The sequence below is a fragment of the Ambystoma mexicanum genome, chromosome 6q, assembly GCF_040938575.1.
Source record: "Ambystoma mexicanum isolate Mex_15411 chromosome 6q, UKY_AmexF1_1, whole genome shotgun sequence".
NCBI classification, from domain to species: Eukaryota; Metazoa; Chordata; class Amphibia; order Caudata; family Ambystomatidae; genus Ambystoma; species Ambystoma mexicanum.
The window spans coordinates 1,413,498,330-1,413,642,508 of record NC_090937.1 but is presented as its reverse complement, the minus strand read 5'-3'; the positions used below and the strand labels follow the sequence as shown (position 1 = coordinate 1,413,642,508).

At 45.8% G+C, this 144,179-nt stretch overlaps 1 long non-coding RNA gene across 1 annotated transcript; it reads right to left on the bottom strand.

The window, feature by feature from the left end:
- Positions 1-52,789: 52,789 nt before the first annotated feature.
- On the bottom strand, positions 52,790-110,072 carry LOC138515620 (uncharacterized). The gene is made up of 3 exons (XR_011282112.1): positions 109,956-110,072; positions 109,625-109,732; positions 52,790-53,859 (listed from the first exon to the last, which is right to left on the bottom strand). It is a non-coding gene; the product is annotated as an uncharacterized lncRNA (long non-coding RNA).
- Positions 110,073-144,179: the final 34,107 nt, after the last annotated feature.

The following is a 144,179-nucleotide window of genomic DNA, read 5'->3' as shown; positions in this document are numbered from 1 at the left end:
CAGAGGTTTCCATGACGCCCAGGTAGAGATTTGTATAAGGCTTCGCGTTCTGTCACGCTCACCTGGTCTCCACGGGGGCGTAGCACGTGGCTGCACGAATGATATCTGCACTGGCGTGGCACTCCGCGGATGATGATGCTTGCTGTGACTTCTCCCTTGTATCACCCCAAGAGGCGTTTGTCTGCAAGATTGAAATAAGATATTAGCTACTAGGTGGGGCTGGATTGAACCCACCTCCTTTACCACCTACTGCCCTGCTCCTCTTCAATCTCACCTTAGAGTTTAAGGAGGTAGGCTCTCCGTCCTGTGGTCTCTAGCAGGGGCGCAATAAGCACAGTCTTTCCCGGATCTAGTTACTTCACTGATCCTATGGTCGATTGCCGAGTCTTGGAGAGCTGGTTTAAACAAGTAAGTCTCTATGCCAATGGTTGCTTGGTATAGGTGCTTGAAGTCTTTATTTTCTCCAAGTTTGTGAACCTGTATTTGTCTTTTCTTTCAGGCGCGGTCTCGAGCGGATTTTTGAATGGAGGATCGACTCTTCCTAAGATGCTGAGCAGATTTCCTTCAGGTGAGTAGTTGCGCGAGAGAGTGGCGTTGAATGTCTGAATAACTGTTTTCCCTTCCGTGCGCGACTAACCTGCTGTTTTCTTTTCCTTCTGTGCAGATGCGGCGCCGCTCCGGAATGGTGAATGGAAGAACCACTCCGACGTGTTCCGGAAGAATGCTGACCCCGGGTGAGTATTGGATGCCTCAGCGGGTACCTTTTCTTCTGTAGGTGCGGTGGTCCGGGGAACGGCTGAAGGCGCAACCGATGAGATGGAATGCTGCAGGTAAGGCCCTCGCTACTGTACTGTTCTCTTTTCTTTCTTCTCTCAGGTACCGATGGATGGATTTTCTGGACGGGTCGTGGCTGTAGAAGTTCGAGGACAGGACAGACACGGTGAGCGTTACGCTGCAGGAGTGCAGAATAATGCGAAGCGTTTTCTGCCTGCAGGGTGTGGCTTAAATATCCTTGTAAGTAGTTCCAAGTAAAGTAGTCCCTAAACCACACCCTGCCTTTCGGATAAAGTAGTCCCTCAGCCACACCCTGGATATACAGAAAGGCTTAGCCTAACTAGGCTAAGTAAATAGCTCCATGCAATTCAACACTTATTGTGAGCCTGGCGCCAACGGCGCCAGGACTGAGTCCAGGGGGTCCTCAGGCACTTCTTAGGGGCTTGATAAGCCCTTATAGGTGCTTGTGACTGGGGTGGGCCCATCAGTTCCGGGGGTTTTGGAGCATGTATCATGGCAGTGGTCCTCGCCGTGCACCAGGAATTGTGGCGACTTGGGTAGTGTGGGGAAAGTGTCAAGGGGGGAACAGTGTCACTGTGGTGATGGTGGAATTCACCATCTCCCGGGTGCGCGGTTACTGTGAGGGCGGTGGCATGGGCGTGCTTGGGGTGGGGGAGCGCAGCACTGATGGGTGCGCTGGCGGAGCAGTGTGCCTGGGAACTGCTGGGAATGGCCCCTAGCGCACAGGTGCAGGAGTGTCCGCATGGTGGTAGCGTTGGGTTGGGAAGCAAGGGGGGAAACACTTACTTGTGTTGCCCGGGATGGGCGTCCTCAGATGTCCGTGCTGGTAGTCAGACCTGTGGACTGTGGTTTGATATGGGCGCATGTGCGCTGCTGAGTCACTGTGGTTGTTAGACTGTGCATGTGCGGGGTGAGTAGTGGTGTGTCTCAGGTGACGCGCCTGCTCGTTGCGTGGAGCGGTGGGTCCCTTTTGCGCATGTACCATGGGGAGCAGCGAGGTTCCTGTCACGCATGTGTGTGCCAGAAGAATTGCCGACTGGGATTTGTGATTGTATGGTCAGGCCTTGTCGGGAGGACTGGGGGAGTGCCATGGGGTGCCAGGTTGGCTACCCATGTCACATGATTTGCAAAATGAGGAAGGATGGGGTTGGGGCTGTATATCCTGCTCATGAGCGTGTTGCCTGGAGCGTGTTGCCTGGATGGGGAGGTGCAGTAGGAGGAAGGTTGTGCTGATAATCTGGGCAGTAACCCAGATTGCCAGGACTAAGGTACGGGGCAAGGGGTCTCCCTGGGGATATTCGGGAGCTGAAGTGATGGGCAAATGCCCCGTGCAGCATGATTTGGGTCAAGGGGTCTCCCTGGGGATACTCGGGAGCTGAGGTGATGGGCAAATGCCCCGTGTAACATGAAAGAGTTGGTCAAGGGGTCTCCCTGGGGATGGCGCGAGGTAATGGGTGGGAGTGCAAGAGACTAAATTCACTGCTCAAATTGTCAACTGGGCACGCTACATAGATGATATCATCCTCATATGGAAGTGAACACACGACCAATTAAACCTTTATTTGGACTATCTCAACCAAAACAACTATGGTATTGAGTTAACTAGTCACGTCAGCACAGATCAAAGTGATTTTTTGGACCTAAGAATCTCAATCAAAGACAACAAGGTAATACCCAAAACCTTCCGGAAACCGACAGAAGTCAACTCGGTATTACATGCCAAAAGCTGCCACCGGAAAAGTGTCATCAAGAACATTCCACAAGGAGAATACTCACTATCACCCAACACCGCTCACCTTACACCTATATCTATTGTGTATGTCACTTAAACTGTCACCAACTCTTCACCACACATGATTTTGAATAATGAATCAGCCTTGATAAAGACCTTGGGGTCGAAACACGTGTCGGTGACAACAAGGGGACTCAAGAACCCCCAAATGTACTAGATGTATATTACAACAAAAACCAACCACTTGCACGTCCCGTACCTGATCCCCAGATGATTTTCTGTGAGACTTCATGGCATGTGCAGGGGCTTCTTATGGGGCAACTCCAGGAATAGGGTGGCCCTGTGGAAACTACAGAACACATGTGATAAGGGGGGCATAAACCTGCCGAATTTTGAATTATATTACTTGGCGGGACAGCTGTTGTATGTGGCTAGGTGGTTGTCCGCAGAGGACTCGGCTGAAGCTAGGCTTTTGCGGGGTGATACAGATCCATACTTTCTAAGAGAGACAGTATGGCTGCATAAAACTAAAATGGTGGAGATGGGAAGATTGTTGGTGCTGGGCTGGAAAGTCTGGCGCAGGGAATGGAGAACTGTGGGCGACCCAGACCCGCTTTCTCAGCAGGTCCCGCTGGTGGTGTTAAGCGGGAACGACTCCCAACTGTTCAAAGGGGTCCACAGATACTGGGAACCGGTGGGCTTAGCTACCCTCAGAGACATATGGCAGGAGGGGGAGGCACTGGAATTTCAGAGGCTGCAGGAGGAGACCAGGTTGCATAGAGTCCAATACATTACTTATACCAGGCTCATGAGACGGGTGAGGGAGAGGTGGCCGGAGACGGTACTAGCGGAGGAACCTGATTCCTCCCTGGAAATTATGTATGATGTCTCGGATGGTGGGCATGAAATATGTAGGATATATGAGCTCCTGAGTGCGAAGGCGGAGAAGGAGCTGCTCCAACTGAGGAAGGACTGGGAGGAGGAGGTGGGAGAACCCATGACAGAGGGACAGTGGGAGAGAGCTCAAAGGTATCACAAAAAGGTGTCCCGGAATGCGAGACTCCAGCAGATCCAACTGTATGTCACCCACAGGGCCTATTTGACCCCCGGAAGAATAGCCAAGTTTGGAGGCTCGCTATTCAGAAATGCCCCAGGTGCGGGGAGGAAGAGGCAGGGTTGCTGCATATGTTCTGGGCCTGCCCCGAGGTGCAGAGATTCTGGGAAGAAATAAGGACGAGGATGGCCAGCGGGGGGGTGGTGCTTGATGTGCGGTCTGCTTGGGCATGCATGCTTGGGGGTTTTTCCAGGCCAAGTAACTCAAAGCACGTCAGCAAGATGAAAGACCTGGCCTACATCTTAGCCAAGCGTAGAATAGCAATGTGTTGGAAGGCGGCCCATAGGCCCAGAGTGGAGATGTGGTGGGCGGACCTCCTGAGATGGGCAGAAGCAGAAACTGTGGTATGGTTTGAAGCTGTCACTAGGGGGGGAGAGGAGGAAGTGGGCCCCCTGATAGCCTGGAGGCAACTGGTGGCCTCAATGGCAAATCCCCACCAGGTCATTCACGAAACAGAAGACTCAGATGAGTTGACAAGCACTGAGATTCCGGAAAATGTTCACGCAGATGGCACGGATGAGACGGCTCGAGTTTGTGGGGAGGGAGGGGGAAGGACAGAGAATAACACTGTATAATATGATGCTTTGCTACTGATTATGACCGCCCTAAAAAAAAGGTTGTAATGTTTGGTGTGTTGTTTGTTAAAATAAAAATTGTTTAAAAAAAACAAAAAAACACCACTTGCACAAATAAAAGCGAAATTAAATCGCAGTCAACATATGTGAGAGCAATTCTTTGAAATCCAAAAGCAAGATAGCCAGGAACAAAAACCCACCTTCTCCATCATATAGATGGGATCTAGTTACAGACGTGGAGATATTCACGCGCCACATCTAGAGGGGACGTGGAAATTTAGCACATCACTTCTAGACAGCGTTGCCAATAATTAACCCACTAACAATTTCACCCCTCCACATACACCTCTCAAACTCTAACCAAACACAACCACAACCCTATAGCACAACAAACCGCACAAACTCCACTACACAACAAAACAAACTACACATAGACTCGCACGACAGCACACAACGGCTACCAACCGGAAAACACCCCATGCCCAGCGAACAGTGTTAACCGGGCTGAGGCTGCCAACGGCACATCACTGCTCTCTTGGACTTTTCCCGCTTATTCCGCTTCCCTTTTCAGAGCCGCCAGAGTGCTAGTGGACCACTCCGGTGGTGATAGTGTACGGTACAACTATCCTTTAACATTAACATTAACATATACCAATGATGCACAAGGCAAACTTATTGTATGATTATGGGTTCTAGCCAGCACTGCTGAGGGGGCACCCCACAGCTCGCAAGTGAGGGCAAGTAACCTGGGGGGCAAGGAGGGCGCATGGGGAGGGGGAGAGCACATGCTGCATGACACATGGCCTTCTACTCCCCTCGCCTTTCAGCTACAAAGAAACAAGGGACAGGATGGGACTCCCAGCAAGTGTGCTGCACCTACAAGAAAGGGCAGGAAACAACAGCCAGCTGGTGACCTGCTAGGGTCATCAGGAGGCACAAACTGCTGTCGGTGCCAGCTGGCCGGGGGGCATGGAATCCGCCCCCCACCACACAAACAGTGCCTGGGGGCATACAGGGCAGGATATAAGCGGGTGCTTGGGCAGAAACCAGCACAAAACCTGGGTGCTCTGTATGGAGCACCACAAGTGATCTGCGTGTGCAGATAATTTCTCTTTTCCCCAAGAACCCACCCACCCTAGAAAAGAAGAAGAAAAGGAGATGAGAAAGAAGAAATCAGGGCCACAAACAGGGCCTGTGGCACAGGGCCACAAACAGGGCCCACATCATCATGGGAAGAGGAAGACGGCACGGGCCAGGGGGCACAACCCTTGACCTCGTGCCCAAAAGTGTACATTATGTATGATATAGTTATTATTATTATGACCAATTATTTTGTGTAATATTACGTAATGTACAATAAAAACCCACAGCCTTTTTATTGCCAGCACGCAATGTGTCAGTATTCATTGGGGAAACATAATAGTGGTAACTGTCACATCTTGGCTCCACTGGTTAATTGCATAAGAACCGAGGAAATGAAAAATAATTTTCGATCTCAAATGAATAAATGTGACTAAGCCCCTTTACTATTGTGTAACCCTAACTTGATGAGAAAGCTACACCCTTTTCCAGAAAGGTTGTTTGGGGTTCTCTCAGAAAACCACGCAGTGGGCTCCGTCTTCAATGCTGCCTGGCGAGAAATGGCAGATGGAAAAGCGTTTAGTCAGAAGGAAATTCTGACAGAACATATGTTAAAGGCCCCCTGGTAATTGTTTCCAGGTGGGCTACGCTTCAAGGTCTTTAATGCATGACTGCCACAGGCATGTGATATCTGGGGGCGAAGACGGCAGACTCAGCATGTGACTCGGGCACGGTGCGCTGCGCTGCTGACGTGCCCTGAGCGCGCTCCACTATAGCGGGAACGGGCAGAAGGTTTCACGGCTCCTCTGTCGCCCTGACTTCAGGCTGCTATGGTCTCTTCATACAAAAGTACATCTGACGCACCACCGGGAAGTGACAAGTTTCACTTCAGCAAAATCATTCACCAGAGAGCCAAACATGTTTGTATTTCAAAAAGTGTTTTTTTTCTCAAATGTAATGTAATATTCATTTACACTCTGCCAGTTACCGCGGTTGTAGTCTCTCGAGGAGACAGGAAGAAGGGAGTTGTATTGAGTCTGTTAGTTTAGCATACACACAATTTCCTGAATCAAGCCAGAAGTGATGATGGATATAGGACATAGGGTGCTGCGCTATTGGCAGTTCTAGGTACATGAGAAAAAAACTTCTATACACCTCTCCATAGTTCTATTTCCTAAAGAGTTATGTCGTCCTTGACAGCCCAGCGAACAGTGTTATGCTCACGTGACAGCTAAAGAGACATCAGACGTCTACATGCAGCCTTTTAGATGAGAGTAGTTTACTTTGCATGCTGGTACTTTTAAGTCCATAGTATTAATGGGAAAAATAAAAACTACAACTACAAGTCCCAGAGTTCAAAGTTATGTTGGCTGAAAGACATGACGAGTGTGCAACCTCTAATAGAAAGTCGTTTCAGGCCTCATTTAGACTTGTCAGATTGTAAAATCGTCTGGATATCGCCGGCGGAAACAACCTCTTTTCTGACTATGCCGGCACCGGCATCTGGTACTTACCTTTATCGGCACCCGGTCCGGCAGCATTGCCGCCGGATTACGGGTGCCAGCAGAGCAGTGTAAATCCCCATTCATGGAGTCCCATTGGACTCCATGAGGGGATTTGCCGTCATTACGGTGGCGGTAACAAAGGCTTTTTTGGCCGGTAGGGCGCCTGGCCTGGCTGGCATTTAGCTGGAGGTAACCCAGGTGCCCCACCGGCACTCCTGTAGTCAGGCTGTCCGGTTAAAGGGCCGGTATCCTAGGATACCGGCACTTTTTTACCAGACCGCCCGACTCGGAATGAATCCCACGCTTTACACTGGGAATCTGCCGGCGGAATGCTGGTGGATAATCTACAAGTTCCTGGTGTAGAGGCGGTGCAGTGCTGACAAATTGATCTAACGCCTTGTTTCACATAAATGAAGATAGTGTGAAAACCGTCCTAGAATGGATGAGATATCTTGATTTCCTTACACTATTCTGGATTTTAATATGTTTGCCCTTTATGCTTGTCTTGTTATATATACAGTGATGGGTTTTCACTGGGAGTGATGTTAAATACATGTGAGGCATGGTTATTGTTGAACTTGTGTATTTTCCATTATTTATGTCTTATTGAATTAACTCATAGGTGTTTTCTCGACAATTCAAAATTAAAAGAAAATATTCTTCCCGTAGACTTCATGCCATCAGACATCCAGACCTTACTGGTCACTTCCCTAGATACAGTGGTTCCGGGAGTATAGAACCCAGGCATGCCCGTAATGCTCTTATAATCAGGAGATGAAGTGTCAGATCAATGACCAGAATCCAAAGCACCAGCTGGCAGATTGTCATGTGTCACAAGGTAAATCTCCTGACCTTGCCCTTGTCAGGAGGGGATACAGGCCTCTCTCAGTCGAGTGGTGGAGACCTTTTTGAGAAGAACCCAGTATGCATCCCAAGAGGGCCCCATTTCTTTTCCTCTCCCCATGCTACATGCAATCCGTACCCCTGTGTATCACCCCATGCCTGTGACCCAAAATGCTGGCCACATGTTTTCTTCTCCTTGCAGGATGAGCCCTGTTATGGTGGAAGAACACACACAGAGAAGGGAGACCCTGCCGGCACTGTTATAGGGGCCGGCTATTGGCATCAAGCCAGCCCCCTCGGTGTTATGGACGTCCGCACTGTAGTTGGAGGCACAGTGCTTCAGGAGGTTGCCAGGGGAACACTCAGTCTTAGGTAGGGGCAGGGCAGACCATACCCATCTTGTGCGAACCCTAGCCACCATACTGGCAAGAGTGCCCCACAGCACCATGGCCTCCAGGCCCTTGCTCGCACAGTGTGGGCATGCAGGCCTAAATGAGTGACTGACTCAGTCGTTCCATCATTGGCGTCTGCAGCCGTTCTGTCGCACGTAACTGCAGTTGCTCGTTTTATTAGCTCGGGCCATGACCCATCTTAAAAGGGCAGTACACGTGGGAGGGCCACACAATACACTTTCCATCTTAAAAGAGCAACACACTTGGGAGGGTCTAGTAAGTGGTCTAGCGGTTACAGGAGAGTCACACTATGCAATACAATCTGGGGTGCAGGATGTTAAGACAACACCTAAGTTTAAAAGTCAAAACAGGGTACAAAATGCAATGCAATCTGGGGTGCAGGATGTTAAGACAACACCTAAATTTGAAAGTAAAAACAGGTTAAAGAAAATGCAATGCAATCTGGGGTGCAGTATGTTAAGACCTAAGTCAAAACAGGGTACAAAATGCAATGCAATCTGGGGTGCAGGATGTTAAGACAACACCTAAATTTGAAAGTCAAAACAGGTTAAAGAAAATGCAATGCAATCTGGGGTGCAGGATGTTAAGACAACACCTAAGTTTGAAAGTCAAAATGGTGCAAAATGCAATACAATACTGAGTTTGAAAGATATAAAATACACAGTAGGGTGCAAATGCAAGAAGGAAGAGGAAGATACTTCAAGGCAGAACGATCGAGTGAGGAAAAGGTTTGGTTCAGGTTCTTTTAGTGGAGGAGGCAGTGGCAGAGTTTAGCCATCACTCACGTGTCAATGCTGGGAGTGCTTGGAGGTGCAAAGGCATAGGTCATCTAAACACCGTCTGCAGTAGGGGGCTCTTCATGATTCAGGGGAGCAAGAGGTGGGGGTCCTTCAGGCGCGGACAGGCTCAGACAGGGCCTTTGAATGAGGGCCTTCTGTATGGGGGGACTCCTTGTTGCATGCTGTGCCCAATCAACATGCAGGCATCTTCTTTGTTGTGGATACAACTGGAAGCCCTGTGTTGCCAACTAAGGGTTTGTCCATATTGTAGTGGGGGCGTTCCTGCTCTTTTTGAAAGCTTTGCGCTCTTTTTGGAGGTTGCAGTGCAGAAACAGGGCGGCTAGCAACCCATGGTTGCTCATCGCAGGAAGTGGCTATCAATACGGTGTACTCAGGACATTGCCACGGTTAGCTAATCTATTCTATGACCTGTTGCACAATTACTTGACATCATATTCACAGAAAGATACGTCCCAAGTCTCTAGACCAGCAGATTCCCTCTGTTACGAATCATAGAGCACTGTTCTGAAAGAATGGACCTGTTCAACAGATATCCAACTCATACAAAATTGCTTTAATTTATCAAACATATACAAATAAAATCTGGTGCATGATTCCACAAATCTGTGCATAAAAAGCCACAGGCACTTTCATGTGAAAAACAATAACACATAGCCCAAGAAAATAACTTCAAACAAATATTCTTGGCTCAACACACCCAGTTAAGTATTAATACACCAATCTGTGTTCAAACGATGCCCAACATGTTTCTGTCCCGCTGTTGAAACCGAACCCAGGACATTCCTCAGAGAATGAGATGTAAAGAAGGCATATGTTCCTTAAGCCTCAAAAGAAGTGCCACAAACTCCATTAACTAAAAACAAAACAGAGAAAAACTATCTTAGTCCTATTTCTACAAGGATCTACAGGTAGATTCATCTTAAACGTGGATCTTACCCCATTATAAAACACAAATGTGCAAGTCCCTGGTAAGTCATCCATGGTACATTTCAGGCAAAAAATGTCACCAAAATCTTCACTTCAAATGTGAATTTATTCAATAATGCCATCAACTTGTCTGTTCTGCAACCCAAATTAATACAGTGTATGTTTTCATATATTGTAGTTAGATAGTTAACCAAATAGTAAGCATCTCTTTCAGCATAAAACAGCAAGAGGAAATATTTACCTAATATGGGCTCTTGTCGGCCACCAAGATGTGCTGGTACATAACAGTCATCCAAGGGCCTCTATCTCTTGATTTATTTGCAGCAGTATTAGTCTAATAGTGGACAACGGAATGATGGCATTGAATTAGCAAACAGGGGGGCATTACTTGGCCATTCCTAAACTAGTTACTTAAACTCATAAAAAGAGTGATGAACCAACCAAATAAACCAACTTTTCTTATCTGCTTCCAGATTACACGAGGCACAGGTGTCTCAAACAACAAGAACCTCAAAAGTCTGCAGTCGGCTCTCAAAATGGCCACTGTTCTACACAGAACGTGTCACTGTGTGATGACATCATCGCATCATTGCGTGATGATGTCATGTGGCTCACAGTGATGGACCCGGTCGTGAACTAGCCCCAACACCAATTGAGAGCTGTGTCCATGTACAGTAGGGCTAAAAACACTGAATTAATTAATGCATGGTGCCTTGAAGTAAGGAACAGCAATGTCAAAAGTTGACTTGGTCCTGCCGGATAATAAGTGGTTGCTGTCGATATGACACCAGCAGGTGTAAGAAGTGTGAGTCAGCATAGATTGGAGAGGCAAGGTAAGGAAGTTGTAGAGGGTAAAAATGACCATGCTGGGAATTGATGGACACAGATTATGCTCTACATCCTGTGACATTATTATATGGTATCAAATATGGAGTTGACAAATTTAGCTTGGTGCTTGCAATTCAAAGGTTGTTGATACTTTGCACATAACAACTGACCTACCACATAGAGATCATGGTCACTGGCCTCTTATGAAAGTCAGGAATACACCATCAGTACATTTCATGGTGTCACAGGCTCATCCAACCTCAGGTGTGCAATCAGTAATTACAAGGACACGTTGTCCCATTCAACATTTTCATTGAGGCCTGAAATGTGACTCTTGGTCCGAAAAATGAAACTATGTTCCAGATTCATTCGTTTTTGGTTTATCTCATGTCGATGTTGTCCTTAATCATTTTCAGAACCACCCAATGTCTATCCATGTAGATATGTGATTTTCTGATGAAGTGTTTAACTAGGGGCCTGTTCAGTCCTATCTTTTATGCAGCTCCGGTGTTCGATGAGCCTGGATTTACATTTCTGATTGGTTTTGCGTATGTAGAGTAGGCCGCAGGGAAATTTGATCAGGTAAGTTACATTTTCAGTATTACAGTTGGTGTGTTCCTGGATACGCCAAGGTTGCTCCAAGCCAATATCAATAATAAGTGCTATGGAGGTAAAGGCGCACATCACACAAGACCCACACAGATGGTGACCTACCACTCTGTCTGCTGCCATGTGGTTTCCTTTTGGTTATATAATTCTTGATAATGACATTTCTAATGGTCATAATCCCTTTGAAAGCTATGATAGCTTGGGAAGCTGATTTGTTAAAGGAATGCTTCCAATTCTTATGCATGATTTCTTTGATCTTGTCAGACTGGTTGGTGAATTGACTAACAAACACTAAGCTGTCATCTGATGTTTGTCTTGGGTTGCTACTCCAAAAGGGCATCCCTATTATTGTTGTAGGCTCATTTAGCAGATGTTTTTACTAATTTGGATGGATAACCTCGAGCCCTAAATTCAGATGATAAAATACCTGCTGCCAGAATGGCTCCTTGGTGCTACTATTACGTTTCAACCTGAGGGTTTTTCGAAAGGCAAATTGTCCTTCAAAAAGTTTAGCATGGTGGCTGCCATAATGGAGGAGCCGGTACCAGTAAGGGGGTAGCGGCATGGTTAACTCCTAACTCGTAATGACGCCCTGTATATCTAGACAAATCAGAAGATTTTTAGTCGTATCAGTCAATTTAGTGTATGGTTTAATTAGAAGGGTGTCATCATGATGATATATGCCTAGATAGCTGACTTCTTGATTACTCAAGGTATCAGTGAATTTCAAATAATGATTTTAACCGTCGAGCCAATCCACAAATGTCCTTCTGTTAACGTCAGATGCTTCCCATAGGACAAAAATATAATCTGTATATCTGAAACATTTGGCTCTTTAGAATTTGATTGGGTTGGTATCATAATAAATAGCGATTTCCTCGAACATCTCCACATAGAGGTTAGCTAGGTTAGGTGCCATGGCTGCCCCCATGGCCGTGCCTTCAGTTTGTAGAAAAAGCTGGCCTTGAAACTGGAAAAAGTTATTGGTCAAAGGATTTTCTGTGCACCACATGATAAAGGAGTTGCTCACGGGATGATCATCCTCTCCTTTCAATAGAATTTCTTCAGTGGCTTGCAAGGTGACTTGTTGCGGTATATGCGTGTTTAGAGACTACCTTGCTCGGTAAGGGGTTAACGGCGCTGCTAAAGGTGCCGGAGCTGTCAACCCCTTACCGCCTCATTACGAGTTCTGATCGCAGGAACCGCTAAGGACACCTGGTTTTACCAGGCAGCCTTAGCGGGTCCCACGAGCAGCCCAGCATGCTAACAACGGGCCTGTTATTAAAGGAGAGTTCCGGGACTTTTTTTTTATTGTCCCTACGGGTCGGCCATGTGTTTGTAAGCATAAATCGGTAGATCGTAGGAAACTTTCCTATGGACCTTACCCGACTTTTCGCCCATTATCGCACTCGAAATCAGCCTCCATTTTGTGATAATCCTATCATTCCGCCGCATCGACCTGGCTCACCTGCCTTTGCGGCACTAAATCAAATCCCCCGCCCCTGAAACAGACTTTATCAAAACATTCATATTCCCCGCCTCTATCCGTGACGTGACTGAGCTGCGTAGGCAAACGCGCCCAGGCGTCTTCTACGCGACTCCACACAGACCCCGGAAATCAACACAGATCAGCTCACAATACAGCGCGCCACAATTCGGAATATGAAACTGTACTTTGAAATCAAACCGCAAGATTGTAAATGTGGTAAAGTACATTTATTTGACATCAAATGTTTAGAGAATATTCAGCGATTTACATTTTTATTTGCTCACGTTCCAAAAAGTTCGTATTGAGGAACGCGATGGTCCTTTGCTGTACACAGGGTCTTAGAGCATCTCACAATACAGCGCCACAATTCGGAATGTGAAACCGTGGTTTAAAAGCAAACGGCAAGATTGTACATTTGGCAAAGTACGTTTATTGGACATCAAATGTTTAGAGAATATTCAGCGATTTGCATTTTTCTTTGCTCTCGATCCAAATTAGTTCGTCTTGAGGGAAGCGATGTTCGTGTGCAGTACACAGGGTGTTGGTTTACGATAAAAATAAGCTCTTCGGTCGCACTGATAATCGCATGGCTGTTCCAACAACCAGGCACTAGGCCACCACAACGGTAGGTATGTTGCATCTAACCGTTAGTACCGCGTAAGGGCATACTTGTACTTGGCGATCGTCCCATAAAATGGTCAGGGTGGTAACGTTGTTCACGCGGAGAAGCAACTGGCGGCTGTAGAACCCGTCCGCAGGTGTCTGGTACTCGTGACACAGACAGTAGTGAATGATGTACCTAAAAACATAAAAAATGAAATTAGTCTCACCATCAGATCCTTATTAAAATTATTCATTTCATAGCGAGGACAGCGCTACTGGGTGTACACAAGTGTTTAAAGGCGTGGCGAGGCATGGAGGGGGGGGGGAGTGGAGTACAAGGTAAGTAGCATAAAATAATAAATAAATAGGGCCAGCTGGTGGCAAGTGCAAGGTAAGTGCAGAACAAGTGCTGGGAAGGGGGGGCTGTAGGATACTGAGACAGTCCCCCAGTGCAGGGGTTGACAGGGAGGCAGTGCAGGTGGAGAGTGGAAGGGCCCAGGACCGAGGTCGCAGACAGTGGACCAGTTGTAGCAGGGGAGAGGGAGAGAGAAAGCAGAAGCAAAGAGGAAGGTTTTGAGGTGCTTCAGTAAAAGCAGATGTTTCTCCTCAAGATAGTGCGCGGTAGAAAACAATATGCCACATAGAACGAACAAGTACAACTGCACCCGTCTTTAAAGCCACTGTATAGTAATGAAATTGCGGTATAAACTCATCAAAAGTTACTTACATTATATTTGCATTTTCCATTGTGTCTCTGTGTAGGGCAGACCCGAAACACCACTCCTTCTTTGCCGACGTTACTTCTTCTAATTAACGTGGCTCATCGATTCGTTTCTGAATTTTTATTCATTATCTTTTCTTAGTCTTTCAGGATGGTCCCGGCCTGTCAAGGTCAAATCACAATAGAACCTTATATTGGGTCGTGGGCCGTTCCGCCACCCGAGCAAAACATCAAAGCAGCTGACCTTCACTTTGAGCGAGCACACATTTCTAGTTAGCTGCAGTTAGTTTTAGGGACATCTTGTCTGCGTGCCTTTTTTTTTATTGTCCCTATGGGTCGGCCATGTTTTTGCAATACGGAAACATTCTATAATTTTTGTAAAAATGATTTATATTACTGTTTGGTTTAATTGCAATGGGCCTGCAACATGAGGAGACTCGAGAGAACAGACAATCAAATTACAATCATTTAAACCGTGATGTGTATTTCTCAATGAGCTCTGCTTTAGGTGGACATGGAACAGAGGCAATGTTGGGTGGCAATGCAGTTGTCCCCTGCATAGGTTCGTTCACCACTCCATGTATGTGCCTATCGAGGACATCTACGATAAGTCTCTCAATAAACTCATATTGCATATCCTCAAACACTGGTTTGATCACCCATTGTTTACTTCTTTTAGTGAAGGCCTTATTGTAGCGAAGCGTCCCTAAAGTTCCGGTCGTCCTACTTTGTTGACGGCCAACATTATGGTTATGTGCCAAGACCGCTAGAAGAGTCCGATTTTTCATGCCTTCCATGCCAAAATGCAATCTTTTGGGCCTGTACTTTAGGCACATATTGTGGAACACCTCCAAATCTCCTGTGTGGCAGAATTCCGTGAGTCCCCTCAAATCTCTTGTTATAGTTTTATCAAATACAATCTTTTCAATGGCCTTGTGAGTGGGTGATGAAGGAATCAACCACTTCTTCTTCCGTGCCTCCTCTGTGGACAAATGGCCATGTTCACATTTGTGGAAATGCTCATTTGTCGACCATCGATGTACGTTGCTACAGTGCAACATTACTGACCGCCATTTTTCCAGTAGAATTTCCAACGACCCTTCACATGTTTTTGAGCTCCACCAAAGATGGTTGCTGATTGACTTGGACCACTGTGAAATACCTTGCATATCTTTTTTTTTTCCTGCAGCCGACAATTTTTTATTGATTGTTTTTGCAAGATGCCATACGTCAAATTGGTGATTTATATTTTTGTACTCTTCTCTCATTGTCTTGGCAATTGAAACGTGTCTGTCCGTGGCTATCAGGTCGATCACCATTCCCCGCGATTGTAGTTCTTGCAATGATGCTACAAAGCCAACTTTCTCCATGGCCACTGAGGATGTACTTTGTGACACCTGCACGACCACCGAACTCACAATTTTCTTACTTTCCATGTCCTGAAAGTGGTAGGTGCAGTACTTGGCTGAAAATCCTGGGCTGTCGCACTGTCCATCACCGGCTAGCCTGAAGCGTTTGCCCGCGAATGTACTTTCCATTGACATTTTTTCCATTCTCCAAGCTTCGCTGATGGCTGGAAATAGATAATCGGTTTGGTATTTGTAGAACTGACTTTTCGCAATGAAATGGATTCCCACAAACTGAAAGAAATACTGTAACTTTTTAAAACTTGAACCACTAAAAAGTGCGGCCGCTGCACAAAGTAGATTGCCTGCTGGCAGTTGCCCCAGCATGGGTTGTGCAGACCATGCGAACGGATGATATTGTGTACAGGTGGCATGTATTTTAAGGTTAGTGCCTCGAATTGCACGAGTCACATTAATCAATGGCTCCCCACATACTTCCCCACCAACCCAATGCCCACATTTCATCATCATAATAATATCCATCAAACAGCTATCGAATACAATGAATTTGGCCTCTTTCCTTATACTGTCACTCTGCATCCCAGCTGGTTCGGCCTGTAACGTTGAGGACATGTCACTCGCATGAAAGGTACAATCTCTGATATCGTCTTCCGCTATGCTGAGTGATATTGATGGTGTTTCATTGTCGTCCACGTCATTCTCTTCCATTGCAACATCTGTTCCTTGTCCGGAGATGGGAGAAAAAAACAATGTCTTCAACTTTCGCGCGCTCTTATTTTTTGCGGGTGTGGATTCTGTGAATTGATCTCCGACTGCATCCAAACTACCAGGAGGACATTCACTATCAATGGCTGGTGGTGGTATAGCTCCGTTGTCAATCACTTCATATTCTTCCCATTGGCACGATGCATCTCCAGTCTCAAGTCCCTGCCAAAAGGTTTGACAAGCAACATCTCTCGTTCGCTTCACTGTCTGTGTAGATCTAGTTCTTACACCCACTCGCAACTAGAGGACAGATTAGAAAAGGGATGTTCAGTTTAAACACAACTTACAGTATTGAACTATTGACAGTGAAAGACAACATAATATAGTGAACAGGACACTAACCTTCTTTTGCTTTCTTTTCTTTGAAACTTTCTTGCCTCGAACTTCAACATCTGGACGCTGTTGCTCCGACTCGTGTGTGCATGTCTCCACTTCCTCTCGCGCTGCAACGACTATATTTTCATGATAAGCACATCCATCACTCACTGAGGCTCCATCGACTCGCTGAAACATAGAACTTTCATTAGTATGTATAATAATATTGAAAACACAAAATGTACTTGGGGACCAATACCCATACGTACATCTCAATAGCAAAACACGAATGAACGCATTGTGTAGAACATTCAAACGACAATAGTTCACGCATTGTTGATCTAGTTAGATTGAACTGTCAAGATCCATACCTCGGGCTCCGCATAGACTTCCATTGATGATATTATTGAAGATGACGCTTCAGCAACTCCCTGAAACACAGTAATTGCATTAGTATGCTTTTCTATTTTGTTAAAAAGAACATAAACTTTGAGCAGGCGTCAACGGCTCATCTAAATAGACCTGCACAAATGATCAGTTGTCTAAAATAAATAATGGATATGTAAATATGATTCGATTTGCTCGATCGTTGGAAGTGTCACCACCCAGAGATCTGCATCAACTACTAGGGGTGATGTTCTTGTAGAAGAAGCTCCGTCATCTCCCTGAAACATAGTACTTGCGTTAATAAAGAAGGAAGTATAGCGGATGTAATCACGTCATATGATTTCGCTTGATCGAACTGTCAGTATCCATACCTCGAAATGCATAAGAACATCAAGGGACGATGTAACTGCGGTGCACACTTCTGCAAGCTGTTGCGCCGACCCGTAACTGCATGCTCCCCCTTCTACTTGGACTAATGCTCCATCGACTCCCTGAAACATAGGACTTTCATTAGTAATGAACACAATATTGAAAAAAGAAGACAAATAGGAGGGCGACGACAGAAGGACATATCAATGGCTAAAAACGAAAGAAACATTGTGTGTAACAATCACGCTACAAGAATGCAAGATCTGATGATCTCCATCGATGGAACTGTCCGGAAACGTACCTCGAGCATCTGAGTGACATCTACGGTTGTCGTCAATGCGTTGGACTCCTCAGCATCTCCCTGAAAGACAGTACTTGCATTATTTTGGATAACAATAATTATAACTGAAAACAAAGACTAGAGGACGAGTACAAGGGTGTACCATTAGGTAAAATAATTACACGATCAATTAAAACTATTGATTTACATGCCTAAAACAAGTCAGTGTCAGAATAGCTAAGTAAGATTACCCGATAGGCGCTTGAAGTGGCTGATGACTGCAATAACGACACGGATGGAGAATCTTCCGCCTTCATATTGAGTGGATACATAAATGGGGAAATTATTGTTAGCTAATGCTACACACTACCGCAAGGCCGAGAGATAAATACGTAAACTTGACTCACCAGTGGAGGGATGTGGACGAATAGAGTGGGAATAGCGGTTGAGAGCAATTTTCGCCTCGCTCGCGGTGTTTTCTTCTTTATTAGCAATGATGTGGAGTACATGTCTGGGCTAAAGTGCCTGCTGCAGATGCGGTATCGATCACCCCTCTTGTCCGCAAAGACTTCTAGGACTCTACTTTCTAGCTCAGAGGCTGGATATCCGCAATATCGGACCCATTCTCTTATCTGATCTATTGTTTTAGGGAAAACATGCATTATAGTACCTTCAGATTTGTTATGGGTCTTCGAAGGGCAACCGCCAATGGAACAGGCAGGCATTATGGAAAGTTCTGAAAAGTAAAGATCAACAATTCTCTATGAATACCAATGTGTTAAAACAGTAAATGACACATAAAAGGTTCAATGCAAGGTCCGTTTTGGTTCTTGGAACTATACACGTTATTCACATGCGGATAAGTATTTCAATAACTTTCAAAAAATAGAAAAAGTAATTTGACTAAACTCAGAACATGTGACTAGTTCCTTGCATGTACTGTCGTGAACGAAAAGAAAACATGGATGCAATTTGATGACTACTAGCAAATAGATATAAATTAAAAAATTGGACGCAAAATGATTATGGTACATGGACTTACCTTGACGAACAAACAGTTAGATGCAGGGATCAGAGTAGTTTCTTGTCGTAGAACAGGGAGCAGTTCACAGGTTGCAAACTGAGGAGTTTCCTCGAAGTGGTCACGGAAGTTCACAGAGACGAAGAGCAGATAACCAGCACCTTCACGGGTTGACTAGCAAAGCGCAAAGAAGTGCTCATTAGAAATATGAAGTGGGTTATAAAGAATTCGAAACAGGGGTGTGTTTGTGAATGAATGACGTGTATATGTCGTGGCATTATGCGGTTTGCAGGGGGCCGTCCAGCGTGAGGGGGGATGCTTGGCAGGAGACACGGGGTCTGGAGGTAGACATGGGAACAACAAACCCATGCTCTATAGACCACTTTGAAGTGTACATGGTCTTTGGCACCTCTTGGCCTTTATCGCTCCCTGACAGCTCCACTTGCCAGCAGCGCAAGTACCCCGGTGCAAACTGCCTTTGATAGGGCGGGGGGTGGATCGGGGCGGTGGTCGTGCAGACAAGACACAGGAAGACTCGTGAATGGAGACACACTTATGTGGATTGCAGGGGGCCGTCCAGCGTGAGGGGGATGCTTGGCAGGAGACACGGGGTCTGGAGGTAGACATGGGAACAACAAACCCATGCTCTATAGACCACTTTGAAGTGTACATGGTCTTTGGCACCTCTTGGCCTTTATCGCTCCCTGACAGCTCCACTTGCCAGCAGCGCAAGTACCCCGGTGCAAACTGCCTTTGATAGGGCGGGGGGTGGATCGGGGCGGTGGTCGTGCAGACAAGACACAGGAAGACTCGTGAATGGAGACACACTTATGTGGATTGCAGGGGGCCGTCCAGCGTGAGGGGGATGCTTGGCAGGAGACACGGGGTCTGGAGGTAGACATGGGAACAACAAACCCATGCTCTATAGACCACTTTGAAGTGTACATGGTCTTTGGCACCTCTTGGCCTTTATCGCTCCCTGACAGCTCCACTTGCCAGCAGCTCAAGTACCCCGGTGCGAACTGCCTTTGATAAGGCGGGGGGTGGATCGGGGCGGTGGTCGTGCAGACAAGACCCGTTTGCCGCAGGGCCTCACCAAGGAGAGGCCATCTAACTGAATGTAAGAGGATGGCTGCAGGATCTACTACATGGAAGGCAGGGGGGTGAGTTTATAAATACCTCACCCTCCCAGGAGAATATACACTAGATTCATTTAAAAAATCAAAACAACCATTGTTAAAATATATGTTGGGCTTTATTTTAGATTTTAATTAAACATAAATAATAAACATTACACATTGTAAAGTTGAGGTTGCAGCACATCGAGGGAAAATCCGCGGTATTGTCCACTGTCACTGGGGAAATGTTGTCTAATGGCAAGTACCGCACAGGCAGGTATTACTCTCCGAACGCGGTGTCCGAGCCTCCCGTGAAGCCACCAAGTGAAGCAACGATAGGCCACCAGCCTGTACCACCTGTGAAAAAAAAAGATGCAAACTGTATTAAACTGACCAAACTTTCTTATCAATGTCGATTCAGGTAACACATGTCATTTTCCTTAGAAAAAAATTATATCTAGAAAATGCACTATATGGAACCAATTTACATGCGTTCCAATGATATGTAAATGTAATTTTATATGTGGGAGACGACCATGAAATAGTGGTGGCATCACTGACATCACAAACAGAGTATACTTACTCGTTACTCGGATTACGCGGACGAACAGTGCCACGAAGTTCGTGCATAAGCACCATCATCATCCTCAACACTGTCCGTGAGAGGCAGGCTTCCCTGAACTCTGGCAGCTCGGTGATGCATTGCGGACTTTGCTCGCCTTCCTGCTGACTTTGCTCGCTTTCCGAAATGTAGGCCAAGCACCCGGAATTTTCACGGCAGCAGCAGTTCTCCTCCTCAGTTGGCATTAGCTCGCACCGATTGCACGTGCACCAGGTGGAGACGCCGTCCATGCGACATGGTCCAGGCTCTTCATCCGTTGACTGGTCCTCCCAACTGCCGTCCGAATCCCCATCGTTTTCGCGTGCTTGCCTTTCCAGTAGTTCTTCCTCGGTGTACTCGGGCTCGTACATATACGGCATTATTGTGGCCATTGTGCGGTAAAGATAGTAAAATAATTTATAGCGGTGGTACTGGTATCTGTTCACACGGGCTACAAGCGGCGAAGGTAGCTGACCAGAGCACTGAAACGAGTCACAGAATACTCAAAGTAACACAGAGAGAGGAATGGAATCGAAAATCTGCTGCTGTATGTTGTGAAACGGTCTGTTTATACTTATTGGGGAAAGAGGCGTCCTGCCATTTCCATGGCAACACGTCAATAGCTGAGGCGCAGCGATTGTTGACACGAGACGTGCTTGAAATGGGCAGTACGCGTCTGCTGATGTCAGGCTCAGGGGCGGGGGATTTGATTTAGTGCCGCAAAGGCAGGTGAGCCAGGTCGATGCGGCGGAATGATAGGATTATCACAAAATGGAGGCTGATTTCGAGTGCGATAAGGGGCGAAAAGTCGGGTAAGGTCCATAGGAAAGTTTCCTACGATCTACCGATTTATGCTTACAAACACATGGCCGACCCGTAGGGACAATAAAAAAAAAGTCCCGGAACTCTCCTTTAATGGGCACGTTGTTAGCATGCTCCCCATTCCCATTGAGCCCTATGGGGGCTTGAATGGGAATGGGGATGTACCGGGTCTGGGTTCCTTGAATGAGGAATTTCCAGGCCCGCCATGGTCGGAATGGCCCGGTAATTCCTCATTCAAGGAACCCGGACCCGGTACCCAGTAAGGGGATAGTGGCATGGTTAACTCCTAACTCGTAATGACCCCCTGTATATCTAGACACATCAGAAGATTTTTAGTAGGATCAAAAAGTAACCCCTCAATCTGAGTTACTACGTCTTTTGTGTCTGGTATGTAGCTTTTCATTTTCAGCACAAAAGGACGAAAGTACTTATCAGCATATTTAGTAAGCGGTTGCAGGATCCAGGAACAGTACGTTTCCCTGGTGGCTAGACCAAACTCTTGTGAATCTTGGATAGGATGTAAAACACTGGAACCCTACCATCCTCCCTCACTCAGTTTCTTGTCTGCTAATCATTTTACTTTTTAAAGCTCTGTTCAATTTTTTACTTATAATGGTCATAAGAGCTTGACTCAGATCTTCAATCAGCTTCTGGTAGCTGTGCACATCAGACAGTAGATTTAAACGTTCCTCCATCATATTCAGTGATATTGAGGATTACAATCCCACCTCCCTTGTCTGCCTGTCTAACAATTATTTCTGAATGGTTGGCCAGATTACATAGAATCTCCATTTCATGTTTAATCATATTGGAGTTGGTGGACCTGGTGTTGGACTCAAGCCGTTCCACTTCCTCAAGGACTTTCTTTTCAAGGGCCATTGACTCAACTGAATAGCTATGTAAAGGAGGACAAAACGAGGAGGGATTATGGAAACCCGTAAGATTAGTGGATAGGTAGTCTTTCTGATTAGCAGCAAATTCCTTAAAGTGCATTTTGCACAAAAATTGTTGAAATTCCACCCAGAATTCAAAGCAGTCAGGGTGTTTCATGATTACACAATTGAGACTCTTATTCAGTACCTGCTCTTCCTCTGGGGATAGGTGGTATGTAGACAGATTAATTACCATTGTGTCTTCCGGGTTTGCACTCGATCTGTTCCCCAGTCTCTTTGGTTGTTTCCCCGGCCTAAAAAAAGTCTCTGCTGTCTAGATTGATAATCTATCTATCTGTGCTCTTGTATTGCGCCACTACCCCTAAGGCCTCAGGGCACACACAGGAGAGAAAGAAACAGACAACGAAGAACATAGAGTATAACAAAGGACAACAAGGATGGTAGGAACAAGACGGACTCTACCAAAATCAGGAGTCATAGGATGTTATGAAGCAGACACGATAAGAATTGTGTCAATTGCAAAAGGGTGAGGAGGCCTTACCCATGGCCTAGATCATCCTTTGAACCTCTGCACCTTTGTGGCCTATTCTCCTGTTTGTTAGGGGTAAAGCTAGTTTCAGGTTCCGACAGGTCCCCACTCTCTGTGGTTGCTCTGTCTTCACTGGAGCCATATGACGTGTCCCTAAACCTCACAATCTGTTTCGTCTAGGAACTTCACTAGTATGCCCGAAGTTGTAATCCACTGATGTATAGGGGAATGATTTCTCATGACTTAAGTTCTGTAAGTCTTTCCTCATACTTTTCATTCTCTCAGTGCTAGTGTCTACTTTGAACTCATTGTGTTCTTTAATATTGAGATCTAATTTGGATTTTTTTTTTTTTTAAACTTTATTTTTGGATCAAAGGCATCCAAGTATATCAAAACAGTTCAGAAACAGTAAATTAACGTTCTTAATCAACCTCCCTCTCTTTCTGATGTCGACCAACATTGGACAAGGTCTCTTAGCCTTTGAGTGTTCTCATTTCCCATTTTTCAGTTCCCAACCCTATTTTCCCCCCTCCCCTTTCCCACCTCCCTCCCTGCTTTAACTAACACTTTAGGATAGTTTTCAGGGACATCAGAAGTTCCACTCCTGTGATATCTTTAATGTGGCCCAGAATCTCCTTCCAATAGACCATTGCCTTGGGGCATGTCCACCACATGTGGATTAAGTCACCTCTCTCTCCACAGTTTCTCCAGCAGAACGGCGAATAGGTCTTGGTGATCTTATGCAAACGGTGTGGGGTCATATACCACCTAAGAGACATTTTATAGGTGGATTCTTTAATCGTGGTGCATCTGGAAGCACCATGCGCTCGTGACCATATTTTGCACCATTCTTCTTCCGTTATTGATTCATGCAAGTCCCTTTCCCAGTTCACTTGATATGGGAGGCGGTCTGTCGTTTGGGAGTTTGAAAGACGTTTATAGAGTCTGGTGATCCCTTTTTTGGTCTGGCCCTCCTGTAAGGTTAGTTCCAGGCCGGACGGTGATCTTGTGCCGGCTCTTTTCTCCAGCGGATGGGTCATCCAATGTCTTATTTGCATGTACCTATATCGCTCCCTTTCTCGTATGCCAAGCTTCTGCTGACAGTCCGTAAAGTGCAGTGGGGAGCCATCTCTGTACATCTCTGCTAAGGTCAGGGTCTCCGCTCCATTCCATCTCTCCCAGTCTTTGCCCCCGAGGCCCGGGGTGAACTCCGGATTATGTAGTATAGGTGAATATGGGCCCAGACCCCGTGGGATACGTTTCTGTTTCCTGGCTATGTCCCAGCTCTGCAATGACCCCTTTGTGGATTCCAGGAGGGCACCGCCACCTCCTCTGTGTTTAGCTTTCAGGCCTAGGAGTGAGATCAGAGGGATCGTCGTGGCTGATTGTTCTATTCTACACCATCCTTTGTGATGTTCGATCTTGGCCCATCGCAGCATAGGAGCTAGGTGTGCTGCAAATATGTATCTGTCCACGTCTGGTATTCCAAGGCCTCCCAAAAGCGGGGGTCACATTAGGATACCCTTCTGTATCCTAGGCCTCTTGCCTTGCCATATGAATTTAACGATTGCTTTCTGCAGTTCTTTGATCTTGATTGGTGGGATGAACACCGGGATTGAGCTTACCACATAAAGTAAACTTGGGAGAATGGTCATTTTGACTGCCGTGATGCGGGCAAACCACGATAATTCCTGGGATTCCCATTGGAGCATGTCTTCTTGTAATTGCTTCCATAAGGGGGTGATGTTTGCCTGGAATAGTTTGCTTGGTTCTGTGGTGAGTCGTATTCCCAGGTAGTCGAAGGAGTCTTTCACCCATGTCAGTGGATATGATTTCTCTAGCCTGTCTATCGTTCCCCTCTTCGCCGTGATGTTCATTGCCTTTGATTTGGGGAAATTTATAGAGAACCCCGAGACTTGCCTGAATTCCTCTAGTCGAGCCATCACCCTGGGCATTGTGTTACCTGGATCTCCCATGTATAGAATAATGTCATCCACATACAATGCGATTTTATGAGTTTCGGAACCCAGGGTCACGCCCTTGATGTTGGCTTCTAATCTGAACAGCGTGACACACGGCTCCTTCGCCATTGCGAAAATTAGCGGGGAAAGGGGACACCCCTGTCTCGTGCCTCTTCTGACCTTCACCGGATCTGTTTTCTGGCCGTTGATCATGAGGGTTGTCGATGGGGTTTGGTAGTTAGCTAGTACCATCTTGGTGAACTCCGGGCCACATCCAAAGCGCTCCAGGATTAGAGTCAGATAGTTCCAGTCCATACTATCAAATGCACAGGAGGCGTCCAGGGCTGCTATTGCGAACTCCTGTGTCGTCCTACGCCCTGTGTCTATAACATCTATTGACCTTCTGATATTATCCTGTGTGTGGCGGTCCGTGATGAATCCCGCTTGATCATCATGTATTATATTTGGGAGAATTTTCATCAGTCGGGTAGCCAGTATCTTCGCTTAAATCTTTGCATCATTGTTCAATAGCGTTATAGGGCGGTAGCTTGCGCAGTTGCACGGATCTCTTCCGGGCTTCAAGAGCAGTATAGTTGTGGACTTTTCCATGTCGGAAGTCATTCTCCCTTCTTCCCTGATAGTGTTATAAAGCTTTGTCAGTGGGCCGAGTAATTGGGTACGAAAGGTTTTATAGTATCCATTGCTAAGGCCATCAGGGCCCCGTGTTTTGTTGACTGGCAAGGCCGAGATGGCGTCACTGACCTCTTGCGCTAAGATCGGCCTTCCAAGGCTGATTGTGTCTTGTTCTGTTATTTGGGGTAGGGTTAGAGAGTTTATATAGGTGATTTGCTGTGTGGGGTCAAGTTTTCCGGTGCTTAGGAATGTCTCATGATAATGTTTCATAATTTTTATTTTGTCTGGCTCTGCTGTGTGCGGTTTCCCATGTTCATCGTTCAATTGTACTATGTAATTGCGGGCTTTACGTTTCCTCAGTTTCGCCGCTAGGAATCGATTTGCCTTGCCCCCGTGGATGTAATAGGACTGTTTCGTACGGAGCAGTGACAGGGCCATCTGGTCCGCTGTATGGTGCTCGAGCTGTGCTCTGACCTTCCGCAGTGCCCGCAGGGATTTCCTTGAGCGGCAAGCTTTGTGTTGCATTTCCGCATTTTTCACCTCTGTTTCTAACCAATGAGTTACTATTGCTCTTTCTCGGTAGTATGCAGCTGCCTTTGACATGAATTCGCCTCTAATCACCGCCTTCCCCGCATCCCAAATTATCCCCAAGCTTGTTTCCCCATTATCATTTTCTCTAAAATAGTTATTTATGGAGGTCTCAATATGTGCTCTAAGTGCTATGTCTCTCAGTAGGACTTCATTTAGTCTCCAGGGTGGTTTACTTTTGTGGTCTCCCTCCCTCCAGGTCGCACCCACTATTACTGGTGCATGGTCTGAGTGATATTCCAATCCAATTTCCACCCCGGTTATCTGCGGAATTAGCGTAGTAGAGACAAGGATCATATCTATTCTAGAATAGCCCAGATGGACCGCAGAGTAGTGGGTATACTCCCTGCTGTTGCCTCGGAAGAATCACCAGGTCTCAATGACTCCCATTTCCCTAAAGAAGCGACCCAGTGCCTGTCTATTTCTTTGATCTGCATTCGTGGGGGGGAGCGTTTTATCCAGGACTGGGTCCATGACACAGTTGAAGTCTCCTCCAACTATTACTTGGCCTTCACACCAGCTGCCTAGTTTACCCAGTCAGTTTGTTATAAACACATCTTGGCATTCATTGGGGGCATATACAGCCAGGATCGGGTACATTCTACCTTTGATCAATCCTTTCAAACCCAGATAACGACCCTCTTTGTCTTTGCAGAGTTGGGTTCTTTGGAAGGCTTTGGTCCCCACCCATTAATATGGCCACCCCCCTATTTTTCTCCCCACTGGAGGCAAAGTATTGTTGCCGGAATGCTCGATGTGCCATACACTTCATCTTTAGCGAGGAGGTGTGTCTCTTGCAGTATCCCTATCTCTGCCTGCATTTTTACCAGCCTATCAAGGATAACCCGACGTTTAATTGGAGAGTTCAATTCCTGAATATTCAGGGAGACTATATTTGATTCAGCCATGTATATTTAGAAGGAGAATATTTGCCCTTTTGCATTGTGTAAGGTGTCACTGACATCACCTTTCTCCTACCTATTAGGACCTTTCCGGAGCCTTTTGCTTCACCTTCTTGTGTTGATCTCTGATAACTTTCCCCACCCCCTTCTTGTCCCCCCCCCGCCTCCCCTCTTTCCTCCCTCCCCTTCCCACTCCCCCTTCCCTTGTGTCCCCAGCAACCCGGATTCCATAGAATCCTCCCCACTAACTATTTGGGGCGTCAGGTCGTTCAGCAATTCACAAGGGACGAGAAACCCAAAGTTGTCGGGTCTCGTGTTGGATTCCATAAGTTGGCGTTGCCTGCCTCCGCACCGACTGCTTATAGAAGCTTGTATTTGTTACAGCGTATAGATCTACAGATCTCAGTCGGAATATGTACACGGCTATAGTGTGGTATTACTAGTGCTTCTGATGGTCTTGGTACCTTTGTGGATCATCTAATTTCAATTCACTTCTTGGTCTGCCTCTGCGCGCCGTGGACCATTCCCACGGATTGAGCCCTTTGTCCTGTAGCCTTCGTGTCCTGTCTTTATCCGGACAGTTCGGGACTTCCTCCAAATTTAGTAACGCCTGACCCTCATCGCAAGTACTTATTCGCCTCTGTTTGCCCTCCCAGTTGAACATTAGGCCGAAAGGGTAGGCCCATCGATAGGGGATTTGGTTTTCCTGCAAGGTTTTTGTCACCGGGCGCATGAGCCTGCGCTTGTGGAGTGTACAGAGGGCAAGGTCCTGGAACAGTTTAACCTCATGGCCATTAATTGTCAGTCCAGTGCTAGATCTGGCAGCCTTCAGGATGCTTTCTTTCGTTATGAATGAGGTGAGAGCTACCAGCACATCCCGTGGGCGGGCACCGGGGTCACTCCTTCTTGGTCCAACTATGTGTATTCTATCGAATCTGATTGATTCTGGTGCTCGATCTCTTAGTATGTTACTGAAGGCCAATTGGAGTGTCTCGCTGAGTTCGCTGTCAGGGATCGATTCGGGTAGGCCTTTAACCCGTATGTTGGAACGTCTCGACCTATTTTCAAGGTCTCCTGTCGTTCCAGATTGTTCGTAGCAGTGGCTATTTGGTCCAGCAGAAGGCTAGACTGCTTGGACTCTTCAGATAAGTTGGAGAGGCCGTTTTCAACTGTGTCAACTCGGTCACCAAGTTCATTTACCTCTTTTCGGATTTCCTGCAGGGAGGCTTTTATGTCTTCCCTCAGTTGACCTATTTGGGCCTGAAATACTGTTGTCATTCTGGCCTCCATACCTTTCAAACAGTTCCTCTCTATCTGTGTCCATGGCTCTCTGAGGCATTTCCGGGGGTGGCGCAGATGCTTCCGGCTGTGCATGGGAATGGGGAAAGGCGCTAAGTACGGTGCCGCAAATTGCGGCACCGTACTTAGCACCAAGGTCACTTTGCGGCATGGGTTTTAACGCCTGCATAAAGCAGGCGTTAAATCCCGGGACCTCTTAATCAGGCGTTAAGGGTTAACGGCGCCGACGGCGCCGTTAAACCCTTAACGCCTGACTTGTAATGAGGGCCATGGAGTAGTTTCCGAGCTTACCTGGTCAGCCTCCTGGCTACGCCCAAAACCCTTTGTGGACCTCCTACAGTGATGTAACTGCTTGGAATGTCGCTGGTCCATTGACCAAAGACTGAGTGATGATAAGTGTAATAACATGTCAATCGGGGCTTTCTACAGTGTTTTTTCTTTTTGGTATCTGGAGCCTTCTGCCTCGCTGCATGACTACTGTAAAAACCGTTAGTTTCCTGCGTATTGTTGCCTTATATGAAACTGCTATATACATTCATGCCGGCCAAGAATAAATAAAGGTTTACAAAAAGAAAAGTGTTAGGCAAGGACCTCTGGGCTTCTTTTAATTGAGTCGTAGACGGTAGAGTAGTCAAGTGAGAATTCTCTGTCTGTTTTCCCAATTCCAGCGGTTCCTGTGTAACACCTGGGTTACACCCGTTTTTATTTTTTATTCAGTGCCTCCTCTGCATTCTTTACATTTAGATCCTTTAAATCACGAACCGCTTTCTTAAATTGGCACAACTCGATCAGGGAAGCTAGGATGTTTTTTGTTGTTCAGTCTTTCCTATTCCAATGAGTCTTGCAACTTATTTTGTAGGTATAAGCTTGTAGCAGCCTCATTGTCGACCCTTGTTTGGAGAGATGATATAAAGGTTTCTATGTAAATGATGTAAATTAGTTTGGTATGAATCATGGCCAGGAGTGTAGCTTCATCTTTAATGTTTTTGTTCATGATGTCAAGCAACTTCTTGAACGGCGCCAGCGCCATAGATATAGCTGGTATAGTGCAGCAATGGGCATGTAAACGTGTAGCGTTGAAAGGATTAGGAGGGCCTTGTAGAATTTTCAGTGAAAAGATGCCGTCTTCTAAGGACGGAATTAAGAGAACTGTCTCACAGGCCGGAATTGTAGCGAAAGATATCAAGCGAGAATGCAGTTTCAGCTTTGGTTCCTTACATTCCAATGACGACAGTGATGTTACCGTTGAAGATTCATAGCCTCTATTTGGATCCTTTTGTAAGGTTAACACGTCAACGCCTTTGTCTGGTGAGCTCATACTTGGCACTTGATTAGTGACAACCCTCAAATCAAAACCTGTGTTATCAAGATTTTGATCCAATTTTTCAAGGGAAAAAGCGATGCTCCTTGCCAAATTCAAAGTTAATCCCAAAGTGGACCGATCTTCAAATGGTTAACATATGTTGTTTTATTTGCATGCATTTTGTGGATTGAACAGGTTCCATTGATTGAGTAATTTGCCCCAGGGCCGGAAGTAATTCCAAAGTGCATCGTCAAGGGTCAGGTTCCTTTTTGATGCCGATTATTTTGTTTACATCAAATTCAACCGGTTGTTCAAAGGGACCATGTTTCAGGTCTGACTTGCCTTTAGTTTTGGAACCGGCTTTGACCTTAATATTGTCAGGAAGTTCATCTGTCGTAGTAACAGAGAAATCACATTCTAACATAACTGCGTCCGTCAGATCATTTGCTTCTTTTATTATTGAAACGTCAGCTGATTGAATATCATTAATAATTCTAGACAGGGGCATGATATTATCTTCTGTTAGTCAAAAGGGAGTTCACAACTCTTAGGAGATTCCTTTGCTTTCAAAGACTTTAGTAGATCCTTGCATTCAATGCAGATATGGGAGCTGAAAACTCCCTCCTTGCCTTCCGAAAAAAAACTTAAAACCTCTCTCTTCAACTAACCCTTTTATGCACTGCTCATTTTTCTTATCTGTACTTAAAAATGCAAATGTTTTGTACCCCTGTAACTAAGAATTTTATTTTTCTGTAACAAGCGCCACAATGCCCACAGGCTGTTTGTGCGCTCTACAAATGCAAATAAATAAATAAATGCCCTGAACTGAGTCGTTTCTCCACAAATTTGCATCTTTCCAGCTAGTTCCATTTGCGCAGTTAGCAAAGGGAGATCATTTTGCGGTTTTGGGTGCCAGTCATTTTCCCTTCCTCAGCTAAATAGTACCTCGTACACGGATGGTTCATGTTAGTGGGTAAAGATGTTTTCATGTTGTCAGCTGAAATAGCTGGTATTATTCACTTCAAAATGAATTGTTCACACCGTTACAGAGTAAAGGAATTGGAGGACTATAAAATAAGGATCGCAAAGTCACTGGGGCTTGGACTTCCTTAAGATCTTATAATCACAAATACTACAACGACAGCACCTTCAGTCATTGATAAGATGACTTATGCACTCTGCCCGATGGGAGGAGTGTCCTCAGTCACCCAGCTTAATCTGGGAAACACAGTAAACACCTGCGCACCCTCTGCGATGCTCTGCGTAGTGGGTGCTGTTTTAAAGGTGCTTGACCTGTCTGACGCTGCTTCCAACTAAGTGTAGCCAACAAGGAAAGACTGCAAGGGTCCAACAACACGGTAAACACTTACCCACACTTCGTGACGCTGCGCCTAGCGGGTGGCGTTTTAAAGGTGCTTGACTTGTTCGGATACAGCCTCCAACCAAGTGTAGCCAACAAGGAAAGACTGCAAGGGTCTGACAACACAATAAACACCTGCGCACACTCTGCCACATTTTTTTAGAAAACTGACTGTGGGGTTCCGTTAAATTGCACACCCCAGGCAGTGATAATCATTTCTCTCTACAAGCAGTTAATTGATTACTCAAGCATTGAGTAAGCTGCTTATAAAATGTTAACTGACCGTGGGCCTCATTACGACCCAGGCGCTAAGTGGTTAACGGCGCCGTAAAAGGCTGCAGCGCCGTTAACCACTTAGCGCCTTACTATGAGGTCTGGACCAGTCGTTAAAGTAGGGACCTGCAAAGGGACCTCGCAGGCAATTATGGTACTGCAATTTGCAGTACCGTAATTGCCGCCTTCCCCATTCCCATTGAGCCCTATGGGGCAAAAATGGGAATGGGGAAGGGCCATGGTGAAATGGGGAAATACCGCCCCGCCAACCTTGGAATGAGGCGGTATTTCCCCATTTCACCATGGCGGACTCGTTACAACACCGGCACCAACCATGGTGCTAATAGCGCCATGGTTTAGCACCAGTATTGTAATGAGGGCCCATTTCTTTTATTTTATTGTTAAAACGCAGAACTAGCTTGAGAGGAGCAGAGCACTGTGCAAGGTGTGGGTAGTCCGCTTTTGAGTTGGTGTCTTTTAACAGTAGCATAATACTTTGAATTACGTGCGGTCTGTGCATTAGTAGGTGCGCCCATTGAGATTCGTCCTAGGTCAGGTGCTGTTTAAAAAGCTATATTTTGTGTGATTTGTAAAATTGGATAATTGTGGGGGGGGGGGGGATTCTGAGCCAATACTGGGATTGAGTTCCAGAGGGTGGGTTTGTGAATTGGGAAGCATTGATTGGGGGTCCTCTCTTTGCAGATGAATTGAGATTCAAAACAGCTGTCCACGAGGACGCGTGCAGTGCACAAGATCGAGGAGATAACCGCAAGTTACAAAGGTGTTCTACTCGTGACAACTTTGTAGATGATACATGCAGTCTTGAACAGTATGCCGGCCAGTAGATGAAGACAATATAATAAAGTAGGATGGGGTGATTCAGTAAAATTTCCCAGCTTTTATATTAAGGTGTACTGCAGTATGGTGGACTACTTTCTGGGGGGCCAAGCGAGTAGCTGGAAACCTCGCCAACAGGGTATCTCACCATTGATGTGAGAAACCACAGGGGCATGCACTACAGTCTGGAAGGCTGCTGCAGGAGGAAGGACTTGATTTTGCAGAGGGTAAAGATTTGAAACCAGGCTGTTTGGCCCTTCTTGGCTATGTGTTCCTGGAAGGACAGGGTGTTGTCGATGGTGAACCCTAACGATTTTGCTGAATACGAGAGTCGCAGATCAAATCCTTCTAGGATTGTTTTTAGGCTTCTTTTTAGGGGGCAAGAGTATCCACAGGTTTCATAGCAGAGTTGTTGAATAGTTCTTGGAGGACCGATGGGCATTCTCAGTGCCGGGGAAGTCTGCAAGCTTCCTGCTCATTGTCTGCCAAGGTTTTGAATGATCGGCACTAAGTGAAGGGCCTTTAAGCCTGACCTTTGTGGCCCGTGGTCAAGTGGGTGATTGACAGTGGGACAGTGGCATGGCCAGACCAGTCGAGTATGATAGGGTCTGCTCAATTAATGAGAGAGGATGAATGAAAGACTAGGTGCAGGTTGTTGCCTTTATGTGCGTGAGGTGAGCACAATTTGGTTAAGGCACATGGATCCGGTCAGTGCGAAAAGTGTGCTTCTTATGAGGTTTTCACCTTGCGATTTGTGAACATTAAAATCTCATAGAAAGACATTAGTGTGTGCTAATTTGTCAGAGGAGAGCATGTTGTAGATCTCGTCAATGAAAGAGTCACTCCTGTGAGGTGGTCTGTAGATGAAGTGGAAGTTGATGGATTTCTTATGCGATAAAGGGAACTGGGAACCTGAGCACTCAAATGAGTTTGTTCTGGTAGAGGGGATGATTGAGCATGGCCAATCACTCCTGTGGATTATTGCCACTTTGTCTCCTGCTCTTCCTGGCAGATCAGCATGTAGGATGTAGTAGCTTGAGGTTAGGTGGATGTCGATGATCAGCATGAGGTGCCGTGTGCATGTGGCCTGTTGGTGTTGGATGGGAGCAAGAGAGATATTGATGAAGTTTGCTAGGGTAGTTTACCGCTATGCCCAGGGTGCTTGTCTGTTTGAATCTTAGTGAGGTTGGGGATGGTCTCTGGAGGAAGGAGACACATGGTGATGTCTTTTGGTGAGTAATTGTGTAGCGACAATGAAGGTAAAATGCAGGATAGCGGGTCTGACCCTTGGCCCTGTTGACGAGGAGAGGAAATTACTGACGGGCCCATTGGTCAGTACTCACCCTCGAAAACCAGTTATACAAGATAGCTGCACCATGTGAGGACAGAGTGCAGGATTCACGTACTCCCAGCAAGATTCAATGACCAAGACTCAATAAATTGGCAAAGGGAAGTCTGTTTAATGATACACACATTTGCAAATGGAAATCAGCAGCATCACGAACACCTGCCTCACCCCGACTTCCCCGAACTTCAGTCAAACAGCCTCTTTTATGGGCAAATTCATCATCATTGACGTCTAATTCTACAAAAAATTATCACGCAATATAATTGGTTGGGAAAGGTAACTTAAGTATAGGTGCTATATCTGTATATGGAAATAAAGCGAGTGGATTGGATGACTCTTATCGGGTGGGCGTCTATGCCCATCCCTCTACAACACACGTGATTGACGTCACTACAAGAACGATGTCTCATTGGTTACAGTGTCTATAGGACTCTAGATTACATGGCCCACTGTGATTGGGCAAGTTACACCCCTAAACATAAATCTCCATTTTAATTAGCAGCATGCAGAATAGACACCCAGGTGCCTAGTGTCCCAAGATTCACCCTTCCTCCCTTCCATCAATCAGTGTTTTAGGGCTATGTGTCAATTAGTTGGCTGGGTATGGCCTCAGATCTGTAGTCTCTTATCAGGAAAAGTTATGGCATCCTCGGGTTCTGGATGACATCAGGCGGTGGTACATCTTCGCGCCTGTCTGGTCACGTGTTGGTTTTCCATTAATCCGCTTCAGTTTCCAGCCTTTTGTGCATTTAATTCCGTGTTCGCTTGGCCACCTGCATGGGCCTCTCTTACCTTGACCTTCACAGGCGGGCTGGTATGCTCTGTAGTTGGAGTCTCGTGAGCTCATGCTTACCTCCTCTTCTCTGGCCAATCTCGATTTCCCTGGCATGAGCCTCTTTGCTGAGTTTCGAAACTTGGCCTGTCAGGCCTTTGGGCGTTTGGGTACATTTCTGCTTTCACAAAATGGAGTCGCACGTGTACATTGTGCTGTAATGAGGTAGATATATGGTTGGCGCTTGCCGCTCTATTCTTCTACTAAGCATTGTAGGCAGTATCGACTTCTTAGCATTTTGCGTTTCAAGCTTATTTACACACATTTAACAGGGTGGTTGCTTCCATCTTGTCTCATTGCACCATTCTCTTACGTTTTACCAGTGTCTCCCAGCTGTATCCGTTATAATTATCCTTGCAGTTACTAATACTGGCATACGTGCTTACAGTAGCCAATTCTGTTTGTTCTCGGGGGTGCTCAGGCCCTTGGTTTATTTCCATTGGCCTTCCATTAAGGCTTTAGGGGTCTCCTCGTGAACCGTGTGCAGGTATTCCTCATGTTGCATCAGCGGCTGGTACGGCTGTCTGATAGGGTACCGTGCTGCCTAGGGTTGTCGTTTTATGGCTGCTTCAACCGGTACCGATCTCGTTATGTACACGGGGCAGAGTCCCAGTGCGGCTCTCTGTTGGTTCATTGGCTCCTCATACGTCACGTACCTTGGCAAGTACTTTACTGGCAACTCGCAATGAGGGGCACGGGTGCAGGTCATATCTGGGACCTCCTCTACACTCCCCCCTCTGGTCGGTTCATCGACCACTTCTGCTTCCTCCTTTATATTCAGTTTCTTTGATTCTTCATATTCTTGTTAATCGTCTTCTGGGTTTACACAAGATGGCGTGAAAGTATGCAATTTTGGTGTCCATATCTTTATCACCCCTTTCAAGCTTCCTGCTGTTCTCACATGCTCATCTTTGTTCCAGGTCATCAACTGGCATTGTCCATTTGGACTGCAGTAAATCCATTTGCCATCATACCTTCTTCGTTTCTTGGGATAAGTGAATTTTGTTCCGTCTGGTGCAAATTCACTGGCCTTCACAAAGTACTTTATCTCCTCATCTGCCAGGTCTCTGGGCTTTCAGCATGGCTCGGCATCGACCATAATTTTCATCCCAATGGCCTTCTTTGCAGTTTTCTGGCACTGCGTGATGATTCTCTTCATAACACAGAATCCTAGCAGCACCATTGCTAGCAAGGCTCCCAGAAACTTGAATATATCAGCCATCCATTGTGGGACCCATGAGAATAGGTTTCCAAACCAGCTGTCGTCGTCCACTTCATCTGTTTCATCAATCATCTGGTTCTTTAGGGTTGTCAACATGTTTATGGCCTCTGTGAGGGTTCCATTTTCTTCATCGTGTGATGGTATAAAAGTGCAACATGATTCTCCATTTTTTGCACAAACACCTCCATCCATCGCTGTGATCATGTCAAGCACATATCTGTTCTGGAGAGTCATCAGCCGGACAGCTCTTAGTTCTTCTTTGATCGCGTTGAATCCTTTTATGGTTGTATTGATTGTCTGCAGTAATTCCCATCTCGTTATCTGCAACCACTTAGTGTTTGCACCAACCTGGATATACGGCAAGAGTATTGTTGTAAATACAGATGAAGTCAGGCTAAACAGCCTGTGTTCGTAGGGAATGGCATAAAATGCGTCCTCTGATTTGGCGGAGAAGTAATTCTCTCTCTTCATCCTTGCCATTAGTTCCATAGACCTCCTTTTCCTCAGGTGAGCATCTGCTTTCGGGAAACTGTCCAAATTCAGTTCATTTTTTGGAATCACTAGTGCAGGAACGTGGATGTTCACCAGTGTGCATATGCCTTCCCAGTTCCTCAGTAGTCTTATGTAGGCCTTGGATCCACATGCCCAGTAATGGTCCATCAGGACTGCGGTTCCTTGCGACATCCCTGGGGCTTCATATATTCGTCCGCAGTTTTGGTTCTCCCCCATTTTCCTCGTGCCATTACTTCTAAAGCACAGTTTCGGGTTTTCCAGCGGTACTATTTGCAGGGGGCCTCCTCTGTCTTCGACCCACGTTAACAGCTTTACCAATTTTGGCCATAGTGGTTTACATAGTCTTTGTGAATTTTCTATTGCTTCTTGGCAGGCTCCAAGGACCATCCAAGCTTGGCAGATTACGACTCCTTCTTCCCAACCGTCTGGGGAAACTACTGATCCCCAGATCTGCATTTGGCCTCGGTTCTTCCAGATTTGAGTTTCTTCTGCCGTTTTCCCTTGGACGTTCAGTCTTGAGTTTATTTCCCACCTTATTCTTGATCCTTTGATGTCAGGGTTTTCATATCTAATCACATGATTCTTGGTGTGCACCCTGTTTCTTGTTTTGATGTCCTGGACAAACCTGTCTTCATCAGGGTAGTCCTTTTAGTTGGTGCATATCAACGAGGCGTCTCTTCCCATAAATTGTTCTCTGGTGTTGCACATCGCTACGTGTGACATACAGTGTGCTGTGGGGACATCGATTTCTACAGCCACAAAGATTTTGGACTTGCCCATGCTGTACGGCAAGAGTGCACAGACGAAACATTCTCCTTCTGATTGCCTTCGTCCTACTTCCTTCATGTGTTGGTACCAAATGTTGTTTCCAAGATGGGCTGTGCTGTCCAAGTAATCGTTTAGTTCATTGTCAGTTTCATATGGGCTTCTCTTGATTCTTAACGTTTTTCTGTAATTGGCTATTACTATGTGTCTGAATGCGTCTGTGCTGCTCTTTCGTTCAGGTAGTCTCTCAGGTATTATCCTTGGTGGTGCAGGTCTCACTTCCTGCACTGCAATAGCAGAGGAAGGGCTTGCATTTCTTTTCCTCCCCTCATGCACTCTTTTGTAGAACTCCTCCCACCACATTTGGCTTATCATCCTCCCACCACGTGGCAGTGTCGTAGGCTCGGTAGTTACTTCTGGCGTTGGAGCTGGGCGTGCTCTTTGTTACTGTCTCAGTGGTTTTCTTGCCCAGCTCCTCATGTAGCTTCTTTGCTCTAAGTATGAGCGGAAACACATACTCGACTACCGCATGTGTTTTCTCAGTGAGTTCTTTTTTGGCTTCCTCCGTTCTATTGAGGGATTTTGCTATGCCATCTCTGTTCGGTTTCTCGCTTGGTTCCCTGTTTTCTGGAGCTGTTTGTTCCATGGGTGACTTTTCTCTTTCAGTTGTTTTGGCCTGCGGTTGCGTAGCCATTGACTCTTGCCCTTGTTCGTGTGCACTCAGTGTATGGGTGCGTGCCGTGGACAGTGCTGCATTACCATTCATTCCGTGCTGACGCTGTCCCCAGCTTTTCTCACCATTCATTACTTCAAGTGTATACGTATTACTGCTAATTACATTCAACTGTAAATCGTTTGCTTTATCATCAGTTTTTCTTGGGACAGGGATGACAATATAAGGTCTGGGTGCTTTTGTGGGGCCCAGACATTCATTACCTGGTGGATGCAAAGACATTGGGACACTTCGTGTACCAATAAAAAATGCAGTTCTGATAGTTAGAGACAAAAATACTACAATAATCACTATGCATATACATATAATGGATTTGAAAGACAGCTTACAGCATCTCCTTCCATGAAACCGGGTGCGCCCTTCCGCTGGTGGCACGACTAGGTTACTGTTTGGGCCCCCATTTCAAACAAGTCCATAGTGAATAGTTTATTTTCCTTCTTATTCTAATCTCGTCGCTCAAAAGTTCAGTAAACACTAAAGTGACAAGTGCTGTTCAATGTCCCCCCTCTTGCGAGTGATGATGATAGTCTCTGAGTATGGAGTACAGTTCCTTTGCTAGACTATGGGAAAAGGTTAGACTATCGTTTTCAGCACATCATATTTATTCTGTATTGTTGTGGGAACCACATTCCCAGGGCACTCTTCCAACTCGCCTTGGCCCTGAGGATATGCAGGAAAATGTTCACAGTGACACCATGAAAGGATGGGTTCGTTACAAATCACGCAAAAATTAAATATTGAAAAAATGAAAATAAAAATAAAAATAAAAGTGAACATATGAAAAGGTAGGAAAAAATAAGAAAAAGGTTGAAAAAGGTAAACATGGCTGTGAAGTTTGTGTCTCTGTTCCTTTCACTTGGTCCCTCGAGGTCGAGTTGCTGAACAGTCTCTCTTTCCCTCATTTACTCCACTGTGGAACGATGATGAAGTAATAGGAAAAATAAGAATAATGAGACCAAGATGTTGGTATCCTCGATTTTGCTTTTCTCGATCTGTCCTACGTTAGCAGCATGAAGAACTATGTCTTTGCTTCCTTGCTCTGTTCCCGGTGGGAGGATGATGAAAAGTTTTATCTTGGATCTCCCCCTTCTAAGGCTCTTCTTAGCAGTGGATGTCCAGAGTTGCTTCTTAGTTGTGACGCAATAGCCCTCAGGAGTCTGTTCAATTGAGAATTTTTTGCTGGATCATTAAGAAAAGCGGGCACATCAATGTTGCGGGGTCTGCCCACTAGTTCTGGAAAGTCTTCAATGAGATGAAAGAAAACACGAAACGCATACCGACTGTCTTCAGGTGTTAATGACATTTGCTCTGATTCTTTGGCTCTTAGGTCACAGGCCTTTCTTGCAGTGTGATCAGTCTTTGTCTCCTTGATCTGTCGCTCGGCGAAACGTCTCACTGGAATCTCCTTAGGAATTCTCGCTGGAAGTTGGACAGTTCCACTTGGAGCATGATGCCATGGAGAAGGGTCTTCATGTGTAGGAAATTGACTGGATCTCTAAGGAAAGTGAAAACGTCAACATCAGCAGGCCTTCCCACCATTTCTGGATAGTCTGTGACTAGCTTAATCAGGACGTTGTGGGCTTGCTGCGTGTCTACAGGGGACAGGGACATTTGCTTTGTTTTGCTGGGTCCTGATCACAAGTCTTTTTGTTGTTGTGAGCAGTTCTTGCACTTTCCTGCTGCGTGGATTGCTACCACATGATTCAATTTACCCCATATTTGATTCAAGAAGTCATTATTTCGGGGATCTCTGATGAAAGTCAGTGTATCTGTGGTTCTCCCGACCAGTCCTGGGCACTCCTCAATGATTCGAAAGAATAAAGTGTAGGTAAATTCATCAATGACCGCTTGAGGTGGGAGCATTAGTCTTTTGTTCACTGTGCTCGGGCAACTTGGCGAAGACCTCTGTGATGACAGTCAGTAGTTGCCTGATTACCTTCTTATTTTCTGGATCTTGAATGTATTCTGTGACACTTGTTTCTCTCCCTATGAGTGACGGATAGGTCAGTATTACTAACTGAAAGTAGGTGAGTACATCCCACTTAAGACTTCTGCTGGGGTGAATCATATGTCCGTGAACAATACTGAACGATACTGGATGCTTCAGGATAACGGTTTAAGTTTACAGGAGTGTCCTATTTTACTGTTTATTAGAGTCTGAGAGTTCATGTTCAATGCTTTGTGGCTCAACGTGATCAAGCTACCCGTGTCACTGCGGTTTCAGAATATGCGTTTTTCTTCTTTAGCCTGCAGTTTCAGCTGCACATTGCGTTCGTTTGAAAGTCTTGTATCTCATTCAGTGCTTGGAGGAAAAGTTAGTGTATAGCCACAATTTTCACAGCGAGTTCTTTAGTTTGTCTCTTCTGCTCGTGCGTCCTTCTTCCTCGCCATGGACCTTGTCTGCACATGCTGAGGCCCTTCCCCGTTGTCTGTGGATTCCTCAGCGGTAGATGCAGTAGGAGTGCTCTCTCCTATGAACGGCTTGATATCGTTCAGGAAGGTCCAGGCTCTTCTGCTCACGAGCTTAACAGCGGACGGGCTGCAGTCCTCTACGATGAAAGGGCCATTAGACCTTGGCTCGTCCCATCTTTTCCTTGTAAAATTCCTCACGAGGACGCTGTCTCCAGGGAAGACAAGAGGCGCACAAAGGCTGTGAGCTGCGCCTGCATCCGCACTATGTGTTGTGGTTTGCACCGTGCTGTCCCCTTCCTGACGTCGCTGCAGCTGGCCGGTAATGACAGTGGCACTGGATGTGAAACAGTCCAGATAAGCTTTCATTTCTTCTCCTAGAACCTCCCTAGTTGTCTGGGCATCATATCTAGCTCTGTCTCGGGGGTAAGGGGAGTCCTCATCCTTCTCCCTGTAACTATTTTGTGCGTCGTGAGATGATGGTCGGAGCCTGGTTGGTGCCGAAGCGCATACAATGCCAGTGGTAGGCAGTGCATCCATCCCTTTCTTAATGTGAGCTTCAACTTGGCTATCCTTTCCTTGAGCAAGCCGTTGATTCGTTCACATATCCCATTTCCCTCTGGATGATACGCCGACGAGAACTTGTGCTTTATACCAAGCAACAAGCTAATCTGTTCGAACACTGCATTCACAAAATGAGCCACATTATCTGATCTCATTACCTCGCACACCCCCCATCTAAGGAAAAACTCCCTCACCAGGAACTTAGCAGCACAGGCAGCGTCAGGGTGTGCACAGGGACCTGCTTCTACCCATCTGGAAAAGGGACACACCACCACAAGTAAATACCTTTACCCATTACACACCTGAATCATATCGACATAATCAATATGAAGGTGCTGGAAAGGTCCATTTGGTCTGGGGTGAATCCTCTCACTACTTTTAAAGTGTGCCCAGAGGTAAATTGTTGGCAGACAATGCAGTTTACCATAAAGAATGCAACATGCTCTGCTAAATTTGGTATAAACCAGTCTTCGGCGAGCGTTGCGGCAAGATTTTCTCTTGACATGTGTATGGGATAGTGAAGCTGTTCTAGCGCTACTTTTAGAAGGGCGACAGGCATTACTGGTTTACCAGTGCTGTCTTGCCTCCACAATCCGTCTGAGGGGTTTAAAGAACGACCCTCGACGCTTCCACAGATTTTTCTCCTCCTGAGGTGCCTCCCCCTGGAGCTCCATTAACTGAGACTGCCCCATATTACTATAGGCTTCTGGTGTGGCTCGTGCTACCATCAGTCTCTCATGGGTACGTGCCACATCCACGATTGTTTCAGCTTTGGATGCCATACGTTTGGCTTCCTTGTCCGCTTAATGATTCCCACTTTACACGAAATCTGTCCCCTTGGTATGAGCAGCGCATTTTACGACTGCTATGCCCACTGGGAGCTGTAGTGCTTTTATCAGCCTGTCCAACAGGGCTGGTGCTGCACTGGCGTGCCGTCTGCTCGGAGGCAGCCCCTCCTTTTCCAGCGTGCCAGTCCTGTGTGCACTGTTGACGTCACATAGGCAGAGTCATTGTACACTGTCACTTCCTGGTCTGCGTGATTCTCAATGGCGAGTATCAATGCCACTAGTTCTGCAGCCTGTGCCGAATAATGAGATGGTATTCGTGCACTGACAAGTACTTGGAACTCTCCATTCGCCATGTGTTTGATCACGGCCACGCCTGTATACCTTTGTCCGTCTTGGTCAATTCTCGAAGACCCGTCAATAAAGACGATCTCCCCACTCGCCAGGGCATTTTCCTTTACCCTGGGGATCTCATCATAGAATTCCTCATAGTTCGCACAGTCGTATATAGGTTCTCCCTCTGTGACTGGCTCAGCTATGAACGTAGCAAGTTTCACAGTTTTGCATCGCACTACTTTGATCGATAGATTAGAGATAATCACCTCGTAGGCTGATGCTCTCTGAGAAGTCAGCGTGCCCTTTGGCTTCCCTAGTATGGCGAATAGTGAGTGTTCAACATATAGTGTCATGGAGCACCCCATCACAATGGATGACGCCTTCTTAATGGCGAACGCAGCTGCGGCTAGATTTTGTTCGCATGGAAAGTGACCCTTCATGCCCGGGTCCAAACACCCCCGCTGTAATATGCTAGGGGTTTATACCCCAGCGAGGTTTGCTGCACGAGCACTGCCGTCATAAGATTGCCATCAGTATGAGAAAACAGATAGAATTCCTCAGCATAATTAGGAATCCCGAGGAGTGGGGCCTTACAATTGCCCCCTTGAGTTCTGTAAACCCTTTCTCCATTTCTTCATTCCATTCAATTTCTTCTCTCGTCACCTGGGCCTTTTTAAGGGCCTGCAACAAGGGCTTGGTATATGAGCTGTAGTCAAAGATCCATGCTCTGACATAGTTGCACAGGCCTAGGAAGCTTTGCATTTGCTCCCATGTGCGCGGCTTGGCTGTGTTCATGATGGCCTCAGCCCTTTCTGGGGTTACCTTTTTCCCCTCATGTGAGATCATTTGCCCTATGTACAACACCTCCTGTTGGCAGTACTGCAACTTGTCCTTGTCCACTTTGTATCTCTTCTCAGCTAATATAGTCAATAGCTGGACAGAGTCTTGTTGGCATTGCTCTTCAGTGATGCTGCAGATTAGAATGTCATCTACATACTGCAAAACAACACTGTCCACCACAATATTGCTTAGGTCCATTTGCAGGACTCGGTTGAAAATGGACGGAGATTCGCAATACCCCTGTGGCAAACTCATACTTTTCAGGCGCATTTGTCTGAAAGTAAATGACGTCAGGTCTTGTGAGTCACGGTGAAATGGAATCGAGAAAAATGTATTTTTCAAATTGATCACTGTGAAGTATTCTGCCTCAGTGTGTATGTTGCACAAAATTGTGGATGGATTAGGGACTAGAGGGAACTCGGCTTCGACTATGTCGTTCAATGCTCGTAAATCCTGGATTAAACGCCAGGACCCTCCCTTTGATTTCTTGACAGGATAAATCACTGTGTTGCACAGTGATTCTGATGTCACTAGGATGCCCGGCTCCATCATGGCAGAGATTGTCTTTGCGATCCCTTCATCTGCTTCTCTGGACATGGGATACTGTTGTGCCCGTGGCAGAATTGCTCCTGGTTTCAATTTAATTTTTACTTCGCCGGCCCCCTTCAGGAGACCTACATCATAAGGCCCTGTAGTCCATACTTTGGCTGGCACTAGGGCCATGTCGTCATTGAAATATTCCGGGTGTACCAGCGCTAACATCATCCTCTGCGGCACCTCCCGCTTGATCATTTTGACCCAAAATATGAGACTAATTTCCACCCGTGTCTCTTCTAGGTCAGGGTGTTCTTCCAACAGATCATCATCAGTGACGTCAGTCACTTGATACCCTTCTTCGATGGCGACAATCGCACACCATGGTCTGCCCTCGTCGTCATATCAATCAACTAATACTACCTTTCCTAGCAACGCGGCAGATTGTATTGTTAAGGGAAATAGTTGTCCCTCCTCTTCGTGCATGGGTATTCTTAGCCTGAATAGAAACTCATCAGGGGTTCTCATAGGTTTGTCTGCGAGGCCTGGCAATCCCGCCCTAAGCACTCGTACACCATATGCAAAAACTTCTGCCTCCAGTGGTACAGCTCTCATAGCTGCACGTCCAGAGTATGCTCTGATCATTTTGCACATGTTTGCATAATGCATTCCTGGGGTGGAGCACACTATGCCATCCTCGGTGAACGAGATGGTCATATTCAACTTTGTCATCAAGTCCCGACCCATGATATACACCGGGGATTGGCGAGAATACAACAAAGGTACATTCATGTCGCACTCTCCCACTGAGACCGGGAGTGCATCAGTAAAGGGAACTATGTTATGAGCTCCAGTAAAACTCTGGGTATCTATGGCCTCGCCGGACAAGGAGAACTTGCCTTCTCGTATGCACGAGCGCGTTGCACCCGTGTCAACTAAGAAGGAATATTCTTTCCCCCCTATGGTGACATTTACCCTAGGTTCCCTGTTAGGGTCTGGTGTCACTGATAGGATAGAACACATCAGAGTTCCCTGTGAGCCGTCCTATTTCATATATAGGTTCGGTCCACTGTATACCTGTGGGTTTCCCCCACCAGAATTAGTGCCCTGAGCCATTTGCGGCAGTGTCTGCTGGGGTTGTCCCTGTGGTACATTCCCCATGTTCTGTGGCTGGACCACTTGCTGTGCACCTTGCTGCAAGCCAACCGCCTGCTGCTGCACAGTATAGTTTTGTGCACTGCAATGTTGTGGGGTAGCGGGTTGATTCACCATGCCTGCCCCCATCCCTTGGTTGTTCTGCCACATGCTTTGGCTTCTGCACATGCGCGCCACATGTCCTGTCACTCCACACAGCCAACACACTGGCGGTGGTCGGGCCATCTGTCTATCTGGCATAGTCAGACTGCCCATCGGTGCGGTCTGGATACCATTTTGAACATTCTGTAAATCTCCTTGGTTACCTCTAAACCCTCCCTGATTACTCTGCCATCCTCTTCCTCCAAATCCCCTTCCTCTCGGGTAAAATCCCATGTTATCCTAATTAGCCTGTGGCGGGCTAGTTGCACACTGTTCACTCGATACGGCTGGGCTTGTTAGCATGGCTCCCTCGAGAGCATACTTTGAGAGCTTACTTTGTACTAGCTTCGCCTCTTCTCCCTTACGCGTTGCCTCTTTCTTCCGATTCTTTTCTTGCAACAGTCTACAGTAATGTGCAATTGGCAACTGGATTTCAGCCCATGGTTTAGCTTCTATTCCTACCAATTTTTTGAGCTGTTTTTGCACCAGTTCTGGTAACCCTTGGCACAATATATGATAGAATACAGGGATAGATTTCGTCCAAGACGCATGCGTTTCGAGCACCCACGCATCTTGAAAACTCTGGATATAAAGCAACAGATCCTCTGACTCTTTCATTTTTCGAGTCATTATAGCTCCCATATCGGATGTGTCTGGATATAGCGTACGCAGCGCTTTCCATACTGCTGCTCTACAGTTATTAAATGGCGCTCCATCATGAGAGGTGTTAGTTATGGTTACCCTAGGGTAGCCTGCCCTTTTCCATACATCATCTGCTCTTTCTCCGAGTATAGCAATTAGGAGAACCTTGATGTCCCCTATGGCTAGGGTAACGCCCCCTGTCATTTTTCTAGCTCATGTATCCACTTCCCGGCTCCCGATGTCAACATTGGAAGCTTATTTTTAAGATTCTCTCGGTCCATGTGTGGCCATGGAATATATTGCTGTCTTGCTCCCCCCTTTTCCAGCAGTGGGAATTGGAATGCACAATCCTCCTTTTCCTTCTCTATACCTCCTCAGTCTCTCGCCGGGGTGGCGTTCCCTCCTTGCCGTCTACCTGGCAATGCCCTTAATCTGTCTGTATAGGCAGGTGCTGACACCCCCCTCTGACCGTGGTGTGTTTCTTCATGTCGGCTGGACTGTCCAGCGGACTTCGGTGTCCTATTTATGGACCCGCCAGCATCTGTTTATCGTACCTCTCGGTTCCCTCTGAGCCGCTTTTCGCACCGTCTCCCTTCGTCATGCATCACTTCCTCCGCTTCCCCATCGGAGTCAGACTCTGAATACTTCCAGTTTACACAACTTCTTGCATATTCTTCGTTCTGCCCAACTTCTAGTCTATCTAGGGAACGTCCCCTACTCCCACTGCTTTGGTTGACATCCTCAGTGTCATATAGCTGAGTGCTGTCTAAGCACTCATCTTCCCTTCCCTGTTGGGAGATTAGTTCCAGTCCCATCTCATCATATATTTTATCAATCGCTTCCCCGATGCTTCTGGTGTCGAAGCCATCATCAATAATTGTCCCGCTTGTACCTGGTACCGCATTGCTTGCAGGAAAGAACTCTTCTATGTCTTCCCAGTCTACAACAGGATTGGGTTTTTTAACTTCCCATTACAAATATTCTAAATCTCGCGCCCTTTGCATGCGTTTATGCTCTGCTTCCTCATCCATTTCTCTTCGCTTCTTCGCTTCCTCTCTAGCCTTATCTACTTCCCTCATCCGTTCATTTCTACGTTCTTTTGCCCTTCTACTTTCCTCATCTTCTCTCTTCTTCACTTTCCTTTCGTGCACTCTCCTTTCTTCCTCCAACTTTAGCATGTTCTGCCTGTACTTTTCATAGGCTGCACATTGCGTGCGACTGAGCGGTATACCTTGCTCTTCGCGATATAGTTGTTCTCACCTCAACCTATCCTTCTTTCTCGCCCTCTCGTCTCTTATGTCCACTTCTTTCTCCCTTTCCTTTCTTTGCGCCTCGTCAGACCGTTCACTTGGCCTTGCACCATCACTTCCTTTTCCATCTAATTTCAATAGTATCTGCCCTCCCATCCATTTGTCCTTTGCAAATGTTAACTCATTGGTTCCTTTCCGCTTCTTTCCCTTTCTCTCTCTATCGAGAGGTGCACTTGTTTGTGCCTGGCCCTTTCTTTCCTCACCTCGCCTCTCTTTGTCCCACAGGATTGTGGAGGCCGAGTCAATTTCCTGTTCCTTATCTTTCGTCTCGTCACTGCTACATGCAGGTGACTCATATGCAGGGTTGCTATAACCTGTGGCTGCCTTAAGTTCTCTTAGTGGGTACAGACCCTCCGACTTACTTCCCTCAACAACTGGTTCCGGCGGGGCAGGTGGCGCGGTAGGCGTCTCACCCCCCTCCGTACATACATTTAATATCCAATCTGCGGGGGGTTCTTCTTCCTTTACTTGTTCAAACATTTTCCAAACCTCAAGAACATCAAGGCGTTTCTCAAGCTTCTTCCCGCTATATGTGGTATATAAGAAGGTGGTCATGTGCTGTAAAACAGCCTTAGACAATGACCCATTCTGGGGCCACGGCATAAACATTTTATTTGCGGTGCCCTTAACCCACTCCTGGCTATATTTCTTCAGCTTTGTTGCATGCTTTGGCAACTGTTTGCACAAATATGCATGTGGGGTAACTTCCTCCATTCTTAATTTTGTCCAACAATGTTCACACAGTTTTTCAACTTTTCGCTATTATGAGCAAGCATCACATACGCAAGTTCCAATCCAACTTTTCCGCAAAATGTTTATACCAACAGTTTACTCAAGACTCATCAATTCAGTGGCGATTCCCTCTCATTTACAGAATCGCATAAGGCAAAAATGCATTGCCATCAATCGATAATACAACAATTCCACATTCAGCATACACAGGACATATAGGACAGACGCTTGACAGACTAGATGGACACCAGCTGGTCATACGTATACCTGCCTTCTAATCACTACCCCGTCATGGGATTTGAACGCCATGGGATTTGAACACCATCGTAGCCTAATGTCCCCCTCTGTGGGCTCTGGGTTCACGTTCCTTCTGACCACTCTTTAAAGTGCAGGAACAAGGCAAATTTTACAGTTTTCTCTCGGGTGCTCCACCCCCCGGTATTCCTTACAGTTTTTAATTTCAGGTGCCCCCCTGATATCTTTCCCCATTTACTTCAGGTGCTTGGGTCTTTACCCCCTATATATATATATTCAGTCTTCTCTACTTCTAGCTGTTTTATTTTTTCTCCCCAACCCTCCGTTACCTTTCCCCTTCTTACTCTAAGGCCTATAAGACCTTTGCCAGGATAACGAGTTTCGTTGTTTCACTCACCGATCGCCTCTTTTCCTCTCTGGAACTTCAGGATCACCGCCCCTTCCTGCTTTTAAGGTCTTCGTCCGATCCGCTGTCCGTGGGAATGTGAAGGGTTATGCTTGGAAAGGCGGGTTCCTTCAGACCCACTGCAGATTTTTGGAATATTTACACTATCATTGTCCACTAGGAGCTTCTCAGCCTACTCAGCCGGAATGGCGAAAGGACTCGTGATGTAACCGAAGGCCCAGAGTTACTTTGTGCCGTCGGTCTAAAGGTGTCCTATAACTATATCAATCGATGATCTATAATCGATGGCCGAAACCATCCTCACACTACCAAGTGTTGACCAGGAAAGGAAATTACTGACGGGCCCATTGGTCAGTACTCACCCTCGAAAACCAGTTATACAAGATAGCTGCACCATGTGAGGACAGAGTGCAGGATTCACATACTCCAGCAAGATTCAATAACCAAGACTCAATAAATTGGCAAAGGGAAGTCCGTTTAATGATACACACATTAGCAAATGGAAATCAGCAGCATCACGAACACCTGCCTCACCCCGACTTCCCCGAACTTCAGTCAAACAGCCTCTTTTATGGGCAAAATTCATCATCATTGACGTCTAATTCTACAAAAAATTATCACGCAATATAATTGGTTGGGAAAGGTAACTTAAGTATAGGTGCTATATCTGTATTTGGAAATAAAGCGAGTGGATTGGATGACTCTTATCGGGTGGGCGTCTATGCCCATCCCTCTACAACACACGTGATTGACGTCACTACAAGTACGACGTCTCATTGGTTACAGTGTCTATAGGACCATAGATTACATGGCCCATTGTGATTGGGCAAGTTACACCCCTAAACATAAATCTCCATTTTAATTAGCAGCATGCAGAATAGACACCCAGGTGCCTAGTGTCCCAAGATTTACCCTTCCTCCCTTCCATCAATCAGTGTTTTAGGGCTATGTGTCAATTAGTTGGCTGGGTATGGCCTTGGATCTGTAGTCTCTTATCAGGAAAAGTTATGGCACCCTCAGGTTCTGGATGACATCAGGCAGTGGTACATCTTCGCGCCTGTCTGGTCACGTGTTGGTTCACCATGAATCTGCTTCATTTCTAGCCTTTTGTGCATTTGATTCCGTGTTCGCTTGGCCACCTCCTCTTCTCTGGTCAATCTCGATTTCCCCGGCATGAGCCTCTTTGCTGAGTTTCGAAACTTGGCCTGTCAGGCCTTTGGCCGCCTGGGTACATTTCTGCTTTTTCAAAATGGAGTCGCACGTGTACATTGTGCTGTATTGAGGTAGCTATATGGTTGGCGCTTGCCGCTCTATTCTTCTACTAAGCATTGTAGGCAGTATCGACTTCTTAGCATCTTGCGTTTCAAGCTTATTTACACACATTCAACAGGGCGGTTGCTTCCATCTTATCACATGGCACCATTCTCTTACGTTTTACCAGTGTCTCCCCCCTGTATCCGTTTTAATTATCCTTGCAGTTACTAATACTGGCATACGTGCTTTCAGTAGCCAATTCTGTTTGTTCTCGGGGCTGCTCAGGCCCTTGCTTTATTTCCATTGGCCTTCCATTAAGACTTTAGGGGTCCCCTCGTGGACCTGGTGTAGGTATTCCTCATGTTGCATCAGCGGCTGGTATGGCTGTCTGATAGGGTACTGTGCTGCCCAGGGTTGTCGTGTTATGGCTGCTTCAACCGGTACCGATCTCCTTATGTACACGGGGCAGAGTCCCAGTGCGGCTCTCTGTTGGTTCATTTGCTCCTCATACGTCACGTACCTCGGCGAGTACTTTACCGGCAACTCGCAATGAGGGGCAGGGGTGCAGGTCATATCTGGGACCTCCTCTACAGCCCTAAAAATGTTTGAGGGAGAAAAGACCAGAGATTATTTTTTTTAAATAACCTTCAGTCTTCTCTCCCTTGAACATTTCTGACTTGGCCAAACCCCTGCCCACGCCCCCCCCCCACCACACCCCCAACACCTCCCCACCCCCTACTTACCTTGTCTCTGACATGCTTGTGCCTGCAACGCCTGTTCCCTTTCACTTTCGTGATCGTGAAAACCAGTGCCGCAGGGTCCTTTCCTTTTTTTTTTTTCGGGACTGCAGACAGCTGCGGGCACACCCCAACAGTCCCTGCAGCCTTTTTTCATTTTTTTTTCATTTTTTTATTTTTTGCCCCCACAGCCCTTTTTTTCTTTTTAAGACCTACCCAACCAAAATACCAAAATGAGGTACTACCAAATGTTTTAAAGTTTCTAAAGTAGAACATTTGGTAGTACCTAATTTGGGAATTTTAGTTGGTTAGGTCTTTTCTATTCAGTCTTTTTGGACGAAACTTTGGAAAACTGGTGATTGTTTGACGGAGCAGCTGAGTGGCACGGCCTGGTAAAATGAGCAGCAGCCTCCTCAATGCTGTCTGCCTGGAGCTGGGCTGGTGTACCCAGGTATCTTCCTGGAAGGCAGGAAAACTGGAGGTGGGTGGAGCATCTGAGTGGCAGGGCCTGGTCGCATTACTAGCAGCCTCCTAAATGCTGTCTGCTTAAAACTGCCCTTTCGTCCTTAAGTAGTCTCCTGGAAGATGGGTGGTGGGCAGAGCAGCACTAAAAGTCCGAGAAATGCTCCCACCAGAGGTTTGAACACCAAAAGTTCGAACTTTTGGTGGTAGCATGCATTGAAGGTAAGTTAAAAAAATAAAGGACTGCGGGGGTGTCCCCTGCAACACCCCACTCACCATACTATACAGTATAGTGAGCAGGGTTTGGCGAGGACACCCCTGCTACACACCCGACATTAAAAAAAAACAGGGGCTGCGGGGGTGTCCTCCGCAACACACCGCTCACTACACTGTGTGGTATAGTGAGCAGGGTGTAGCGGGGGACACCCCCGCAGCATACCAGAGGAAAAAAAAACAGGGGCTGCAGGGGTGTCCCCCTCAACACCCCACTCTCTTTACTTTTTAGTATAGTGAGCGGGGGTTACGAGGGAAACCCCTGCAGCCTTCCGTAAAAAAACAAATTTTAAAAAACAAAAATCAATAAAGGAAAAGAACCCTGCAGCGCCGGTTCCTGATCACGGAAGTGAAAGGGAACTGGCGCTGCAGGGATTCAGCATGTAAAAAGTAGGGTTTGTTTATGTTAGGGGTGTGGGTGGGGGTGTGGTTGTGGGTGTGTTGTGGGTGTGGGTGGGGGTTTGGTTGTGTAGGGGTTTTGAATGTGTGATTGCATGGGAAATGTACAAACCTTTTGTGGTTCGTACGTTTGCATTCAAACTTTTCTGTTGCTGGAAAATCAGGCACGGTTGCATCACGTAGATCCGTAGGACCTGGTAATGTCGGCAGCAGCCTCCTCAATTCTGTCGCTGTTTATTCATTACAATGTATTAAACTGTTACTAAAATGTTTAATGCATTCTAAAATGATAGGGTCTTATTACATTTTGACTGGCATAAATAGTACTTGCTAAAAAAGAAGTTGCATGTCATCTTGAAATCAGCATATAAGCATTATCTAATTAAACATCTGTGTCCCTTACATTTGCCTTGCTCAGGCTTAGTAAATGCTTAAATTATGAATTCTGTAAACAGTGTGCTTACTTAGTCAATGCTTAAGAAAGGCCTTTGATCCCCCAACTGACCTTCCACACCGGATTGGCTGGCTGCCTCCATGACCACCAGTCTGGTTTCAGGGCAGCCATAGGCACTGAAACGGCTTTCCTGAATACCTGAGAATACCTACTCTCTAATTTGGACTCTAACGCTCTTTCTGTTCTGATCCTCCTCAATCTTTCCTCTGGTTTTGACACTGTCAACCATTCCATCCTCTTAAACCGTCCATGTGATAACCTAGGCATCACGGACAGGGCACTGGCGTGGCTTACCTCTTTCCTCTCTAACAAACCCTCCCAAGTTCAAATGGGTCTTTTTGTCTCCTCTACCTTACTCTCTATCTGTGGCGTCCCTCACGGGTCTATCCTATCACCATGTCTCTTCAACATCTACCTGGCCCCTCTGGCCCACCTGATCTACACCTGCTTCCCTAATTTCCAGTGTTACACAGACGACACACAGCCCTCTTTCCGGCTGCCTTCCCCTACCTCCTCCTCCTCCTCCTCTTCCTTCCTTGTACCTGACTGCCTGACTGCTATTCAGGCATGGTGCTCTGCCAATGATCACTGCCTCAACGCCAGCAAGACAGAGATTCTTCTCATTGGGTCGCCTGCTCCTAGTTTCCCCCCTCACTTTCTGGCCAGATTTCTTGGGTCCCCTCTCCTCACCCACTTGTGAGGCAAAAAACCTTGGGATCAACTTTGACTCCTCTCTCTCCTTCTCGCCACACATCACAGACCTTGCCAAGAAGTCAAAATTTCAGCTTCATCTCATTAGGGGCATTCTACCTTTCCTCACCTTCCCCCAGATGCTCGATGTCTTCAGAGCCCTGGTTATCTCTAGGCTTGACTACTGCAATAGCCTTTTCCTCATCCTCCCTCTTTTCTTCCTTCGCCACTTCCAACTAATCCAGAATACCACTGCAAGACTTATCTTTGGCCTAAAGCCTAGGGACTGCATCTCTCCAGCCCTAAAATCTCTCCACTGGCTCCCGTTGACTGCAAGGATCAAATTTGATATCCTTTGCATCATCCACAAGGCTGTCTGGGGCCTGGGACCTCTCTACATCCAGCTTTCTCTTCCGAAATACCTCCCAGCCAGAATCTTTCGGTCTGCTGGCTCCAGCTCTCTGCAGGTCAAAAGTCTCTCCAAGAAGAGAGTGGGAGGTAGATCCCTGTCCTTGGCTGGCGCCTCCCTCTGGAACAGCCTCTCTCCCCCTCTCAGACTTGAGCCGGATCTTCTTAAATTCTGGAAGCTTCTCAAGACCTTCATTTTCTCCTCTTCCTTCCCTCTCTTCCTTTTGTGCTAAACTCTCCACCTGCCGCTGCGACTAGGGCCAGGTCCCTTTAGATTCATACAAGGACCTGACCACCCCCACCAGTCCTTCCCAGCATCCTTTGCCAGGACTTGCCTTTGGGCTCCATTTCCAGGACGATCCCAACCCGGTCCTCCTGTCCAATGCACTGCACTTTCCCCCCCCCCCCCTATTTTCCCCTTGGCACTTCCCGCCATGGCCTGACCAGCAATTGCCCGCACCTCACCCATTGGGGTACCCCACTCTTGCACTTCTCTTTCTGCCCCCCATTCTCCTTGCACGTATCACCTTGTCATGTGCTTGCACAGTAGGAGTGTCACATGGCCAATTTAACTGCTTCTTTGTTCTTTGTTGTTGTATTCTTATGATTCCCATGTCCTCCTCCCAACCCCCATCCTCTCTTTTGGCACCAGGAAATACCTGTGTATAGGAGCCTTACTAATGTCCAATAAAATAAATAAAAATAAATAACTTTTGACTAGGACTAGTAACGTACTTGAGGAAGTAGTGTCCACATGCCTATCAAACACGAAACTTAACAGCCCGATTTCGGATAAACCTAGACCCACTCAAGTTCTCTCTATACAAATTGTTATAGATTTATTATGTACAATTTATGTATCAAACGTCAGTCATTAAAAGTAATTCATTCAAGACATAAAACAATACAGTGTTACAAAGGAGTGAATGGGCAGTTCATTACATGTGCATTCAATTGTAATTTAAAACGTTGTGCATTCACAAAAATACAGCCCCTATTAGTGAACTAGGGCTCTCTAAGTCTATCTGCCTTCTTAGCTTGGCTTGTTGCGTAGTGTCTCCATATTGCACTACTTTATTATCAGCTTGTCGACACAACAGTGTTTCGGCCTCATGAGCTGCTAAATGGTGCACTTGTTACAATGGCCTTCATCGGGACAGAGGCGTTTGTTCTCATCTCCCTCGTGTGGGTGCCTGTGTTCAAATATCATGCAATTTCTTTTAGCCCTGTGCACGTCTGGCTGGGTAGCATGGGGTGGCTTGGATGTGTTATATCTGATTTTCCTTTTTTTGTATACTTTTTTATTTGTGTCGCTGAGTTTTACTAAGTGGTTCCACTGGGGCTTTCATTCACAAAATTACTGGTGTTTGTTAAAGTCCGGGATCACCATTTTGGGGTTGCCCGTGTGCTACCGTGCAGATCAATGCAACCCTCTGCCGATGGAACCAAATGACTAGCAGAGGCTTGCATGTATCGGCACAGTAACCAGAATCACCCAGATCAGTTTTGTGTTTGATATGTACTGGTTCCTAGAAAGTTCAGGGAAGATGCAATCGCCCCGTTTTTGAATAGAGTATCCACATGCATATAATTGATCATGTCCATATAAGACACTAAGCAAATAAACTCTACAAATCAACCAATATTAGTGTGCACAACAATGGGGCATTTAAGACTGGGAATGCCTTTCGCTTGGGCATTAGTGGCAGGAGCGTGTTGTTACATTTCGCATGGATACAATTGTAGTAATCTTACATAGTGCAAATTTGGACTGAGAGAAATATATACTGGGTAGGACGAATTCATGATTTGTAGGTGTGCCATTATTTACAATTACAGACGAAAAATGTTGCAGGCTCTTCCAATGCATCTCCCCAAATGATTGATTTGAAAGTGCATCCGAGTGCACGTGTATCCATCCTCGTAGAACTAGAGAAGCATTGGACGACAGGTATGAGACACAGCAAGCCCTTTGGCAAGTTTCCAGGGAATCACCCCGCATGCTGTGGTAGGAAATACAGAAAAAGGGTACGACAATCATCAATGCACTTATAGTTAAAGGTCAATAAAGGTCTGCTAACATTAAAATTCATTACAAAACTGGAAGGCTTGGCAGCCATCTTACAAATACATACATTAAATCACATTCTGAAAATCTGTATCAAAAAGACATCACATGTGGTCAATTCGGTTCATGATCAAATCCAAATTGCTTCTGTATAGAATTTCAAAGTAGTTACACCGTAAATCAAAATATCGGTATGGTGTCACTTTCTGAGGTGCAGTCTTAAAACCGAATCATATTCAAGAACCCATTTGTCAAATAAAATTATATGGTGTTGTACAATTGATTTTAATGCATTGAAAGGAAGAAATTATCAATTGCACGACATATGCCGCTCCACTTTACCAAAAAATTGGCTTTTGGTTTTCATATGTCTTTGCCCATAAATACTAGTCACACTTCCAGACTTTCTTAATCCCTGCCAAGCCCACCAACACAAGCATACCCTTATTATATCAAGTTCCTGCTCCGGACGTTGAAGTGTTGCATGTACAAGAGCGGGGAGGGCAACCAGTACAGCTTTTCCACCTGTGCCTAAGTGAACAGGACCATGGTTAACAAAAATATCATTAGTTGTTTGGTCTTGCCCTCACCGGCAAGTTGATGAATCTTTTTCCCCAGAAAACCGTTCCATGTGTATCAGTATTTCCCTACGGTTTGGGAAGGCAATTGCCACTCTGGCTCTTCGAGCTTTAATTTACCCTGTTGTTTTTTTCTGCATGTACAAGAGCTCCAGGTTTTCAGAGTAGCCTTTCCAGGCCCTACAGCAACCTGCATGCTGGCATTAAGTGGGAGTAGTGACTGGATTACCAGTGATTTAAAGGAAAGACTAATGCACACAGGGATATTACATTCCTTACATATACGGACCATCTAGCCTATGATGTGTTACACCTATTTAACAACTTAGGAATTTGGCACTATTGGACTCAGGTTGATTGTTTCTCCTCGTCCACTCCCTTTATGCGGACTTCATATTTTTCTCACATATTCATCTATTCGCCTGCATCTCTTATGACGCCCATCGTCAGCGGTCTTGGGAAAAAACAGTTATCTCTCTGACAGAGAGAGTGTTTCTCACACATTATTATGGTCAAAGCCTCCACAGTGCAAGGGCCTACTTCAGCACATCTCAAGTCCATCACACAACCACACACCAACTACATATTTATTTATTTATTTATTTATTTATTTATTTATTTATTTATGTATTGTTTGCTTGTTAGGCACGTATACAATAAGAATATACTGTTTCAAAGCGCCCACAGGGCAGGAAGGGAGGGAGGGTACATTACAACACAATATTAAGAGCTGAGGGGAAGAGGAAGAGGGACGAACCGACTATGCCTTATGAGTATTCAGAACGTGCAAGTGCAGAAAGGAAGGGGGAAGAGGGGGTAAGTGCTGGGGAGTCCGAGCTCGTGGGAGAGCCATGGAGGAAGTCCTAGGAATGTTGAGTGCTACATGGCCAGAGCCGCGGGAGGTGTAAGTGCGAGTCTCCAGAGTGGAGGGTGTGCAGATGCAAACAGTGGCGTAACACAACACTTGCTGGCCCCTCCCGTGAGCCATGCTGAGGGGGCCCCCCGTTCAGCAACAAATCATAGGTCGCACTGCACTCTGGGCCGGCCTAGACTGCCATGCTTGTGTAATAAGCACAGGCGTGCTGCTTCATGGGTACGCCGCACACTGTACTAGGAGCATATATATATATATATATATATATATATATATATATATATATATATATATATGTTTTAATACAGCATACTTTCAGAGAAAAATTGGCTAAAAAGCTAGAACGTTTGCAATTGTTTTGTAGGGTAACACCAGTCCAAAAATCCAATACATGCAAGTCGCCAAAAGTGCACAGGAACATTAATGCTTTCATTAATTGAATGCTTTGCTATTAAAAATACCATGACACAATGAAAACATATCCAACTGGCTGTACAATGTAGACCAGTCTAGACACATAATAACATTACAGTAAAGCATGCCAGGCCACATTTAGACATACCTAGACTTGTTGCACCAAAATGGAAGTCGAAGCAATAAAACTTGAAAAAGAATGCGTAAAGAAGTTAGATGCCCCCACACAAATAGGTTTGCCCCTCCCCACTGCTCAGGAAGTTAGCGCCTCTCCCAACATTTGAAGGGTTAGCGGTCTCCCGAAATATAGGTTTTGTTGAGCCCCTGAACACAAGTACACACCATTCACCATACACATACATGCACACTTGTAATGACCTTGAATGGTGTATCCTGGAAAAAGTCTTGGCCACTGATTCCAATAATATAGCAGCACGCCTGGCACAAAGAGAACAATGGTGGATGTATAACACCACTAGCTATGAGATAGGTCTTAACCGCCAAGAGGAATGGCTCCATTGTGTGCCTTAATTTTGTTCCCTAGATCATATCTTCCGACACTTTCTCATTTCTTTTTCCTCTGGCTTATTTGTTGGGCAACCAGCACTTTCTTCGCTACTTCAGCTTTTGGGTGCCATGTTGGATACTTATATTATTTTTTATCTTGCTTTTTCATGACTCTATAAAATCGAGAGCTGTTTAAAAGAAATGCTTTGACCAGTTATTACACTTACATGCATATTGGCCCTATTTAAGAATGTTTGATCATATTCAGTGAGGCAGCTCCAGTCCCTCTTTAGTGTTGGCGGTCGGAAACGGCTCGCGCGCAGGCATGTTTCCATAATTAGTCATCTTGATTGCTCGCGTCGACCAGTGGGTGTCACTGCGGTTTATACTTCCTCGCGTCAGTGACTTCTTGCTCTACCATTGTATTTCTTCATATAGTGACACCTTTTTAAACAGGCTTCTCTGTCTATTTCCTATGGGCCACGACGCACAATGAGTAGTCCCATTTTCTTTTTTAATCTTATGACGCTCGACGCGTAGTCTTATTTCTCTTTCGAATCTCGCGCGGGTGATAAATGACCACTGGGCTAGTCTCGCTTCAGTTCGCACCCGCGGTGACTGAATGCAGACGTTTCGTAGCAGCTCGCAATTACACGCGGTAAGTGCCACGGGGGTCCTTTTGATCTTTGGGGCTGTTTTCATTAGCATTTAAACTGCTCAGTGTTCAGGCAGCACCGCGAGGCATTTTGTCCATTAGCATGGTGGATTTAGGGCCTCATACCATTTCCTGTATACCCGGGTTTTTAATTTAATCTAGCCTCGGGTAGAACATGTAAGCAATAATTCTTGAATTCGTTTTTGGCAAGCCGCTATATTGGGCACTAATATGGCCACTCATTTTGATTCGGCATTCTTATTTAGCTCTGCCAAATCACTTACAACCTTGGGGCATAGATGTCCTTTCTTTGATCTCAATGTGCTTCTATGCTGAAATTGTTGTGTGGCATACCTTTTAGCGTCTATGCAGTTATGATGCATTTGAAGATGCATGGGTAATAGTACACTTATTATACTTTACTGCATTGAACAGGGTTTTAAGCCCCATGTTTCATGTTGCGGTAACCCGCATTCATCTGATGCATAGTATTTGCGTTTTTTTACTAGGTTATACATACGAAGGATTAGCTTGCCATCTCCAACCTTCATTGAAAGGTCCGCGCACTTTGGATTTTACCTAGTGCCACACTTTTTCAACTGACCACCGGCCTTCCACGTTGGGATTCCCTTCTGAATCGGTCAGTGTGATCTCTTTAAAGTAGGGGAATATCTTCCTTGTGTTTTGAGTTGCTGTGCTTTAGTGTTGAAGTTTGAGATAATCTAGTAATACCTCCAACTCCACTCTTTTCCTTTTTTGACTCCTCAGATGTCAATTTGTTTTTTCATCTTGTCTATCGTTGGGCAGCGTCCGTAAAATAATGATTTTCTGCACCACATGCGAACTAATCTAGATGAACATGTTTTACAATGATAGTCTGCTGTTTATGATTTGGATATGTTAACTTGTTAGAGGTTCAGTCAGTGGGTTTTTATATTAACTCCTGTCATTTCTTTTTTTCTCTTCTTTTTTTCTTCCACTCCAATTGTTGTTTTACCATTCAATTTTTATGGGGTGATGCTTTCATTAGATCTGATACCTACAATCAAGCTTGGAACCACTCAGCGTTTCATCTATGAAAGTTATTGCATTGTATTATTAACTATGTATAAACCTTTGTACCAGCACCTTCAATGCTATTTGTACTTCCTTTAGTGCGCCCTGATGAAGGCGACTACCAGTTCAAATTGAATGAACTAGATAGAATTCTGTCGCCGAAACTGTAATATGTACGAAATGTAACAATTTGCATTTATAGGTTGTAATTACAGTTGGCACTTGGCACTTTGGCACTTGACACTTTACCTTCCTATAGTACTGTTTGCTTCAGCATCTCCATTCTTTCTAATGGAATTAATTGTTTTCAAAATGGATTTGCATGATTTTCATTAGTATTGGTTTAGGAACTTACTACCTCAAAACTTCTTTTTTATCAGTGGGTTTGATACAAATATTTTGCATTATTACTAAAAATTTAATGATTTTTAATGTTGATATCTTCGTGAATGTATGTGTGTTTTAATAATGTTTTGGATAAATATTAAAATATGAAGCGATATTTGAGTACCTGGCTGTACCCCTTTTCTTTTTGGCTGGATGTGCCCTATGCATGGCAAAATACCTGTGTGACTGAAAATGCTGTTTTCATAAAATAGGAAAAGCCACCATTTGATTTAAGGAGACAGATAGCAGCATGTCACATTGACTTCACATTGGGAGACCTGTGACATGAGCACTTAAATCATTTAAGTGTTTTTCCATGTGACTTCCTTCTTTTAGTCTTTATTCATTAGCTCCCCTTGTCCATGGTATAGGAGTCACCCATCCTTTTTGTCTATAATTAAATAACAAATGCTCCATGGATACACCCTATCCTTTGTTATCTGCTGGTGGCAGCTTCACATACTAATCAGAGTTATTTCAAACAGACCACAGGAGGCCTGGTCGCAGGACTACCAAAGTACTAACAAAGGACAGAAAAACACAATAACCTTTGATATGCACTGTGTCAACCTGAAGCCAGCTCCTGCCTCTCAGTATCAAGGGCAATGACTTGTCATATCTGGGACTATGTATTTACAGTAGTCAGCCCTGCAGGGAAACCCCATTCAGAAGGTACGAGTATGTGGCTAGGCGGTGACTAAAAGTCTGGTCTTGCCACAGCTTCAAGGGAGACCTTCCACTTTAATCAGGAACCACAGAGAGCTCAATTAACCAGAGAGACCCTTTTATCCACAACAGACAGGAAGATGGGTGGGACTTAGTATTAAATGTTTTCACCCATTTAGCTTTTCTGTTGCAAAGCACTCTGGTTATGACCTGACGCATACAGGAGATTGTTGGTGGGGACCCAGGATTGGTTCATTAATGTAGGCTTACTCTATACCAATCACTGGGGCCCATTTAGCTTTAAAAGAGGGTTGAGCGCCTCTTTTGGGCAGATCATTTGAAGACTTTGCAAGGTGTAACAAGAAGACCCTGGCTGAAAGTACAGTCTGCCTTACGGTTCCAGTGAAGGAAGGCCAGGATTTCCATAGAGGGAAGCAAGATCCCTCCCCTAAACATCTCCCAGGGACTGAATCCAGAAGACCCTGCAGCAGCTCCAGAACCGGTAACCAACTAGCACATAGTGTGCCCTGCTAAGCTTTGCAGCAAGCTTCTGTGGGGTGCAAATTCAGCTTCCGAGAGACTAAGAGGCCATGCAAGGCCCTATTGTGAGAATGAAGCTGGCTGATGTTGAAACCCATTGGAATATGCAGGCCAGTTCAAACATTTTTTTTCCGAAATAAGGCATAGTGAAGGAACGGAAATGGGCCTATTTCAACTTTCCCAAAATGGACAGGCGCTCAAGTGAAGGAAAATGGGCCTGAGAACTTCATACTGCTGGATGTGCCCTATGCATGGCAAAATACCTGTGTGACTGAAAATGCTGTTTTCATAAAATAGGAAAAGCCACCATTTGATTTAAGGAGACAGATAGCAGCATGTCACATTGACTTCAGTGCAGCACAAGACTGTGATCCAGAAATCTAAAGTTAAGCCAGGCACTTTGCATTTGTCACAAATAAAACACGTACTTATCAACATTCAAAATGACAGGTCTGTTTCCGTTAAATGCTAAGAAATACAGCATTTGAGATTGAATCCATGGAGCAGTTAGATAAGGAAAATCAAGGCCATCTCCCCCTAAACTGTGCATTAGCTCCAAACAGAGACCTTTGAAGACACTTAATTGCAGGGCTGGAATGATATGATATGATAAGTCATTTATAACGTGCCTGTACACAGGTGTTTCTAGGTGCAACAAGACATGCTGAGGGGAGGTAGATGGGGCGCGTGCAACGTACCTCGTAAGTGCTGCCGGCCGGTGGCTAATAAGAGAGTCAAGAGACTGTAGGGTTGTAGATACAGGCCCTTTAGTGGTTGGGAGGCCCAGAGCCAGTTGAAAGGCAACTGGTCGTGCAGGAGCCTCGTCCCGTAAGTTTGGTGGGTGGCCAGGGACATCAGCAAGGGAGAGAGAAAGCGGAAGGGAAAAGGAAGGTCTTGAGTTGCTTTCAGAGACTTAGGTGGTCCTGCTCACGTTTGAGAGAGGCAGGACGGCTTTCCAGGGGAGGCCCCAGCCAAGGACAGAGATCTACCCCCACGCTCTGCCTGGAGAAGCGTCTGACCCTCAGAGAGTTGGAGGTGGATGAGCGGAGAGCTCGAGAAGGAAGTTGCCTAGAAAGCGAAAATTGGATGTAGTGTCATCCCTGGCCCCAGACAGCCTTGTGGACGATGCAGAGGGTCTTGAACTTGATCCTTACAGCCAGAGGGAGCCAGTGTAGAGATTTCAGGACAGGAGACCTATGATCCCTGGCTTCAAGTCTTGCAGTCCTGTTCTGGATCAGTTGTAAAGGGCGAAGAGTAGAGGCAGGCAGATTTAAAAAGAGGCTGTTGCAGTAGTCCACCCTAGAGAGGACCAGGGCTCTGGAGACAGTGAGCTTCTGTGGGAAAGTGAGAAAAGTAAGAATACCGATGACAAGGTGCAGCTGATAGTGTGACTTCTTAGAGACTTCAGAGATGTGAGGATAGAAGGAGAAGGTGGAGTCAAAGATGACACCAAGGTTCTTAGCCTCACAGGAAAGGAGCAGCTAGAGGGCCAAGGGTGGACGGCCAGAGTGAGAGAGGGAAGGCAGGAGCAGGTGTCCCAATGAGGAGGATCTCAGGCTTACTGGCATTAAGGCAGAGATTGTTGGTGGCATACCATTCCTCAACTGTGGACTGACAGTCGGGTATGAGAGAAGGAGAGCTGGGTATCATCTGAATAACACTGAAAGTTAGAGCACAAATAAGCGATGCAGTGGGCCAGAGGTGCCAGATACTGGTTAAAGAGCCAGGGAGAGAGGTTAGACCACAGGGGAGAGAGGTTCGACCCCTGGGAAACACCACAAGTAGAGAGAGGGATAGAAAAGAGGAATGACCTAAGTTGGACCTCAGAGGGTTGATCAGTGAGAAAGGAGGTCAACCAGGCTAGGGCCTGACCAGAGATACCCAGGTTGTCACAGAGATGATTGAGCAGGATGGCATGGTTGACCGTGTCAAAAGCAGAGGATAGATCAAGGAGAATGAGGACAGAAGGAAGAGTCAAGATTGGAGAGCAGGTCTTCACGGGTGTTCAGGAGAGAAGTTTCTTCTGGCTTCTCTGAAGTAAGACTGGTGGTTATGGAGAGAACCAACAGATTCAGTATGCACATTAAGCTGGTAGATGGCTAGCTTTTCCAGGAGTTTGCCCAGGAAAGGAGTGATGGAGATAAGGCGATAGTTTGCCTGAGAGGAAGGATCAGCAGAGGGCTTAAAAAGGGGGTGCACAAGGGAGTGCGTAAGGGTGGAGGGGAAGGTTCCTGTGGTAAAAGAGTTATTGCAGAAATCAGCCAGGGCTGGAGCAAGGGTGTCGATTTGGTCCTTAATGCTTCTGGAGGAGCAGGGAAGCACCTGCTTTGACAAGAGTTTCATAGATCGGACTTGTCTAGAAACATTGTCGAGAGTGAACGGGGGAAAGGAAGAGGAGATACGGCCGGAGAGGGGCCTGGATTGGCCTGGATTGGTAGAGGTAGAGGAAGAGGAGTTAGAGGAAGAGAGAGTGGACAGGATGTACTGAGTTTTAGTGGTGAAATGAGATGCCAAAGCTGTGCAAAGGGCCTTGGAGGGAACAGGAGAGGTAGAGACTGCAGCAGGATTGGCCAGCTCCTTGGAGATTTTGAAAAATTGGCAGATGTCTGTGTCCTGTGAATTCAGAGAATTGGAAAATCTTTGGGGGTTGTGCTAGATGTGGAACTCGGGGCTCAATATTATGGATTACTATGTCAACATTGGACTCCTTTTCCTTAATGAAAAGAGAATTGTGCATCAGATCACAAATCAGATCACAAAATGACTGTCCGTTCTACTTAAATACCATATGTGATGGATAGAATTAGAGTTAGGAAGAAAACCATGATTGTGGCCTCCTCATAATTCAGAGGAACTCGAAAGTTGGTGAACTGATAGAATGCAAAATGAATGTTTGGATTGTGAAGTTTCATATTTGTATCTATTTCATCTCAGGAACAAACCACGAACAATAATAGCTGTCCTCCTGAGCTAAGAACAGAGATCTCCCATGTAAGTAGATATAGTCCGAAGCTATCAATTGTGTCGGGAGCTGCCTGCCTTAATACCTTTCCATTAGTGGGTGGATGGGGGGAGGGGGACAAAACTGTATTTGACTAGAAATTTCACTTAATGAATTCCCTTAGAGAAAAACACCATTTCTGTTTTAACTGGAAGTGTGAGTGGAAGCCATCTGTTTTAACCCACTCCTTTTCATTATTAGGTGCTCTTCCATAGTGGCAAGGGGGTAAAAGTGTTATACCCTTAGCTTATTTAACTAAAAATATAATTTAATTAATTCCATAAGGTCAGCTATCGCAGGGTGATGTTTTTGTCAAAGTTCAAAATTGACAAATATTATTCCAGTGCACAGTAATTGACTCTAGTCTTTACTGTAATTGGGTAACCCTGCTGTTCATTTGAATGTGCTAGTGTCCCCAAAACAGAAATCCCAACACCCAGCATTCCCAGTGAAAACGAATTGTCCCAAACAAATGTTCCCATTCATTTCAAATTTCCCAAAACCTGCATTTCATTTGAATGTGTGTTCCCCCAAACGATTTTCCCATTGAGTTAATTTCCCAGATCTTGCCTTTCAAATAAAAAGCCCAAACGAAATTCCCATTATATTCCCACTCCCTGTACCTTTCCTTCAAACCAAATGGGTTATATATAACTAATGCCTGAGGATGGGAGGTTGCTGGGAGAGAAGAGCATTATGATAACCCAAGCAATCACTGTTTATTTTTAAAATTTCCTTTATGTTAATGTGCAAAGAAATCCTATGTGTGTTTTGAATTCAAATCTTCAAATTCAACCTGTTTTTTTGTGGTAACTGAAAGTCTATTAAGAAATACCTGCCAGTCAATGGATGCTAGAAATATGCATTTGTGCTTTTTGTGTTGTGCCACAAAGTTGGTGGCTAGTGTCTTTTGATTTGTCTATTATTCACTGTAGAAATTTAAATAAATATACACTATTATTTCTATACACCGGCCTGGTTCCTCGCTTACTGGTGATACAGAGGGGATCTGCTGAATGGTATCATACAGGTTGGAGGCCTAACCAAATTTGAATCTGCTAAGCGCTTTGTTGTGCGACACCTTCATGGGTGGGGGGGTACTCCCTGAGTTGAGAGTGACCGTCCAATAAACCGTGACACTTCCTAGGTGGTAAGTGCCAGGGAGTCTCTGAACCAAACCAAGGACAAGGCAGTTTCCTGTGACATTCTCCTCAGCTTTGGGCTGTCTGCCTTAAAGGACGACACAAGCCCAGTGAAGAAGCTAGGAGGAGTGCTTCGACAAGCATCAACCAGCATCTGCCTTAAAGGACATTTTTTTGAGTCACTCGAGCCCTTCGAGCTGCAACTGACTGCACCGATGACTGCTGTCACACTGCAGCCGATAACGTCGTCCGAGATGCCTCGACCAGTGCTTCAGACTCGCCAACCGGCACAGAGACAAAGATTCCTGACCCTGAAATGCTGTGTAGGCAAGCCTGCAGCTGTCTGTCCAGCCTCGCTCGCCGAACTGCCTGCCACCTGATACCGGCAGCTGTCTCCCATCTTGAACACTGTTGCAGAAGCTGGAAAGCGCACTGTAATCGACTCAACGCTGTCGAGCACCAAGAACATCTACAAACACAAGATACATTGTGGTCCTGTCCCCCTGGTCCTTCCCTGAAGGCCGCTAGTGCCATTTTATGACCCATTGCTCCCTTTGTGTTGAACCCAAGTATCCTTGAACTATTGCCATTAATTACTTTCCAACTACCCTGTCAGTATGCAGAGTGCATCCCTTCTCCTTCTTGAAACTGTGTGTCCTCTGCATTCCTTTACAGGGTGTGTTGTATTTTGTAGTGTGCTAGAACTGTCTGTTGTGATAATAATAAAGTAGATATTTGTATACAACCTTGACTGTACAGTCCCTTTCATCATTGGGTAATAATAGTATTTTCGCTGTGTTGCAACTAACCAGCGATCCACAACCTTTCGGAGATGAGCCTTTCGTTCCCTCCACGTTACCAAAATTGGACAAAGAGGTTTATAATTTGCTTGTGTTTCAGATCCCTTCTGATGTACTAGAAGTGTGGGGTTTATTGATGGTTTAGAAATCGATATTCATCCCTGGACCACTGGCGCCCCTGAAGTTAATTTGTCAGTCTGGGTATTTTGGGGAGGTGGTGCAGACTTCATACTCAAGCGCCAACATTAGTGCAGAAAGTATAATGAAGATGGCAAGGAATGTTATTTACTTGCAGAGTGGGAGTCTCTGCCAGTTAATTAATGCTTGTGCCATTCTGTGCTGCATCAACACAAGCACCAAATTAGCCAATAATTCATGGCAAAGAAATTTGAGCTTGACTGTACTATGGACAGGGAATTCTTATGGGAGAACACAGATTTCCAATAATCAGTCTCAGGTGTTTTTTAGTGTGTGATGGCGGTGAATGGTAGCGGGAATGAGATTTCCCCAAACCATGAGAGACCATCAGTAACATGATCATGACCTTAAATAGGTGTAGGGTTATCGAGAAGCATTCTGCAATGCTTGGGAAAATAATTAGGCCTTCAGTGCGTGCATTCATTAATGGTAGCTTACTGCCCTGAGCCAGAACATCACTTGCACATCATCTGCGTAATGTTGAAATGATAATGCAGAGGAGTCCATTAGGATGGCCAGAGGCTTCATTTAGCCATTATGTAGCCATGGTGATATTGATGAGCCTTGGGGTACTCCACAAAGAGAAACTCTCATGACCCAATTTCTATTAACAGGGCCATCCTTTAGGTTTAGCTTGTGGATAAGGGGATGGATTGGTTCATGTTGTGTACTAGCACCAAGAACACTTAATAAATATATTTTTTTTCCGAAGAAAATTGCCTGCTCGAGTCTCATAGCCGTGGTACAAAAGATGTTTAGAGGAGCGCGACATGTGCTGTGCACAACTACATCAGATTGATTTATTATAAATTAATGCATACAGTGAATTGTGTTACCTAACCAGCGGAATATTTTGCGTGATCATCTAATAACCAATGCTTGCTCTTTCCATATCCCTGAAGACTTGTTAAACCCTCAGTTCTGAGCTAGTTACTGCTGAAGGCCGCTCTTGGGCGCAGAAAGTCTTTGCAGAGTTGAGCAATGATTGTTCTCAGCTGGGAATTCCTCTTTGGCTGTATTTACATTTATCCTCGGTTCATTTCCTCATGCTTGTGTAACTTGTTACTTTCCTGCTTTGCATGTGTGTGTATGCTGGGGATTTATTGTGTTCTTCCTGATAATTGAGGAAAAGGCTCTGCGCCACGTGATGAGTTGCGAAAGAGGAGGTAGACCCATCCTTGGTGGTTTCATAATTTCCTTGATAAGCCTCCAGGAAGTTAATCACATGCCAGTGGGCACACATGCTGCCACCTATCCTACAGAAGCATTGGCAACTAAAGAATTTAGTGGTTAGAAGGCCTGCATGCAATCTATTGTGACTGGCTCGACGAAAGAATTCGAACAAGGACCTAAACTGAAACTACAGATTGTTTTGGAGGGTTGCTGTGTCTCGCTCTGGCCTGTTCAGGGTCAGGATGTTTCTACAGTTGATCTTTCAGTTTCCAGTTCGAGTTCCAGCATGCGTCATATTCTTTCAATGCCTTCCATCATAGAGTGCTTCCTTCCAACACAGCATCTCTTTCTTAAGTCTTTAGGAACTCACAGTCTAAGTCCAGACTTTTGGTGTGTCTCTTTACTGAAGATTTCTCAATGATTTCTAGCAACTCAAACTCTAGGTTCCAGCATGCCGCAGATCTTTTCAATATAGCCGGGTGGTTTCCCCATGGCCCAGAGTAAGCTATGTGTAGCAATTGTTACTCTTACAGAACAACTATACCAAAGTAACAACGCATACACCGTTCAGGAAATGTTCCCACTAATGGTAACTTCGGAGCACATAAAAATAAAAAAAATAAATCAAGACAGGTGCAGAGACACTCAGGGTGTGTGTGGGAGGGTGAGGGAACGAATGTGCGTGTCTCTGTGACACACACTTCTGTGAGATTAGGGTTCTATTCTGGAATGGTGGCCAAGAGATGTATTGTTTTGTGGTTGATGATTCAGTTGTTGGCTGTTGAGGAAAGAGGATGTTCCTGAGGGGGGGCCTCATACCAATGGACCCAATGAAGGGTGTACAATAAAGATTCATGGAGTTCTGGCATACCTTGTGCCTCTCATCCTTAAAAGGTTGAATGAAAAAGTCAAATCTCAAATTCTAGAACTGCTATGCATAACATTAGGAGAGTCTTGCCATCTAGAATAAAGAATTGAATGGCTTAAAACGTCAACAATAAGTTGTCATGTAATTTGACTACTTTGATTAATCTGCATTTTGAAATTCACAATTGTTTAGATTCTGGAATTGTTCATGAGTTTCTGGAATTTTCATTAGCCTTTTTGAGTGCTCTATCTTTTTCACTCTACACTTTGATAGTTACTGTATGTAGCACACTCAGCCCATCGCATGTGCAGAACACACACACACACAGATTATTAACCCAAGCCCCTTAGAATAATAAGCACAAATAATATCAAACACACACCTTAGATATATTTATATGACTATCCGCCTGTCTGTGTCAGAATTACACAGATGCACACATATGCACACACACAAAGGGCCTCATTACAAGTGAGGCTGAACGGGTTAACGGGACCCGCTAAAGGAGGCAGACCCGTTAAACCCGTTCCGCCTCATTACAAGCTCCCCTCGCGGGACCCGGTAAGTGACGCCTGGTTAAACCAGGCGTGCTTACCGGGTCCCGCGAGGGGAAGAGGGAGCAAACAACGGGCCGCTCGTAATCGGCCCGTTGTTTGCTCCCTCCCCCATTCCCATTCAGCCCTATGGCGGCTGAAATGGGAATGGGGAAAGTCCGGGCCCGGGTTCCTGGAAGGAGGAATTAGCGGGCCCTCCGAACTCGGAATGGCCCGGTAATTCCCCATTCTGGGAACCCGGACCCGATTTTGGCGGCAGCCATGCTGCCAATAGCGGCATGGCTACCGCCAAAATCGTAATGAGGCCCACAGACATATCCTATCGAGTGCCTACTCGCTGTACCATACATACAGATACGACAACAAACCGCCTGTATGTATGTGTACAGAAGATTTCCCTGCCAACCACATTCATCTTTCCCAGTCATGCTTCAGCCATCCATACACACATGTTATTTTTCAGTAACTGGAATGCCTTCCCTAGCTGGTGCCTCATAATTATTTTTTAGTGCCAACCCTTTCTACAGAAAGGTGATTGATATCATGAGTTCATGGTGTGTTGGTACAATAAGTCCTGCTTTTGGGGAGCTATATTGCATGTAGTGTGATGAATCAGGAGTATTCGTCTGGACACCCCCTTTGAGGCTAGGGAGGTGAGCCTGCTCCACAAGACCCTCCCTAGGGGTCTAGGTAAGTGGGACCTCCCTGGGAGTGACTCCCCCTTAGGGGACAAGGACTCACTCCTCTCTCTCTCTCTCACTCACTTTTATTCTGGCACATGGACCCCAGTTCTCTTTCCTAACTGGCTTACATGCTCTGATCTAATACAATTGATTGGAAGAGAACTGGGGCACTGACCTCACTCACACTGCCCCACTCTGGAAGCAATGGCTAAAGCCAGTATAGCTCCTCTCCTACTAGACTTCATAGTCGCAGCCAGGTTCCTTAACTCCATCCAGGATCTCCCTGGACAAATGATGTGAAGTGTCTCCCACTCAGGCAGTCACAGTCAATGGTGGGTTCATATAAGCTCACTCAGACATTGCAATGAGCTAGGAATCTATACTCCGAGAACAGGGCTCTGCATCCTTTGGCTTACCAGATGTTTTGGACTACAACTCACATCGGCCCTAGTCAGTAAAGTCAATGGTGAGCGTTCATGAGAGGCATAGTACAAAACATCTGAAAGCCATTAAGGGCATTGTGTCACCTGACAGGTAGACCCATTGCATAGCTCTCAACCATTTGTGTCGCAAAGGCGGGTGAAATCACCCGATTTTGTTTTTGGCGGTGAGACGTCCATTGGAATGAATGGGCGTGCAGGAGGGTGAATCAGCCCTTTTCAAGGCGGGTGACACCCACCAAAAGCGTGTGATCTGAGAGTTATGCCATTGGAACATTTGTCTATTTATTTGCAAATTTCTTTGTTGGCATTTATCATGCATATACGCTCATTTGACTGAATATGTCTTCAGTAACAGGATCAGTTGTGTTGCATAATAAACAATAATAATAATAACATTTTACTTTTACAAAGGTAACTCAACAACATTTAACTGTCTCCAAGTCTTAATGTCTATTGGTCAGGTTTGTGGTGGGGGGAAGTGCAAGGGCATCAGGGGTAGGAGAAGAAAGAGAGAGAGAGAAAAAAGAAAAAGGGGGAAGGGGCAGGGGGGACTCCGGAGCTTAAGGGTCTCGATCATCTCCATGTATGGCTATTGTTGAGGGTATCGTATTTCTGTAATTCGTTGCAGATGAGTCTGTTTTTCTCTTCCCTTTCTCTTCCCCTTCCTTCACGGGGGTTTATCATCTGAGGGGTAAAGCATAATAGTGGTTATTTCTTTACACATCTCCAGAGTTGAGCTACATTCATCGGTTGACCTGGTAACACTATCTTCCCATGCTCTTGTCTCTGCGTTGATCCATCTTTCCAGTTCGTTACGCCATGCATTGTAGTTTGGTCCTGCGGGTTTCTTCCAGGCCATTGCAATTTGTCTTTTAGCCAGTATGCAAGTTAAGTCCATGAGTCTCACCCAGTGTTTGAGCTTAGCTGAGCTGGGGTGTGTCCCCAAGAGGCACTCCTCAGGGGACCACTTGTAGTTGGAGGCGCCCCCTTTATCAAACTTCTGCTTTATTTTTATCCAGAAGGGTTGTATGGTGTTGCATTCCCAGAACATGTGGAGTAGGTCTGCGTCATCCGCTTTACACCGTGGGCAATGGGCGCTCATTTGTCTATTAATTTTCGCTAGTCTGCAGGGAGTCAGATATGTTCTGTATAGCATGTTTAATTGTATGAACCAAAATCTATGGTTCCTGGACACAGCTTTAGGATATGCTAGCGCTCTGTTCCATTCTCCTTCTGATAGTTCCCGTCCCAATTCCGCCTCCCACTTCTTTTTCATTGTCTCACTTTTAGGATTGAGGGTGTCATTGAGTTGGCTGTATATTTGGGAAACCGCTCTCTGTCCCTCTCCTAGGTTATATAGCAGCGTTGTGAGAGGGGCTGGTTCTGGCTCCTCTGGCCAAGTGTCCCATATTTTTTTCGCCGACTTCCGTTTTCTATGGTACCAGAGGAATTGGCCAGCATGTATGTCGTCTTCCCGTTGGAGCGATTCAAACTCTCTGAAGAGGCCTTCGTCGTATAGGTCCCCCCAGGTGTAAACACCATTCTTTTCCCAGTGTCGAAGATGCGAGAGGTTTGCAGCTGTTTTGCACATGTCTTGGATCAGTAGTATTTCCGGAGAGTATGGGTGTTTCAGTCGGGTTATTGACCTCACTCGTTGCCATATTTGTCTACCCAGGGTAGCTATGAAGGGTATGTCTCTCAATAGGTGTTGTGGTGCCCAAATGAGTTCTCTTAACTGTACTGGGGGGATCATAAACTGCAACAGGGGGGTCTCGGAGGTGGTCTCGTCAGCCAGCCATTTTGCCACAAAGCTGAGTTGAGCAGCCAGATAATATTTCTCAAAGTTCGGGAGCTGGATTCCACCTTGTGCGTGTGTCAATACCAGGGCAGAATGTGCTATTTTGTGTCTGCCCTGCCCCCATAGGAAGTCGCGGACGATCGACTCAAGAAGGCGGAAGAACTTTTTTTTAGGTAATACTGCACATTTTGGAATTTGTACAAAAACTGGGGTAGGACAATCATTTGGACCACTGACGCTCTGCCCATTATAGATAAAGGAAGCTTCACCCAGAAGCTCCTCGATCTGCGCAACGCAGGTATTGCTGCTTTCGTATTATGTTCATGCATTAGTTCCGAGTGCAGGAAGGTCCTCCACAGCTCTGTCCTTTAGCCCTGCTAATGGGAACAGGCAGGATTTTGCTTTGCTAAATTGTATACCCGAGACTTTAGAGAAGTTATCCAGGACCTCCAGCATGGTTGGAATATTGAGCTGCGGGTCCCTGACGTACAGTAGGACATTGTCCGCGTAAAGCGAAATGATGTGGTCTATCCCCACTAACCTTATCCCAGCATCAAAGAATTGTTTCTGAAAATAAATGGCAATAGGTTATAACCCAAGGATATAAAGCATGGGAGACATTGGGCATCCCTGCCTAGTGCCTCTACATATGTCCCATGCCTCCGACACGTGTCTCCCAGTTTTTACTCGAGCTGTTGGTCTAATGTATAGGATTTTTACCCATCTAATAAATCCTGGGCCGAAGCCAAATTCTTTTAGGACCGCTAACAACCATTCCCAATATATGGAATTAAACGCCTTGATGGCATCTAGGGACAGCAAGGCGTACGGTTCGGGGCTCGTGTCTGTCTGTTTGACGATGTGTTGAAGTCTGCGCAAATTCATAGTTGTATTGCGTCCTGGCACAAATCCACTTTGGTCCGTGTGGATAACGTCTCCAATAATTCTGGACAACCTTTTAGCTAGAATTGTGGTCAGTAGCTTAACATCATAATTGAGCATGGCCAAGGGTCGGTAAGAGTCACATTGTTCAGCCGGTTTATTCGGCTTGAGGACTGGGATCACCAGGGTTTCCCTCATGCTGTCAGGTAGAATACCCCGCTCATACGTTTCAAGAAAGACCTTGTGCAAGAGTGGGACCAGAGAGGGGCCATATGTTTTGTAAAATTCCGGGGGCAGCCCATCACTGCCTGGGGCCTTACACGTAGCTTGCGCCTTAATTGCTTTAGTGATATCATCCAGAGTGATATCAGCATCTAGTGTGTCCGCTTGTGTAGGGGAGAGCCTTGGTAATCCTATCTCCTCTAGGGTGTCTGCTATCTTATCTGGGGGGATTGTGGCACTGTGCGAGTATAGATGTGCATAATAGTCTCTAAAAGTGTCATTTATGTCTTGTTGGGTGTGATGTGTATTGCCATCTCTGTCCTGTAGTGTGGTGATCGTGTGTCTAGGGTGCTCCTTCCTGCAGAGCCAAGCTAGCAATCTACCAGGTCTATCAGCCTCTATATGTGCTCTATTTGTTCTGGTAGCATAATCAAACTTAGCCAGTCTATCCCAGGCCATCGTGCATTCATCTTTAAGGGCTTTGAGTCTGCCTTCCCGCTGTCTTGGGTTTGAGTGGCCAGTATCAAGCTTCTCAATCTCTCCCTCCTTTTGTGTTAATTCATCCCGCAACTGTTTTCTCACACCCCCAGCCTTTGCTATGACCTCTCCATGTATCACCTCCTTCAAGGCCTCCCGAACGGTGCCTACAAGGTCTACACTTCCCACATTTAGTTCTATATAGTTGTCTATGGAGTCCTGCAGCTCATCATTGAAGGCTTGGTCTTTCAGGGCTTCAGCTGGCATTCGCCACATGGGGATGGGTGATTTGGGGCCAGCGTGGTTCCATTTTACCACTAGTGGGGAGTGATCGGAGATCGTCCACCCTAGGTATTGTGGCTCTTCCATCTGGGGCAGGTGTTCTCTATTTTCAAAAATATAATCTAGTCTTGTGTGGAGGCCATGGGGGGATGAGTAGTAAGAGTAGTTACGTGTCAGCGGGTGGAGTTCTCTCCATACGTCAGCCAGCGCTAATCTGTCTGTCATGGTGTTTAGTGCAGCAGTGGCCGCCGACGGGGCTTTGGGTGAGGGCAGAGATCTATCCAGTTCTGGGTTATGGGTACAATTAAAATCCCCTCCCCATATAAACAGGTCGTTACTATGCAGCGTGATCCTAGCATACATTAGATTAAGGTGGGCTGGGACGTTATTATTGGGGAGGTAGGAATTCACTATGCATACTCCTTGTTGTTCAATATGACCCCATATTACTACAAATCTACCCTCCAGATCTTTTACAGCTTTGGTTAGTCGAAATGGGAGTTGGGGGTGGAACCATGTATACACCCCTCTAGCGTACTTAGAGTAGGCCGTCCCGTATCCTTGTCCTCCCCAATGGTCTTGAAGTTTGGCCATAGACTCCTCAGTGCAATGTGTTTCCTGCAAGAGCGCTATCATTACCCCCTTTCTGTGCAGATAGGACTTAATTCTATTCCTCCGAAGATAGGTGCCGAGGCCCCTTACATTCCATGTCATTATTTTTATTTTCGTCGCCATATCACTCTATGGGGAGCGCTGTAGTCTTCCGGGTAAAACACCCGGGGTCAAGAGTTCGGAATAAGGGGCCTCATCTACCCTCCTAGGCTTCAAGAACCCTTCCCCGTCGCCCACCCCCCCGCCACCATCTGTATGTGAATTGGAGATTTACCAACTATTCTAACTGCCATTCTAATGGATGAACTGTCCAAACGGTTTAACTGCGAACTGCCCCCAGCAGTTGCATTTAACTTGCAGCACTCAGGGGTTGCCCAGCCTTCTGGGCCTCTCCAGGCCTTCCGGTGCGGGTGGTGTGCGGGTGTGCAACCTGCACGGTTTCGGTGGAGGTGGGTCATCGGCATGTTCGATTGTGATTCCTTATGCTTCCGCCCGATATTGCTATCTTCTTGTTACAGTCTCAGTTACAGGCCGATTGATCAGAATGTTTCTATGTGGGATCCGCAATCTGTATAGGTGGGTGTAGGTCCTCGTTTTATCTTTCATCTGCTTGTGGTAGTTCCTCTCCATCGTCTGCCAAATTATTATGTTCGAGCCACATATTTGCTGCAGTTGGGGTCTATAGAAAAACCGCTTTCCCTTTATAGAGGACTTTGAGGCGGGACGGGTAGAGCAGCATATATTTGAGGTTAAGTTTTCGTAGCCTCGCTTTCACCGGTATGAATGAATTTCTAGCACGTTGCACCGCAGGGGTATAATCAGGATACATGACTATTGTCGAATCTTGTCGTCGAATTTCTCCGCCTTCTCTGGAATATCTCAATATTGTCTCTCTGTCGTGAAAATTGAGGATTTTGGCGATGATTGGGCGGGGATGCGAGCCTGGCGGAGGGCGTCTCTGAAGGGACCTGTGGGCACGTTCTACTGAAAACCCTTCCGAAAGTTTCCCTGGTCCGATTCCTTGCAGTATCAGCGTTTCTATGAAATCCGTAGGATTAGGGCCTTCCATATCTTCGGGGACACCTAAGATCATGATGTTGTTGCGCCATGCGCGACCCTCCAGATCCTCAGACCGTGTTTCTAATATCACCACTTGTTGTTCTAGATCTAGGACTCGTCTCTTTAGATCTGTAGTGTTCTCCACGTTGTCACGTAGGGTGGTTTCATTGGCGTTCACTCTTTCGGTCAAGTTGCGTGCATCTTGGCGCATAAGTTGCATGTCCGCTTTCATTTCGTCTATCTTGTTTTCTATAGAAGTGCGGAGCGCCGCGATGGCTTGGAGGACCTGCGTGTTGTCAGGTACTGCTTCCGAGTGCAATGATCCATCATCGGCTGTGGGTTCAGGTTGTACTTGTTGTTTGGGCTTGACCGTCGTGTAGGAGTCCATCGTTGTCAGTTTGGGTTTGGTTCTAGGCGGAGACATTACTTCTCCCTGAGTTGTCGTGGTGGAATCCTGTTAGGCGGGTTCTTGTGTGGTCGCTGGGTCTCAGTCATGGACTGTGGGTAGGATTCCCCTTTGTCGCAGGTTTCAGTTGCGGCAGGTTAGGTTCCGATCCTCGCGGAAAAGCTAGTGGTAGCACAAGCACTTCCGTGGTTATATTGGGCTTCGCTTGCAGCCGGGATCTGGTCGTAGTGTGATTGTGATAGTATGGGGATTGCAGCGGTTATGTTGACCAGAGAGTTTGTTGGCGTTTCCCTCCGGTGGTTAGGTAAGGAGGGAACCCCCCAGTCTTTTGGAGCTGCGGCGATCACTAATGCTAATGGGTGTGTGGCTCCAGCAAGGGTAACCTGGCTCGAGTTCGCTCTTTGTGGTATGCAGAAGCTTCGGGCGTCCTGCTCCCGTGTCAATCTGACGTCTATGTAGCTCGTTGCAGATTGTACATTGTGAGGTTATGCCAAAATGACTGCTTCATAGATCAAGGCTAAAAATTCCCTGGGCATAGCCCGGCCGTTAGTCCAAAGTATCGTGTCTGCATGTAGCAATAGTTGGGCTGGTGTGTTATGGTGCAGCCACCACCAGTCGTCTCGTTACTCTATAGCCCCATGGATATGTTCTGCGGTAGGGGAGGGGGAGGATGTAATGTGATCACTCACTGTTGATTAGGGTCGAACTCCAGGTATTACGTGGATTCGTAGATTAGTCAGCCGGGTGCCCCTTCGTATCTCCCCTTCGTATCTCTAGCCCCCCGCGGGCGACCAGTGTCAGTTCTCCCACGTCTCGTCGGGAGTCGCAGGCGGAGGGATGCCCAGCGTAACCGCGTTCAGGTGGTGGAAGGGGGCCCTTGTCTCCGCAGGCAGTCGCCGTCTATTCTTCCCTGTCACGGCGCCGCCGCAGGGAGGCCCAGCGCGTTCGTGCTTCGGGCGGTGGAGAGAGTCGCCCGCCCCCGCAGGCAGTCCAACGGCACCGCTCCCTCATCTCAGCGGCAACCGCGATGCGCGGGGGGTCCAGCTTACATGCGTTCGGGCGGCGGAGGAGGGCCTCAATCTTCAGGGCCGCTGGCTCAAGCCGCACGGCTCCCTCCCGTCCTTTCCCTTCGCGCTGCCAGCAGATACCAGTCCGTGGGTTCAAGCTCCATGCGGCCCAGCAGCGCCCCTCTCAATTCTTCTGTGGTTGCGTTAGTGTCCAGGGCTGGCAGCTTGATCTCCGCCGCATAGACAGGAGGGGGCAGCGCCTCCTCAGTTCCCCCGTGGTATCGCCGTTCACGTGGCGGCGTCCAGAGCCACAGCGGTAGCCGCCATCTTGGATGCGGAGGGGGGCGACTCCTTGCTCGGCTAGATTTGGGTGTTGGGAACTCCGGTTTTCTCAGTGAGTCGAGTCGCTGCAGTGGGGAGAGGTTCTGCTTCCAGCAAAGGAAGGATTCCTTTGCTGGAAGCGGTTCTTCTCACAGATTTCAAAGGTTTACTAACTTAACTCCGTCAGCCGAAGGATCACGGGCGGGAGCTTCGTGAACACACGTCCTCACGGCATGCGCGCTGGCCACGCCGGAACATTTGTATATTAACACTCACACCAAACTCTTCAACACAGCAACCAACAAACTACTGCTCTCTCAGATGCAGTCTCATCACCTAGGCCAAAAGGTTGCAAACTCTTGCCTTTCCACACCAGGCGCCGCCCTGGAGCCCAAACACGATATTGCCACATTTAAGGGTTACAGAACACAACCCGTAGACCACCACCCACAGATCCCCCCGTTTAGAAGGAGCGCACCAGACTCCATACTTACTCTACACTCATCACAGTAAGACCAAACTAACTAGGTTTACACACTTGTACAAACCAAGAAGAATATCTGGTAAATGGCAAGAAAGTGAGTACCGTGAATGATGCATACACACACCACACAATAAAAAAAACACAAATATTCCCTACCGCGTGCGCGCATGCACACACACACACACGCGCGCCCCCGCGTGTGTGGGCCGGCAGAAGATGTGCCGAGGTTCGGTTTGAATTGATGTGTGGTGGCCCCTTGCCTAAAGCTGGGAAATAGAGATTATGTTTTGTTTCCTATAAAAAATTCGCAATGGGCGATTTCCCTGATTTCAGCCTTGAGTTCGCATAACATGACCCCACCTTGAACTTCATCAGTCTCCAAGCATATACTCAGCCACACGCCAAAGAGCTCAAAGTAGGGCAGAACGTGTCTTTGATAGTTTTGGGAATGTGAGGTCTGTCTCTGGTACATAACTGCATTTAGTTTGTGACGAATAATGCCTCCACAGGGAATATGTGCCCACCATCAGACCCACCGGGTATATTCATTCTGTGGCGAAATCCCACATAAAGCTACAGAGGGATCAGATGATCAAGGGGCACGATGATCAGTCACTACACAGCAGAAGAAAGAATAGCAGCTGGCGTTTATGGACAAGAGGTCATGCTGCGTCACAACCAATCCATCTGCAGAGCTAAGAGCATTACAACAGAGAACATTCCACTCACAAAAACCGTTGCACACATACAAATTGCATTCTGACGAGACGAGAAAAGGGTTTTAATCAGGACAGAAGATTATCTTGTGGTGACCAGATTAGCAGTTAAACTAAAGAAAAGCGACCCCGAATCTGAGTACAGGAAAGAGGGGAACTGTTTTTTTAAAAAATATTTGACAGATACGTCGCTTTTGGGGTAGTGGTTGTAAGAACTAAAGATACTAAATGAAGACATTTAAACATTGTGAGTAACTTCTAGGAGAGCGAGGCGTATTGGACCTCATTACGAGTTCTGCAGTGCAGTAAATAAATGGTGATCATTCTGTTACCGCCACTGTTTTTGGCTGTAAAGGAATAATCACTGTTTTTACTGCACGTCCAAATTTCAATATACTGGAGGCAAATCCTACACATTAAGGCCAGGAATCTGCAGAATGACCGCCCTCGGTAATTCCGCCAAAATCCCCATGTAGTCCTATGGATTCCGAAAATGGGGATTTACATTGCCCTTCCACCACGCGTAATCCCACAGTAAACCCACAGGACTGAGAGGCAGTAACGGTAATCGATTTTTGGCAGTAATTCAGCAGATTTACCAGCAAATTCCCACCAAACTCATAATTAGGCCCATGGACCTCATTACACGGTAGGCGCTAAGGGATTACCGGCACCGGTAAGGGCACCAGTGCCGGTAATCCCTTAGCGCCCTACTACGAGGTCCCTCAGCGGGTCCCGTCCTTAACGCCTGGTCTGACCAGGTGTTAAGGACGGGACCCGCTAAGGGACTTCAGAGCCAATAACGGTACCGCAAATTGCGGTACCGTTATTAGCTCCTTCCCCATTCCCATTGAGCCCTATGGGGGCTCAAATGGGAATGGTATTTGGCATGGGGACTTACCGGGTCCTCCAGGGTCTGAATGACCTGGTAAGTCCCCATACCCCCTACCCGGACCCGGTATGCGGTAAGGGAGTAGCCATGCCGCTAAAAGCAGCATGGTTGCCACCTACCGTGTAATGAGGCCCCATATCTCTTCACTTAACCCAGGGCCCTGCTTGACCGGCCACTTTGTCCCCCCACGCCGCCGCCTTCTCTGCACCTCTGTCTGTGCATATGCATGACCTAAATGTACTAGGACCAGTTAGTTCGTCTGCCCTGTCCCCCACAAGCCCCTCACACCTTTTCTCCGTCCCTCCTCCTGAGCTTGGTCTCAACTGTGCCAGTTCATGCACTTGCACTAGGAGAAATGTCGTCAGGCCTAGTATGCTAGTTTTTCTGTTTAGATGATTCAGAATCTTCAAGGCCTAAGAACGATTACTGTATTCCCTTGTTACCTTCCTGCCTCGAAGTGCCTTGAAGCACTGCATCTGTGTATAAGCACTATATATATATATCAAGCATTCCTACACCAGTACGTCGGCGTAGCCTTGAGCCGCACTCACGAAGTGAAGAGTAGTCCAGTTCCAGTATATCCCACAAAATGCACCGCAGTCCAAATGGATTTAAAATGTCCTTTATTGTTCCAAAATAGGTTAAAAATGCATAATACTTCCAGCTCTCGCCCAGCCTGACATACAGCGGAAAGCCAGTAATGGATGCCGCGTTTCGCTACTGCTCGTAGCTTGGTCACATGATATTGTCATTGTAATAGACACACCTTTATTCTTTTCCCAGTCTCCCGTCCATGGGAATAGAAAGGGGACTAAATCCGCTTTCCATTACGCGTGTATAATGGCGCGATTTTGCCCATAATTGCAGTAAATGTTCCTTGCTCATTTCACACGGTGTGCTCAAAACAAATAGCCCATTAAAAATTATTAGAAAATTCATAAAGGATAGATGGCCCGCAACTCTGCATATAATTCTCCATGCTAATGTACAATACCATTTCAATTCACACTACACATAAAGAATCAATCACATGTAATATCATAAAGAGCATCCACACAAATGTAAAGTTCAGTTTCTAATACTCAGGTATCCAAGACAGGTACCAACATCATAAAGTGCTTAGTGCATTTCTGAATGTGGAGTGCCACAGTTGTTTCATAAAATACTGACAGATGCCCTCTCTTGGCATGTTCGTCACATTCCCAATAAAGTTCATAGTGCGAACCTTGAAGCCTGGAGTATTCTCCACTGCACATAATGACTAAGTAAAATACCTGATGCCATTATCATAAAGTGCATTGTGCAAGCCTTAGAGGCTGAATAGATGTCTACAACACATGATAGCATCATGTGATGACATCATTCTGTGCAAAATGCAATATTATGTGCAAATATATAATAGTTTTGTATGCTCCTATCTCAGGACTGCGCACTGCAATTGTGTATATAGGATATGACAATACCGGTATGTTTAAACTCTAGTGAAATACTGAGAGGTAACCATAGATTGAAGGTGTAGCCCCATATTGTCACACTTGGCTGTGATATTCTGAGTATTCTAAATTATCTTCTCGTACATGTTCTGTTGTAGTGTTCCAATGTATATATCATTAGCAGAGTGATTGTTGTGGACCAACCCTTAGAAGGTTATTTTAGAGTTTTGAGCAACACATCACCGCACAGCAGATTGTATTTTAGGGATCACAACTGGTATCATGATGTTAATCTAAAAAGGTTCCCAACATTGTGTCAATGGTGAGAGCTGTTAAAAATATCACAAGAAAAAGAAAAAATACATAATAGAATTAAAGAAGAATGCTTCACAGGTACAGATAACAACAACTCTTTCCTAAAAATCATCCATTCATCTAAAATACATAGATTTGATGAAAGCCAAATTTTACAAAAGACTAGGGAGGAACGTGGAATCGAATATCATATCCGCTTAAGTGCACTCAAACAGCAAAAATAATTGTCTGATGGATGTATGTGGTGTCATTCACCCAAATGGGTATAAAGTTCCTCATCAATATTATGTCCTGACAGGATTTTACTTTCGAAGTCGATAATGTACTGTGTCTCCTGTTGCCTCAAGAGTTTTTCTCTGTTTCCTCCCCTTGGTCCTGTGTTAATTTGTCGTAATCCAGAGAACGAAATGTCACAAAGCTTCCCTTCATGTTTCTCCCAAAAATGTTTAGCTATAGGGTATGCAAAATCTCGATTTTTGATAGCTCTGACATGCTGTTGGATGTGTATTTTCAGTTTGCATTGGGTGCTCCCTATGTACCATTTATTGCGTGTACACTTCACTGCATAAACAATAAACTCTCATTCACAGGTAATTCTTTCCATGATGGTGATGGATTCTTTTGTGTACCGGGTGTAGGTATACAGAGCATTCATCTGCAAATTTGCATATCTTGCATTTGTTGCATTTGAAAAAATCCTTGCTTCTTTGATTCAGCCAAGTGTGTTGATTGGGAATTACTTCGGGTGCCATAAAGCTGCTGACTAGCTTGTCTTTAATTGACTGGCATTTCCGAAATGAAAAGTTGGGATAGGCACCCAGTGATAATCTGAGATCATTTTCAACCATAAGTGAAATCCAATGTCTTTGAATGATGGTTTTAACTGGCTTTGCTGATTGTCCATAAGTTAATATCAGACGGGTTGTTTCTTCATTGTCCCCACTCCTTGTTGCGTTCTTATGATCCAGTGATAATGCAGATCTGTCACACTGACATGCCTTCAAGTATGCACGTTGAATGATTTGTTTGGGGTAGCATTGTTTCATAAAGCCCCATGCTGTGATTTTGCTTTCTTTATCATATGTGTCCATCTCGGAGCAATTCCTACGTAGGCGAATACATTCGCCGTATGGGATACTCCAAATCAGATTCTGACAGTGTGCACTATTGGCATGTAATGGAGCATTAACTCCTGTGGGTTTCCGAAAACAGTTGAGTTTTAATTTTACCATCTTCTATAAGGACCGTCACATCCAAGAAAACCACTTCTTTAGGACTGTGTGTCTCTGTGAATTTGAGATTGAAATTATTGATATTCAAATGTTTCACAAAGTCCATCCATTCACTGGGAGTGCCTTTCCAAATAATAAATAAGTCGTCAATGTAGCGGTGCCATATTATGACATTGTTCGTGAACATTTTGTTTTCTTCTCTCCAGGCCTCATACCTTTTCCAATATCCCATTGTGAGGTTGGCATAAGAAGGGGCGATAAATAAATAAATAAATGTGGCTAAGGCGGAACAACCAGACTACAGCCCTCTGTCTGTATTTCCGTTTACACTTGCAGGTATCAATAGGAGGGGTCTACGCCAGGGACTCAAACGCGTCTCCACGAGGCATATTCATCTCTGAAAGTGGCTAGTACTGCTACATCACTCATTGTCTACTAATTCCCACCAGTGGCACATTACAGAAAGATGGAGGCCTCCTGCCAAATGTAGTAATTAATCGGCATCCCTACAGCCCGGTGGATCTCCACTATTCTGCATTCCCTAGATTGAAGCTAACGTTTAATGAGAAGAGGACTAATTGTGCCACAACCCGTGGTTAATACATCAATTTAACATGATTTCAGAAAACATTAGTTGGCAATATTTTCTTTTTTTTTTAAAACTCTTTTTTATTAATGGTCACGTATAGGCCGTCACACCACAGCACATCTGTTTAACAGTTACATCAGGGGTAGAATATCCGTTACATTTCACATAACAATATTATGAAGACAAGTCAGCATCGGCAATCATGTTACATTGATAGGATCTGAACGGGCCCCAAATGTCCTTGGGCCTGCATGCCGAGGGCCGGGTTAAAACAAACTGTTCCTCTGACTCGTTGACATGTGTCAGTTCTTGAAGAAATTGGTTTAGGGTGGGCGGGAGAGAACTTTTCTATTTCTGTAAAATACATTTTTTGGCAATAGCGCATGCAATGTTAAATAATCTTCTAATTTTCTCCGGTTGCTTGCCAATGTCCCCAAACAAGTATTTCTGAGGAGTCAAATCGTGGGGAACCTCAGTGAATTCTTCTAGGAGCTCAGCCACCGCCCTCCAGAATCCCCTCAATACCGGGCAGTCCCAGTACATGTGAAAGGATCCAGCCTGGGGAGCATTACATTTAGGACAGGCGTCAGAGGCATCCGGTGCAAACCTTGCGATTCTGGCCGGCGTATAATGTAGCCTGTTCAGGATTTTAAATTGAATCACCCTTAGACCAGCATTAAGCGAAACCTTCTTGGATAACGCACAATAGCTGGCCCATTTCTTTTCTTCAATGGTCCCCTGCAAATCCGCTTCCCACTGCTCCTTTATCTGATTTAATGTGGGGGTTTGAGCTTGCACGGCTGTGTACAACCCAGCAATCCCCAGGCCATTTTTAGATGTTACCAATTGCACACATGGATGGGGTGGGGGCTCATCCGGGAAGAGAGGCCACCTCTTTTGGAATGCAGACCTCATACGGTAGTATTGCAACGTTTTCAGGGGACCACCCCCCAGTGCCCTCAGCAAGAGACCCCGGTCTGCAAAAACACCATTCACAAACATGTCACCCAGTTTCATTTCCCTGTTAGGGTCCCAGGACTCCTGTATGTTAGCATCATGCGTGGGGGGTATGCCCGGGAAGTCCCAAAGCGGCACCTCTGGATTGTATGGGACCTCCACTCCCAGCCTCTCAAATATCGCCATCCATGCCCTGACTGTACAGCTAACCGGATTGTATGCACATGTGTCTTTATACTTTGGATCGAAAATAACTGACTGTATATTCGTGGGATGTGTGGTGTGTTGCTCTATCCATGCATGGGGTGTATTGTTCTCGTCATTATACCAATATTTCGCAAATTGAGCTTGGGAGACGTAATAGTAAAGTTCGAAATCGGGGGCCGCTATCCCTCCAGAGGAATAGGGCTCTGCCATTTTCTCCCAGCTAATCCTAGCAGTCTTACCGTTCCAGAGAAATGTTACCACCATGGATCTAAGCTTGGAGAAGAAGGCCCTGCCCGGCCATATAGGAATATTAACAAATAGGTATAAAAGTTTAGGGAGGACCACCATTTTAAGAATGGCAACACGGCCGGCTAATGAAATTGGGAGCCGCCCCCAAATCTGAAGCTTGGAGCCTATTGCCTGTAGGGATTCCTCATGGTTATCTGCGTAGAGTGTGAGCTTGTCCCTGGAGACCAGTATTCCCAGGTATCTAATGTGGTCTGCGGACCACTTGAGTCCCACTGTGTCTGTAGGGCATCGGGTGGCAGTTGTTAGGGGGAATATTTCTGATTTCGATATATTTATGGTGTACCCGGAATAGTCTGCAAACCCCTGGATCTCAGTCATGACAGGTGCTATACTAACCTCAGATTCCCTGACATATAGTAGTGTGTCATCCGCGTAAAACGAAATTAGTTGGGTGGAGCCCTTCATAGTGATCCCTTTGTCTGAGTGTCTAAGACGGACCGCGGCCGCCATAGGTTCAATGGTCAGTGCAAATAGTAGGGGCGAGAAAGGGCACCCTTGTCTGGTCCCCCTTTCCAGAAGGAACATCTCAGAAATGGCTTTATTGGTCAGGACACGGGCTCCAGGTTCCGTATATAGGAGTTTTACGTATCGTATAAAGGCCCACCCCAAACGCCTCAAGCACCGAAAGGAGATAGACCCACGATACCGAGTCAAACGCTTTTTCAGCGTCAAGGGATATGGCCACTGCGCTCCTCGCGGGGTCGATCTGCGCCATGATACCAAAGAGTCGTCTGAGGTTTAGGGCTGTAGATCGAGTAGGGACAAACCCATTCTGATCAGGGTGGACTAGGGTCGGGACTGCCAGCAGAAGGCGATTCGCCAGGACTTTTGCAAAGATTTTAGCGTCTGTGTTTATGAGTGATAAGGGCCTGTAGGACGAAACGTCCTGTGGTGGTCGCCTGGGCTTGTGGAGTACCACTATTATGGCCTCTCTCATAGTTGAGGGCAATCTGCCGGATTCGAGCGCCTCCTCCCACACTTGTAGTAGTATCGGCACAAGTTCCTCACGGAACTCCTTGTAAAATTCGGCGCCTAACCCATCTGACCCCGGTGCCCTGCCTGTTGATAGATCCTTGATTGCTTCCCCAATTTCTTCTGTCGTTACCGGCTGGTCCATTGCCAGTCGCACCTCGTCCGGGAGCCTAGGGAGGGAGAGGGCCTCAAGATAGGTCTCAATTTCTGCGGATGTTTTCTTATCTTGGTTAGAGTATAACCTCTTGTAGAATTCCATAAATTCCCCATTAATGTCTTTATCCCCGAGGAGAACCCTCCCCTGTTGCGTGCGTATGCTTGTGATCTGTGTGGGTTGTTTATCGTGTTTGATTAGGTTGGAGAGCGCCCTGCCAGCCTTGTTGCCCTCCCCGTACCTGCGTGCCCGAATTGGGGCCGCAACATATCGGACCTCCCTCAAAGCAAGCTTGTCAAATTCCTGGAGATGTGTGTGTATATCAGCTAGTACTTTCTTGTCTTGCGTATTTGAATATGTTTTCTCGAGTGCATCTAACTTCCCTTCAACTGATGATAGTTCGGTCCTCACAGCCCTTAACATACCCATAGTTCTAGACATCAACAGACCCCTCATCCAGACCTTGAATGATTCCCACACTATCGAGAATCTGTCGACCGATCCGATATTATTGGACAGAAACTCCGAAATTTCAACATGAAGTGACTCCACTACCCCGGGGTCACATAACATTCCACCAGACATTCTCCACCTCCTGAAGGGACTCGGGGTGTTCCGGAATAGTAGTTCCAACAATACTGGGGAGTGATCGGAGAGGGTGCGGGGTAGGATTTCACATAGCTCAACTGAGGGCGTCATAGGCGTGGAGACCAACCAGTAATCAATCCTGGACTTGGAATCATGCACCGAGGAATAAAACGTGTATCTTCTACTGCCCGGGTGAACCTCCCTCCACGCATCAACCAGTGAGAGCTGTGCAATGACATGTCTAAGGTTCAATGCTGTCCTGCTTGGGGGTCTCATCACCGTAGAGGATCTATCAAGAACCGGATCAATGGCCAAGTTGAAGTCCCCCCCCCCACAAGACACCCGAGACATCCAATGATATAACCATCTGATATATATCCAGGTAGAAGGCCGGGTCATCAATGTTGGGGCCGTATGTATTAACCAGGAGAAGCTGTTGGTTAGCCACCTCCACCCAGACCATGACAAATCTCCCCTGGGGATCGACCTTGTGCCCACCAACCCGAAACCCAAGGCTTGGGTGAATAAGGGTGAGAACCCCTCTGGACTGGGTAGAGTAGTCCGTGTGGTACCTCAGGGGACCCCACCCGGGCAGGATGTGAGAATTACCTGCCCCCGCTCTATGGGTTTCCTGCAGCATCAGTATTTGTGGATTATGCCTGGAGACGTAGTTGGATATCTTCCTAACCTTAACTGGATTGTTCAATCCCCTCACATTCCACGTCAGCAGCTTGACCTGCAGCCCGTCCCCGGGGACCCGAGATGCAACATTAGCCATTTCCAAATCTGACAAGTTCATAGTGTTCGTGCCATACAGACAGTGCCAGCCCAGCCGCGACCAAAACTTTACTTTTCCACCAACAGGCCGTCCCCTTCCATCCTCCTTTTAGAGGTAGCTCCGGAAGGCAGCCAACACCCTCAACAAAATGTCCCCTTGAGTCCATCCAACAACTGAACGTAACTTTCCCTCCACCCTGTCCCACCCGTCCCCCCTCATCATCACCCTGAACTTGACGATGTAGCCCATACAACTTATGGAACAGTCCACGGGTGGCCATGTTGCTTCACATGGCCGCCGATCAGGTCCAACAGCTCCACCAACCAAAGTGCCTGGTGTACCTTAATCAGTTACTCATATGGGCCCCGGGCCCACGCAGGGTCAATATGCAAGTGCTTCTCATTCCACGGGTCTGGGCCTGCTGTTTTGTGCTGGTCTGCCCCCTCTGGGAGGAAGGGGTATGGAAGTTTCAATATAATGCATGGCCTCCGCTGGGGACTCGAAGAAATGGGCCCTGCCCGCATGTTGAAGCCTCATTTTTGCCGGGAACATTAAAGCGTATGGGATCTGGCGCTCTCTTAGGAGCTTCTTGACTGGCTCATAGGACCTTCTGCTCGCTTGTACTCCAGAGGAGGAATCAGGATAGAAATGTATGCGACTTTCCTCATAGTAGAGGTTCCCGCCTCTCTTGCTTTTCGTAGGATTGTGTCTCTGTCTCTATAGTTTAGAAGCCGAGCGATTATGGTGCGTGGTGGCGCGCCTGGTTTAGGTGCAGGGGCCAGCGTACGGTGGCCTCGTTCCACCAAAAATTGTTCAGAGAAGGCCTCTGGTCCAAACATGGTTTTAAGCAGTGTCTCAAGATGTGTCTCCATTTGGCCCTTTCCAAAAGATTCCGCTACGCCCACCACACGAATATTATTGCGCCTAGAGCGCGATTCTAGGTCCTCGCACTTGCTCTGTAGCTTCGTCATACTTTCCTTAATTTGGGTGATATCGCGGCTATGGTGCGAGATAACGTCTTCATTAGTGCTGATACGGGTTTCAGTTTCCGTTATACGTAGGCTTTCCTTCTCCACTCTAGCCTTTAAGGAGCCGATGGTAGAGACTATGTCATCCAGCTTTGTGTTTATTGAGCGAAACCCGTTTTGGACTGTAGCTGTTAGGTTGTCCAAATTCTCACTGGATTCAGCAGCGGGGTTCTCGGTGTCGGCCGAGTGGGCGTCGGCCGACGCGGCCTGCCCCTGACCCCCCGTGTAGGCGTCCATGGGGCCCTTCCTCGGCTTCCCCGGAGTCTTGGTGCCCTTAGCCGGCCTCTGTGGTTCCCCCATGAGTAATGGCGTTCCAGGTGGCGCAGCACACCGTATTCCAGTTACCAGAAGGGGTTTGGTTTCCCGTCCACTCGGAGACTGGAGCTCACCGCCTCAACAAGGGTGGTTGCGGGTCCGATTTAGTTGCTACCCGGCCGACCCCGTGGCATCCCGCGGGGCCCCCTCTCCGCCCAGCCTCGTCTCCTTACCGGTCGTCCGTGTGGGTATTACTACTGCGATTCACATCGGGTGCCTCGCCCCGCACCGCCCTGTAGGGTTTGCAAAGAGTTCTATGGGGCTGAGCATCTGCGGAAACCACCACCGGGTCCGGGTCGGGCCTTGATCAGGTACGGGCCGGAGAGTCGTCCACACCGCAGCAGCCCAGAAGCCGTATCGTGTCGCCAGAAGAGTGTCAGGGCAGAGCCGGGACAAAGCTCCTCCCCTTTTGGGCCCAGCCGTTCCGGCCGCGCCGCGGCTCTGTAGTAGACTGCTCTGGAGCTCGCCTCCGGATACCTGTCACTCAGCGTGCCGGTCAATCTGAATCGTGCCGTATCTCCGGCGACCCCGGACCTCAGGATTTCGTCTGGTCACCCACGGGCGGCCGGGCAAGCCCCCCAGCCCGTCCGAGCCGAAACAGGCAGCGCTGGACGGATAAACTAGCTCAGGATTTCTCGGTGGAGCAGGAGCTCTTAGATCAGGCGGCCATTTCCAACGTGCGCAACAGCGCCCCCCGTTGGCAATATTTTCTTAATAATCATTTCAATACAGTGATAGCAAAATAAAAATCACATTTATTGTTACATGTGTTATTTGTGTACCAGGATTACACTGATTAGCACTAGTCTATTTATTCGATTGACTACACTCTCCTACATGTGTTTCTCTCCCAGTTTGAGCTTCTTCAGGACCTTGTATGTTGGATGAGTGTTTCTTTATGTCTTTTTGTTATGCAGTTTGGCTGTTATGCTTTAAACGGTTTAGGTCTATTTCATCGAGAAAAAAAATGACCTTTTCCTAATATTATTTTCATTTGTTTGTTCCAGAATGCGAGGGGAGAACCCCCTCCCCCTGCCATCACTTCCCCCACCTTAACCTATTCCCTTACCAGAGCCTCACATCTATATTTAATTAAAATTGACCGAAATCCCTATTAAAAAATGGACAAACAAATGTGGTCAATTTGAAAAAGGTCAATTGGGCCGCAATTAAGTATGCTAATACTGCTTAAAACTGTTTGGAATTTGTTTCTAATTATACATGTTTTTCTCTCAATTGGAGCCTCTTCAGGGCCTTGTTTGTTGTGTGTGTGTTTATTAATTATGAACTTCATGAATGGGGAGTAACACTGGCATTACCATACTCAGTAATTCCACCAGACGGACTGGCGGTGAGGGTACATGCATTTGACAGTAGATTGAGGCACGTTGTCCTTTAAAGGGTTAAGGCACTAGGCTACTAGATGCCAGCAAGAGATTCTCACAGTGTGGAATGCTATGTTGGTCCTTTGGGTCTGAGTAGCAGTGGTTGCAGAGGTGTGAGATAATCGTTGTGAGTGAAGAGATAACTTCTTTGAAGAAGTGTTGAGAACAGCAGTCTGTAAGATGGCTGAAAGGGTTCAAAGAGCAGATTGTATGATATGATATGAAATGGAATTTATAATACGCCTATACACAAGTCTTTCAAAGCGTGACAAGGCAAGGGAGGGGGAAAGAGGGAGGACAGAGACAAGCGATTTTACAAGGCCAAGTGACATTGAGATAGCGCAAGTGCAGGGGAGAGGGAAGGGGAAATTTGCAAGGGGAGGAAGGGCAAGTGCCGTACACGGGAACAAATAAGTAGTGCAACCATCAGCTGGCAGTGAAAGGGTAAGTGCAAACACCAAGTGTCGAGTAAGTGGAGGTAAGGGGACTATAGGGTTGCAGATACAGCCCCAAGAGCAAGAGTAGCCAAGAGGCATTGCAGGTGTGCAGCTGGGCGGGCAGGGATCCTGGGCCTGAATTCAGAGGGTAGCCAGGTGACCGGTGCAGCATGGAGTGCAGTATCTAGGATGGATTCTGCAATGGTTGGTAGGAAGAAAAAGGGTAAAGGCTATTGAGGTTTATCCAAAGCTGTGATGTGAGGAGTGACGTTTTGAGAAGCTCTAGAACCTGTGACTATCTTGAAGAGCTATTTAGCTTTCTTAGCTAACTTTCTGAGCAGTCATGCGAGCTATAACTTCTTGGCTATGTTTCTTCCTCTTTTACAAACTTGTTTATTCAGTCAAATCAAAGATAGAATCGATAAAGAACACTTTACAGTCAATCCCAAACCAGCCACGCTCAGATGCAATCATTCACTGCCCCAGGCCTCTTCTGAACCCCAGGTCTAAGTAAAGTATTTCTTTTTATTTGCCTTTTTTTTAAAGCGCTCATGCTGTTACAGGAATATGTCTTAGTGCGTATTTATAACGCGCTTAGCGCGGACCCGGGGATTGAACCTGTGTTGTTTCGTGTCGTCTTGTTTCCAAGCCGAGCACATTGCCGTTGAGCTATCCTCCCAGGACAATGTCCCGAGTAATGTCGTTTGTCCTTCCGCACAATTAACTCTAAGCCAGTATCTCAGAAGGGCCAAACCCCAGTATGGGGAAAGATGAGAAAAGTACTTTAAAGAATAGAACTTACAACCTACCAGGTCTGCTATCATCCCTCCTTCACTCCCCTAAAGGGTACACCTTTTTAAAGCTTCCATCACCAGCACAACGTACGTCTTCAATGGCCCTAGCACCCAAGCCCACAATATTCCCAGTAACCCATTTCCTGCCTGCACTCAAACCATCCAGGAAAGACTGGCACCCACCTCCTGCATGAAAGAGAATGGCTTTCCATGATGGCCCACCATCAGATGAAGCGAAAAGCTAAGCAAGGTTGAGATCCCTCCACTCCCACCTCGGCCAAGCCCTTCTTAACCTGATCGAGGGCTTATTTCTTTGATGTAGTCTACAGGCCCAAGTAGGGAAATAGCAGGATATGATGGAATCCAGAAGACACTCCACCTTTATCACTTGCAACAGTTTATCTCTCACGTTTAAAGTGTCTGCTCAGTCTTTCCTTGGTCCCGTCATGTAAAGTCTGAAGTCACATTGGACCATCAGCTGTTCTGCAACGATGAGCTTGCCCAAGAGTTTGGCCACAACACCTTCCACCTCAGTTCATAACATCTCAGTGGAAACCGAGAGGGCAAAGCCCAGGATTTCCATCTGAGATCCTTGTTGTGCAGTAGACAAACAACTGCTATGGTTTGCTGAAATAAACCAACAGGAAAGAGCCATCCCCTCCAACGTGCAGTGAAAAGGTCACACTGCTCACTTCCTTTAGCCTGGATTGCCTTGTACTTCCCGTTTTCTTGCTCACTCCAGTCTTCTCAAGGGAAGGTTATTGCTTCTGGAGCTGCCGGCAAACGGACCCCAACATTGGGCTGCAGATCTGAATTCAGAAGGATTTACAGCATCCCAGGGAGTGTGTCCTAATACGGGAAACACATATCTCACAAATGGAATCTGGCATTTGGCATCTGGGCACCTGCCATTCCACCTAGAAACTCGTGCTCTTATGAAAATCCCTTAATACCATGTTAATTGACACTATAACACGAGCGTACGTGGGGCCTCATTACGTGTCCGGCAGTAACCCTGCTCGTAGGTTGCTGGTCCGGAAACAAGGGTGCTGGTGAGTTTACCGGCACCCTTGTTTCCGCACCGACAAACTTGTAATGTGGCCCAAGGTCTCTCTGGCAACGACATACATACCATGACAACCCAGGTCCTTTGCAATTTACTAGTTTACTCCGTATCCCGTCTTTACTTTATCAAAAACTCTTCTTCAAGATTGACCTCTTCAGCATTAACTTTTCCAGACATTTACTTCTTCATGCATTTACTTCTTCTTATCTTTAATCCTTCATGCATTTACTTCTTTGTATCTTTACAGCTTCATGCATTTCTTCATATCTTTACTTGTTCGTTCATTTACTTTTTATCTTTAATTCTTCATGCATTTACTTCTTCTTATCTTAACTTCCTCATACATTTACTTCTGCTTACCTTTACTTCTTCATGCATGCACATCTTATCTTTACTTCTTCATGCATTTACTTCTACTTCTTCATGAATTTACTTCTTATTATCTTACCTTCCTCACACATTTACTTCTTATTATCTTTAATTCTTCATGCATTTACTTCTTTGTATCTTTCCTTCCTCGTGCATTTACTTCTGCTTACCTTTGCTTCTTCATGCTTTTACTTATCTTTAATCCTGCATGCAGTTACTTCTTTGTATCTTTACATCTTCATGCATTTATGTGTAGCGACATGATTATTTGTTTACTGTAGCATGACTATTTATTAACTGAGAATCTATGATGAATCAAGAATGATAAGTGTTCTTATGGATCAGGACATGTCACTTTTAATGGCCAAACCAACCGGAGTATGTTCTTACATTAGGGTGGCATGTATTGGCAGAGTCAGTTTTGTGCCCAGGGCCAGTGATGATACTATAAAAGAACATCTTAAAGCAAACATGAGTATGCTATTTTATGGGAATACTAGCATATGTTGGTGGAGCCAGCATGGAAATGTATGGGCACAGCCAGCATGTAAATGTTTTTTATACTGGCATATATTACAGGGACCAGAATGATAATGCATTAGGAAATGCCCTGTGCACTTTTGGTGACTTCCATCTATTGTACTTTTTTTCGATGATTTACCCTACACTTTAAAAAACTGATTGTTGGCCGTTTACCCAAATTATTTGCATTTTACCCACATTTTCAGAGAAAGTGTGCTGTGTAATGCACCATTCTAACCCATTTTTTAAAAATAGTTTAAGTTCAACTTTATACATTCTTAATCAAAAAGGTATAAGTAAGAGAAATAAAGGATAAAACTACAAATTCATGATTCATAGTAAACAACAAATTCATACTAAAAAGGGGGAGGAAAAAGGAAAAGGGTGGAAAAAAGGGGATCACTTATATTTTAAATCAATAATTCCAGTTACATATTGAGAGAGCAAGAGAGTAAAAGTCGCAAACAGGAGCTGCAAGAACATTGCATATACATTTAATTCTATAAGTTTTAACTTTTTAAAATATTGCACACTTTTAATAAGGAGCATTTGTTGGTCTGCCTTGTAGCATATAGCACCATAAGCTCTCTGTATTCAGATGATTGAAGGAATGTGTGATGGAATTAATGCTCCACGATCATTCTGTAATTTACTGCAATATATCATGAGATGTTTCAGCGACTCTTGGGGGGTCTTGACAGTATCTACATTTTGCATTTTCTTGTTGGCCTCTAAGATATAATACCTCTCCAATTGGTAGCAAATTAAAGCGAAATCGCATTAAACCTCCTCGGATACCCCTATCTGGGCATTGCTTTAGGTAGTACCCCTCTTAATTTACATTCTAGACTAATGTCTTTTGGTAATCTATATTATCTTCGATCATCACAAGTCCACACCCAATCAGTATCTAGTCTTTTCTATTTTTTCTGGATTTGATATTAACAAATCTGTAGTTATTTCGAAGTAAGTCATTATTTGCTCACACTGTTGGGTGAAACTATGGAAAGGTTTCTCTGATCTGTTCTTTATGTGTTGTCCTATTAGCGCATATAAAGAGTCAAGCCTGTTCATCTTCCGTTTACGAAATAGGAACAGTTTCTTCTTCTGTACATGTGACAGAATAGAATTCAGTCTTAGTTCAAAAGTTAAACGTAGAATACTCAGTAGTGAGAGCACATTCTTCCAGATCTTTCCCTCTAGTATGCACAGTTGTAATTTGTCTAATTGAGTATATATTTCGAGCCTGTATGTAATAGATGGTACAACTTTACTAGTTTAAAGGTGGTTTATAGGTAAATCGACAATATTTTAGTTTGATATATTTCATTTGCTCTATATATTGGGTTCCTCCTGCCCATAGAGCTGTTTTTGCGATCTTATATTAGGCAGGTATAGTTAGATGAAACCATAGATATTTTACTTGCGAGGTAACTACTATGAAAAATGTGTCGATTTTCCAAGTGAACTTTGTTTTCTTTAGTTTCTTCCCATTATAGCACAATGGGCCTCATTATAACCCAGGCGGTATGGGGTTAACGGTGCCGGCAAAGGTGCCGGCGCCGTCAACCCTGTATCGCCAGATTACGATGTCCCCTCGCGGGACCCGGTCTGCACGTCTGGTTTCATGGTCTGGTTTCACCAGACGTGCAGAGCGGGACCCGCGAGGGGAGGAGGGAGCAAACAACGGGCCGCTCGTAATCGGCCCGTTGTTTGCTCCCACTCCCATTCCCATTCAGCCCTATGGAGGCTGAAATGGGAATGGGAAAGGCCCAGGTCCGGGTTCCCAGAGGGAGGAATTACCGGGCCCTCCAAACTCGGAATGGCCAGGTAATTCCTCATTCTGGGAACCAGGACGCAATTTCGGCGGCAGCCATGCCGCCAATAGCGGCATGGCTACCGCCAAGTTCGTAATGAGGCCCAATATGTTTCATTTTGTAGGGTTTATTGATAGACTATTCAGTTCGACATATTCATGGAAACAATTAAGTAGTCTTTGAAGGCCATAGGGTGTTCTATCTACTAGTAGTATGTTGTCTGCATATACCACCCACACATTATGTTCTCCTGCTATTTTTAAGGCTATGAATGTTGCTTTCTTGAGTGAGTCACCTACATCTGAGATATACAGATTGAAAAGACATGCTGCGAGAATGCGCCCCTGCCTTACGCCAGGTGCTGTTTTTATTGGTCTAGAGACTTCGCCATTTTGATCTAATCAAATTCTCACGTATGTATCATTATGCAGTTGGGTTAGGATATCAAGAAGTTGTAATGGAATACCCCAGTCAAGTAATTTGGACCACAGCCTAGTCTATCTACCTTGTTAAATGCTAGGCTGAGGTCAATACTGGGGCTACATATAGAAGGCTATGATCCTCTGTACATTCCTGGTCAATCAGGGATTGTATATATAAACCGCTCGCATCAGCGCCTGTCCCTTTTCTAAAACCTGTTTGATAACCTGAAAGTCTTCCGGTAGATGCTACTCAATCCTCCAGACTCTTCAAAACACATCTCATGAATATTTTATCTCAACATCTAGGAGTGCAACAGGGCGATAACTCACTGGCAGTAATATACTTCCTTTCTTATAAATCGGTATTATAACTGATGAGGACCAGGAGTTTGGAAGAATTTTTTAAGTTACAATATTTTTAAACAAGATGTTGTAATGCTCACCTGGTATCCACTGGGACATCACTCAGCCTGTTCTGACCTCTTACAACCTCAAACCCTTCCCTGGAGTCTACTCGACTGGAGACTGCGCCTGAAACACAGGATTGGTAGAGTTTAACTCCCTATTGTCTCTGTGTGTTTGAACCCCTTCTTCCCTGGGGTCCAACCCTTCCCTTTGATCCACAGCTCACCTTGTTTTCTTGGAAAGTGTGCTCTCCATCCTGCTTTCAGCGCAGGGGCGCGTTGTTTGATGCGGGCTCGTTGCTGCCTAGTTACTTCACTGGCAAGAGTCCGACAGGTAAGTATAATGAGTCTTTTGAACAGTTCTCTAACTTCATTCCTTTCCTTCCTTAGATGATGGCCGGCGTCCGTGGATGGCGACGTGCTGCTGAGATGGGTAGCTCTGAAGATGAGTTAGAGCGCGATGCGCAATGCGACCCTTTCGTATTTGTATTGAACTGAGTTCTTTTTCTGTGTCTTTTAGGTGCCGCAACGTTTTCAGCATGGATGCCGGTTATGAGGAAGAAATGCGGTGAGTAAGCGTGGTATGCAGCGCCTCTATATGTTTCCACGCTAACCTGGAGTGTCTTTTCCCTCTTGCAGATGGATGAGAATTTCCGGAGACAGAGTTCCCCCAGAGCGGCTGGGATTCAGGTAAGCGTTTGAAGCTCGTACAGTCTTTAAAAATAAGCGAAGATTTTCTGACTGCTTACTAATGCCTTTTTTCTGTTCTTTTCCCTTTGCCTTAGGAAGCGGTGTGTCGGGATGGGAATGACACCGCCGAAGATGCCCGCAGAACAGAAGAAGCGATGAATGATGGGCAGAAGCACCGCAAGGTAAGGCTGTTCCTAACGGTGTTCTTGTTCTTGCAGCAGCTGAGCGCAGAAGAAAGATGCAGGCCTACTGGAGACCAATCCGAACACGGTGAGTGAGTAACGCTGCAGGTGCAGAAAACACAAAGCATGCTTCTCAGCCTGGGCGTGGCTTAAATTGTCTCTGGGTATCCCAGGTGTCTCTGGGCTGAACCACACCCAAATGATTAGACTGCACATGCAGTTCTGGGAACCGAAATATGTGGGGGCATCCATCTTGTCCCCATCAATGCACTACAAGTCCAATCCCCAATGTTATCCTATGGGAGTGAGTTAGTCTGGTGCCACAAGCGCCAAGTCTGACTCCAAGTGGGTCTTTGGAGGGATGGAGAGGCCCTTGAAGGCCATGTAGGTGATTGTGGCCTGGCTCCAGCCTGACATCTTGGAGGGCTGGGGACATGAGGGGCACGAATCATGACAGATGTGTAACATTTTTGCCCACATTTCTGGATTTTCCTTCAGTACAAGATTACATAAGCCATTGGGGCCTGGCGCTCTAGAGTTGGATGAGGATTTATGGTATTAAGAATACATTCTCAGGATATGTCTAAATCCCAAGGGTCTTTAGAGTGGATTTTTTGAAAGACACTTCCCACACTTGTGTACAGTTCTGCAAAATGTGTGCACCATTTTACTTCTGATATGGGGTTGATAATTTCAGTGATGGTATGTCTGTGAGTTCCATTAACTAAACTCCAAACGTTCTTAGCATTGTTTTGTTTAATTGCCTTTAGCATAGAGTCCCCATCTTTTTGTGACAATAAATGCTATGGCTTTTAATCCATTTTCTATATTTCAATTTTTTTTTTGGATTTGTTTTAGTTTGTCACAATTACTGGATAGACTTTGTTTAATTATTTGTATAGATTTACGCATGAAAGCCTTTCTTCCGTGGACTTCCTTCATGTAGATATGAGGGTGAACTGTGTAAGATTTAGTGGTACCAACATTAAAGGTATACATGGTCTTTTCTATTATGAAAGTATTGAAGCTCTCTACTAAGAGGATCTCTAATTTCTGCAAGTACATAGTAGTATGCCAGAAATCTTTAATTATTTTATTTGCATTTGCAAAAATGTTCGCATTCCATGAAAGTCTATTCTTTCTTTTGTTAATAATAAGATTTTTCCAATGCGACATTTTGGGCAGAATTAGCTTAATCATGGTTTCTACTGCTATTAAATCATGATCGCTTATGGGGTTGTATGTTATTTTTAGGTGGATTAGGCCCTGGAAGAGATTCTCTGAGACTATAAGGTAGTCAAGCCAGGAGCTTGAGTTATCTCCATGCCATGTTGGACACGGTGGGAAGTCTCCCTGTATTTGACCGTTAGCTAGTATAGGACCCCAACCATCCCAAAGTTTAACCCATTATTGAAAAAAAATTCTCAGGGTAGGGGGAGGAATCCCCCTAACCTCCAAACCCATTTTCATTAGTTTGGGATCCCTCGCTATGCTCACTCGCAATCGCATACTTGTGGCAAATATTTACACCCTCCAAAAAAACATGTCACCAGCGGTGACTGGTATATTTGTGGACCAGGTACTGCTCCCTTCTTTCTATGCTAAGTGAAACCTTACAGTTTTGATTAAAAAACATATTTACTTCTTTCACTTGCAGTAGTGCATGTTCCTGCTGCGGCATAATCATCAGGATATTGCACACACGCGGTGGTCTGGGACGGCCCGGAGTGTGGCGTGCCCTGTTCTTTGTTAATAATGGCCTGCAGGGGGGGCCCAAATTTTGTGCTACGTCATTGTCTAACAATGGGGTAGTGTGCAGTGCGCGCCAGTGAGTCCCCCGGGTGAGAAGCAATTTGTGGGTGTTAGAGATTTCGGTTACACTGTTACAAGTACTGCATTATGTATGCTTTGCATATAGACCCCGTCAAATACGGAAAATGGCATTCCCCAAATTTGTGATTGTGGACAAATCACGCCTCCCTCTGTGCCACGTTTTTTATATCTGGCTGAAATGAGAGCGCCTGGAAACACGGGTGCTAGACGCATCTGAAAAATCTGAAGGTCATTTGCCATGACTTCCCGTGATGTCACTTGGGGTGGGGTCGAATTACATCACTTCCTGTGATGTCATTGGGGGGTCAAGGGTCTTGTAATGTCACTTCCGCTACCCCTGTTATATTGGTGAAATGATGTCCCTGCTCCTGGGGAAAAAAGGAACTGGAACCTTTGCAACATATGTACACATTTAGGCAGAAACAGTTCCACTGTTCCATGTGCCAGAGATGTGTCCCCTTCCCTACCTGATGGTGTATGGGCACGCCATAAATAAAATATCTTATCATAAGATATCATATCATGGTGTGCCCTTTTAATCTGCACTCTATATATTATTTTTCCCCATAAATTGGGACCCGCACCACCGTCTCTTTTCATGACAGAAAATCATTCTTCACGTGGTCCACATGCACAGTAATGCCCTCAATGGCATTGCGGTGACTAGAGTATAGTAGCCATGCTCCGAATGCAGATCTATTTGTAGGTTGTCCTCTGATCTGGCATTTGCTATGTCTTTGGCCGAAAGCAGTCTAATGCAGGTTGACAGGCCTGTTTGACGGCTCATGTCTGTGCACTGACAAAGGACCTTGTCACATAACACGTTTCACCCCAGCCAATCACCAGGCTGGTTCTATCCTGTTTGCATTGCTTGGATGCTTTCACTTTGCGTTCGCGCAGGCCAGCCTTTTGACAGTATCCCTGGACTTGAGGAAGTGCATTTCGCAGTAAGTGAAGTCCTCTCCTTTCAGAAGCGCCACTGCTATAAGACAATTGGTGATACTAGTACAGAGTGTGATGAAGGAGCACCATTCGCAGAACAAAAACGAAGACAAAAAGAATCTTGTTTCCATCTCATGAGTACACGGCCAGCGAGTGGAACTAGAGTATACTGGAGAGTGAAGGCGTGCACAGGAGAGCCGTGCTCGAGACTTTCCTATGTGCATTGCGGGGCGGTAGTTCTGTGACATAGAAGAATCCATACACTTCTCTGTTAAGGGTCCCGGGGGTCCCAGGCCCTGCTGTTGGAGGGCCTTGCTGGGCAGGCCCACTGCCTGGTGCGCAGCGCTGTGTCAAATAACAGTCATCAGGCAGGAGTCATGGTGTTAAAATACTCCTGTCGCTTTATTCCCCTCCTCTCAGCAGGAGCTTTCCTCTGCTCTGAGCAGCCTCGCGTCTCATGTCACAGCATGGCCGCGGCCTCTTAAAGTACTTTAAGAACATACAAGAAGGTTAACGTCGTAGTTTTCATATTTTGACTGTCAGTGAACAAAACCGCCTGGCTTACATAGGTCAGTGCTAGTCTTAGCGGTGCACGGTGGTGGCGCGATTTATGGTTGCTTAGCCTACAATAAATGGCGAATTTCTGGGGGGTTTCGGTTTTACTTGTAACCATAACGTCCCTTTAGCAACGTTTTTCCAGTAAATTTCATTGGCTTTTATTAGTGCAACCTAACCATAACGTCTGTTTAACTATGTATTTTCACTGAATTACATAGGTTTTATTAGTACAACTTAACCAAAACGTTCCTTTAACAAAGCTTTTTCAGTGAATTTCATAGGTTTTTATGAATGAAAATGTTTCATGATGTTACATCACTACATATAGGTTATTAATAATTCCTCCTTTACCATATATCAGAACTGTAAACCTCCTTTAAGAAACATATTTTTTGCAACGCATACTGATGTGTGTCGTTATCAGCAGAACATGCTGGGGATGCAAGTCGTGGTTCAATTGCCTAGGGCACGAGACGCGACCATTATCCCAGCCCCACCAAACCACCCCTGTTATCCACTGCAGTTACCCTGCATCCTTGTTCAGCATCCACTATACCCTCAATGTGACCAATGGCCAGTGCTCATGGCTTGCGACCATGATCCCAGCCCCACCAAACCACCCCTGTTATCCACTGCAGTTACCCTGCATCCTAGTTCAGTATCCACTATACCCTCAATTTGATCAATGGCCTGTGCTCATGGCTTGCAACCATGGCCAGTCTCCACAATCCATGGTGCATGGGCTTCAGCCATGCCACATTCACTAATAGGCAAATCAGAGTAGACATTTGTCTTGCCGAAGGCCAGGCCCACTGCCCAGGCAGCAAAGTTATATCACTATGTTTTGTACTTACTTTTTGACACTTTCAAAAAAGTAAAACAAGACGGATTTGCAAAAGCTCCTTGTGCAAATTTGCTGCAATCCCGTCCAGCACTTTGGGCTGCAGCCACAAGCAGAGTTTATTTTCCCATTTAAACCTAGGGTTCGGCCATGCCGCATGCCCCAATAATAAGAGTAGGCATTTGTCCTTGCCAAGGGCCAGGCCCACTGACCATGCACCAAAGTTATATTATTCGTTTTTGTATTTTTATTTTGACAATTTGGAAAAATAAAACACAAGAGAGATTTGCAAAAGCATGCTTTCAGGTCCTTGCTGAAGCTCCTCGCGCAGGTTTGTTGCTGAACACCAACCTCACTCTCCCCTTTTACTCTTGTGGCATATTGCCCCTCAACCATCCTCTCTCAACTGCGACTGTGGCTCCTCTTCTCACTCATCTCGGCAGATGCCATCCTCGAACCAGGGGTTGGGCTTAGAGGGCAAGCGAGGAATAATTCTGCATACAGTAGTAGGAAAGTTGTACCCCAAAAGGTGGGGGTTCTACTCCTCAGGACGAACAGTGCTTTTCTCTTTTTCCGAATGTTGCCAAGGATGTGGTAAGACTTTCAAGAACTAAGACAGGTAGTGTACTATGTCCAGAAGTGCCACTGCTAAGATGCTGCTCCCGCCTTCCCGAAGAAACAGGTGTCCATCACTTATGGGCCACTTTTTAACATGGCAAGAATGACTGCCCCCTCCACTTTTTGCACCAACTGTAGAATAGTTGAGGCACAAAATGTCAGGAGCTTGTCGGATTTCCATCCTGGCTTAGAATTGGATCCCGAAAAAGGACTTTGCTATATTTTTCACCCCAAAGTTCATGGAGTATGTGCTATTATTATGAATTGCCTGTTTTGATGATTGTGTATGAATTTGCTTTTATGTCTTCATGTCGAAATAAAGCTATTTTGATTGATTTATTATTATTATAGTTATTATTGTATTTAATGAGCGTGGACCTATCTTTGGGTAGCTACGGAGCGCTTTACGAATCATCGAGGGGTCAAAAAGGTGATGGAAGCAGAAATATAAGGGAACAAAGAGCTAACAACAGAGGAGGCCAAAAAATGTGGCTGCAAGAGATCTACAAGGAACGGGAAGGAAAGGGAGGGAGTAGGTCCCCCAGTCTCAGGTTAGGTGGGGAGTGGAGGGCATGTTGACCCAGGTGCTCGGGAGGTTAGGTTTTTATTCTGCTTTGCACCTTATTGAATTCTCTGCATCACTAAACAGGACTCCAAATGATAAAAGTAACATGAAATAATTCTAGAAGAAAAAGAAAGATCTCTATGCCAGCCTATCTGCCGTCTTCAGAGAAAAGGTGCTGAAAGCTAGGATACACTTGCTCAGCCTAACCAGGTAGTTGACCCACTCACCAAGAACCCAACTCAAGAGAGCAACACAGTTACTAGTGTCTCATTATCAGAAGATAAACATGCAATCACAGTAGGCAAGCGCTCTGAAAAACTGATTTATTATCAAACTAACATAAAATTGGTCAATCAATCAAACTGTTTCCGGCAGTTTTTGAGGTGAGTTAATAAGTAAGTGAGTGTTTAAGCAGATAGAAGATCAAAAAATTGACACAAAATAACAAGTGAAAGATTTTTTAAATAAACATAGGTGCTGACAAAGTGGCCACTAGTTTCTTGGCAATAATCACATGACATGGCAATGGTCACGTATATATGGAAGGCCGTGCCAGATTACACATGTCTGCATTATATCGGATGTTGTGTAAAAAATTGTTTTGAAATCCTTGGAAAACAATCTGCCTTGACAAAGCCCTATGGGCGAAGCTAGTGGCCACTTAGTCGGCACCTATGTTTTTTTAAAAAACTTTTCACTTGTTACTTTATGTCAATTTCCAAGGAATTCCAGGAAGACAATGGACACCTCCCCGTCAGGGTCCCACCCCCTGCCACGGAATACAAACTGCACTGGTCTCCGTATGGGATCCCCTGCAGGCGTTCAGAAGACACAAGGCCAGTCTCCATCCTGGCCTCTTCAAGGGCAATGGTCATGGCCAATTCCTTCTAATCAGGCACTTGGGAAGAACCACCGCCAACATCTGCCGGAAACGCCAGGAAGTAATTAAGTCATTCAGCTCGTGCCCTACAATTGAGCATAAATCTAACAATGAAATGACTGTTGATGAAAACCGGAACACTGAAGTATCCTCGACTCGAAGAGAGTAAACAACTTTCTTTATTTACTATGAATGTAAGCCGGCGCCCCGCACTACGTCTCTCACCATCCACTCATCATCTCTCACTAACGGTCCTCTCGCGAACACTCTACTCACTCTCCCATCATTCTTACAAACATTCTAACTCACGCGCAGGCGGGGAGCCGAGGTGATTTACAGATAATACAATGACATGAGAATACATGAGAATACATGAGAATACTACATCATCCCCACCCCCTTACAATATTGATCAGGAGAAAAGATATAACTTTCAAAATTTAACACATTGGTGTAAAGTACATAAAGTCAAAACATTTCAAAGATAACACATTTGTGCAAAGTGCACAAAGCCATAAACAATTTTGAAACTTCTTAAACAAACCACCCTTATGTAAGGAAATTACCTAACTGCATGACATAATCTCTGGACCAAAACGGTAACCTCTTTTCTCTAGAACTACGCACACTCCTATTTTCAAACGCCACATCACCTTGTTCAGCGCTAGCATCTTCAGCTTGTCTCACAACGTCACCATTCACATTCACATTCTCAAATCCATACTGAATATGATCATCTCCAAATAAATCCATCGTTCTTCTCTCAAATTTAACTTGTTTATCTCTTTCATTCTTACCCTTCCACATCCCTTTACTAACCCTGTCTATATTCCATACCGATCCTCCCGCAACTATAACCGCTCTCCTGAACACTTGTATCACCTTGACAGGACTGCTGTATTTAGAGTCACCCTTCCTAACATTTCGTCCAAACTTGATTCACACAAAATCTCCTGGTAATATTCTCAACTTTAACTTTCCTGGAGACATGAACTTTCCTGGATACATACTACACATATCTAGATTTTCGTCAGAATTTTATAACCCAGTACTTACTCTTCTCCTACGATTAACCCATTCAGGATTTAGTAAAGTATTTGGAGCTCTTCCCCTCATTAATTCAAAAGGAGAGACCTCCATTTCTCTTTTAACAGACATCCTAGTGCTCCATACCCTCTCCTTAAGAACTTCGTCTACTGGCATGTTGTTACTCAAAGCCAACTCCACTGCCTCTACAATTACACGGTTATATCTCTCCACTAACCCATTGGTTTGTGGGTGATACAACGACGAAAATCTCCATTCAATTCCTGATCTCTTAGCAAATTCTCTAATTTCTCTACTTCTGAACTGAACTCCATTATCACTCATTATTATTTTGGGGAACCCTTCCCTTCTGCAGATCTGCATAATGAATTTTATTACCTCATCTGTATCAATTTTACTCACCGCCTTGACTTTAACCCACCCTGAGTAGTAATCAACCAGAACTATCAGGAACTTCTTCTCCCCAACCAACCTCACATATGGTCCAATAATATCAATTCCTACCATCTCCCATGGTGCATCACCTTTGCCAATGCTAATTGGCTTAGACTTGACAATCCTGCAGCTCTTGTCACTGTTCTGACATGGCCAACAATTCCTAATAAACCTCTCGATCATAAGATCCATACCTGGCCACCAGTATTTCAAACGTACATTGTTCTTCGTGCCAGTGATACCAGGATGGCCCTGGAGCGCCTTCTCAATAAGCTCACTCCAAAACTTACGTGGAGGAATCAATTTGTCTCCTCTCACTAAAAATCCATCTTCCATGGACAATTCATCTTTAACTTCCCAAAATCTCCTACAAACATCGCTGATTGCCCTTTTCTCAGGCCACCCTGACTCAGTGTACCTCCTTATCTCTTGCAATTCATCATCTTTACCCAATTCCTCAATCCACATCTACTTGGACATAACCTCAAAAATGACCGCCACCATTTCTTCATCTAAATCCTCACTTGTCTCACCACTCTTTAATGGTAATCTAGATAAATAGTCAGCAACAATATTCCTTTTCCCTGGCACATATTTCACTATATACATATTGTAGTCCTGTAGCTTTAGACTAAGTCTGGCTAATCTCCGTGAAGCTTTACACATTCCTCTCACCGTAAGAACTTCAATTAAAGGTTTGTGGTCCGTTTGAATTATACATTTGTTTCCCCACAAATATTTCCTAAAGTAATTCACCACCCATGAACAAGCCAAAAATTATTTTTCAATTACAGAATATCTGCTCTCTGTTTCTGAAATAGCTCTAGAAGCATGACTGATTATCTATCTTCTCATTAGCGTCCTCATTTATCTGTGTTAAAACTGCTCCTAAGCCATTTCCACTAGCATCCACCGTGATCTTAGTCAACCTCCCAAACTCAAATCCTCCCAATTCCAAAGAGTTACAAATTCCTCCTTTTATGCATTCAACCGCCTCACTACATTCATCACTCCATGTAAATTTTGCATTCTTTTTTAACAACCTTCTCAATGGTTCTGTTACACTCGCAAAATGTTTTACAAACCTGTTGTAATATTCGCATAACCCCAAAAACGATCTTAATTCGTCTTTGTTGTTCGGATTAGGCGACTCCTTGATTGCTCTCATGGCATCTCTTTTAGGCTTATAACCGTTACCATTCACGATATGCCCTAAATACTCCACTTCTTCCATTCCAAATTTACATTTGCTTTTCTCAATTTTTAACCCAACTTCTTCCAATCTCCTCAACACTTCTTTCAATCTCCCATCATGTTCTTTAGATCCCTTACCAAATACAATTATATCATCCTGATATACAAGCGTTCCGCTTAAACCCTTCAGCACCCGCATCATAACTCTCTGAATGAAATACTGCTGCCGCAGACGCTAACCCAAACGGCATACGTTTATACCTATACAGCCCATGTGGCGTAATAAATGCTGTAATGTCTCTACAATCTTCTGTCAAACAAATCTGATGATAAGCGCTCGAAAGATCCAAAGTAGAAAACACATCAGCATTATCAATATGATTGAACATTTCAGATATGATAGGAAGAGGGAAAATGTCAGTTATGATGTTTTTGTTGACGTCTCTTAGGTCCACGCAAATTCTAAGTTTGCCATTTTTCTTCAATGCAACCGCAATGGGGCTCACCCATTCAGATGACTCAATTTTTTCTATAACTCCTTCAGATTACAATAATGCAAGTTCTTGCTCAACCTTGTCAGCAATGGCAAAAGGAATTGGTCTGGATTTTGTGTGTTTAACAGGCATCGCTCCCTTCTTGAGACGAATCCTGTGCAAAATTATTTTAAGCAAACCTAATTTCAATTTGCCTTCTTTCTTTTCTTTCTTTCACATGGATCCAACCTGATTCTCAGTCCAGCTTGATCTCTCCAACCCAGTACATTCACACCTTGTTCTGCTACGTACACCTTCACCTGAGACCGTCTGTCTTTAAACTGAACAATACACGAAAACCATCCAAGTAGCTTGATCTTAGATCCTTCACATCCTCCAGAATTTGGTATGTCTGACTCTTCCATCTTACTCTTGAGACCACGTGCCACTAAATTCTTCCATGTTCTCTTAGTAATAATTGTCCAAGGTGAACAACTGTTCACCTTCATCTTCAGTTTCCAATTATCAAGGAATACTTCACAGCTTGGGCATTTAAATTCTCCATCTGGCGGCTCATGTATCAGGAACACCATCTCTTCCTCCGATTCTTCCTCTTCTTCTATAATGGCACAGACTTTCTTCCTCCTTCTACACGTGACCGCGAAATGACCTATTATACCACAACTTCCACATTTTTGCCCCAATGCTGGGCACTGTTTTGCATAGGCATAATGACCAACTCTGCCACAATTATAGCATCTGTCTCCTTCTCTCTGTTGGGTATTCTGAGATCTCTGATCATATTGAACTCTTGGTTCATTTTTCACCCAATTATTTCCTCTATATGAACTCCCTCTTTGCTCAAAGCTCTTCATTTTGTTACTTCTTCCTGCGTTGACTTCAACCTTATCTTTGTTTCTAACATTTGTTCCACCTCTGTCTTTAGGTCGTAGTACGTTAACTTGACCTTGTTCTTCTGTTTCTTTCTCCTGTATCTCCTTGCTACTATGCTTCTGCATACTTTGTACAACCTCTTCTTTCTTGCTCTTCATCTCCTTCGAGCACAACTGACTGTGTTCGACACGTTTAGCAATCGCTATAGTTTCCGGTAGGGATGGATTGCCAACCATCCACAATCTGTTTTGTACTAAGTTGTCCTTCGAGTGGATAATGATCTGATCTCTGATCAACTCATCAAGGGTGATGCCATTGCCAAATTGGCAAGTTCGTGATAATACTCTTAATGCAGAAACATATTCCTCAATGCTTTCATGTTCCTCTTGTACCCGTGTATAGAATTTGTATCTGTTTATGGCTACATTAATTTCTGGAGCATAATACTTATCTAGTTGTTTTATGGCCTTATCGTGCTCATCAGGGTCACCAGCTTCATCTACAGTCAATTCTGGCAGTTCCCTGAACTTTCTTTGCCCTTCCAATCCCAATGCATGTAACAATAATAACTTCTTCTTCCGAGATGCAAGTTCTTCATGTTCAACTGCTTGAATATAGTTCAACCAGAATTCTTTCCATTCTGACCATAAAACTACAGGTTGGCCTGGCGCTGGAAGGAAACTTGCCGGCGGTTGGATGTTAATGCTTTGCATGGCTTTGTGGGTTTAATAATCTCTTCTTAACAATTGTGTAATAGGTGCTTATGCAAAACACTTCCTGTGCTACACCAGCATGTAAATCTCTTGCTGGATACCACCAAATGCAGGGTGTCAAATCTCTGTCTATAAGTACTGTGACGAAGATGAAGGGATCACTGTCTCCTCTTCATTTCGTCTGGGTCTGGATTAGGCGGGTCACGGACCTGAGACTTCCTGGCGGGTCCTTTTCTCTAACCCCCAGTAATGCGGCGTCAGGCGTAGCTCGATCCGACTTCCTGGAACGGTAAAGAACAGATAAACACGGACTCCCAGACTCCTGCACAAACCAACGCGATGATACGCGCCAGTTCGGAGCATCCGCTCTCCCCTGTAGTCCAGCCGCGGACCCGGAACACCTGCACAAACCAACGCAAGGAATGCGCTGGCTCAGATCTTCCGCTCTTCCTTTCTCCACTGGGCCAAACTCAGCACGAACCTACGCAACGCTGCGTACCGGCTTGGAGCGACTGCTCTCAACTCCTCCTCTCCCCGTGGGTCCTCAGGACGCCGGCATCCTCGTCGCCATATGAAGTATCCTGGACTCGAAGAGAGTAAATAACTTTCTTTATTTACTATGAATGTAAGCCGGCGCCCCGCTGTACGTCTCTCACCATCCACTCATCATCTCTCACTTACGGTCCTCTCGCGAACACTCTACTCACTCTCCCAACATTCTTACAAACATTCTAACTCACGCGCAGGCGGGGAGCCGAGGTGATTTACAGATAATACAATGACATGAGAATACATGAGAATACTACAAACACCTTTTCCTGATATGGTTAAAATTCATATCTAATTTGCTTTGCAGGACAGTGTTGCTTAACTTTATTCAGGAAATTTGAAAAGGGAGAGCCCCCACTCATCTCCCCTTTTATTGACAAAAGCACTCTGCAGCTGATTGTACCTTGCGAGTTGTGCTGCCCTTAGTGACGTGTTTTCTTAGCCATGTTGTATTTCCGGATTATCCTTGGCCCGTTACCATGGAGTCTCTGTGGCTGCATAAATGCCATCTTCCCTCCCTCTCCCTCTCTGACTGATACGCGTCAGTTCTTTCCTTGTAACAATTATCAATGATTTCCGACAGAGAATCAGGTCTCTGCAGAAGTCTTTGCAAACAGGTTTTTTTACAGCCACAGTCTGCATGAATCTCTTTTCTTAGCCACACCCTCTTCCGGGTATTGGAGGACATTTGGGTTTCCGGGCGTAAACCCTAAGAACAACATTCTAATGATTAATGTAACGGCCTGAAAGGCTGCAGGAAAAGGAGAAGGAATTTGGTAGGGAAGGGTGGGATGACAGTGGATAGGGCATAGAGCTGTGGGAACCAGAGGTGAGCTAGGCACTTGACTAGGACAGTACATTTACTGGGGTGGCAGAGGCACGGGTACAGTGCCCTGCTTCCGGGTTCTTATCGTGCCCACTGTTACAGAACTGCTGCGCGGCCATGATGTGCCAGTGGCCTGCCTTCAGAGCCTGATTTGGAGCAGATAGCGCTAGTGAGCTTGTGAGGGCGGCCATTGCTGTACTTCTCATTTCTGAAGAGGTACACATAGGTTTCGGCATACGGACAGCGCCTGCGCTTCTTTGGTGATGCCACAGCTCCTATGTGTGGGAGGAGGGCTCGGGTATGGATCAAGCTGAGTGGCCCGCCAAAACAGGCATGTCACTGGCTCACAGACCAAAGATGGCTGCCGATCCCTTGGCATGCACCTTATAGAGTTTGGTGAAACCCACAAAGAGCCTATCTGGAGTGAGCCGACCACAGACGTGTGGCATCCTAAACATCAAAGGCAGCTAGACTTTCTGCTAACAGACCCCAAAGGATGCTGCAGGCAAGAGCTGTAAGCTGTGGCGGGGCTGGCTAGGGTGAAAGGCATGCAGACATTGGGCCTCATTACACGGAAGGCGGTAGTCCAGGGTGCTATTAGCACCCTGGACCATGCCGGTAAAATACCGGCACCGCCTTGGCGGAAAGGGGATTTACCGCCCCATTCCAAGGTTGGAGGGGCGGTAAATCCCCTTTCCGCCATTGCCCTTCCCCATTCCCATTTCTGCCCCATAGGGCTCTATGGGACTGGGGAAGGCGCTAATTACGGCACCGCAATTTTGCGGTGCCGTAATTAGCTCCGAGGTCCCTTAGCGGGTTGGTATTTAACGCCTGCAAAAAGCAGGCGTTAAAACTCCAACCCGCTAAGGGACCTCGTAGTACGGCGGTAAGGGTTAACGGTCACCGTTGCCATTAACGGTGACCGTTAACCCTTACCGCCGTCCGTGTAATGAGGCCCATTGTCTATACCTGACACTGAAAGGGTTTTAAGTGGCCCAGGTCACGGACTGGAAAAGCTGCATTGGGACAGTTCCCAGTGTTACGTTTAAACGTAGGAAATTATTGTTTTTGTTTGGTGCCATACCTCGGCAAGGCTGCTTTAAGACGCAATCAGGGGAGTGGGGGGGTGAGGGGGTGGAAGGATGGTTAGGTAAACTACGTTATTGCAACATTTAATGACTGCACAGCACTGTGCATTCATGGCCCTTCGGACAAAGGAAATAATATAGATCTTAGTGATGTCTGCATAAACAAAGGCCATAGCAAGAATCTGTGAAATAACCTCCTTGGGGTTAAGAAAACGCCTGGACACCCTCTTCTACAGGAAGGTTTATTGTCTGTGTCACACAACAGGTAAGTGACATACAAGATGATAACATCGGATAGAGACACTGGCTCCTCTAGACCAGCCATCTTCCAGATCTGATACTGTAAGAACGCACAGAACAGTCACTCACCCAACACTCCACTGTGACATCACGGCATTCCAACTGGATACCAATACACAGTAGAAACAACCCAAACCCAAGATTATTACACCTCTCCCTCCGTCAATAAACAACACAAACGCAACAGGAAGGAAAACTCTAACAAAAACCCAACGAGAACCACTTTCAGGCATGTGCGGAACCGCATTGCTGAACTGGAACCCACAAAGGCAAGAACAAAAGGTGGACATAAGAGCACAAAAGGAACCCTGCATACACCACACGGGGCAGCCAGTAAACCGATCTCTGCCGCACCAACACTGAACAGAACAAACCATACAGACAGCAAATGACTCAGAGTGGAAAATGCTGGAGGCACATAAGACAAGACTTCCGGCCATTGATGCTACCGCTACACACACGTATGTAAAAGATAAAAAAGTGAAATGCAAAAGCGAAATACAAATATCCGAATCTCCACAAACCCACTCCCTTTGAAAGGATTTTAAAGCACAAAACACCACAGTTGAACAATGCCAAATGTAACCAGACAGTAGGTCAATGTCATACTGAACACAGCAGTTGGACTGAGCCAAACTGTACTCCGCAGTTGAGCCATGCCACATCCACAGTCGGACCACGCCAAGTGTCATACATGCCCCACCACATTTCCTAACCACAACAACTGTAACCAACAGTTGATAAACACACAATGCATATCCACATAGCCCTGGAAACCCTAACCATAACCGAACAGTTGAACCAAGTACCACCTATTGTAATCATTAGTCAACCAACTAACTTCTACCCACCAAAACCACCTGACTGTAACAACAGCCAAAATAAGATCCACAAAACACTGACTGTAACCAACAGTCAAACTAACTCCAACACCTCAACACCCTGACTGTCCCAGCAGTCAAAATAACCACAACACCATGCACCTCACTTGGTTATGAAACCCCCTGACTGTAAACAACAGTCAACTCCAAACGCACCTCCCTGACTGTAACCAACAAACATCATGCACCTCACATAGTCCTTAAACTCCTAGACTATAACCAACAGTCAACAAACACCATGCACCTTGCATGGCCCAACTTATCCGAACAGAACCCGCCCAGCTATTTTGCACAACCACACTACCAACACAACCCAAATATCAGGGAGAATACACCCCTACAGACAACACTTTCAAGACATCACAACACTTCTGAGATATCACAAGTAATATGACACATACCATATGAACATTTTAGGATCTTGACCAGCTTCCTGCACCCCCATGTCCACAAATGTCCTGCAATGTAGCATGAGATGATGCCCACTCCCGCGTGTTCACATTTCCAACCTGTAAAGAAAAATAAATTGCCCATAAAACAAGAGACCAATTGACTCAAACTACCTGCTTCCTCAAGTCTCAAATGAAACAGGGAACATGAGCCGTGCTGCCCCCGCACCTTAAGACACCAACAGCCCCCCAAATTCTGAATTGGGACACCCCAAAGGCCACAACACCAACATCTGACAGACCCCCAAACAAACATTTCTATGACCAACCCCTCGAAACTTACCTAACCCTTGACCATCGTAGATCAGAGTCTATTTCTTTTCTCATACTCCAGCTAGGGTATATCCTTCATGCCCTTTTTCTCCTGTCACTCGGGCTACCAACCATGACACAATTTGGCTGATAAAGAGTGATATGTACAAAAGCAGCTCGCAAAAACAGTAAGTGGGAGCAAAAGTGTTCCACATTTCAGTTCCTCTTTCATGGAAATGATGTCATATTTCGAACAATATTAGTCCTCTCAGAAATTAAATTGTCAAGAAGTCAGTTAACTTCAAGGATGCTAACGCCACATGGCCTCACCTCACCAGCATTTAAATCCAGCGAGACCCATAAAACATGAATTTACCATCAGAATAAACACGAGAGAGAGACTGCAGGAAACAGCAAAGAGAGGTCTAATATAGATGATGTCATATGTGCCTGTGGATGAAAAGCATATCAGGGATTCATTAATTCATTTAACCTGCTTTTTTTTAGGTTTATGGTCATTGCATCGAAAACTTTCCAACGAAGGTTTTTTGCATCGAAAATGTAGCATCAAAAATGTTAGCATCAAATGTATTTTTTTGGGGGTGTGGGGGGTGGATCCACTCCCCAATCCCCCGTTTTTTTTTTTACATAGAAAAGACACCACAACGAAAATTAACCGTTTACCACCCCCATATATTCATTCGATGCTAACATTTTTGAGGCATATTTTTCGATGTAAAGTGTTTCATTGGAAACATTTTCGATGCAATTACCAGATACCGCTTATTTATATTGTGCTCCATGCCGGCGTCCAGCCTCTAAGCGCAGGACTGGATTTTCACCGTGGTGCTCTGCATTGTCCTGTTTCCAAGAAAAATGCGTTGCCTCTGAGCTATCCTTTGGCCTCAATAACAATATAAGAATAGGGATAACAGTAGCGAATGCACGAGAGCGCATTGAGACCTTGCAAATGGCCGCAGTGCGCAATAGAAATCAACATAACATGGTATAAGAACGTGTCAGTGAGGGGCAGGGGTTCCGCAAAAGACCGAAGACCGTGACCAGGATTTCTTTCAGACTATAGATGACAAAAATGAGCTGCAAGAATCCTGGCCTTGATCATCCAGTGGTCTGGGAGCCTTTCTGGTTTAAAGAGCAGGAACTCGTGTGGCCATCAGATCTGCGCCACTTTAATTCCAGTTATGCGGTGGCAGGGGAAATGACTAAATAGATGGCACGAAACGACAAGAGCGAGATCTACATGTATAGGACTGAAGAGGAGCTGGAAACCCTCTTGTAGGTATGGTATTGTTTATTTATATAGCGCCTAAACACAGGCAAGTGTTTCAAAGCGCTAGGTTGTGAATAGGGGACGCATTGAGCTGTGCGATGAGGAAGGAAAGCATTCTTTCATCGCCAATAGCTTTTCTTTATGTGATGGCAGCATGGTGGTGCGTGTGGAAGCTCGCAGAAGCAGCCAGAAACGTAGGCCTGATTCATGGAAGTGTTTTATAATGGCGCAATCCCATAGGAAAACGTTCCATGAATCAATAGAATGCCAAAAATCACGATAAAATATGAAGGAATCATAGACTGTTCTTTCCCACCATTGCACATATGCATTGGCTCTGTGATTAGAGCAGTGTCCAATTTCTAGAAGAAACAGACAAAAACGGCATTTGGCTTCCTAAATACGCCCATACATGTTTGCCATTGCCTGTCTACCCATAGCCCTTGTCTCAGTCTCTTTATTATTAAGTTGGCCCACTAGAGGAACTGACAGACGTAGAGCGCCTGACTCCGCTAGAGCGTCATTTATCAGAATGATGATAGCGCTGCCCAGATTGGCCTCTGATATTGTTGACACACATGGGCCAAAAGACAGCTGTCTATAAAATGCTACCTCTGAGTCCCTGCAGTGAAAGCGTGCAGGCTATCTGACTATGTTATAGAAAAACACTCTGTGTGGCTCCCCAATTGACCATGTTCCTACAAACAGCCTTGTTGCTGTTCCGCCCCCATCACCCAAACCTGGCACAAGACACAGGCCTCCCACTCTGACCCGCGCCTTGACGCACAATGGACCAGGTGTCAAGTCTCTGCCACGTGAACACAAGGAGGAACCCTCTCTGGACTAGCTTTAGTTCGGAATGTAGTGCCGCTGCCCATCCGGAACCACCCTCGTTCTTATTTCTGGCCTTGTATTGCCATCTGAAAGGTTTGGAAATTCTATTTTGGAATGCACAAACTACAGGTCCCACCACAGCACCCTTGCTGGTGCTTTGGGACATTTGAATATGTCTATATTACATTTTGAAAACTACAGTCCCGAGATGCACAAATGGCCTGCTTTCATTTCACTTTCTAAGATATGCTGAGCGAGGAGGAAGATTACTATCTGGTGTGGAGCTTCAGGTGAGAGAGACGGTCGGAGTGGATGGAATGGGATGGCTGCTCCAGCTGTACTGATAATGGGCTTGATGCAGTAATCCTAAAAAATACCTGCAAAAATCGCGACCTGCTGGCTGCGTGCCTGTACTTCATTTTGGCAACGAACCCCCAATAGCAGAAATCCACGTAGCATGTAATTCTTGGTCCTTGCTACATTGGCCACGTTACGTCACCCTCTTACATGCCGGTAAGGAGTGGGACCAGCACTCCTGAACAAGCACTGTCTCAAAATCATCTGAGTAAAAAAACAGTATTGAAATTACTAAAGTTAAGGAACGCCTTTTTGGCTTCTCCCGATGGCGAGCGCAATTGTGAGCGTGCTAGGACACGCTGGTGTCACTCCGTTGTGTCGTTCTGGGTCTCCCAGCAACTATCCGAGGCCTTCCGCATTGCGTGCACATAGGGCATGCTCCACTGATGTTGCTAAGCAACATATAAACAGCGCTGCGGACTCTCCAGTTTGGGCTCCAAAAAAAGGAGGGAAATAGCATCCAGTCTGAATAAAGACTGCCACGAACAACATTGAGATGCATAAATAATTATTGAACATTCTTTCCATTTTCATCAATTTGTCTAAAAGAAGGAAACAAACAACAGCATAAACAACATATATTGCTGGCACATTTTGTCATTTAAAATTATAGAGATCCCTCACGCACACACAAAAGAGAGTGCAAAGAGAGAACTATCCAAAAATGTGTCAGCATTGCAGCAGGAGACCACACCAGTGGCATAGAAATGATGCAAAACATCGTTCCTCCTCATACATTTCTTCTAAATCTAGGGGATCCCCAAATGCCCTGGAAAAGATGGAAGAAATCTTTTGAACTTTATACTGTACGGCATTACTGTGCCGAGAGGAAGGAATCGCTTTTAATGCACTGCCTCGGCACTCCAAGCCAAGAAAAATGTGATGACCTACCTAACTTACGAGATGAGGAAGCTGATGGCTTCAATGAATATGACATTGGATAAACATTATGAAACAGAAATCAGCATAATACTGGAATAATGCAAATACATGAAAAGGTTGCAAAAAGAAGAATACACTGTGGGGGCTTACATCACAGCTCTTCGGGGGTCGCCCAAACTTGAAATTTTGGCCAACCGTTAGGTGAACGTTTAAGAGGCCAATTAATGTTGGAATGTTGGGATGGCAAAATAAGAGAGAGATTATGGGCAAAGAGTGACCCCCCCCCTTTAGATGAAATTCTCAGAGTGGCTGAAGAAGTAGAGCACACTACAAAGTGTGTAAAGACCCTCAAGAAGCAAGTTCAACAGAATAAGATAGCTGAAGCTTCTATTGAAAATGTTGCAGACATTGCAAACAAACCTGCAGTCAAACCGCAAACCATCACCAACATGACCAAACAATCGAAGGCCCCTCCACAGGGACGTTGCTGCAGATACGATTCAGTGTGACATCTAGCAAACAATACGTCATGTCCAGCGAGGGAGGTGAAGTGCACAAAGTGTAAACGCAAAGGTCACCTCGCTAAGTGTTACAGGTCCCATACCATCAACATGATAGAAGAATGCTATGCTGAAGCCAAAGAAGCTGTACTTGCTGTAGGAGATGAAGAGGAAGAGGACGTAGAGGCCCCTAAAGATTTAGTTTGCATCAATGGTCAACAAGTTCGGATGATATGATATGATAAGTCATTTATAACGCGCCTGTACACAAGTGTTTCTAGGCGCGACATGATGATAGATTCTGTAGCAAAACATACTCTGAGGCCAAAGAATGTCTTGGAGAAAGAATTTTCCAACTGCTCATTAAAAGATGTTGATATAAAACCACAAGCATATGGAGGCACAAACATAAAAGTACAGGGATGCTTCATGGCACAGTTTAGATTTAAAAGCAGGTCTGCATCAGGAAAGGTTTATGTCACTGAAAAAGAAGCATTCCATTATTGAGCTGGCTACAAAAAAAAGTCTGAGTATCCGCTTGAATCCAAATGATGAAGAATGCGTTCTGCTCTGTGACGCAGAGAAACTAAACCCACAGCTCTTTAGTAAACAACATTGGGCACCTAAATGGCTTTTTGCATAAGATACGGTTGTCACGAGGATCAAAGCCAGTAGTACATAAAGTGAGAGCTATCCCTATGACTCTTCGAAAACAAGCCAAGAGTGTCCTAATGAAACTGGAGCAGGAGGGAATAATTGAAAGAATCGAATCTTCAGAGTGGGTATCACCATTTGTGGTAGTAGCAAATGGTAAATTAAGACTTATGTCAACCTGAGGTCTCTGATTAGGTGTGTAATTCCAGATCATCATCCCCTCCCAAATATAGCAGAAACACTCTCAACTTTGGGGGAAGCACGCGTATTTTCATCCTTAGACCTCACATCTGCAAACCACCAGACAACGTTGCACAACAAATCTAAACAATTAGCTGCTTTTCTCACTCCGGATGGACTTTTTCTATTTGTAAGGAAGCCATTTGGAATGGTGTTGGCAGTGTCAGCGTTCCAGAGGATTATGAAACACTTGTGTAGGCGGCATACAAATGTCAAATAAATAAAATATTCTGAGTTGAAGAAGGAGTGATGTGCTTCCATGATGAGGCGCTGGTTTTTGGTCTCTACCAAAAGAACCATGATAGCACATTATTGGCCATGTGGATTGAAAGAGGACTGAGTCAAGATAAATGCAAATTCAACCAAGAAACGATTGAATACCTTGGACACACTGTATCAGCCAGTGGAGTAAATGTCAATTAGAAGTTAGTGGAGATATGTAGCAGATCCAAGCAGCTATGCTCGTTTCTTGGAATGGTGGAATTCTATGCAAAGTTCATCAAATATTTTGCAGATAAAACAATTCATATGAGATCCTTTTTAAAGAACAAGGAGCCGTTTGAGTGGACTGTACAATGTGCATCGGAATTTGAAAATATAAAGACAGCACTAGAGAATACTCCCTCCCTACAGACCTTTAAAATGGGGAGAGGTACCATTATTTCTACTGATGCAAGTAATTCAGGTGTAGGGGCTGTGTTCACACAAATAGAAGAGAAGGAAGGATTTGTGATTGCATTCGCATCGTGCCTGTTAAGGGCTGCAGATTTGAACTATTTGACAATTGAAAAGGAGTTATTAGCGATACAATGGGGCATTAGAAAATTTGGAACATTCCTGTGGGGCTCAACTTTCATGATCAGGACGGATCATAAACCATTGAAAAAAACACTGCAGAAAAAGCGGTTGGATGGAGGGTCTTCAAGAATAAGAAGATGGGTTGTGGCACTGCAAGAATATTGCTTCGATGTCGAGTATCTTCCAGGGTAGAGCAATATACATGCTGACTGTTTATCTCAGCTGATGACCAATAAGGATGAGGAAGAAGATGAAGATGAACCAGATTGTGAGTTACTAGTGGAACAGAAAATGATGGCTAAGGATGAATGGGATGAGTGCATGGAAAATTGTGAGAATTTAAGAAGAGTGAAGGATGAACTTGTGGAAAAAGGGATGATTATGAAAGGTTCTGTATTTATAGAGGGTATGGATGGTGCAAGAGGAATTGCATATGAATGCTGAATTTGTAAAGCAAAGGACAGGATTATTCCCCCCAGTGGTGTAAGGAAGGGGATCGTAAAAATTGCCCTTAAATTGGCATCAAGGTATCACTAAAAACTAAACAAACGGTTCGTGCTGAGTACTGGTGGCCAGGATGTGATTTGTAGGTGGAACGAGCTGTGAAGAATTGTGTTTCATGGTCATTGAATGAGAAGAGTTTGCTGGCTAGGGAGTGCCCCATGGCTATACTTGCCATCCCCAGCATGCCATCGGGGAAGGTTGGGATAGATATTACTGGTCCCATATGGCATAAAGGAGTGCAGACGTACTGCATAGTTCTCATTGACATACTGTCAAAATGGGTAGAAGTAAATATTACAAGAATTGATACAAGTAAAGAGGTGATAGGATTTATGGAACTGGTGTTTAGGAGAGAAAGATATCCGTGCACACTTATCACGGATAATGGAGTCCAATTTAAATCCAAAGAGATGTGTCAGTATTTGATGGAGAATGGTATTGGTACCTCTATTTATCACCTGGAGGCCAATGGCGTGGCTGAAGGATTCAACAAGGTTATCAAGGACTGCACAAGGTGGGCATGGGTGAATGATGAGGACTGTGAGAGTGTAGTGATGAGCAAGATCGTGGCACATCAATTCTCGCCACATTGTGCGGCAGGTGTGCCATCCTTTGAATTAAATAGAGGGAGGCGAGCAAATTGCAAGTTGTGTCCTCCTTGGATGTAGAGAGCTAGGTGGACATGGGACAGTGTTCTACAAGAAACATTGCGTGTCAGGGAGTTACTATGACAGTAGGAAAGTTGTCAGAGAGAGTTGTTTGAACACTAGTGATGTTGTGAGAGTTAAGTTACCTGTGCTGTTGAGAGGTGGGCCATTGAAATGGTCTACACCTTGTCCAGTGCTTAATTTGTAAACAAATAAGGGCCAGTGCCCAAAAAATATTGGCCCCATAATCCCTGGCGCGGCGCCGTCCGCAGCGCGGGCGCAGGGCCTCCCTCAGTGCAGACGTGGCGGCGCCCTCAGCGTGGGCACGCTGGCCGCGCCAGTTCAGTGCTACACCTACCTAGATCGGCCCAGCACCAGCCCATCACACTGCTGCTGCTCCATGTCATGTGTTTGGCGCTGCAGCAACTGCTGGCACAGGCTAGTAGTAAATACGCAACTAAGACATGCTCCTCCTGTAACTGCGCCTCAATGCCCCCGGGCTGTGTGAGCACTTTAAAATGCAAACAAATAAAAAAGCATTCTGTTTTAGTCACTGTTGCACTGTATTTGTCTCTACCCCTTCTGCCCAATCTGACAGTCTGTTAAAGTACACCAAGAATTGGTAATCTTTTACCTCCAGGAAGAGCACCCACCCTCAGACCATTCTTCAGTCACCTCATCCAGGTGTTTTGTTTAATCAATTTACTCTCAAACCCTTATCAGTCATCACATCTCATAAATACATCCCCCTTCACCCTTTCTTCAAGCATGAGCATGGTGTTGTATAACTTGGAAAAGACCTTTCTGCAAGACATTGTTGTGAAATCAACAGCCTGTGCTATTTCTGCTTTAGGGTCTCTTTCGACCTTAACTCATATTAAAAAACTAAATATGTTTTGCCACCCATTATTCAGGAGCCAGAGGAGAATGCATATTCAGATATCTCCTTCCCACTGACATGTTCTTGACATACTTCACTAAACTGCGGGGTGTAACAGACACCCACCTCCCTATCTGCGGATTCCTATCTGAGGATTGCATGTGCTATCATTCGGAGCACATGCTCGGAGCGTATTGTACCCAGGTTAAAGGCCACATCTGGTGTATAAACCACACATCAGGATGGAAAACATGCGCTGGAATTATGTAAAAAAATGACAGCAAAAGACGGTTGAGAATTATACACGACTACTCAACTAGTGCTTTTATTATGACGGCAGATTAGTGGGCACGTGCACCATGTTTATCCCCGTCTAGTTTACATGTGTGTATCTTTAAGCCTGAAATGGCATTTCAGAAGTTCATCTTTGCATGGGCTTTTCTCGCGAAGTGCAGCTGGTTCGGTTTCGGCCCAATACGTGCACCGTTCGGGGTCCCCTCGCTGAGCTCATTTGTGAACTAATGAGGCCAATAACATTAAAAGGAAGAACGGAAACACCTGGGCAAAAATTCACAGTTCATGTTTCGCTTAGATGAATGCTATCCAGGGTCGGACTGGGGCATACAATTGTCTTGAGTTGGGCTCGGCACCAATGAAAAAGTGGGCAAAGTTGCAAACGACAATTCATTCCTTTTGTGACAGACACTAGTGGGCCCACGCTGCTGCCCGTGCCCCGCCCGGTCCTGGGCTTTGCCCTGCCTTGCCTCAATCACTTAGGCTACCTTCCGTGGGGCCACCACCGCCACAGCCATGCTGATCCTGATGATGACAAAAATAGGTGCGCAGCACAGCGGCCCCACAGAAGGTAAGATTTTAAAAGATAAAACGTATATTTGGACGGATGGGGCCCATCACTTTCAAAGTTATGGGTCACAGCCACCACTCAAAATAAGTTATTTCTTTTAAAACCTACCTTCCGTGGGGCGGAACCCAAGCCACCGGCCCACGGAAGGTCAGGTTTTCAAATAAAAAAGTAACACATACTTTTGGGCACAATCCACAGGCCCGGCCGCCCGCGGCAGAGTCATCCGACTCAGTCTGCGGTAGCATGCAGCCCCATGTCACAGAAATTGCCCTGGGCCTGGCACTGACTGCAGTCGGCAGCACACTGCGCACAGGTCACACAGACAGAAGCCCGGGTGCGGATGAGCCCCTCATGGGGTCCTGACTCCTGGGCAGTCAGGACACCACCAGGGGACCGTGCCGCTGCCTGGGCCCCGACCCAGGCCTTCCTTGTTTGATCACTTGACTGTGACAGCCTCTGGCTGCACCGCACGCAGCAACAAGTGACTTACCTGCTCTGCCAGCTGGGACCTGGTCTCCTCTCGGGACCTCAGGTTGGGGGGCCGGGTGCGCACACTAGCACCCGCACAAATGAAAAAGCAGGCAGAGGGGGCCCCAGGAAGCAACTAGGCTGCACCACGCAGTGCAGCAGGGCAGTCTCTCTCTCTCACAAGTCAGGACCGACGACACCACGCCTCGACACCTTCACTTCACAGTAACTCGTGAAATGAAGGTGGCGCCGCGCTGCCTCCTGTGGCAACAACAATACGTCACCATGTAATTCCACTGGCTCAGAAGAACAGCCAATGAAAACTGCACATTCTGTGTTACTATACAGAATGTATCAAATACTACATAGTGACAACAGAATGGCAGTTTTCATTGTCTGTTTGTAACAGTTTGTTGTTCATTGCTACTGCTAACCCTCCCAGGCCCAGCCAGCTATGGCCTGCAACCTGCAAGCACGAGAGAGATCGAGATCAGAATGACAAATCCCAATGATTTATAATCGTAGCAAAGTGAAGTGGAAGAACAAACAAAGCAATGGCACGTGCGCTGGCCCCGGATGAGTTCCGGTGCCCAAAAAAGAGTGCCGGTGTTGGGCACTGGCAACCACCCCCACAAATTAAGCACTGAGTCCTTGTCAAGTTCTTCACAATGCAGTGATGACTGAGGATGGCACAACGTGGAATACGTATAGAGTGGTGAAGGTTGAGGAGAAGGGTGTTCCTGAAGTGATGGGTGAGAATAAGTTGTAAAAAGTAAGTGACATGCAAAGGAAGTAATTGAGGAAAAAAAGAGTGCCATGAAGTTCAAGGATTATGTCATGGGTCAATGTGGGTAATCCCTATTTATCTAAACGAAAGGAGAATAAATGTAAATGAGGTGTGTAGTGTGCTAAGTGGTGAATGTGGCATGAGTGGAATCTATGTGTTCTTATGGTGTTCTCTGTGTGTTTGAGGGGGTGGTGGGTAGTGTGCTAAGTGGTGAATGAGGCATGAGTGGAATCTATGGGCCTCATTCCGAGTATGTTGGTAGTCATGGTGCTATTTGCGGCATGACTACCTCCCATACCGGTACCGACTCCGACCTGGTTCAATGGGGACTTACTGGTGTAGTCCGACCTTTGCGGGACCGGTAAGTCCCCATTGAAAAATCCATTCCCCATTCCCATTTGAGCCCCCATATGGCTCAATGGGAATGGGGAAGTAGTTAATAACGGTACCGCAAATTGCTGTACCGTTATTAGCTCTGAAGTCCCTTAACGGGTCCCGTCCATAACGCCTGGTCAGAACAGGTGTTAAAGGAGGGACCCGCTAAGGGACCTCGTAGTAGGGCGGTAAAGGATTACCGGCACCGGTCTCCATAACGGTGCCCGGTATCCCTTCCCGCCCTACTCAGAATGAGGCCCTATGTGTTCTTAGGGTGTTCTCTGTGTGTTTGAGGAGGGAGGTGTGTAGTGTGCTTAGTGGTGCATGTGGCATGAGTTGAATGCATGTTTATGAGTGTGTTCTAGAATACTAGGAAGCAGGTGAGAGAGACGGTTGGAGTGGATGGATGGAGATGGCTGCTCCAGCTGTACCGCTAATGGGATTGATGCAGTAATCCTAATGATTACGTGCAAAAACCACAACCTGCTGCCTCCATGTCCATACTTCAGGTGGATTAGGCACTCAATAGAAACGGGTTTTGAGATTGAAGGGAGTGTGTGGGCACACAGAAAGATGAGGAGCAGAAGTAGTAGGGAGCAAGGCCATGAAGACATTTGAAACCACATTGTGGAAGTGGAACATTAGGCAAGATTCCAAGGATAGCCACGAAAGGGGCTCAAAAGAAGGGAGGACAGAGGTACAGAGAGAAAGAGCAAAGGGAGTGCGGACAGCAGAGTTGAAAACGAAGAGTAAAGGAGGCAAAATAGGAGGCAGGGACACCAAGAAGAAGTGACGAGCAATGCTCAAGACAAGAGAGAATAAACCTAGTAACAAGAAGTTTAGCCGTGTTTAAGGTAAGGAACGGGCGACCTTTGCGTATGTTGTACAAGTGAAAACGACAGGCGCTAGTAGGGTTGGTAATGTGTAGGGAGAAAGAAAGGGAGGAATCAAAGAGAAAACCCAGAGTTCACCCAGATGTTAAGGAACAGAGGTTATTCGGAGGAAAGAAAACAGTGGGGGGAGGTATAGGAGCAGGGACATTACCGAATGGCGCTCAGCACTATGTTTAGTACTTTACAGATACCAAATACCATGTGCAGAAATCTGAATGCCAAGGTGCGTGCATGGCATGGTGTCCATGAAAGTCTTCAAGAAAATAATAATAATACCATGTAGTGAATGGTTATTTTAAACCATGCCTTTCTGGGAAATGCATCTTTTTGTCAGCTGAGTAAACTCCTCGCCTCCTCCCGCACATCTGCCCTTCTCACACCCCGATGTAATTTCTCCTGGCCTCTCCTTCCTGCTCATGGACCCACAAAGGTAGCACACACATTTTCTGTACTGTTTTCCCCCAATTCCATGTTTTTATCTGCAACATAGTTATAAGTCTTGACAAGGTGTGGCAACATAAAAACCGCGCAATCATTTGTGCGAGGGTTAGCCATTCCTCACTTTATGTTTTGTCTAATCTAAATCTATGAACCAATAAGTGTCTGTACTAGTAATTTGTCCCTTAGAATTTTCTTTCTAGGACAGGCAATAGATATATGTAATTACTAATTAATGACAATGTATGGACTATACACTACCCAGATATTTCTCTTATCCTTCAATGCTGTTTTTGTATTGTTTATACCTGGTTTTGGCTATTTGCTTGATAACTATTCTCTAATTATTATTACTATTCTCTATCTCTTATGTCTCCTTTCATTCTTACTTTGTATTCTAGACACTCTGAAAATTCTTTTACATATTATTGCTACTGTCTTTCCTTTAAAAATCATGTTTAATGTATTTTTTATATGATGTTACAAGAGTATTTACTTTATGTAACTTTTGAAATGTGAAAAGCTTATGTTAAGCTATAACACATTAAATAATAAATAAAAAATATATGCTTTACACATGTGTTATACCTAGTGCTAGTTTTAGCTATTCTCCACTTTATGTTTTCTCCAATACATACTTTACTCATGTGTTACACCCATGGGCCAGTTTTAGCCATTCTCCACTTTGTTTTGTCCAATATATGCCTTACGCACATATTATACACATTCCTAAGACCCATATGACTGTCTTGGGAATTCGATGGAGTGGTTTATCCAATTGGAAGCTCAGAATGTGCCCCTTTAAGTGAAGGTCTGCTTAAAATGAAGTTCGGCTGCTGATCAACGTTCCCAAAGTGTATCAGTTAATGTCATCAATTTCTCCTCTGGTGTTAAAGGAAAGATATCAAAAAACAAAAATTAGGTTGGTCAACAAAGAGAAGAACCACTGGTTTTATGAAAACTGTACCTGCTCGAAGAACTATATGCAACAAGCAATTAAAGCAGGAGCTTCAGGTGAGACAATAAAGCAGGAGGGCAGACATGATTTGCCTCGAATAATATCAGCGCTGCAATCAATAATCATTCCTTGGGAATTGAGCCAGGACCGATCTGTGCTTCTGCAGAAATCTTTCCGAGACTGGTGGGCTCCTGTGCTGTTGACCTGTTTTGTCCCTTTTGCTGGGAACTGTTCCTTACCTGACTTGTGGCACAAAAGTGGTTGTGGCACTATACAAACAAATGTACATTGGATAAACATTTTTTCCTGTTGTCACATAATTGCATATTCATGAATTTTCACATTTTCAGGCAAATAATTCGGAATGTAGTAAACTGCAGGATCTTGGTGGAATCCGTACTGAGCTCAACTGAAGATAGTTTCTCTCCAGGATTATCAATCATGGATTAGATCTTCCTCTTGCAACATTTTATCTGTAAATTTGTTACTGCAAGAAACCTGCTACTTTGGCCTCGCAGACAAAGGGAAGCTTTGAAAACAGCTCGAAAATATGTGAATGCAGGAAAGCCTACTTAACATCATTAAAGGGCTTCATTCCAACACCTCCTCAGAATTGAGCTGTCAGGGAAACAATGCTATCTGCATGGCCCAGTGCCTCCCTTTGAATGTTTTGGACAGTGAAGTCAGGATGATATGATGAGGCATTTAAAACGCGCCTGTACAAAAGTATTCCTAGGCGCGACAAGACAGGGTAGGGGAACAAAGGGAGGACTTAACAAACGATCTTACAAAGCCTTGTGACATATTCAAATGAGGCAAGTGCAGGGGAGGAGGGAGAGGAGAAGTGCCAGGGGGAAGGAAAGGGGGAAGTGCGATCAGGGCTGCATTGCTCTGAGTAGATGCAGCCGGGGGAGACAACTCGGGGAGTGCAAGGAGACAGGGGATTCTAGGGTTACAGATACATCCCCTAAGTGCGTGGAGGCGTGGAGGCCCAGAGGCAGTGCAGGTGCTTACAGGTCGTGGAGGAGCATGGTGCCCATTGGGTACTGAAGGTAGCCAGGCGACAACTCAGCACAGCAGACACGGGGGTCAGCAATGGAGAGAAAAAGAGGAAGCAGAAGCCAAATGGAAGGTCTTGAGCTGCTTCCGGAAACTTAGGGGTCCTGCTCAAGTTTGAGAGGGGCAGGGAGGCCATTCCAGAGGGAGGCCCCTGCAGAGGAAAGAGGTCTACCTCCCACTCTCTTCCTTGGAGGTAGTTGAGCGAAGAGCAGAGAGCTGGAAGTAGTGTAGGCCTGGCCTCAGAAGGCTTTGAGGAAAATGCAGAGGGTCTTGAACTTGATATTTGCAGACACCAGATGCCAGTGAAGAGATTTCAGGGCTCGAGAGATATGATCCCTGGGCTTGAGGCCAAGGACAAGTCTTGCCGTCCTGTTCTGAATTAGTTGCAGAGGACAGAGAGTAGAGGAAGGCTGGTTGAGAAAGAGGCTGTTGCAGTAGTCCAGCCTAGAGAGGACCAGGGCTCTGGAGACGTTGAGCTTCTGGGGGAAAGTGAGAAAAGGAAGAATACCTCTGAGGAGGTGCAGCTGGTAGTGGGACTTCTTGGAGAGGTCTGTGATGTGGGGAGAGAAGGAGAGAGTGGAGTCGAAGATTACCCCAAGGTTTTTTGCTCTCATAAAGGCACAGGGAGAGGGCCCAAAGAGGGTGGCCAGCATGACAGAGGGAAAGCGGGAGCAGGGATCCCAATGAGGAGGATCTCGGTCTTGCTGGCATTGAGGCAGAGATCGTTGAAGGCGCACCATTCCTGAATCACGGCTAGACAATCAGGAATGAGCGAAAGGGGAAAGGAGGCAGAGGGGAGCCTGAAGGAGAGCTGAGTGTCATCCGCATAACACTGGAAGTTTATGGAGAAGAGTAGAAGGTAGAGATGAAGTGGGCCAAAGGGCTGACATAGAGGTTGACAAAGCCAGGGTGAGAGGATTGAGTCCTGGGGAACACCACATGTAGAGAGAGAGGTGGCAGAGAGAAAGGACCCCAGTTGGACCTGAGAGAGATGGTTCAGGAGGAAGGAGGTCAACCATGCTAGGGCCTGATCCATGATGGCCACGTTCTCACTGAGATGATTGATCAGGATGGCATGATTGACAGTGTTGAAAGCAGAGGAAAGATTAAGGAGGATGAGGACAGACGGAAGTCTAGAGTCGAGATTAGTGAGCAGATCTTCACGGGTGTTCAGGAGAACAGTTTCTTTGCCTCTGGCTGAACTGAAGCCAGAATGAAGGTCATGGAGACAACAAACACATTCAGTGTGGAGAGTAAGCTAGGAGATAGCCAGATTTTCCAAGAGTCTGCCCAGGAAAGGAGTGATAGAGATCAAACGGTAAATTGCCAGACAGGAAGGATTGCCAGGAGGTTTCTTCAGAAGGGGGGTGCACAAGGGAGTGCTTGGGGGGAAGGGGAAAGTTCCAGTGGCAAAAGAGTGATTGCAGAAATCGGCCAAGGCTGGAGCGAGGGTGTCGATGTGGTCCTTGATGGTTCTGGAGGAGCAAGGGAGCACCAGCTTGGATGACACTTTCATAGATTAGACTTCTCTAGAAACATCATCAGAATGATCACAAAAAAGGAGAAATGAGGAGGAGAGCGAGATCCAGCCACAAGGAGGCCAGGAGAGGGAGAGGAAGGGGAAAGAGAGGAGTTGAGGGAGGACAGGATGTCCTGTGTTTTAGATGTGAAATGAGAAGCCAGAGCTGTGCAAAGGGCCTGGGAGGGAACAGGAGAGGTGGAGCCAGCTCCTTGCATATTTTGAAGAGTTCAGCCATGTTGTTAGAGGCCGCAGAGACACGGGCTTAGATATGGGCTCTCTTCTTAGGCAGGACAGAGATTCTGTATTGCCTTTAGAGTAGGCGACAGGCCAATTTGTCAGAGGATATGCCCGATGCCCTCCACTTCCTCTTAGCCGGCAGCCGTAGGAGTAGGATGAGAGAAAGTAGAGTCGAAGGCCTCCACTGACACACGCTTCATGGGTCGGATGACTGAGAAGGTTGGTGGCAGTGCTGGGGTAGGCTTCACCTGGGGGACAGAGAGCTTCAGGTGGGAGGAGAGCAGAACGTGGTCAGTCCAAGAGAGAGGAGTGCTGAGAGGGTTAGAGAGGGGGATGTCAGATGAAATGAGAGCCTCCAATGTGTGCCCGGCAGAGTGTATCGGGCAGGAGGGTAGAATAGAAAGAGAGAGAGACAAATGCAATAAAGTGTGGACGCTAAGAGTGTTGCAGAGATTGCAGGAGAGACGGGAGGAGGGATCGGAAGCATCCAGGTGGATGTTGAAATCTCTGAGTAGGAGAAGTTGAGCGTTAGAGACAAGAAGAGAAGAGGAGAGGCCAGCCCATTCTGAGAGGAAGAGGGCGACCTGGCCAGGTGGCCTGTAAATGGTGGCCACTGTTAGAGGGAGGCCAGGAGAGATAGAGAGCCTGCAGACCAGGCATTCAAAGGAGGAATCGGCCTGCGTAGGGATGACATAAGCATGGACCCATTCCGGAAAGATCAGGGCTACTTCACCTCCAGGACGGTTGGTTCTGGGTTCAGAGAGGATTTTGTAGCCCTCGGAAGGAGAGTGTCAAAACTCGTGAAAGAACTGGGGGTGAACCATGTCTCGGAGAGAGCGAGGACATCTAGGTCGAGTTCTTCAAAGAGGTGACGGATGTCAGAGGAGTGTTTGACAACGGAGAAAGAGTTGCGAGTAGCGATGTGGAGGATGTTGCCACATTTGAAAGACTTCTGTGGAGGGGCACAGGCTTGTGCACCCTGCAGAGGAGGTAGAGGGGCCCGAGGGTGGGCAGAGGAGGAAGAAGAAGAATGATTATTTCTTAATAATTCCATGGTCAGTGTCTTCTTGCTCTGGTGTCACCCAGCGGGATCTCCTCACAGACACATGCGAATATTCAAATAAATTATTTTTTTTCTTTAAATTTTGAATAGCCTTACACAGTGGGGATTCTTTTGTAAATAGAGGAAGAGGAGGGTGCCAGAGAGGTGGTGGTAGGAGCAGCAGGAGAAGGGAGGAAGTTGATAAGATGCGGCAAAGGTCTATTAAGAATGAGGAGATTGGGTTGAGGGCCTTGGACCAAGGCGGTGCAATTCAGATAGACATTAATGATGGTGTGGGAGGAATGGAAGGAGGCCAAGAGGACCTCCCAACTAGTTCCACCAATGGGAGAGGAGGCAAAAGCAGAGGGAACAGAGACCATATGAAGGGTCCATAGGTCTGGAGAGGGAACAGCAAAGAGCATGTCGGTAAGAGTCTGTCTGGAGGAAGCACTGGTGGAGGTCTCAACGATAGGGAGGCCTGGGTTGGAGACCAGGATGTCCCTCTTGAATTTCTTCCTTCCAGACTTAGTGAGAGGGATATGGTAGGAGATAGAGTAACAGTTAGAGTCGATAGGAGAGACAGAGAGCACCATAGAAGGTGCTAGGAGGAGGGAGTGCAAGCAGGAAAGTGCAGGATGTGCAGGGGGTTCACACAATAGGGAACAAGCAGGGGGGAGACAGGTAATTAATCAGTGACGGTACCCCCAACAGGAGGGGGGGTGCTAGAGAAGTGGGAGAGAGCCTAAGGGCACAGGTCACAGAAAACAGTTGCACAGTTTTACAGTTAAGGGGGGGACCTAGGAAGTGGGAGAGAGCCTAAGGGCACAGATCACAGCAAACATTTACACCGTTACATAGTTCAGGGGGGGGGTGAACCAAGATGAAGAAGAGGGGCTAAGGACACAGATCAAAGCAAAACAGTTACACGATTAGGTGGGGCCTAGGGGGTGGGCAAGTTCCAGAAGGGCAAGGTTCAACAGTAAATAGTAACCCCAAAGGGTGGACCTGGAAATGGTCTCTGGGCGTCATCACAAGTTGGGCGCAGTGGTAAAATGCTGCGGCAGTGCTTTTACTGCCACATTTACCACACTTCCCAATCTCAAGTTGGGCAGAAAATTGGAGTTTTACCTCCAGCTTTTTGCTGGAGATAAAAATCACAATTTTGTGTTCGTTTTCAGTGCTATTTGCGCAGCGCTAATTGCATCTACGCTAATAGCGCCAAGAAACCCCCATTGGGTCCAACAGACCCAATAAGAATGGGGATTTACTTCCCCACTGCAACTCGGGTTCTGGCGCAAACTGAGCCGGACCCAGTTGAGGTAACGCTAATAGCGTTGGTCTGTATCCCGGCGCTAATTGTGCCAGGATATCGCTCAATCCCTGATTAGGCCCTATATGTTGAGGGCATAGTAAGTACCACACACTCCATATGCAATTGTTCACAGTGGAACATTGCTGCTAATGTAATAGTTTTTATCATCAAGAAGAACAGACTTAAAAAATATTCCTTGGTAAGCAGTTAGATTGAGTAATTAACAGAAGGAGCTAATTAGATGATGTTTATTAAGAACACATGTCAGAATACTCCTATCAAGGTGTAGAAATCACACCTAGATTGAATCAGCAACTGCATATTTCAGTGGAAAGAAGCATAGTGGAGACCGTAAGCATGATCTCACTGCATGTAATGAAAGTCATGCAAGCCATGTATGGAAGCAGGTGGAGCGAATCTGTGACACGTTGACATACATATTGTTACAATAGGAACAAGTGCAAGAATTATATGGAAGAATACTGCTAAGCTAGATACATGTGAAAGACTGATAAGGAAAATTAGTGATATGGAAAAAGCAAACGCTAGGTCGTGACCTTCCTGACAACTGTTTTGGCAGATAATGTCCCATTAACTACTTTGTGTTCAGCAGGGTGAGTTCAGTGACATTTATGGCAAAAGATGCTCTTGTCACTAACAGACAACAATGTTGACAATGCTTAGAAGGAACATCTTAAACAGTGAGGCCATTAAATTCCTAAATGTAAAAGTATTTTATCTTCAAAGTCTAGACACAGGAAATTATTCAGGACTATCTGTCACACATAGTATCTTTAAATCACCATCAGAAAACATTAAACATTAAAGGAGAAACATGTAAAAAATAACGTTATGCGGCTAGATGTCGATTTTGAAAAATTAACCCATCTGCCATGGATAGAGGAAGGAACTGCATACAGATGCCATACCACAATCACATACACAAGTGCTAGCAATATCCCAGTAATGCAGACCACGGATGGGCAAGCCTTAATGTGCGTGACTAGATTTGCTGTTTTGAACAAGGCAAAAAATTGGCTTGTGCCATTTTGGCCTCGATAAAGATGTCTTGCGAGGGTTAGCGAGCCGAGTCAGTAAATGTCTGATTCTACTCATACACAGCTTGATCCACTTCAAGCAAATAGGTTACTGTGATTCAAATTGAGGTAAAGCTTTTTCAAACAACAGAGATATTGGGCCTCATTACGAGTCTGGCGTTAAACATCCGGTGTTAGCGTGATGGCGGTCCTACCGGGTCCGCCATCGTGGTTAACACCAGTTTAGACAGATGTACCATTACAAATGTTGGTGGTGCATCCGTCTCTGCCGTGTGCATGCCGGACATAGCGGAACCGCGTACGCGAGCAGGAAACACCAGAAACGGAAATAAAGTGATCGCCAGAACTGCAAAGAGGCCGGCGGTCATTACAAAAATCACAATCCACTGCAATCTCCATGTACCAGAAGCCATCCAGCCCTAGTGAGTGGCCCAACACATAGAAGGACATAACATCAAGGATTCCCCAAACTAGCCAAAGGAAGCCACGCTTCAGTGGGGCAGAGCTCACCGTGCTGGTGGAGCACATAGTGGCCAATGCAGGGGAGCTTTTCTCCGCCGACCATCGGTGCAGCACACAGCTCTGGTACAAGGCTATATGGGCAGAAGTAGCCCGGAAGGTGACAGCTGTGGGTGTGACAGTACGGAGTGTAAAGGACTGCCACAAGCGGTGGGATGACCTCAGGCTAAGGGTGCAGAACCTTCTGGCTGCACACCAGCACAAATGCACATCCACAGGTGGCGGACCACCCTCACTCCTGTAGCTGCTTCCATGGGAGGACAAGTGCAGCAGTCTGCTGCATTTGGGTGGCATCGAGGGAGTTGGTGCAGCAGAGGCAGGGGCTGGGGCACCTGTTGAGGCTGGTGGGTACAGCAAGTGAACAAATATAAAGCTGACCCAAGCAAATCGTGCCTCTCTCTACCATCAATGCACATAAATGATCATAGCACTGTCCACATCACCTCAACCAGACCCAGTACTTTCATGCCCCCCCACTGAATACAGTGCAAAGCAAGTCACCTGCCCCCAAGTATAACCCATACACAACCACATGACAATGCACCACACATGACTGCGTGTGAACTGACACTATGGTTCGTGTAAGTAGACCGACACACAGGTGTCCGGTCCAGCAAACTCATGAGAATGGCTCATTACAGTGGCTGGCAGGGCTGCAGCGGGCAACATGCCTGTCTGTGGTGGGTGCTGTGGTCCTGGCATGCTGAGTTGCCATGTAATCACTGGCAACATCAACAATGTTGACACTGCACATGCCCACCCAGCCAAATCGGACTGTATGGGACTCAATGTCAATGTGAATCAAGAACATCCTGCCGCCTGATATCTTTGTCCCTGGACTTAGATCATCTAATTTGCACTGTTAAATCAGCATATGTAAATTGGTAATGGCTCCAGTAGCAAGGTGCCAGTAGCACTGGCATGGTCAATGCAGGAACCATAATGAGGCACAGTGTCACCTGCACACAGCAGCACACACACCCATGCTGGGAAACCCATATTCAGCTGCATGTACAGCATGGCTATGGCATAGGCCACTCCCCCCCAACCCACACATGCGAACACAGACCAGCAACTCTTCAGCAGGTCCAAATTACAATAACATAAAACATAATCCACAAAGGCGACAATGGGCATCCTGGTCACAAGTATTGCATGTGTGTCTGCATTGCTGCCACTGCCAGCATATCACAATACTGGTACGCCCTCACCTGCACATATACCTGGGCAAACACTGATTGTGGAGTGCATATTACTCATATGAACCTGGCATCCCTACCTTTAAGACACCACACACATCTTGGCCAGGCAACCAGGTCACACATCGACTCCAGACAGGTCCCCCCACAACCTTTGCAACACTTCCCAAATATCTGCACACGGAAAGACATGCATGGCACTACCCACAGCCCAATGTGGGTGTACATGTGAGCATACCCAGCACAGCAGTGTCATATGTGCTGTCTGCACAGTGCCTGCAGCTGAGTCAAGGCAACCCATGCATGAGATACATATACCATGCATCAATGCCTGCACCCACAATGTAATATAGCTCGATGACCTTGTTGTATGTAATTGTACAATACTCATCCAGTCAGTGCCCTAACAGCATGCCTTTCATTCACCAACAGGAACATAATCTGACACAGATGGCGGTCAAGCAGGAAATCAAGGGACAGCGGATGTGTAAGGCCCACAGCACAACGTCCCTCTACCTCTGCTGCAAGCACCTCGGCATCAGGGCAGTTACACCTACTATGGTACACCACGAAGAGGTGGCCGACACCCCTGCTGACCCGTGACACTGGCAGCCCTTCTGGCTGTCCCATCTGCTGCCCCCATGACACTGGCAGCCCGCTGGCTGTCCCACTTGCTGCCCCTGTGACACTGTCAGCCCCTCTGGCTGTCCACCTGCTGGCCCTGTGATACACACCAGCCACATGTGCGCTCCCACTGGGACGTGCAGCACCACCACCCCACCAGGCTGAGTCTCATGGCACAGACAGCAGTGCTGAGGATGCTGAGGATGCAGTGATGACACTGAGCACACCCCAGCCCAGCCCCATGAGCCCCAGAAGTCCCATGCGCTCGCCCAACCCATCACTCCAGGAGCTCAATGCGCATCTCCAAGGATGGAGGAGCGCCAGGACACAATGGCACACTGGTGCAGCAGCACTTGGAGGATTCATGGCTTCAGAGGGAGAGCATGTGTTTCTCTGAAAGAGACAGGGGACCCCACACTTTGGATGGGAGTATTACTTTAAATTTGGATAACGGAAAGACATCCAAAGGAAATGATTCAAGAAATGTGGTATCAAGGATTTTATTAAACCTGATACTAATTTAATATATCAAACAAATCATGATTGAATCTGCACTTGTGAAACCAATTTACATAGCAGGAAGCAACTTTTATTAAAAAGAACACATCTATATAATAAAATTCATCTTATTCACTCATCCAAGCATACAACCTCATCCATCCATTAGACAAACCACTCATACTAAACACCAATCAATATACAATGTAAAATCTATAAGGAAATTCATCACAGTTAATTCATCTGAAAAATTTATAGAAAGAATATAAAATCAGAGCCACAACAGGTAACATCAGTGGCATAGGCAATTAAGATGGGTCCCAGAGTTTTTTGACCACGACCTCATCTTAGTCCAAACTCAACCGGTTTCGACGTATATACTTTAGTGTAGTGACGTCTTCATCAGGAGTAACAAAAGTATATTCTAACATGAAAAAGAAAAAAACACAGATGGGACACATCAATATATGAAACCCCTAAACTTGGAAAGAGAACATATAACATCAATAATAAAATTGATATATATAATGAAAAAATTAAATAAAACAATGGATAATCATATACAAGAGCCTGCTACCACCCCGGGATAACTCTGGGATGGGCCTGAGGTGTCTGGTAGAAAGTAGTGCAACCATCTTATTTCGGTGTCTCTGGAAGGCAAATACGATGTAAAACCAGGTCATAGGCAGAGTCACAGATATACACACAAATGACAAGGCCAATGTATAGAACCTTCACTATTGCGGCCCGTGAACAGAACACAAAAATCACATACTTAAGATTCTACTAAAAAGGAGGGGACCTATCAATGGCTGACAATGGACCAGTGGTGTAAGGCCATGACCGCAAAGAATATAAACTAACCTTCATTCATATAGTAGAAGGCTGTGCGTCTCTGCCTTTAATTATACACTGGGTCCACTTGTATACACTAGATAACAACGTCCCAGTCGAAGTTCCTGCAGATAACGGAATACGTGAACGCCAAAGTTCTTCTCAGGAATGTCCAAACACTCGTTCAACCCGCGGCCATAAGTGTGAAGATGAATCCCCGGATCCAGGGAGGGCTGCGCCTGATATTATATGGGCCTAAACACGACACAAACATTTAAGTGTGTGAAAAAGAGCCCAATTGTTCTTACAATTATATCATTGACTAGACCCAAAGGAAGCTACTGCAAATTAATAAAATAAGTTCATAAACCAAGACCAGCTAATATGTGCAATATCTAATTATTTACACAAATGCGGTTAATCGAATTTAGCTTACTGGAAAGATTGCTTTTTTAGAAATTTCAAAAACGAAAATTAAAATAAAACTAAAAATGCTCAATCTATCTAACTCCACACAAATTTACTTTGCTGGGGTATCGCCTATAGAAGACCCAAAGATATGGGGCTCCCTTCTATATGCAGTAAAGGCAAAAAACGATTCGGAAAAACCCACGCAGCTGAGTATTTACCTTAAGCGAAGGAACTCTCCGGTTCTCGCGGCAGCTAGTCACCCGTATAGCAGCCGGGTCCAATTGAAAGTAGCGTGCAACAGAGTATCACCGTTTCAAAGATGTTTAATATACGCGTGAAAAACATCATGTGATCACGTAATCAACCCCGTGACCACAAACTGAACTGGCCTACGTTCTACGTGGCCATACGATCTTAGAAGAAAGACGCGCGTAATTGAGCAACAAAATAGTGTACTACACGACGTGTCCACACGATCGTGAGGAAAAGACCGTAATTAGAGCACGGCAGATATGGAAATAACGCGCGCTGTAGCAAAACACTTAGAAAAAGACAATCTCTGTTATGTATGGGCAAGATTTTAGTTTATGCACATTATAATAAGTGCTGAAAATATTATAAAAACAACATTTAATGTCTTTTCTCGAAGACAATATCTCATTTGCCCACACATGATAGATCAAATAGATAACGTAATAACTGCTGCCGATGGGCAAAATACAACTAACCAGGAGTAACTGTGGGAAAGCCCCACAGGAAGATTGTAGAAAGAGTGTGGGCCAGAAGGGTAATCAGTAATAAGATAAACCTCCACAGAAAACTGTTTGTGCAGTACTCTGGAGATTACAAATATATAAGTTCGCATTGAGGGACTCACGGTCCAAAGATGTCAAATATTATGACGAGTAGTGTTTAGTTACTCGAGTTCCATGGTTCCAGGGTATTAAGGCCCAATGTTAATGTTTTTAGATTAAATATCCACATTTGTTCTTTGTAATCTAAGTTTTTTAATAGTTGGGATTGATTTTGTGCATATACTTTTTCTATGCAAAACCATTCCACCTGGTCAGCCGTATGACCCATCTCAATAAAATGGATTACCATTGGAGCATTGAGATTTCGAGTTCTAATCTTAGAACGGTGTTCGTTAATACGGGTACTCACTTCTCTAGTTGTTTTGCCTACATAAAGCAACTGACATGGGCAACGAATGGCATAAATAACATTCTTACTTTTACAAGTGGTAAAAGTGCGGAGGGTCCACTTTCTGGTCTGTGATTCAAATGACATAGTTTTTTTGGAAAACTTACATGCGACACATGAAGTACAAGGGTAGTGTCCCACCACTGGGTTGGAATTAGTATCGCGAATTGTATGCACTTTAGGAAAAGTTCTACTGGCACGAGTAATCTTTTGCTTCAAATTTTTACTTTTTTTGAAAGCAAATAGAGGTCTGGGTATAGATATTCCTGATGTGTTAAGGATTCACCAGTTTTTTAAGATGATACCTCTAATAGCATTGCTATGTTGACAAAAGGTTGAGACACATACTAATTCATCTTTCTTTTCAATGTCTCGCTTAGGTGTCAATAGAAGATCTCGATTGCCCGTGCCATTGGGCGTTCGGCCGTGCCACTGTCCTCATGTCACAGAGGATACGTGAGGGCAATAGTGTCCAATCGAAAAACATTGCCGAAACAATGGCACTGGCCCTGCAAGCCATCATGTCATGCCTGCCGCCTCAAAACACCCCAATGCCCTCCACCAGCACCACCCCTACTAGCTTCCAGGCAGGCAGCCCCAGGAGAAGGTTGATGCGCCTGTCTGGCTTGTCTCAGAGGAACAAACATGCTGCCAAGCATGGCAGGAAGTAGTGTCGATTCATTGACACTCGTTGCACATGTTGCTATTTTGGGGCTGGGAGGTAGGAGGGTACGTTTGGCAGGGGGAGGGAGAGTCCATAGTTGGGATAGGTAGCTGGGGCCTGGGAGGTGGGAGGGGGACGGGGGGGCCATAGTTGGAATAGGTAGTTGGGGCCTGGGAGGTGGGATGGTACGTTTGGGAGGGGGAGAGGGGTCCATAGTTGAGATAGATAGTTGGGGCCTGGGAGGTCAGAGGGTACATTTGGGAGGGTATTGTTGTTGCACCTGTTTTCTTTTCTCTGGATCATAATACACTGGGTTGTTTATCCGAATGATGAGTGGACATTCTTCTTCTGTGTGTAGGTTAATTATTTAATGAAAGTGTTACAAATTACGTGTGTGAAAATGTGCTACATGTGCTTGTGAGGGTTGCTCAGAAAACGTTTAGAATAAGTGCTTCCCGGGCATGTGGACCATCCATCCATGGCATCCCGCCGGGGTCGCACTCCCATCCCATCATCGTCATCATCCCCATCCTCCACATCTGCAGGGTCCATGTGATATGTGATGTTGAAAACACATATTGTGCAGCATGGCACATGCTAGGACAGTTTTGCAAACATTTATGGTGCTATACATTAGTGCCCTGTCGTATCTGCTGAGGCAGCGGAACCTGGCCCTGAGCAGTATAAAAGTCTCTTCTATGATACTCAATGTACAGATGAGTGCCCAGTTGTAGGCCTCCTCATGCCTGTTCCCTGGTCGTCTAACGGGTGTCATGAGCCATGGCGTGAGGGGTATCCGGCATCACCTGCATGGGAGTGACAGAAAGGTGATTGGATGTTTGTGGTGGAAATTTGCTGTCGGTGATGATAGCATGTACACATTCTCAGGAGTTTGTTCAAACACAACATAATACATGCCACAGATTTCACAATGCATTTTCTAAATTTGATTGTCACTCCTTTTATCTATTCCAAACTTTTCTCACTGACTCCTACAGAGATTGCTTGACCTGCTCAATGTCTGCAGTCATGATATGGCCTTCAATGCTACTACATGTCTTATTCCTTTCAATGTACGTAATGGTGTGTGTCTGCATACTAGGAGCCTCATGTCTTGTATGGTGCTAACAATCTGCGTTCTGCATCCGCAGCGCATTAGGGGCAAGACCTTGCTGTGCGCAGCGGGACCAATAGGCGTTGTACACATGGGAGCACCTGCTACTTTCTCACCACTGGCAATACTCTCATGTACATGCCACCATGGCATAGTGTGCCACTCCATGGTTAGGCTGTATTAACAATAGCCAGTACATGGATTCCTGTGACATGGCAAACTGTCTTGGACCTAATGCAGCAGTAAGCTCGGTGAACTCTGGTGAGTGCCTTTTTATCCCCCCGCACCCCACTACACAGGGGTGCAGCATTGATCATTCTATCCAACAGCCAGGTGCACTCTGGTGAGTGCCTATTTACCCCATCCCCCCACTACACAGGGGTGAAGCATTGGCCATTCTACTCACCCAATAGCCAGGTGCATGGTGAGTGCCTATTTACCCCCCTCCACTACACAGGGGTGAAGCATTGGTCATTCTACTTACCCAACAGCCAGGTGCACTCTGGTGTGTGCCTAGTTAACACCCCCCCACTAAACAGAGATGAGGCATTGGTCATTCTACTCACCCAAAAGCCAGTTGAACTCTGGTGAGTGCCTATTTACCCGCCCACTACACAGGGGTGAAGCATTGGTCATTCTACTCGCCCAACAGCCAGGTGCACTCTGGTGAGTGCCTATTTACCCGCTCACTACACAGGGGTGAAGCATTGTCATTCTACTCGCCCAACAGCCTGGTGCACTCGCCGATGTGACGTACCATGTACCCAGGCAATGTGGAGTTCCACAAGACCATTGAATCGTGTGTGGATCCAGGAAAATGTGCACAGCAATGGGCGATGAGGAGTTCAGCGTCACAGACCATTTGCACATTGAGGGAGTGGAATTGTTTGCAATTTCTATACACTGCCTCAATGGCATGTCTGGCAACCAACTCCACATGGGTGCAATCTAACGCACCAATGCAATTGGGCGTGCCTGCAAGGGCATGGATGCCCACTTTGGTGGCATTAACCTGAGCGGGTGTTCGGGCTAGGGCAATGTGGTCTGCCACATGGTGCAGCAGTGCATCCAGTACCTGGAACAAAATCCTGAAAAAACAGGATTGTGACAGCCTGTGCAGCTCACCCACGGTGTGCGGGTATGTGCCGTTTGCAAGGAAGTGCAGTACTGACACTACCTTCTGCAAGGGTGGAATTGCAGTCTGTATGTTTATCATGCTGGTGATGTTGTCATTAATGAAGGTGACTATTGATATTATGGTCTCCCTGTCAAGCCGGTACAAGGTGTGGATTTGGATTGGGGTCAGGTTCCAGGGTGAGGCCCTGATGCAGGGTATTGGTGGCTGCCTGCGGGGCGCTACCTGCTGCACATTGATGTTAGGCATGGCCAACTGGTTCCTCATTCGCCTCCTGCCCTACGCCACCTACTCAGCCTCTCTGCTGCTTCATCCTCAATAGCTCCTTGCAGGCTCCCCAGCCCAATTGCTGCTACAGCGACTGCCAGCATGGTTGTGTTGGGAGGTGGGTTGGGTGTGGGTGTGGTCCTTTTGTACATTCCCAGTGGTAAATTTTGTGCAGCTGGGCTAATTTACTACACCTGTGGCCTGTTGCTGCTCACCTGGTACTGTTTAATGCCTGGTCCGCGGGGCCGCTATTACAGGTGCGGTGGTCACGGTGCCACCAACATTTTTATGGCAGTGTTTCTGTGTAGGAGGAACTCCGAATGTGCCTGAACTACCGCCGTGCCAGTAATTCAGGCACATCCAGCGATTCGTTCCGCTGTTTACGGACATGGTGCTAACGGCTGCAGTAGCCCCGTGGGGATCACTTTGCGGAGACAATGTTTCCGCACTTGGTATTTGGAATGTGCCAGTCTGGAAAACGGTGCAGGTACACAGCTGCCGGCACCACTATTTCCGAACCGGCATACTTGTAATGAGGCCCACTGTCTGATTATTCTTTGAGGTGGGAGAGCCAGGACAGATCAGTCTTTCAAAGATAGTCTGGCCATAGTGTTGTGTGGTCACCGGCAGTAGAGAGATACACCCCAGAAAATTAAGGTGGAGAACATATGGTTATGGTGAGAAGATGTGATGATGTTAGCAGCACGAAAGAGAGAGCAGTATCTGTGGAATAGTTTAATTGAAACCTTGTTAGAGAGACTTCAGGAAATTGTAGTTCATAATGAGTAGATAGGTTTAATGCAATTAATTCAAGTGTTTCTGAAAAGAAGGGGCGGACAGGACTTATTGGTAGTTGGAAGGGAAACTGTTAGGGAGAATTCTCAGAAATGTGCTTATTTCACTTCACCTTAGAGACCCCCAGCAATTTGCTGGATTTTGAGGGCTTGTTTTTTTCCCCTGGAGGGAGTGTGAGCCTTTTTCCCGCTCTCTCAGGTATTTTGATGTGTGTTTTACTCTTGTGTTCTTTGGTTATGGAATTTTAGATAACCCCATAGGCATCCTCTTTTTATTGTTGTGTCACACAGCACCTTTAGTGCAGTGGCATAAGGGTGTCCTTTGGACTCCCCAAGGTTTAAATACCTTCTCTGGAATGAACTACTGTTCCCCAGAAATGTAAAGTTAAATGGACTTTACTAGTCTTTTTAAATTCATAGACCCAGCACAAACTATCTTCCTAAAGCGTGCTGGAGGGGTTACTTAGTATCCCCTATGTTTAAACACTCTTGTAGCTGTCGAAAGCTACCTTTTTCCTTTGAAATGGCTGGTGGCAGTGGTTTTATAATGAACTACCATGATTTTTCCCGACCGCGAACACCGGTAGCTAAAAATCGGGGCGCCATGTTTTTCAATATGGCACCCAAGACCCCTCTGTAAAAACAGACACTGTTCATCTTTTTTTGTCCTTTCATTGTGGAAAGATCCTTCTGGTGTTTAACTCTGCGCGCCAAGCCAAGTTTGGTCCCTTTGTTCATGAGCCTTTGGCGGGCTTCAGCACTAAAGTCCGCCCATGGCATCTGAGTGTCAGGGTTGGGCAGGAAGTGAGGGAGGTGCCCGAAATTGGTTGGCTGACTGTCCAGCAAGGACAGCCACCCTGCTGGCAGCTAGGCTGGAATGAATGGGAGAGTGGCAGCTAGGCTGGAATGAATGGGAGAAAACTGTTTAAAAGGCGAGTCTCCAGGACTGGAAGGCAGAGTCGACCACTGGAATGAAAGAACCGAAGACAAGGTGGAAGAGGACAGCTGCTGTAAACCTGAATTGCCAGATCTCCAATCGACAGAGAAGCTCCTTCAAGGACGGCTTCTCCCTTTGAGTTGGTGGGACCAATCAACTCAGCAAACGCCTGGATACCATTCTCTGTGCTGGTTAAGGTTAACCAAGGGGAAGGACACCAGTTTGTGTTTGGAAGCCACAGCTATTTGAGCTGAAGTGACGCCATTTTGTTTGCTCTGACGACGATCCTGTGCAGTGCAGGAGTCCCCTGACGTCCTCCCTCTTGTCCCCACAACTGAGGCTCAGGAACAGCGAGACCTGCAGGACCTGCCAGGAACCAACATTTTCAGCTGCATCTTTTTGCTCCACTTTAAGGTACTGTGCCATATGGTTGAGAGATCCCAACTCTCGCAGTGGAGGTTCGTGAAACTTTCCCAACTCGCAGGCCTAATCAGCTTGTGACCCGACATATCTTGCTTTATCGTCTGAACTACTTCTAAAAAACTTTTACAAAGACTTCTCGATTTGTACCAGAACTGTGTTGTCCTATCCAAGAACCCTAGACTATTGACTTTGGCCTGGCCTATTGAATTGAACTGACCCTCCTGATACATTGAACCTTTGCACTGTCTGAAAGAAGTGTTTTATAACCCTTTGTACAAACCTATGCTTTTTATTCCCATTGAAAAGGACTGAAGTGCTATTTGGCTCCTTTTTCAGGAGAGCACACAGTCTGTATAACTTAGAGTGTGTTACTGTAGTATATTGGTGTTTAATATTGAGTTAGTTTCTACTAGTGAAAGTTTTCTAAATGACTGTGTAAATAAATGTTGAGTATTTTTTACCACGAACCCTTGAGTGTATGTGTCTACTTGAACCACTGTGATTGTGATACTTCTGTTTAACTTCTTCTACTGCTCACATTCCCTCTTGAGATAAGCCTGGCTGTTCAGCTCGCTACCAAAAGTGTGTGGTACAGACTTATACCAAAGGTTGGTTTTTGCTTACACCTGTAGTCCTAATTGTGTGTGGTGTTCCCAAAGGGTACTGCCTGCAATTCTGCCTAACACTGGTGTACAGCGGTGAGGATAAAGTATAGTTGTTATTGAGAGTGCTACTCTTACCTTTGTTCAAAATAACCTTCACAAGGCTAAGCTACACTAGAGAATCAATTGTTTTATAATGCCTAATATGTATAACTACAAACAGGGGGCCCTAGTCATTCTTATAGTAGATCAACTGAAAGATATGTGTAAAGATAGGAACCTGGCTGTTAAAGGAAAGAAAAATTCATTGATTGAAAGATTGTTGGAACACCAAAGATTGAGAAATTGGCCTGTAACCCCCAATGTCTCACCACATGTGGATAATGTTGATGAGGAAAATGATGATGTAGAGTCGAACTCTAATATTGTTGGAGAGGCAGAAGAGTCAGAGGAGTCTCAGTATGTGAGCCCCACTAACCCTCTACCTGCTCTTGGGCCTCAGCCTTTAGCCACAGGGACCCTACCAGGTCCAATACTGAGTCCAGAATGTGTCTCTCTTGAGAAGATGGGACTGGAGTTAGAATTCGAAAAGCTCCAAACTCAAACTGAAAACAAACATCAAGAGCTCAGGCTCAGAGAAATGGAATTGAATTATGCACTTGAAATTAAGAAAGTGTCTCTTGAAAATGGCTCTCCACCAGAGTCTTCTAGGTCTTCTAGTCCTAAGAGGCCTTTAATGCCTAAAGAAGCTGTGAGTATGTATGAGGTGAGACTTGATATTTCGGATTGGTTGGCTGCTTTTGAGTATAACTATGGGATTCAGGGTTTCACAGGGAATCAGTTGATTCCTTGGCTTTTGTATAGGCTTCCCCAGGTTGCAACTGATGCTGTAATGGAGGTGGGGGAACTTGAAAGATTGGATATTAGAATGTTAAGCTAGCTTTAATAGCTAGATTTGGGAAAACTCCTCCCCAGTACCTTAAGAGGTTAGGACCCTCAAAGAGCATGATGGTACCCCTTGGGCTACCTGGGTGTGTGAATGTTTGAAACACTTAGATGGTTAGGTAAAGGGTTACAGGGTTAACACCTGTGAAGGAATGATACTTCTATTTTTGATGCCTGCTCTCCTGAGCTGAGACATAATTTGGCTGACTCTAAGGAACTTTACCCAAAGAAGTTAGCAAAGGCTGCTGACTTGTGGGTTGCCAACAGGGCTACTCACAAGGATTCTGGGGCAACTCAGAAGAAGGATGAGGGGAAAGAGCACAAGAAAGATACACAAGAGAATTCTAATACCTCCAATCCAAAAGAGGGCCAAAAACATAAGAAGAGTAAGCCACCGGGGAAACCGAATCAGGCTAGTGAAACCTCTGGTGACAAACAGAAACCCTCATTTGTCAAAACGTTTGGAAAATGTTATGCTTGTGGGTCTACTGACCATGTGAAAGGGGATCCCAGATGCAAGGGTAAACCTTCAGGGATCCACACTGTCTCCTTAGCCTTATCCCCAGAGGAATAAGTACAAATGGCAAGTGGAACCTTTCACCTGCTGGCTAGGGAACCCATGCAAGTCTCAGCCAGTGTTTCTTTAGTGTCCCTGGGTCTGTGGGAACAACAGAATTTAGATGTCTATAATTCCATCCCAGACAACACTAAAGAGTATGATAAAGACAGTGTTCTTGTCAATGGTCAGGAGACCCCTGCCATTAGAGACACTGTGCTCAGCATTACTGTAGTGGAATCTTTTTTCAAGGTAGAGGATGTTGCTAAGGCACCCAAATACCTCACTAAGCTTACTGGAGGCCCTGTTCAAATGCTTCCACAATGACCAGCTCTCATCCAGTGCAATGACATGACTGTAAAGATACCTGTTAGTGTGCAGAGTGAGGTGCCTGGGAGAGTCCTGTTGGGGAATGACTTAAAACTCTAGGAGTTGTATCAAGCACCCCCAGGCCTCCCAGCAAAAAGAAACAGTAGCAGACCAGGAGGGCTAGGAAGAGTACATTAGATGTCTCTCCAGAGGTTGTTATAGAAGAAACTATAACACCCAGCCCACAGGAGTTACTGACTGCAATTTCAAAAAAGAAAGGGCCAAAGGGGAATCCCAAGGTCTCAAAGAAGAAACCAGAAATCACGCCTGCGCTTCCAACAAGGACATCCCAGAGACTGTCTAAAGTCACACCTGTGACTACTCCACCAGCTGAGGCTGAGTGGGAGAACCAACCAGGAAAGGTTGAATCAGCTGCTGAGGAATGAGAGCTGGAAGAAGACATGCCCCTGTTGGAGATCTGGATCCTAAAGACCATCCTGAGCTGCAGTCTTTACTGACAGAAGGTGGCTCCTGCAGGCCAGACTTCAGAAGAGGTCGAAAAGAGTGTCCTACTCTTGAAGGACTTCGCCAACAGGCAGCTTCCCAGCTGGAAGGGCAAGAGCCCGGGAAGCATTGGTTGTACTGGGAAGATGGCTCTTCTACAGTGAACCTACTGAGTCTATTCCAGGGGAGGGACTACAGAAGACTTGTAGTGCCTCTGGAAAGCAGACAACAGTTCCTACCATTATCCCATGAGATTCCTTTGGCTGGTCACTTGAGTTTCAAGAGGACTAAGGGAAGGCTTTCTCTGTATTTCTACTGGCCTAAGTTGGGGTCTGATGGAGACAAATCCTGTAGGAGCTGTCATACTCATCAGTCACCTGGCAAGAGTGGGGCCAAGAATGTGACACCCTTTGTGCCTCTCCCAGTGGTGGGAGTTCCTTTTGAGAGGGTAGGAATCGACATTGCTGGTCCCTTAGATCCTCCAACCTCTTCAGGCAACCAAGTTATATTGGTTGTAGATGACCATGCTACTAGGTATCCTGAAGCCATACTTATGAGGACTGTTACAGCTCAGGCTGTTGCTAAGGCCCTACTTGGTATTTTTACCAGGGTAGGTTTTTCTAAGGAAGTCATCTCTTACAGGGGATCTAATTTTATGTCCCACTACATGCAGACCATGCGGAAGAACTGTGGAGTGACTTACAAATTCTCAACTGCCTACCAACCTCAGACGAATGGATTGGTAGAGAGGTTTAACCGTATTATGAAGAGCATGATAGGTGTTTTAGAGGAACCCCTTAGAAGAAAGTGGGACCTTCTACTGCCATGCCTTCTCTTTGCTTATAGAGAAGTCCCTCAGGAGGGAGTTGGATTTAGTCCCTTTGAGCTTCTCTATGGTCATGCAGTTAGAGGTCCATTAGCCCTAATTAAGGAGGGGTTGGAGAGTGCTCCTTCTCCCAAGCCAGTGAGAGTCACTGACTATGTGTTAGGTCTCCAGAGGAGAATGACACACATGATGACAGAAGCATCAGATAACTTAAACGCAAGTCAGGCTCTGGTGAAGCATTGGCATGACCAGAAGGCCAACATGGTTGAATTTATTCAAAACTAGCTAGTTTTAGTTATGGTTCCTTCATGTTTGTGGGCAAACGTGGAGAGGCCAACTATCTGGTGGACATAGGAAATCCTAAGTTGGCTCCCAGAGTCTTTTACACCAACCGCCTAAAGGCCTATGTCACCAGACCAGAAGTGGAAGCTTTGCTTCTAGCTTCAGCTCAAGAGGAGGAAGAGAGTGCACCTCTACCTGATCTCCTCGGGGGACAACCTTTAGATGAGAAAATAGAAGGAGTTAATCTCTCTTTTAATCTGACACTGGAAGAAGAGGAGGAGTGCAAGTTTCTGTTAAATCAGTTTGCCTCCCTGTTTTCACTATCACCAGGCTTCACCCCTTGGGGCCAGCATGATATTTTCACTGGTGACTGTTTACCTGTTAAAAGCAGAGGTTACAGGATGTCAGCTAATGTTAGAACCCACATAGAGGAGGAGGTCAACAAGATGCTTGATCCCGGGGTAATAGAGCCCTCTACATGTCCATGGTCTAGTCTAGTTGTGCTAGTACCAAAAGCAGGATCCAAGGAATTAGGATTCTGTGGGGACTATAGAGCTCTTATTGCAGTCACAAAGACTGATGCCCATCCTTTACCTAGGACAGATGATCTGGTGGATACACTTGGTTCAGCCAAGTACCTCAGTACATTTGACCTAACGTCAGGCTATTGGCAAAAAGCCATGACAGACCATGCCAAGGGGAAAACTGCATTTTCAACCCCGGCAGGCCTCTACCAGTATAAGGTAATGCCTTTCGGACTAAAGAATGCACCTGCAACATTTCAAAGGATGGATGGGTAATCAAGTTCTGAATGGGATGGAGGACTTCTGCATGGCATACTTGGATGACATTGCAGTGTTCAGCCCTACTTGGAAAGAACATGTTGACCACTTAGGATATGTTTTGCAGGCTCTTGTGCAGGCTCATCTGACCATAAAGGCAAGTAAACGTCAAATTGGTCAGAGCAAAGTGGTGGTCTCTACCTCGGACATGAGGTAGGAGGAGGTG